General features: G+C 34.9%; 12 protein-coding genes and 1 long non-coding RNA gene across 16 annotated transcripts; 8 read left to right on the forward strand and 5 right to left on the reverse strand.

Moving 5' to 3' along the window:
• Positions 1–39104: 39104 nt before the first annotated feature.
• LOC145574824 (uncharacterized) lies at positions 39105–42314 on the reverse strand. Its single transcript, XM_081632683.1, has 2 exons — positions 40224–42314; positions 39105–39446 (listed from the first exon to the last, which is right to left on the reverse strand). Exon 1 carries the CDS (start codon positions 42152–42154, stop codon positions 40391–40393), a length of 1764 nt encoding a protein of 587 aa, XP_081488809.1. The 5' UTR covers positions 42155–42314; the 3' UTR covers positions 39105–39446; positions 40224–40390.
• A 9532-nt stretch (positions 42315–51846) lies between these two features.
• LOC145574827 (uncharacterized) lies at positions 51847–59469 on the reverse strand. 3 transcript variants are annotated; one of them, XR_014098192.1, is made up of 9 exons: positions 59348–59469; positions 58381–58601; positions 58209–58258; positions 57543–57657; positions 57364–57452; positions 57057–57104; positions 56677–56793; positions 55535–55699; positions 51847–52340 (listed from the first exon to the last, which is right to left on the reverse strand). It is a non-coding gene; the product is annotated as an uncharacterized LOC145574827 (long non-coding RNA). The 3 variants fall into 3 exon arrangements; XR_014098193.1 differs by lacking the exon at positions 56677–56793 and having other exon boundaries at positions 55535–55672; XR_014098191.1 differs by lacking the exon at positions 56677–56793.
• A 3832-nt stretch (positions 59470–63301) lies between these two features.
• Positions 63302–63958, forward strand: LOC145574826 (histone H3.2). Its single transcript, XM_081632686.1, has one exon. It carries the CDS (start codon positions 63364–63366, stop codon positions 63772–63774), a length of 411 nt encoding a protein of 136 aa, XP_081488812.1. The 5' UTR covers positions 63302–63363; the 3' UTR covers positions 63775–63958.
• A 6232-nt stretch (positions 63959–70190) lies between these two features.
• LOC145574823 (uncharacterized) lies at positions 70191–73310 on the forward strand. The gene is made up of 2 exons (XM_081632682.1): positions 70191–71460; positions 72371–73310. The coding sequence occupies exons 1-2, from the start codon at positions 70191–70193 to the stop codon at positions 73051–73053; spliced, it is 1953 nt and encodes a 650-aa protein (XP_081488808.1). The 3' UTR covers positions 73054–73310.
• A 5199-nt stretch (positions 73311–78509) lies between these two features.
• Positions 78510–82062, reverse strand: LOC145576727 (2-oxoglutarate-dependent dioxygenase 21, chloroplastic-like). The gene is made up of 3 exons (XM_081634444.1): positions 81829–82062; positions 81090–81337; positions 78510–79415 (listed from the first exon to the last, which is right to left on the reverse strand). The coding sequence occupies exons 1-3, from the start codon at positions 82060–82062 to the stop codon at positions 78836–78838; spliced, it is 1062 nt and encodes a 353-aa protein (XP_081490570.1). The 3' UTR covers positions 78510–78835.
• A 6769-nt stretch (positions 82063–88831) lies between these two features.
• LOC145576728 (histone H3.2) lies at positions 88832–89511 on the reverse strand. The gene has a single exon (XM_081634445.1). The coding sequence runs from the start codon at positions 89414–89416 to the stop codon at positions 89006–89008; it is 411 nt and encodes a 136-aa protein (XP_081490571.1). The 5' UTR covers positions 89417–89511; the 3' UTR covers positions 88832–89005.
• An 11807-nt stretch (positions 89512–101318) lies between these two features.
• On the forward strand, positions 101319–101989 carry LOC145576729 (histone H3.2). The gene has a single exon (XM_081634446.1). The coding sequence runs from the start codon at positions 101414–101416 to the stop codon at positions 101822–101824; it is 411 nt and encodes a 136-aa protein (XP_081490572.1). The 5' UTR covers positions 101319–101413; the 3' UTR covers positions 101825–101989.
• A 3343-nt stretch (positions 101990–105332) lies between these two features.
• LOC145574829 (uncharacterized) lies at positions 105333–109326 on the forward strand. Of its 2 annotated transcripts, none has more exons than XM_081632687.1 (2): positions 105333–105465; positions 106040–107537. In XM_081632687.1, exon 2 carries the CDS (start codon positions 106071–106073, stop codon positions 107385–107387), a length of 1317 nt encoding a protein of 438 aa, XP_081488813.1. In that variant the 5' UTR covers positions 105333–105465; positions 106040–106070; the 3' UTR covers positions 107388–107537. The 2 variants fall into 2 exon arrangements, 1 of the variants encoding a protein (XP_081488813.1); XR_014098195.1 differs by lacking the exon at positions 106040–107537 and adding an exon at positions 109005–109326 and having other exon boundaries at positions 105334–105465.
• A 6750-nt stretch (positions 109327–116076) lies between these two features.
• Positions 116077–119076, forward strand: LOC145574830 (uncharacterized). The gene has a single exon (XM_081632688.1). It carries the CDS (start codon positions 116375–116377, stop codon positions 118799–118801), a length of 2427 nt encoding a protein of 808 aa, XP_081488814.1. The 5' UTR covers positions 116077–116374; the 3' UTR covers positions 118802–119076.
• A 6550-nt stretch (positions 119077–125626) lies between these two features.
• LOC145575587 (uncharacterized) lies at positions 125627–126519 on the forward strand. Its single transcript, XM_081633432.1, has 2 exons — positions 125627–125642; positions 125906–126519. The coding sequence occupies exons 1-2, from the start codon at positions 125627–125629 to the stop codon at positions 126517–126519; spliced, it is 630 nt and encodes a 209-aa protein (XP_081489558.1).
• A 6884-nt stretch (positions 126520–133403) lies between these two features.
• LOC145575588 (uncharacterized) lies at positions 133404–134021 on the forward strand. Its single transcript, XM_081633433.1, has one exon. It carries the CDS (start codon positions 133404–133406, stop codon positions 134019–134021), a length of 618 nt encoding a protein of 205 aa, XP_081489559.1.
• Positions 134022–137827: 3806 nt separating this feature from the next.
• LOC145574832 (uncharacterized) lies at positions 137828–138869 on the forward strand. The gene is made up of 2 exons (XM_081632690.1): positions 137828–138039; positions 138125–138869. The coding sequence occupies exons 1-2, from the start codon at positions 137872–137874 to the stop codon at positions 138752–138754; spliced, it is 798 nt and encodes a 265-aa protein (XP_081488816.1). The 5' UTR covers positions 137828–137871; the 3' UTR covers positions 138755–138869.
• A 61-nt stretch (positions 138870–138930) lies between these two features.
• Positions 138931–143790, reverse strand: LOC145574831 (uncharacterized). Its single transcript, XM_081632689.1, has 4 exons — positions 143347–143790; positions 141969–142184; positions 139333–139358; positions 138931–139249 (listed from the first exon to the last, which is right to left on the reverse strand). Exons 1-4 carry the CDS (start codon positions 143680–143682, stop codon positions 139030–139032), a joined length of 798 nt encoding a protein of 265 aa, XP_081488815.1. The 5' UTR covers positions 143683–143790; the 3' UTR covers positions 138931–139029.
• Between the last annotated feature and the right edge of the window lie 389 nt (positions 143791–144179).

Genomic DNA, 144179 nt, shown 5'->3' on the forward strand with positions numbered 1-144179 from the left:
CTACTTGTCATAATTCTTTCCACATTCTCTTGTCATAATTCTTGCATGAGTTAGCCTATAAATACCCCTTCATACCTCTCATATTCTTCACACCAAAACTCAATTCTCTTCTTCTCTCTTATTCTTCTTTTCCCTAAACCTTTTCATACTTTTCTTCTCCTCTTTTCGTACTAATATTATCCCGTATACCTTTGAAGCTGGTTTTCGGGCACTTCTGGTCAGTTTTTGGGGTATTAATGTTTCACAGAAGATTGTTCCTCTCGAAAAATCCTTGAGGTTAGGCTCAAGAATCACCCAATTCGGAGTTATATTGAAGGATTTATGACCTCTGCAAGTTCTGCCTATTCTTTCCTAAGAAAATTCAATTCTCTTTAATCCTATTCCTTTATATATCTTCTTCATGGTTAGTTTTCTAAAATACAAATACCTATTTTAAAGCTATAATTTTATATTAAAGTATTATTTTAAAAGAGTTTTATAGTCCATGCACATTAGATTTGAGTTTATGTTGTGATAACCTTATGGTTATGTTATTTGCAAGGTGTATTCGTGATTGAACTTTGAAAGTGTGAAGCGTTGATTGATATTCGGAATCAAGGTTCTTGAGGTTCTTTTGTGTGGTTTTTCTAGCAAGGATCAAGGTACGTTTAGGTGGCTAGATACCTTTGAAAGTGATTGGTTTGAATAACATGTTTTACATGATTTGATTGGTGATTGAATTAAATTGATTTGAATTATGATTTTGAAATAAATTATATTTGAAGGTATTGATTTTAATAAAAGTATTTTGAATTATTGATTTTTAAATCATGTTTTGAATGGTTTGGATTACTTATCGTGTTTTAAAAAAAAAAAAGGAATTGATTTTAAAAGGTTTTAAATAAAGGTTTTTCAAGGAAGAGTTGTTGATTTTGAAAAGCTATTAATTAATATGAGATTTTATTCTCAAGTATCTATTTAAAAGGTTTTGATTTTGAAAGTATGTGGAATTATTAAAAAGGAGTTTGAATTATATTGAAATTTATTGGATATTAAAAGGATTTATTGAACCATTGAATCATTATTATTAATGCTTTATAAGCATGTTGGTAATCCCACTATGCGGATTTGGTTTATTGATAAGGCCTTGGACTTTGTATGACCGGGTCTTTCCTCAAGAATAGCCTTGTAATATAAGGAGACTAACTTGGGGGGTGTGCACACTTGGGTGAGGAATTGGATTAAAAGAAATTGGTTCTTAATAAAGGAATTGGTTTTATTAACTATTATTTTGAATATTGAATCATTGGAATCGGTTTTGGAATAATGAGTTTGGAATTTATTGGATTAATTATTGAAAATGATTTTAAAACATGTTTGCAAATAAATTGAGTTTACATTATCTTGCACCTATCGTACTTAGCATAATTTACTAATCCGTATTTCTTATTTGTTTTGGTTCGCCCTGTTTACCTTAATGGTAAGCAGTGTTGACTATTTTCAGGTGGAGTCATGAATGAGCATATGGGAGTCCTGGGATTTGCTTTACCTAATTTAGGAATGTTGGTTACGTCTTTATTTGAGTACTCATAAAAATGTTACTATTTTTATAAGTATTAATAAAAGAAAGAGTATTGATGTTTCCGCTGCAAAGTATTGGTTTATTTAGTAAGTTTGGTAGCCTTGCGTAATCACGCGGCAGTAATACGCCCAAGTTTATCTCTACGGTATAATTATACGTATTATGCTGGTATTTCCATAGAGGGAGATTTGGGGGTGTTACAAAGGCATTTGACATGTGTCAAGACATGATTGATCCAAATTTTACAAAGAGAAAAATCAAAAATCCCTAGCCCCTCCCTTTCCTTCACCGGACCAACCTAGCCCCATCATAAAAGTTCCCTCCCCTTCCTCACCTCCTCAAAACCTCCCAATCACCCTTCCCCCACTTCGAAACCCCCCATTTCCTTTCCCCACCTCAGGAAACAACCCCCTCTCTTCCCCAACCCTCGAAACCACCCCTCATTTAACAGGTTAGGAAAACAAAGGGGATATTTTTCGAGGTGGGGGAAGGAAGGGGGTGGTTTCGAGGGTTGGGGTGGGGGGTCGGCCGATTTTGGGCTTAGGGTGGTCGGTTAGGGGAAAGGGTTGGTTGGGGTCAAGGATGGGAGTGGGGGCAGTTCTTTTTTTATGATATTTGTTTTTTTTTTTTTTTTTTTTTTTTTTTGTTAAATTTTTTACCAATTATTACGGTATCTGATATTTTTTCCGTAAAAAAAATAGGTTATTTTGTAAATTACCATCCAAATAGTAGACCTGTTTTGAAATTACCACCGTTAATTTTTTATTTTTATTTTATCACCCCTTAAATTAAAAAAATTACTCAGATTTCCACATTTTTTAAAATTCCGATTGATTTTCCGTTTGTGGGCCCCATCTAACGGCTACTAACCGCTATTTTGACCCTTATGAATAAATATTGATGACAAACAAGTGAATTTATAGAGAATTACAGTGAACCATAATGTATAGCTTTATTTAAGACCACTATAACAAATTAACAATAACACCAATTGCAAATACGAAGCAAAATACGAAATCATGTTAAGAATCTGAACTTTTTCCAAATTGGGTCAAAGACCATATTTGGAAGGTAACCAATTAAACACAATTGAAGAATCTTAAGGATCCTCAGAAGCTTCAACAGAGTTAGAGGCTCTCATCATGGGCAAGTCCAATAGCATTCTCACTGGCCCTTGGAGTGTAGTCCTTGCACATGTCACACCTATAGCCATCGATTAACAAAAATGATCAGTCGTATTAAAAAGTAAAAACTACACATAATTTTATGTTTTTAAGATGTTAATTACATTAGCCGGTTAAAATTTCAAGAACTGTACTACATAAGATATGTGATTGAATTTTATCTACATTATTGGCTTATTGCCCTCTTATTACACTTTTTTTGGATGATTGAAATACTATAAGTTTAGCACTTTTATTTGTTGCATTTAAAGTAAATACGAATTATATACCTGAAGATTGAAGCAACATAATTCCAATAAGGAGGAGCATAAAGTACATCATCGAAGCCCTTTCCATGTGTATTATTTGATGCAACCACGTACAATAATATGACAAGAAAAGAGCTTTTAGGTAGTGATATTGTGATTAGTGTTGAAATGATGGCTTCTAATGTAAACTTAGTCCAATATATATATTATATCAGCAAACTACATGCATTAGCCTAGGCTCCAAATAGATTATTGTTCTTGCACGTTCATGCCTCAGTTCGTTGTAAGCTCTTTCCATGTAATGATGGCTTCCATTGACTTGACTTGACTTATTTAACAATTATCATCGTGCAAACTGTTAATGTGTATTCGTAATTAAAAGGGTTGAGGTTTGAGCGATCTGATTTTTTTTTTTTTTTTTTAAGTGTCACACATTGACATCACACACATACCGATGGAAAACTTTGACTATAAATTATAACAATTGAATATTAATTACCTACACATTAAGACGATTCTAACAAATATCTAAAACACTATATTTTTTCTTATGTATAATTCACAAACATTGATCAATGTATATTTAGAAAATAGTGCCAAAACCCCCAATGGGATACTTAAAAAAAATGGAGAGAGTATAATTTTTTAAAGGATCTTGCTAACGAACATCCCCCGGGCGTTGGATAAGCATTTAAAATATTACTTAAAATGATATTAATATGGGAAAGCATGACAAAATCACGCGTCGATTGGTGTAATTAATGTTAATTTTAATTTAATCTTTCTACTTTTAGAAAGCTTATCCAACGCCCCCGGAGCGTTCATTAGCTTTTACCGGGAAAACGGAAATTCAACTTTCATACAATTGATATAGTCTGATACAAACATATCTAGTAATATCGAGAGTCCAGACCACTAAACTCCTAGGTGCCAATTGAACTTAAAGCCCTCCCAACAATTGTTGTTGCATTTTAACTCTCAATCGTCAACAAAAAAATAAATAAATAAATAAATAAAATAAAATAAAATAAAAATCTAGAACAACTCTTAGGGTAGTGTTAAAGTTGTAAAATACTTAAGGTACTTCTAATGGGAGATTCTCGAGTCCACTAGACTCTGACTAAATTAAATTGTCAGATCAAGTCCCAATAAGTAATAACCAAGAATGTAAGATCTATCCTCATTTGACGCACTTTTGGGCAGGAATTTTCTTACCCTTCCACCGTACTTTTAAGGGGATGTTGCTCCCCAATTTAGGCTATGTTGACTTGTGTGAGGTTCCGGTTCAAAAGTACATCTTCTTCTTAATTATTTACATATAAATTAGAAAAATAAATAAATAAAGCAAAAAAAAGTAAATAAAACCTAACATAAGTACTAAGTAGTATATTCGTTTTATCTTTTATTTGATAAAAAAATCTTAATCCTACGTAAGCTAAATTTGTCCTAATAAAACAAAGAAACAATGGGATGTCAAATACGTGTTCAGCAACAAATTAGCTGGCAGCACTAATCCAAAGTGGTGATTTAAATCAACAAAAGATTTTGCATGCCCCCGTTTTATAATATATTTATTGTAAATCGGGGGCCCCGCACGTGCCACCCATTTACTGTTTTTTTTTTTAAATAACAATACTCGCCGAATTTCATACCTCAAAATCAAAAAAACGCAGAACAACAATGGAGGAGAGAGAAAGTGAGAAAACGCAGAATTCGATCATCAATTGAGGAGAGAGAAAGTGACACAACGCACAAATTGCAGAATTCGATCATCAATTAAGGACAAAGATAGTGAGAAAACGCACAAATTGCAGAATTCGATCATCAATTGAGGAGAGAGAAAGTGAAAAAACGCACAAATTGGAGAATTCGATCATCAATGGAGAATTCGACTTTTGATACCACAAATTACAGCAATCTCATCCACGAATTGCTACAAAAACAGAGGCAAATTGAAACTGAATTTGAAATCGATTTAAATCGATCGACTATAGAAGAAGAAGAAGAAGAAGAAGAAGAAACTAAGAGTTTTGGAGATGAATTCGTACCAATATTTGACGATAACAACAATGCAGACAATGGAGACGATGCAGAAGAAGCAATTGACAATGCAGAAAAAGCAATTGACAATGCAGAAAATCAAGTGGTTCCTGGTAAATCAATTGATTCAAATTCAGAACAAACAACCAAATCAAATGCAACTGAAGGTAAATTCTATAAACTTTTGAGATTGTATGCAAAAAGTAACCCTTTGAATGCATAAATGTTACCCTTTTAATGCATAAACGTGACCCTATTTATGCACAAATGTTACCCTCAGATTGTATGCAAAAAGTAACCCTTTGTATGCCTTAATGTTACCCTTTTCATGCATAAAAGTGACCCTATTTTCGCACAAATGTTACCCTTTTGTTGCCTCCAATTTGAATGATATGCTGCCTCTAGTTATTATCTGATATGTCTGTATTAAATCATAGATACAAATCCAATTCATGCTTTTGGTTTAGATCTTAGAGGATCATTTCTTGGTGTGGTAAGAGAAATTTTTGAAGAAATTTTGGAATTGTATGAAAAACATGCTGCTATACTGGGGTTTTCAATAAGAAAGCATACAACTAGATACAGAACACACACAAAAATAGTAACTGAGAAAAATTATGTGTGTTCTGCTGAAGGAAAGAGAAATTTAGGTGACAAGAAAACAAAGTTAGTTGAAATGGTTGATGAAGAGGATGTGAATGTAAAAACAAGAAAGCCAAGACAAGTAGCCATTACAAGATCGAATTGCAAGGCATGCATAAGAGCAAAAGTGAATAAAGAAGGACAGTTTGAGGTAGTGGCTCATGTTATTTAGCATAACCATGAGCTAACAAGGTCACGGTGGCATTATTTGCATCGTTCTGAAAGAAAAATGACAGAAGAAAAAGGTGAAGCAATCAAAACAATGAAATCTTCAGGTCTAACTACAATGGACACTTACAATTACATGGCTACAGAGGCTGGAGGAGAACATAATGTAGGTCATAGTGTTGTAGATCACTTGAATTTCTGCTCAAGGTTAAGAATGGAACAAATTGAGGCTGGAGATGCTCAAACTTTAGTGAACATTTTAAATCAGGAACAATCAGATGATCCAAACTTCTTTTTTAGAGTGAAGTTTGACAATGAAAGAAGAATTTCCAATTTCTTTTGGAGAGATTCAATGATGCTAGAAGACTATAGAATATATGGAGATGTGCTTGTCTTTGATACAACATACAGAACCAACAGATATAATCTTATATGTGCTCCATTTGTTGGCATAAATAATCACTGGCGTAATTGTATGTTTGCATGTGCTTTTATTGGGGATGAAAAAACAGATTCATTTGTGTGGCTACTAGAAACCTTCTTGAAAGCTATGGAGAATAGAACACCAACTTCAATATTCACTGACCAGGACCAAGCAATGGCAAATGCAATTGAGCAGGTAAAAGATTTATATTGACATTTTACAGATTTTAAACTCTGACAATAATGTTTTCCTTTTTCCCATAAAGTTACCCTTTTAACTGCATAAAGTTACCCTTTTAACTGCATAAAGTGACCCTTTTAACAGCATAAAGTGACCCCTTTATTTTCAATGTAGGTGCTTCCTAATACAAGGCATAGAATTTGTATCTGGCATTTGAACAAAATGTCATAACCAGATTTGGGGCTCTTAAAAAAGACAAAGAATTCAAGTATGCATTCAACCAGTGCTTCAAGATGTGTGTGACAGAACAAGAATTTGAAGCAAAATGGCAGACAATGATGCAGAAATATGAGTTGACAGCACACTCTTGGTACCAAAGAGTGTACGAGTTGAAAGAGAAATGGTGTCCTGCCCTTAGTAGAGATTTCTTTTCAACAGGAATCTTATCGTCACAAAGGAGTGAAAGCACTAATCATGCTATAGGATTCAGAGCAAGTAAAGCAACTACCTTGACAGAATTTTGTACTATATTAAGAAGACAACCAATCGTTGGAGAAGCACAGAGAAATATGATGAGTTTACCTGTAGCAAGTCAATAGCCTTCACTTCATTGTCACTGTCTGGAATGCTAAAGCATGCTGCACATGTAAAAAGTGAACTGATAAGTACATAAATTACACATAAATTATAGTAGTTTAAATGTAGCTAAATGATTTTGGTGAACAGGTTTTCACTTTGTCACTCTTTAGAGATTTTGAAGAGGAGTTTGGATACTCTATGGCAACAACTGTTCAAATGATAGGAAGAAATGAAGAATGCCTACTTTATCAGGTAGCCCTAGAAGACAAGCGATGGTTTGCACATCAAGTAAACTATATACATGAGAGCCAGAGTGTATGGTGTACTTGCAAAAATTTTGAAGCATCTAGATGGTTATGTTATCATTGCATCAGAATTCTACACTTGCATTCAGTAACAAGAATACCAGACAAATATGTTTCAAAAAGATGGACTAAGTTTGCAAAAACAGAGGCATGGGATAGGTTGAAGAATCAAGATCCTACACAGCAATATATTCTATGGAGGCAAACAATGATGAGGAAATTCTACAATCTAATCTTAAAGAGTCAAGAAAATGAAGAGACAAGAGCATTTATAGAAGAAAGCTTCAGAAACAGTCTTAAAATGGTGGAAGACTTACTTGTTAGTGCTGCTCAGAGAGAAAGTGCAGAAGCTGCTTCTAATATTCTTGATGTGGCAGACATCACTCACAGCAATAATGATGTTTCTTCGGCATCGAGTACAAGCATAAGTGTACCAACAATACTCGATCCAAAAAGGGCCGTAACAAAAGGAAGAAACAAGAGAGAAAAATGAGGTCTTGAAAAAAGCAAGAGAAAAAGAAAGTCAGCACTGCCACCTCCACATTCAGAATTTGGATCAAAAACACCTAACTTGAGACTCTTTTAGGAACTTTTTTAGATCATTTTTTTTTCAAAATTAATATACTTTGTATTGTAAAACTATTTTTTCTTTTTTTACTCTATGACTAGTTTAATGAAAATGTGATTGACACTATTATTAGCACATGTTTAATTAGTGAACCTTTAAAATCAAGATCAGAGGATCCAAACTACAAAAGTGACCCTTTTAACAGAAAAAGTGACCCTTTTCCAAGCAAAAAGTGACCCTTTTAACAGAAAAAAGTGACCCTTTTCACATAAAAAAGTGACCATTTACACAGCTTTTCACATGAACTTATGTTACCCTTTTCATGCATAGAAGTGACCCTTTTCATGCATAAAAGTGACCCTTTTCATGGCTAAAGTTACCCTTTCTACCCACTAAATCTACCTTTTTCCTGCGTAAAATTTACCCTTTTTATAAATAAAAGTTACTCTTTCCATCAATAAAAGTTACCATCTTTATGCATAAAAATTACCCTATCTACCCACAATAGTATCCCTTATCATGTATAAAGTTATTCTTTCTACACACAAAAGTAACCCTTTTTATGCTACAAAGTTCACCATTTTATGCACAAAAGTGACCCCCATAAAAAACATACAAATTAACCTTTCAATTACTTGAAGTATGCACATACATCAGTATTCCAAAAAAACAACCAAAAACTTTACACTGAGTTTAATTACATCATTGAACTTAATGTATGTACATACATTAAGTTTTTTCACTGTTGAAAAAGTACTCCTAGACAGCTAATAACTAACAATCATTTCACTCTTTAGAAGGAGTGTACTTTTTTGTCTGCTTTTTTGCCCTTTTTCCTTTGGTCTTTTCTTCTTCTGCCTCTGCCTTTGCTGCTGCTTCTGCTGCCATTTTTCTTTCTTCTGCTTCTTTTTTCTTCTTCTCAGCAATTGCAGCCTTTAATCTTTCTTCAATTCCCTTGACATAAGCAGGATCTTTCTTCTTCTCATTGAACTTGGGTAATTCTGACAACACACCATTCCTAGATTCATTCAAATCACACAGCACCAGTGTGGCACAGATCACTCCTCGCAGAAATTTCCTTCCAACAATCTCACAACAGGAAAAAAAAATTATCAATATATAATTAATAAAAACATTAGAAAGGAAAAAACTACAGACAAAATATATGAATAATTACTGTTTTGAGTGCATTTAATTTGAACGATTCGCCAACAAAATGGAGCATGTGATACATGACAAAGACCCCACGGTCCAAATTGTCAACTTTATTTTTTCTCCATTCCAACACAACAATTTGAAACCCATAAAAAGGTAGCTGAGAACTCTTTGGATGATTTCTTTTGCCAAGAAAAGCACCCATTTGAACACACTGACATAAAATATAAAAGTTTAGAATACATTAAAATCAAAAAAAAAAAAAAAAAGTTTAAATGGAAACAATGAATCAACAGAAATATAACAATAAATCAACACAAACATACCAAGTGTGAAGACAATTCTTTTGTATATTTAAGACCAGAATCACGCCAGATAATGTTGTCAAGATAATATACCAACTCTTTTGTATGATCAATAACAAACAAAATGTAGTGATTCTCAATAAGAATAGGAAAATAGATCTGAAACAGCAAAATTAAAAGTGATTTAGACAGAGCATATCATAAACAGAACTCTTTTAAAGTTATGATATTAAGTTTAGCATGAATATACCAGTTCAGCATCCATTGTATCACATTCTGGATTCTCATAGCTCACCCCACCTTCCCATAGATCGTGCAAATCCTTAACAGCACTAGAAATGTCACCTTTGCCAATGTTTTCACAAACATGCAAGAATGCAAACTATTAAAGTATAAGATCTCGTTAATATATATATATATATATATATATATATATATATATATATATATATATAAAGTAAATGTGTTAAAATATAAAAAAAGAAAACAAATTACTTACACTTTGCCTCACACCAAAGAAGAATTTTCGAGGACCAGAAGCCTCAAAACATGCTTTCTCATTCAAATACAGACAATAGCAATCAATAATGCACCATCGAATCCTAAGTGGAGCAACAAGGGACACCATGTCTTCTCTTGGAATTAAAAAATTCATTCCAAAAGTAACAAGGTTCTCACTACAACAATAAAAAAAATAAGATCAACATTAAAAGAAATAGAGGAAAAAAACAGATAAAAAAATAATTATCATAAAAAATGACACTTAACTTCCTATTCATTGAATCATCCTTCAGCAAACAATAATCGAGAACTTTCAAATGTAACTGAGGCAAATTCCTGTAAATCAGAGCATTACCCTTCAAAAAACAGAGTCACAAAAGGCACATGCACACCTATTGGCCCACAGTCCAGTGAGCATAAAGATTTATTCGCTCTGATGATACGTCCAGCAGGAACATTTTCTTCAATACGCCCAGCAGGAACATTTTCAGTAGGATCAGGAATAATACCAGAAGGTCCAGCACCATTAAGACCTTCATTAACACTTTTTCCATGACCATTGTCATCATCCTTAGGAATATCTTCATTGAAACCTTGTGCAGGTTCATTTTCAGGAACAACTTCTTTATCAGCTTCTATAGGTTCATAAAAACCACGAAACATCTCATGTACAGACTTCATTTTATTACACTCATCAATTAAACCATCTAAAATCTTCAGAGGATCAGAGAGTAGCCGTTCAGTTTGAGAAACTGCAATAGCATCATCAGAAGATAATGAAACAGTTTTGCGAGAGGAAACCATCTCACTCAAGGTTTGAAAACCAGTTGACTGAACCAATAATAAAACATCCATATTTCTTTTAACCAAAAGAAATGTTTCGTGAACAACCTACAAACATATGAACAAAGAAGAAACTAAACAAATGTTACAAATAAAAATAATAAAAAAAGTAAAAATTCATAATATATGCATAAAGTGACCCTTTTAAATGCAAAAAGTGACCCTTTTATATGCATAAAGTAACCCTTTTAACTGAATATTTAGGGTAACTTTAATGCATATAAAGGGTAACTTTAGTGCACATAAAGGGTAACTTTTGTACACATAAAGGGTAACTTTTGTGCACATAAAGGGATAATAACTAAACATATAAAAAAAAACAGAACACTTACATCAGTTGAAATTTCTTTAATTTCTTCATCAGTCATAATACCTTCCAGAAGCTCAAATGGAAGAATGCGGCCAATTGTACCACTTGTAGAAGAACCCTGATCATATCCCAAAGTACGAGGTTGCTTAACAACCGTTTTCCTAATATTAGGCTGTGACACTGGATATGTAAAAGTATCCAACGGTCCCTGCCATAACCACCAGCTTTGATCTCTAAATTAATCCACTTCTTAATCTTAGCATTTGTCCAATGTTGAATCAAAGGAAGAGTACTACTTTCCTTTTCACCTTGAAAATTTAAACGATGAAAATACATAATTTGCAAAGCCAGCAAACAACCACTAACATTATGAGCAGTTTCATCATTCTTGTACTTCTTAACAGCCTTCTTTAAGTTTTTCAAAACATATGAACACCAATCTAAAGCTTTGATTTCATCAACTTCTTCAATAGCTTTCAGCAACTTCAATGAAACAGTCCTATTAGTAGTAGGAGCTAAAAAGCTAGACATAGCATGAAGAAAAAAACACCTCTTAAATTCTTCCCCTCCATCAACCAAATCAACCATCCGAGACTCCAATTTTGACAAATGAAGAGGTTGCTTATCAGAAAGAGCATAATCAGATCTCCATGCCTAAATGATACGTTTATCTACACTTTCATCTTCAGAATTTTTCTTAAGTTCAAGAACACAAATATCACTCATAGGCAAGCAAAACACATTGCATATATCATTTCTAGTAACAACAAATTCTTTACCAGTAGCAATGGTAAACATGCAGCTACCACCATTAAAGTTTTCAACAAGCCAAGGTAGCATTTGACGATTAAGAGTTTTCAATTTCAAATGTAATAAACCACCAAAACTAATTTCTTCAACAGCCTGTTTTTGCGTAGAACTAAAGTTCTGCAACAAAAATTCCAATGTATGTGGTCTACACCTTGCAATCAAGCGTCTTCGCTCCCTAAATAATAATAATAATAATAATAATAATAATAATAATAATAATAATAATAATAATAATAATAATAATAATAATAATAATAATAATAATAATAAATTGAAACAATATAAACTAAAAACAAAATATAATTAAAAATGCAAATCAAAAAAACATGTATGCTTACACAAAAGTCTCAGAATCAGAATCAGAAAGCATTTCGAAATCAGAATCATGCACTGTTTTGGCCTTCTTAGGTACAATTTTGGCCTTCTTAAGAACTATTTTGGCCTTCTCAGACTCTGGTTTGGCACTCATAGAAACTATTATGGCCTTCTCAGGAACTGTTTTAGTCTTTTTAGGTACTGCTTTGCCCTTAGCAGGCTCTTTAGGCTTTTCTTTTCCCTTTGAAGGCAATTTATAACGATATCCACCTATTGAACCACCTGCATCTAATTAATAGAGAGAAATAACCAAAAATTACAAATTCAGAAATTACTCGTGGAAAAATTCAGAATAATGTGCATAATGACCCTTTTAAATGCATAAAGTGACCCTTTTAACTGCATAAAGTGACCTTTTTAACTGCAACAAGTAACCCTTTTAACTGAAAAAGTGACCATTTTAACTGCATAAAGTGACTCTTTTAACAGCACAAAGTGACCCTTTTAACAGCACAAAGTGACCCTTTTAACAACATAAAGTAACCTTTTGTCATGCATATAAATGACACATATAGAACTAAAAGTGGGCACAGGCCGTGCAGGCACGCGGGCGGCACGGCCCCGGCACGGCGGCCCACCAGTGGGCCGTGGGCCGTGCCGTGAACACAAATTTCGGATTTGGCACGGGGCACGGCGGGCGGCACGTGGGCCGGCCCGCCGGCACGGCCCGTGCCAACTAGCCGTTGGAAGTAGCCGTTTTCCAACAGCTCTAAAACGGCTATAAAACGGTCATTTTTCCCACCCAAAATCCCTATAAATACCTCATTTCTTCCTCTAAAATTTTCACAACTCATCAACTCATCTCTTCTCTCTTATTCTCTAATTTTCTTATTCTCTAATTCCTACAATCTTACTCTCTTTCTCTTTTGTGCAAAGAAAAAAATATTCCTACTCTCTATTATTAGTCTACTACAAAAAAAAAAAAAAAAAAATTATATTTACACTCGAGAAATTATAAATTCGGGAAATTATAAGTTCGGAAAATTATAAATTTGGGAAAACAATTGAAGCATCTTTGTAAGATCTAACTCAACTTTATTTTAATTTGTTATTGTTATTGTTATTGTTATTATTACTATTACTATTACTATTACTATTATTATTGTTGTTGTTATTATTGTTTTCTTGGAAGTTGGAACAACTTAATTATATAAAAACTACTTTCTATTTTTATTGTGGATAATTTAGATTGTTAGTGAAATCTGTCTAAGGCGGGACTTGGACTCGGGACAACGTCGTTCCTAACCTCTCCTACCTAGGATCTCATTGACCTAAGTAATCTATTATTATTATTATAATTATTTTTGAAAACTTAATTTATATAAAAACTACTTACTAATTCTTATTGCTATTGTTATTATTATTGTTTGTTAATTGTTATTATTATTGTTATTGTTAATTTGTCATTTGTATTATTATTGTTGTTGTTATTATTATTAAATATCATGGCATCAAACCCGAACACTTCCTCCTCCTCTAGAAAAGCCAAGTCAAAACGTAGGGAATCACCAAACCCAAACACTTCAACGCCCCCCTAACACCTTTTCCTCCCCTAACATGCCCTTTCACTCCCCTAACATGCCCTTTTCAAACACTTCCACCCCTTTCTTTCATCCCCAAACCACGGAAGGGCACGAACAAATGGATGATATGGCTCCTTGGACTATGCCTAGTTTGGGATTTCAACAAACCCAATTCTCACCTCATTTATACGGATCACAACATGAATTTTGTATTCCTAGTAACCAAGATAGCCAAGCACAAGCCTCTGGGTCAAGTGAACAATCCACCCAAATGCCTAACACCCAAAATCCTAACATATTAGAGTGGTGTACCGAAGAGGAATTTGCTCAAACCAACCGAAAGAGTGAAGTTTGGGCACATTATCAATTGAGTAATAATGGAACCAAAGCCCGGTGTCGGACTTATAGTAAAAATATTCTCGGCCGATAGCAAGGGAGGGACGGGACACCTTAGTAGACATTCAAAAAGATGTGGTGGACCATCTAATGATCCAACCCAACCCAAAATTTCTCAATTCCATCCACAAGGCTTCATTTACAGTTATGAGAGAGATAGGGATGAATTTGGGAGAATGATTGTACATGCCGAATAACCTTTTCTTTTCGCCGAAAATGATGCCTTTAACAACTACATTAACCGAGAACTACAACCCAAACACAAAAAAACCTCCCGAAAAACCGTTCGATCTGCTGCCATGAAGAATTATCAAGAGTATAAATTGAAATTAGTAAATGAATTGGCTAATCTTCCTAGTAGAGTTTCTTTAACCGCCGATGCATGGGATAGTGGATACGGACTTCACTATTTATGTGTTACTTGTCATTGGTTGGATAATGATTGGTTGTTACAAAAACGCATCATTCATTTTAAAATGCTTGAATACCCTCATACCGGTCTTAACATTTCTCATCATTTAATGGAAGCCATTGATGCATATAGTCTTAGGAATAAAATCATGTCTATGACTTTCGATAATGCAACTTCTATGACATATAGTGCGAATTTGGTTAAACCCCAATTGACCGATTTAGTATTAGATGGAGAAGCACTTTATATTAGATGCATTTGTCATGTTCTTAACTTGTGTGTGAAGGATGGAACACAAGCAATTGGTCCATTTTATCACAAAATAAGGAATGCCATTATGTCTATTAATAGCTCTAACTTGAGATATCAAGAATGGAAAGGTTTTTGCAGGCAACAAAGGATAAAGACTATAAAAATAGCATCGGATTGTCCAACTAGGTGGAACTCCACCTATGAAATGTTGAGTCGGGCAATCGAGTACAAGGTTCATTTAACACTTTTTTATAATATGAAATTTCCACAATGTGCTTTACTAGAAGATGATTTGGCTAATTGTGAAAAATATATGCAGTTTTTACAATTACTATATAGTATGACACATTGTTTTTCTTCTGTATATAATCCTTGTTCCCATTCTTTTCTTAGCAATGCATGTTTACTTGCACAACTTTTTGCCGAACACCGATCACAACATGATTATCATGGATATCTTCCAGCTATGGAGGAAAAATGGCGTAAATATTACACTGATATTCCTATGATTTATATTTTTGCTTCTATTTTAGATCCTAGGCAAAAATATGATGGCACTTTTTTATTAATTGATATTTATTATAGTAACATGAATTTTGAAGATGATGTTGAAACTTTTAAAAATAAGGTGACTAATGAGTTTTTCTCTTTATATAGAGTTTATGAAAGTAAATATGGAACCGTGTCTCGATTTACCCCTTCTCAAACATCCAAAAACGTAAGTAAACGGGCCAAAGGCTTATTTGCACAAGCTGCTAACATGATGTCCAAGTTTTCAGGTACAGAATCATCATCAACTAAGAGAACACAAAGCGATGTTTCGGAGTTGCAAATGTACCTAAGTTACGACTTCATGAAAGGCATGGACGATGAAGAGAAGTTTGGCCTCGACATCCTTGATTGGTGGAAATCACAAACCATGAAACATCCAATTTTGTCGGCAATGGCTCGTGATATTTTTGCTATCCAAGTCTCCTCCGTTGCCTCCGAAAGAGCTTTTAGTGCGTCGGGACGGGTTTTAGACGATACAAGAACAAGACTAAAACCCGAAACACTTGAAATGTGTGTTTGTTTCAAGGATTGGTTAGATGCCGAAACTCGTTCTCAAGATCATACTTATGCACAAAACGACGACGATGAAGGATCGTCGACTTCTTTTAGTTCTCATACTTCTCAATCAACTCAATTGGTGAACGAACTTGAACCACAAGAAGACGAAGACGAAGACGAAAACGAAGACGGAGAAAAACAATAATAATTACATTATTACATATTTACATTATACACTATTGTACAATTTTTGTATTATCGAACTTCGTATTCCGTATAATAAATGAAGTTATTCACCAAATACTGTACTATTTTTAATCATCATTAATTATTTGTATTATCGATTTATCGTACCGGCTACCGGTATATAATAAAATAAGTTATTCTTCAATTTTTTGTGTTTTCGGATTATCGCACTCATAATTTTTTTTTTATTATATGCATTGTTGTTTTTTGCTAAATTAATAAGATTGTTTTTATTTGTTTATATAAACTTAAACATAATTAGATAAATAATTTATATAACCTTAATTAATATAAAGTTGTTCAAAACAAAATATATTAACATTAACATAAACATAAATTAATCACATTATTTATATAAAATTAAGTTGTACTAAAAATATATATATATCGTTTTTTATTTACATTTATTATTAAAAAAATAAAAATAAAATAAAAATAAAAATTAAGTGGCACGGTTTGGCCCGCGGCCCGCCAGGCACATGGACCGTGCCGTGCCGTGGGCTGGGGTGTGCTAAAATTAGGCACGGCACGGCCCGTTGCCCATGTTTATATAGAACACAATCCACAAATGCACAAACAAAATGCACATATGCCTGTTACTCAAAACACATCGCAAAAAATGACCCTTTTAAATGCATAAAGTGACCCTTTTAACCGCATAAAGTGACCCTTTTAACCACAACAAGTAACCTTTTTAACTGAAAATGTGACCTTTGTAACTGCATACAGTGACCCTTTTAACAGCATAAAGTGACCCTTTTAACATCATAAAGTGACCATTGTCAAGCATATAAATGACACATATGTCTATTACTCAAACACAATGCACATATGCATGTTACTCAAACACAGATGCACAAACACAATGCACATATGCCTATTATACTCATACTCTAACTAAAACATAAAACCTAAACCTAAAATCAGTTTAATTAGCATTCTCTGCTAAAAACCTAACATGCAAAATTTGAAGAATAATAAGCAATGATAAAAAATTCTGCAAACAAACATGCAAAATTGGTTTAACATATAACAACACCACAATACATGTATAACAAATTTTTAACAAAGTATATACAATGGACAATAAAATAAAGCAAAATTAAACATATCAATTTCAAAATTAAAATTCAATTATCATAATCTGCATGAAAAATCAAGTGAAAACTATAAAAATAACATGCACTACTAATTCAACATATATAAGCGAAAATTCAATTGAAAATTTTGAAAAAATGATGAAAAATTTAAGTAAACACACCTTCTTCAGCATCTGGAGACTTCTTTGTACTCTTCTTCTTCACCATTGCAGAATAAAACACTACGAAAATCGAAAACAAAAACAAAATCAAAAAACCTAAAAATCGAAGAATCAAAACAACTTAAACCAACAAAAGTCTCAAAAAAAAAATAAGTAAACGAACCTGAATTTAGCAAATAACAACTTCACAAGTGAAAGAGAAGAGAGAAAGCTCGAAAATCGCCGATTGAGGAGAGAGAAAAAGCTCGAAATCGCCAGTTATGGAGAGAGAAATCGCAGTTGAGAAATAACAAAGAGAGAGAAAGCAAGTGGTGAATGAATGAGGAAGAGAGAGAAAGTGTTTTCTTTATTTTGGCAATAATAAATGCGTACGTGTGAGAGATAAATTTGGGCAGTTATTGCTCTCCAAAACTGTCGTCATTCATTAGTTTAGTGTGAATCCGCCTTTATTAAACATTTATGTTAAATCAATATCTAAATTCTCAAGTAAAGTTCATACTTCATAGCACGAATGGAGGGAAAAAAAATAATCTCAAGTTGAAGTCACCTTTATTTGACATCTTAATAAATCCATACCTATTGATAACAGCTCCGCAATTCCAATGACAGAATATCAGAAAACAAGCTTTAGCAATATCGTAGAGCCTAATATTGGCACACAAATACTATATATTCCCTGCTTCTTCCACAACTCCTCACACTTAAAATCCAAAGATACAATACACACGCACTATGCTTGACAGGGGAGTCCTAAATGCTTCAGTCCTTCAAATGACTAGATGAGAGATGACTAACAATTAAAGGCATGCTTGGATTGAGGGTAGCGCACAAGTGAGGGGATAAAAAATTAAACTAAAGAAAATGAAAGTGAATATAAAGAATGATGAAATATTGGAGTAACTGTAAAAGGATTATGTAGTGATGGTGTGGATGTAAAGTAAAGGGTACTATTACGGTATTAGCTTTATTATAAGGGTAATAATTCCTCCATGTCTCTTTTTTCCTCAGAGTGTCAAGTCACAACTACCATATTTCATTTGTAAACACTTTATCTCCTATATCATCACCTATAATTACTTATGTTTTTCCTAGTTTGGCTTTTATTACTCCCTTAATTCATTACCCCCAATTGTAGCATAGCCTAAGCTTCAATTTTTTCAGAATATCAGCTGCTGAACTGCATGGTACCAACACATTTCTCTGCCTGTAAATGCAGGATTCAGTGGCATATTACTATGGGGTAATCATAAAGCTAAGAATTTTCAATATGAGCCTGTAGTCAAGAATTCAAGATGAACCGCTTGGCAATTAAAAAGTTGTTCTGTCAAAAAAAAAAATGGGTGTATGAACAGAAGTATTCCATAACCTCAACAAGAAAAATTATTTAATCTTATCTCATAAATGACCTACAAAATTTCTTTAAGGACTTCAGAAACAGTACCAGGCTTCCAGCTTCTTCAAATAGAATTTTGGCAAGAATTACTGAAATAGCAACCGCGGAATCACACAAAGCATTATAAAATTAGACACCTGATCAAGCATTCTAAAAAGGAGTGAAGGTTACTAATCCTACCAAGTTCTCAAATTAATTATAGCAACTTTTACATATGTAAATATGTGATACGTAATGGTAGTTCTCCAATTGCAGAATAAATGGCTGCAAGTTCTACCTTTGAATCATCAATATATAGCCAGTTGTAGCTGAGCTCTAGAGTGGTTAGCTACATCAACTTTTCTCGTGTATACTTTTATTCATTCTTGTTTAAGCTCAAGTAATATCATATCCCTAGTTGTTTCAGGCTTGCCCATTTCATCCCATATTATCTATATAAAATAATAGGCAAAAAGAACAGAGTTAATGACTGATGAAAACAAGATAAAAATAACATCCTAATCTCTCTTAGTATGAATTGCAATTAGCTTGTATCATACGTGAAAGTTCATACAAAAGAGACCCACAAGTAGTTTTCACTTCTGAAAGAGGATCATTCTGAAAGTCATACTAAGAGAGATTTTAACCAACAGATGTATCAACCTGCACAAAAGTAAAGGAACTCCAATTCAATAATCGGACCAAAACTAAAGTCAAACATAATGCACCTAGGTGCATAATGCGCAAGCACCAAAATACAATGATTCATACACTAAATGGTGCAACCAAACCCAACATTCACGAATTCCTATAAGAGAAACTGCTTTAAAGAGCTCTAAATTTGCTTTAACAAGCTTATATTACTAAGGAGTTACTGCTAAGTTGAGTCCTGATTGACCCAATAATGCACTAAGCCAGCACCATGACACCACAACCCATAAAGTAAAGCAAATGTAAGCATATATAGCACAATAATATAATAATCCACAAAAGGAATGGAATATCGTCGATGTATACAAGAAGCTGCTCAAACAATGGCATCTTTGACAAAATCTATGAACAACTATGTACAATTAATTAACTAAAGAATTTTCTCAACTATAATCTATCGATCATTTATTTATAATCCACAGTACCTTTCATCATTAGAAATCCCCAAAACCTGTCAAATGAAGAATACAACAATCAAATGAAGAATACAACAATCAAACGAAGAAAGCAACAATTTTATATACTTGTATTAACCAAAAAAAAAAAACACACACACACACACCTAACTTCAGGTGATGAAAATTACAGATCTCGCAATATTTCTAATCACACTTAATGTAAAAGAAAGATATATCATTGTTCTAAGATTGAAAATGAAAAGGATGTTAGTTATTGATGCACATAAACTGACAATTGAATATACAGATTAGTTTAGAGTCTTATTGAAAGAATTAAAATGGTATGTGACCCTTAGAAAGTTAGAAATCCTTTTAGATCTCCCACTTTCTCTCAGAAAAGCTAGAATTCCTTTTAGAATCCATATTTTCCCCTATAACCAACCTTCTTAACACCATAATTAGAAACCAAACTACTCTACATCAAACCACCACCTCCTTTCCCTTCTCTCCTGTCCTGCTCAGACACTTCTGCAACAACCTAGCAGCAACAACCTAACCTCAATCTCTTCTTTCCTCTTCTCAGGCATCTTGGTAGCCTCATTAATCTTATTCGGCCTCCTCGCATTCAAATTACCCGTCAAAAAATACTTCAAATCTAAAGGCTCCTTACTATTTGTCCCTTTTCCTTGTCTCATTTATCCTTCTTATCCCCCCCCCCCCTCCTACCAACCTTCTTGTTCCCTCTTCCTCTCTCCATCTAACTCTATTTTACGGTTTGAATAATTTTCCCAAAACCCCAATGGACCTTCTTTAATAACTCTTTCAAAGTGTTTTGTATTCCGTATCCCAAGTACACTCTTGATATGGTCTCTTAAAAGTGATCTGTTTCTCTCTCCTTTTATAAGCTTGCAAAGTTTATAACATAACCAATACTTTCAGTTTCATTGATTGAAATGCAATGTTTACACAACTGCCTTTGGCACTAAAGACAGGACCACCACAATTTCCTAAGTTTATGGCAACATCCAGCTACAACAGTAGTATTGCAAAAGAAATCAGCAAAATGAGATCGAGGCCAAAGTTAAACATGAACACAAGAATTCTGTGAATAACCTGCAAGCCACGTATATAATTACATTGATTTTAGTGGTCTGAGAGGTACTTCAAATATTCATCTAACCTTTTCTTTTATGTTCATATATTGACAAGGATAGGAACTACCTGTTTTGTGATGTATATCTTGAGCTTGTAAATCTTAGAGCATCAGAAACACCAGCATACAGTCTGCAGATAACATACAAATTCAGAAAAATTAAGGATTGCTTATCCCAGTCAATAAATGATTAATTGTATCAATCATACGCATAACGTCCCCGGAGTGTCTAGATTTTCCACGAGAGTGTTCAGTAGCAACAAAGGATTATGATGTGAGGAAATTTTTACAAAATCACTAAACCTTGTCAAAGCTTCCTGGCTTATCCCTCAATAATTAAATAGATTTTAAAAACCTCTCCAGTTAATTCTCTTTAAGTGATATAGTGTTGAATGACTTGAATCTGTTCATAGGATATATGCATTGTGCTTCAGAAATCATTTTACTCAAATCCAGATACCCTATTGAATGGGGTAAAAAAAAAAAAAATCTACCAAACATGCTTAATAATATACATATATGAATTTCGAGAAATGAGAAAATATTTTATGAATTTTGCTTTTGAGAAGAAAAAGATAGTGGTTAATATTCCCTCAGTAATTCGGTAATATCATTTCTTCATCTAAAGTTGAACAAACAGCATATTAAATAAGTATATTCCATTGTCGTAGCTCACGGAAAAATTCACTCTTATAACAAAAATTTAATAAAAACAAATACAAAATTTAGCAATACCATACATAGACAGGTTGCTCAATCTTCCACCTTCAATTCACCCTCATCTTCTCTATCAATAACTCTCAACGCTGCTGTTCAAAATGACTAATGAGCTTCAGCTCAGCACTGTCTCATTTCTTCCTTCACATCGCACCTTTCTCTCCTCTCTCGCGCACCCCTTTATTATACACTCAACAAAACAAGAGAGATTAATTATAAAATCATCTTATGGCCTATTTCTACTCTTGTCATTTTCATCCTCACCTAACTTCGACATAAGGCTTTTTTTGCTCCTGGCATGCTTTTCCACTTTCACCTATGATCTTTGATGCCTATCAATCACATACTATGCCACATTAAACTCGACATTGGCCATATAAACATGACCACTACATTACCAAACTACTATAGTACTATCTCCTTCCGACTTTAGTTGACACATTACAAGTTCATATGACAAACAATTAACCTATAAAAATTGTACAAGACCGATAGACAATCATATCTCTTATCATTAAGGCTGTATTTGGCTCATCTTATTTTGTCTCCTAAACACGGGTAGTAAAAACTTTGTAGAGGAAAAAAAAAAAGGAAAAAAAAAAAAGAAGAAGAAAAAAAAGAATGTCTGAAATTGTCTTATTTGTATGTAACTTAACTATTGGGAAACCAAAGAGCTAATACACAGGTGCCAAAAATGGTCCATCGTTTGACCTCCTATTTAATTTTGAGAGACTGCGATGTTATGTTTTGTAATCCTGTAGACATTATGCTGAACTTGAGTTCATATAGATTCTTTAAAGCACGCAGCTGTTCTGGTGTAGTTTTCTGACTAAAATAGGTGACCAAAAGTGTAATCCTCTGGAGTTGCTTTTGTTTTCTTGTTGATGTAAATTGTTCTTTCAAGTAATTGTACTTCAGCCAAACATTTTGATGCTGAAGGTTATTCCCATTAGCATTTTCTAATCCTTGGTATATTTCACATTAGCAGAAATCTTATAGCTAAAAATTAGTAAATGCTATAAGAACGGTAATTTGGGAGGTCAAACCGACTAAATCAAGTGATATGAAGGAAGATCAATCATGTATCCAAAAGAGCATACCAAGTTAGTTCACCTAGAGGTCTAACTAGCGTTAACTACGCTAAACACTACCTAGGGAACGTCACAAAGCACCTCAATCGTGAAATTGCAAGTTACTAATCAATGGTCCGTATCATAGCAAGCTCACAATGCAATCTAGTGCAATAATCAAAGATGGCCAAACTTCAATCAATCACACACATGCACATGAATTGTCAACCAAATTTAATCATATCATCAACTCCATCAATTATCCCCAAATTACTCTAATCCATCACTCAAACATGCTTCACCATTTCCCTAGCTAGAAAACTACTCACTAGCCATGGAAATCAAGATCAAAACTACACTAATCATCAATTTCATCATCAACATAATTGAAATCAAAGATCAAATCAACAATCAATCAAAAAATCAATAAAACTTCAATCAATCATCAAACAAACTTCAATCAATCAACAATAACATGGAAAACAAATGAAATCAACTAGAATCAAACTTGTATTGAAATCAAGAAGAAGATCCTTACAAAACTTTGATCTAAAGATCAATTACAATGAATAATTCTTGAACAATCACCAAAAACCATGAGTTTCTCTCTCTTCAATCCTTGAGTTTCTCTCTCTAAAATTCTAATAAAAAACTAACTATATGAAATCCAATCTCCCAAAAAAAAACTTTTCAAAAATAAAAAGAAATAACTATATATACAAAGAGGAGGTCGGTATTGACGCCCAAAAATAGACCCACGTCGGTGCGGGCGCTTGGAGGAGAGAGAGTGGCGCGCACGGGAACACACCCAGATTGGTGCGCCCGCACGCACCAGGTGTGCGGCTGCACCCGACCAATGTGCGGCCGCACACTCCCTGGGTGCGCCACGAGAAAGGCATATACAAGGCCTTGAAGCATGCCCCTTGGATCCACCTTAGACTTGAAACTTCTTGCACAAGCTTTAGGCATGAAAACAATGAAAGATCATAGAGAGGAAGCTCGGGAATTCTTGGACAATCAATCACCACCTACAAACAAATGATAAAAAGCAAGTAAAAGAGAAAAATAACAAGTAAACTAGAAAATGCATAAAATAGAGAAACTAACTACAAAAAGCATAAAAATGAAGAAAACAAGAATAAAAGTAAGGAAAACTAAAGAAAAGAGTGATAAAATAAAATAGAATTCATCCAAAAAGGGACCAAATGAGTTCCATAAATGTCACTCATCAATTCCCCCAAGCTAAACTTTTGCTCGTCCTCGAGCAAAACAAAGCAAGAAAGATAAAGGATGAAAATTTTATTTGAAAAAGAAAGAGAAAAAGACTCAAGATAAGAATATACACTAAGACTCACTGTCGTAGGAATCACGGTTGCTTTTAGCTACAACAAGCCCTTTAAACCCCAAAGTCGCCTATGAGGACGAGTGAGGTCTCGTAAGGGTATCCTAAGAGTTTGACCCATAACTCTCCACCAAACATCAATGAGGCAAACCATAAGAAGGAAGGAAAATAAAATGAAAACAAACCTTTGCGAAATGAACTAACATAAAGACTATAATGCAAATGAATGACAATCTTTCTCAAGTAGTTAAGGTATGCACTTTTCAAGATATCTAAGGTTGATTGAAACATAGGGTATGCTAGGCATAGGAACTAGTCATCACAATCCACGTTCATCCCAAACAATCTTACCGCGTTCTCCCCACTAGTCTCAAATCTCCCCTTAGTGAGTGTCCCAATGATTCCTCGAAGGAACCGGAAAAAGAATTATTTTTAGGCTACTCGACAATCTTGACTATGCATCCCCTTTCCTTAGGCAATGACCCATGATGCCCTCCCCCGAATAGTGACTCAACTATCTAGGTCGAAAGGTCTTTCCCAAAGGTTGTAACGTAAGGCATAAAGGGTGAAGGTAGGCTAAAATTTAAAATTTGGTGATTTTCCTAAAAAGTGAAGCAAAAGGGTGATCAATCCTTAACACCACAATCAAGAAATAACCAAACAAACACAACACCCCCAAGCTTACTTGAAGCTATACTCACAAAAATATATACAAAAAGCGTACACGCTTTTCCCCCAAGCTAAAATGAAGCATTGTCCTCAATGCGTAGAAGGAGAAAAGAATACATCAAAATAGTTTTGAATTTTTCACTTTTTCAATTTTTTTTTTTTTTGTTTTGTTTTTTTTTTTTTTTTTTTTTTTTTTTGTTTTTGTTTTTGTTTTTTTTTTTTTTATTTTTTTTGTTATTTTTTATGAATTTGCAATGTCCTTGCCTTTTACTTAATTCGGACAGCTTTTTCTATATGCAACTTATTGGTCCATGCCTTTTATGAAGTAGGACGGCTTTTTCACAAATATTTGCCATTGTTCACAAAGAAAATGATATCACAAACTTGCATTCATAGAAACTAAAATTCCAACTTATCCACCACAAACACCATCTCAAATGATCATATTGCTTCACAAAAACCAAGAAAAGTAGAAAATGAAACAAAAGGTCAAATGACTAAAGATGTGGCTTGGAAAGAAGGGATAAGGCTCAAATGGTTGCAAGAAGGCAAATGTAAACCCAAAAATAAAGAAAATAACAAAATATAACAAAAATGAAAAACACCACCCCGAAAAATGTGCCTTTGTCCTTCCTAGATAGTTCGGTCTCGGGTTTGAGAATCATACATCAAGCTTTATTAGATTAGGTTTGCATAGTCAAGGATCCACGCCGCTCATACAAGAAATGTTGAAGGCTTGAAAAACAAGTAACCTCACAAGGATGTGGCAAAAACTCACTAATGGTGTCAAATTGACTATAGGGAGCAACTACCAACGTGCCACAAACAAGTAGAATCCGGCTTCATGATCCTCCTAGTTCAAACCAACTACCCTAGCATACACCTATCCTAGAGTCAACCGAACATAGTCTCAAACCGTGCATACCTTTACAACCTAGGAAGAAAATCATGCAAAAGACAAGTCCAATGTACAAAGTTCATTTCATAAGAAAAGTGAAAAATAAAGCCTCAAAATCATATCAAAAATGAAAAGAAAAATAAAGGAAAGTAAAAGAAAAAGTAAAATAAAAGAAAATAAAAGAAAAGAAATGGAGACATAGAAAAGGAAATATAGGAGAAATAGCATGCAATGGACTAGAAAGCAAGTTAAACACATAAAAATCCCAATCGACAAACAAGTGATCGATCGACATCAACGTCATCGATCCCAAACACATTACGCGTTAACAAGCATTCATCCTCGAACCATTCAACTTCTCCTAAACTAATCCTATTCTATGCAACCAAGGAAAATAAAAAGAAAAATAAGAAAGGTCTCACCGGGCTTCCAAGCTTAGCAAAAATAAACGAAGCAAGTAGAAACCACCTCGTTGCATTCCATATCCAAAAGCTCTTCAAGGAACCAAGTGAGAAAAAGAAATAAAAGAAACTATGAACAAAGAAAATGGTTAGTAACTTCAAAACAAAGAAAAGAAAACAACAAATTAAAGGAAACTAATCTAAACAAAAAGTATATACAACCAAAGGAAATAAAAGCTAAACTAATCAAAGAATAGAAAGAATAAAAGAAATGAAACTAAGAAAGCAAGAAAGTCTAAACTAACTAAAGAACTACACTAAACTACAAGATTTGGATTCAAGGGATTTGGATCAAAGGGTTTTGGATTGAAGGGATTTGGATATTAGGGATCAACAACAACAACATCTCAAGCAAAGCATCATCACAAACAACAAGCATTCAAACAAATAGGGCAAGCAAGCTAGCTACAAGGAAGGTAGCCTAGAGATCAAGAAAATGAGGAAATCAAACAAAAGGAATAAAAATAAGCATGCAAACAACTAAGGTATGTACACAACAACAAAATTGGTCACCGAGCAAATTATTAGTTCCCCCAAGCTAGATAAAAATACATCTCAACATCCCAAGCAAAACAAAACATGCATCAAAAATATAAGGGATGGAGGCAAAAAGCACGAAAAGCAAAAGGGAACTAATAACTACTACCATCACCACCACCTCTACCACTCGGCCCGGCCCCATTGGGGTCCTTGTTGCGCTCGGGGTCATCGAAGGGATGAGGGTAAGGCTCCCATCCTCCGATGTACCCCTCGGGCCACCCATAATGCCCCTTGAAAAGATCTTGTTGCCAAGAAGCAAGAGGGGTGAAGTTATCGGGCAAAGTGAGTTCGAAGGGGTGGTTGAGATGGACATGGGGGTAGTTAGGATCACCCCTATAGTCACTACCACCCGGAGCCTTGTAATCATAGTTACCGTGCTCATCCGAATAGTAGCGACGCTCGGTATTGGGGTCGGAAGGCCTCGACCAATATGGATGCCCATACGAAGGTAGAGGACCGTGTTAGGGCGGGAAATACGGATAGTTAACCGGGGGAGTAATGTTCCCACGGTTAACTTCCGCATCATAAATTTGTTGTTGTTGAGCAAACATACCTTGTTGCATTTTTTGAATACCTCTTACTTGTTCATAGATAGCCCCAAAGTCTTGATCATACATGTCATCCACGTGGATTTTCAATCCACTCATTTGCTCACTAAGAGCCCTCAAATCGGCATTGGCATAAGCATGTTGCCCTTGTTCTTGTTCTTGAGGAGCTTGTTGTTGTGGAAATTGTTGTTGTTGTTCTTCTTCTTCTTCATCATCTTCCTCATCCTCATCGGAGTCGAAGTTAGGACGCCGAAAGGACTTGGGGACATGCCACACATTGTTGGCGATCCGGGCCAAAGAAGTCAAGCCGGGGTTAGGCAAATAGCACCAATGCTCATTGCCCCTTAGCCATTCATATCTCCCTTCACTATAGCCCTTGGAGATGAATTGGATTTGACCCAATTGTTGCATGTCAAGGTAGAGGGAGGTGCTATCCCCAATCTCCTTACAAAATGGGAGATATGCATCAAGGCGAAGGTGAGTCAAGAGCCTAGTCACCATGCCCCCGCATGGGATCTCTCCCGAACTCCGGCCACGAAGGTCCATACAATATTGGGCAAAGATATACCCCAAGCTCAACCGGCCCACATACTCCGGGCGGGTAGACAACCACAAGACCTTGAGCTCCAACTTGCTCAATTTCCCCAACTCTTGTTTAGGGAACACCACATAGCCCAAAAGACGGTGTACAACCCTAAGGCAAGGTTGGTACACCGATGAAATCTTAGCCTTGTTGGTGATAAACTCGTTACCACCCGAGATGTCTTCCCACCATGAGTTGTGATCGTACTCCGGGAAGATATAGGGTTCAACGTTCAAAATATCCCCATGGGGATCAAAGTCCAATGCCGCGTTGAACTCTTCCAAGGAATGATCGAAGATATGGTTGAACAATTGGAATCGCACCCGATATACCCCTCCTACGGGTACAAGCTCCAAGGTAGCCAAGAATTCCAATGTAGGCTCCTTGTAGGTGCGATAGGCATCGGTGATGAAAGAACCCAACCGAAGGTTTAAGAGCAACGACCGCACATCATCATCAATCCCCAATTTTACCATGTCGGGTTGGAAATAATGGCGGGTTTGTTTGAGGGTTCTCTCTTCCTTCAACTGTTGGTAGAAGGTCTTTTGTTTGTCGGTGAAATTTTTCTTTTTGGGTAGAGAGGTTGGAGGTCGTGTTTGAGAGGAAGAGGGGTTGGAAGTACTTGGCCTAGAAGATGTACTCGGCCTTGAGGATGTACTTGGGCGAGGCTCATCGATGCTAACATCGGTTTTTCTTTTCTTGGTGAGTTTCTTGAAGTATTTAGACATGTTTGAGAGTTTGAGAAAGATCACCAACAATGAACAATGAGCAAAACCAATGAACCAAGAATACCACACCAAAATTCACCACTTACTACTAAAATCACCAAACTCCAATTTCACACTTCCTTTCAATCAAAACCAATTCCAAACCAATCAACAACACCAATAATCCAAGAAAAACTCCTTTCAATAATTCAAGAACAACCACAAGACCAATACCAACAATCACAGCATACTACCCATATTCCAAAAATCCAACTCACAAGATATCAACCAAAAATGATGAGAATCACTACAAAATCAACAAACAATACAATGTTATGCAAAATCAATCAATAAACATCACCAAATCACAACCAATATCAAGATCAAGCATCAAAAATCACAAAACCAATAGCTGGACGGTATCAAGATCAAGTGTCTCTACCTCAAAGAACACGCGAGCCAAATTTAAAAAACATACTTTATATTATTAAAACTCAAAAAACATGTATGTTTAATCAACATATGTTAAATAACATAAGTTTTAATATAAAGAACATTGTGATTTTTGATGCTTGATCTTGATATTGGTTGTGATTTGGTGATGTTTATTGATTGATTTTGCATAACATTGTATTGTTTGTTGATTTTGTAGTGATTCTCATCATTTTTGGTTGATATCTTGTGAGTTGGATTTTTGGAATATGGGTAGTATGCTGTGATTGTTGGTATTGGTCTTGTGGTTGTTCTTGAATTATTGAAAGGAGTTTTTCTTGGATTATTGGTGTTGTTGATTGGTTTGGAATTGGTTTTGATTGAAAGGAAGTGTGAAATTGGAGTTTGGTGATTTTAGTAGTAAGTGGTGAATTTTGGTGTGGTATTCTTGGTTCATTGGTTTTGCTCATTGTTCATTGTTGGTGATCTTTCTCAAACTCTCAAACATGTCTAAATACTTCAAGAAACTCACCAAGAAAAGAAAAACCGATGTTAGCATCGATGAGCCTCGCCCAAGTACATCCTCAAGGCCGAGTACATCTTCTAGGCCAAGTACTTCCAACCCCTCTTCCTCTCAAACACGACCTCCAACCTCTCTACCCAAAAAGAAAAATTTCACCGACAAACAAAAGACCTTCTACCAACAGTTGAAGGAAGAGAGAACCCTCAAACAAACCCGCCATTATTTCCAACTCGACATGGTAAAATTGGGGATTGATGATGATGTGCGGTCGTTGCTCTTAAACCTTCGGTTGGGTTCTTTCTCACCGATGCCTATCGCACCTACAAGGAGCCTACATTGGAATTCTTGGCTACCTTGGAGCTTGTACCCGTAGGAGGGGTATATCGGGTGCGATTCCAATTGTTCAACCATATCTTCGATCATTCCTTGGAAGAGTTCAACGCGGCATTGGACTTTGATCCCCATGGGGATATTTTGAACGTTGAACCCTATATCTTCCCGGAGTACGATCACAACTCATGGTGGGAAGACATCTCGGGTGGTAACGAGTTTATCACCAACAAGGCTAAGATTTCATCGGTGTACCAACCTTGCCTTAGGGTTGTACACCGTCTTTTGGGCTATGTGGTGTTCCCTAAACAAGAGTTGGGGAAATTGAGCAAGTTGGAGCTCAAGGTCTTGTGGTTGTCTACCCGCCCGGAGTATGTGGGCCGGTTGAGCTTGGGGTATATCTTTGCCCAATATTGTATGGACCTTCGTGGCCGGAGTTCGGGAGAGATCCCATGCGGGGGCATGGTGACTAGGCTCTTGACTCACCTTCGCCTTGATGCATATCTCCCATTTTGTAAGGAGATTGGGGATAGCACCTCCCTCTACCTTGACATGCAACAATTGGGTCAAATCCAATTCATCTCCAAGGGCTATAGTGAAGGGAGATATGAATGGCTAAGGGGCAATGAGCATTGGTGCTATTTGCCTAACCCCGGCTTGACTTCTTTGGCCCGGATCGCCAACAATGTGTGGCATGTCCCCAAGTCCTTTCGGCGTCCTAACTTCGACTCCGATGAGGATGAGGAAGATGATGAAGAAGAAGAAGAACAACAACAACAATTTCCACAACAACAAGCTCCTCAAGAACAAGAACAAGGGCAACATGCTTATGCCAATGCCGATTTGAGGGCTCTTAGTGAGCAAATGAGTGGATTGAAAATCCACGTGGATGACATGTATGATCAAGACTTTGGGGCTATCTATGAACAAGTAAGAGGTATTCAAAAAATGCAACAAGGTATGTTTGCTCAACAACAACAAATTTATGATGCGGAAGTTAACCGTGGGAACATTACTCCCCCGGTTAACTATCCGTATTTCCCGCCCTAACACGGTCCTCTACCTTCGTATGGGCATCCATATTGGTCGAGGCCTTCCGACCCCAATACCGAGCGTCGCTACTATTCGGATGAGCACGGTAACTATGACTACAAGGCTCCGGGTGGTAGTGACTATAGGGGTGATCCTAACTACCCCCATGTCCATCTCAACCACCCCTTCGAACTCACTTTGCCCGATAACTTCACCCCTCTTGCTTCTTGGCAACAAGATCTTTTCAAGGGGCATTATGGGTGGCCCGAGGGGTACATCGGAGGATGGGAGCCTTACCCTCATCCCTTCGATGACCCCGAGCGCAACAAGGACCCCAATGGGGCCGGGCCGAGTGGTAGAGGTGGTGGTGATGGTAGTAGTTATTAGTTCCCTTTTGCTTTTCGTGCTTTTTGCCTCCATCCCTTATATTTTTGATGCATGTTTTGTTTTGCTTGGGATGTTGAGATGTATTTTTATCTAGCTTGGGGGAACTAATAATTTGCTCGGTGACCAATTTTGTTGTTGTGTACATACCTTAGTTGTTTGCATGCTTATTTTTATTCCTTTTGTTTGATTTCCTCATTTTCTTGATCTCTAGGCTACCTTCCTTGTAGCTAGCTTGCTTGCCCTATTTGTTTGAATGCTTGTTGTTTGTGATGATGCTTTGCTTGAGATGTTGTTGTTGATCCCTAATATCCAAATCCCTTCAATCCAAAACCCTTTGATCCAAATCCCTTGAATCCAAATCTTGTAGTTTAGTGTAGTTCTTTAGTTAGTTTAGACTTTCTTGCTTTCTTAGTTTCATTTCTTTTATTCTTTCTATTCTTTGATTAGTTTAGCTTTTATTTCCTTTGGTTGTATATACTTTTTGTTTAGATTAGTTTCCTTTAATTTGTTGTTTTCTTTTCTTTGTTTTGAAGTTACTAACCATTTTCTTTGTTCATAGTTTCTTTTATTTCTTTTTCTCACTTGGTTCCTTGAAGAGCTTTTGGATATGGAATGCAACGAGGTGGTTTCTACTTGCTTCGTTTATTTTTGCTAAGCTTGGAAGCCCGGTGAGACCTTTCTTATTTTTCTTTTTATTTTCCTTGGTTGCATAGAATAGGATTAGTTTAGGAGAAGTTGAATGGTTCGAGGATGAATGCTTGTTAACGCGTAATGTGTTTGGGATCGATGACGTTGATGTCGATCGATCACTTGTTTGTCGATTGGGATTTTTATGTGTTTAACTTGCTTTCTAGTCCATTGCATGCTATTTCTCCTATATTTCCTTTTCTATGTCTCCATTTCTTTTCTTTTATTTTCTTTTATTTTACTTTTTCTTTTACTTTCCTTTATTTTTCTTTTCATTTTTGATATGATTTTGAGGCTTTATTTTTCACTTTTCTTATGAAATGAACTTTGTACATTGGACTTGTCTTTTGCATGATTTTCTTCCTAGGTTGTAAAGGTATGCACGGTTTGAGACTATGTTCGGTTGACTCTAGGATAGGTGTATGCTAGGGTAGTTGGTTTGAACTAGGAGGATCATGAAGCCGGATTCTACTTGTTTGTGGCACGTTGGTAGTTGCTCCCTATAGTCAATTTGACACCATTAGTGAGTTTTTGCCACATCCTTGTGAGGTTACTTGTTTTTCAAGCCTTCAACATTTCTTGTATGAGCGGCGTGGATCCTTGACTATGCAAACCTAATCTAATAAAGCTTGATGTATGATTCTCAAACCCGAGACCGAACTATCTAGGAAGGACAAAGGCACATTTTTCGGGGTGGTGTTTTTCATTTTTGTTATATTTTGTTATTTTCTTTATTTTTGGGTTTACATTTGCCTTCTTGCAACCATTTGAGCCTTATCCCTTCTTTCCAAGCCACATCTTTAGTCATTTGACCTTTTGTTTCATTTTCTACTTTTCTTGGTTTTTGTGAAGCAATATGATCATTTGAGATGGTGTTTGTGGTGGATAAGTTGGAATTTTAGTTTCTATGAATGCAAGTTTGTGATATCATTTTCTTTGTGAACAATGGCAAATATTTGTGAAAAAGCCGTCCTACTTCATAAAAGGCATGGACCAATAAGTTGCATATAGAAAAAGCTGTCCGAATTAAGTAAAAGGCAAGGACATTGCAAATTCATAAAAAATAACAAAAAAAATAAAAAAAAAAAAAACAAAAACAAAAACAAAAAAAAAAAAAAAAAAAAAAAAAACAAAACAAAAAAAAAAAAAAATTGAAAAAGTGAAAAATTCAAAACTATTTTGATGTATTCTTTTCTCCTTCTACGCATTGAGGACAATGCTTCATTTTAGCTTGGGGGAAAAGCGTGTACGCTTTTTGTATATATTTTTGTGAGTATAGCTTCAAGTAAGCTTGGGGGTGTTGTGTTTGTTTGGTTATTTCTTGATTGTGGTGTTAAGGATTGATCACCCTTTTGCTTCACTTTTTAGGAAAATCACCAAATTTTAAATTTTAGCCTACCTTCACCCTTTATGCCTTACGTTACAACCTTTGGGAAAGACCTTTCGACCTAGATAGTTGAGTCACTATTCGGGGGAGGGCATCATGGGTCATTGCCTAAGGAAAGGGGATGCATAGTCAAGATTGTCGAGTAGCCTAAAAATAATTCTTTTTCCGGTTCCTTCGAGGAATCATTGGGACACTCACTAAGGGGAGATTTGAGACTAGTGGGGAGAACGCGGTAAGATTGTTTGGGATGAACGTGGATTGTGATGACTAGTTCCTATGCCTAGCATACCCTATGTTTCAATCAACCTTAGATATCTTGAAAAGTGCATACCTTAACTACTTGAGAAAGATTGTCATTCATTTGCATTATAGTCTTTATGTTAGTTCATTTCGCAAAGGTTTGTTTTCATTTTATTTTCCTTCCTTCTTATGGTTTGCCTCATTGATGTTTGGTGGAGAGTTATGGGTCAAACTCTTAGGATACCCTTACGAGACCTCACTCGTCCTCATAGGCGACTTTGGGGTTTAAAGGGCTTGTTGTAGCTAAAAGCAACCGTGATTCCTACGACAGTGAGTCTTAGTGTATATTCTTATCTTGAGTCTTTTTCTCTTTCTTTTTCAAATAAAATTTTCATCCTTTATCTTTCTTGCTTTGTTTTGCTCGAGGACGAGCAAAAGTTTAGCTTGGGGGAATTGATGAGTGACATTTATGGAACTCATTTGGTCCCTTTTTGGATGAATTCTATTTTATTTTATCACTCTTTTCTTTAGTTTTCCTTACTTTTATTCTTGTTTTCTTCATTTTTATGCTTTTTGTAGTTAGTTTCTCTATTTTATGCATTTTCTAGTTTACTTGTTATTTTTCTCTTTTACTTGCTTTTTATCATTTGTTTGTAGGTGGTGATTGATTGTCCAAGAATTCCCGAGCTTCCTCTCTATGATCTTTCATTGTTTTCATGCCTAAAGCTTGTGCAAGAAGTTTCAAGTCTAAGGTGGATCCAAGGGGCATGCTTCAAGGCCTTGTATATGCCTTTCTCGTGGCGCACCCAGGGAGTGTGCGGCCGCACATTGGTCGGGTGCAGCCGCACACCTGGTGCGTGCGGGCGCACCAATCTGGGTGTGTTCCCGTGCGCGCCACTCTCTCTCCTCCAAGCGCCCGCACCGACGTGGGTCTATTTTTGGGCGTCAATACCGACCTCCTCTTTGTATATATAGTTATTTCTTTTTATTTTTGAAAAGTTTTTTTTTGGGAGATTGGATTTCATATAGTTAGTTTTTTATTAGAATTTTAGAGAGAGAAACTCAAGGATTGAAGAGAGAGAAACTCATGGTTTTTGGTGATTGTTCAAGAATTATTCATTGTAATTGATCTTTAGATCAAAGTTTTGTAAGGATCTTCTTCTTGATTTCAATACAAGTTTGATTCTAGTTGATTTCATTTGTTTTCCATGTTATTGTTGATTGATTGAAGTTTGTTTGATGATTGATTGAAGTTTTATTGATTTTTTGATTGATTGTTGATTTGATCTTTGATTTCAATTATGTTGATGATGAAATTGATGATTAGTGTAGTTTTGATCTTGATTTCCATGGCTAGTGAGTAGTTTTCTAGCTAGGGAAATGGTGAAGCATGTTTGAGTGATGGATTAGAGTAATTTGGGGATAATTGATGGAGTTGATGATATGATTAAATTTGGTTGACAATTCATGTGCATGTGTGTGATTGATTGAAGTTTGGCCATCTTTGATTATTGCACTAGATTGCATTGTGAGCTTGCTATGATACGGGCCATTGATTAGTAACTTGCAATTTCACGATTGAGGTGCTTTGTGACGTTCCCTAGGTAGTGTTTAGCGTAGTTGACGCTAGTTAGACCTCTAGGTGAACTAACTTGGTATGCTCTTTTGGATACATGATTGATCTTCCTTCATATCACTTGACTTAGTCGGTTTGACCTCCCAAATTACCATTTTCCATAACAATTACATGTGGATCCATTGCCCTAGTGTCTTTTAGATTGATTTCATACAAGTTCTTGCATCATTTAGCTCTAGCTCTAGTTTCCTTCATAAACCCCTTTATTTGACTTCGGAATAGCTTGACTTAGGCATTGTGCATTCGACCTCCATTCCCTTGGGTTCGACCTTGACTTACCACTACACTTAATAGGGGTTTGTTGAGTTACAAATTTTGTTTGATTGGGTGGGGTGGTAGCCCAACGACCTACCGTTCTTCATCTCATCAAAATGAATGAATCAGAATTAATTGATTTCAAATTTCTCACTAAATAAACAAAAAATTTACAATAAGTAGCAATTACCTATGTAAATTATTGTCTAAGATTTCCAAAATTGTGTGTGCTAAAAAAATGTTGGGTAATTTTCCAATTTTTAACTTCTGTTATATTTTTCTTGAATTTATATTTAGTTAAATTCTAGGGTTTCCGAGAACACTCAGTAATCCAAAATCAAATTGATCAAATATATCACCAGAAATCATCAATATGAACAAACAATCAAGAAGAAGAGAACCTTGACGGCGGCGGCGTCATCCGCGGTAGAAATGTCAATGGTGATGAAAAAACAAGAGCCCCATACCTCGAATCTCCCTCTCTCGCAGCACCATAACGAATGGAGTTTTTGATCTTCTTCAGGAGTCCAGGGTCCTTTCTTAACACCTTCTTCGTCACAACATGGAGGTCTTCCAATATCTTAGTCAACATCCAAGATAATATTAATATTGCAGCATCAGATAAAGGACGCAAGGGCAGAATCTTCTTTTTAACCAGTAAATTAAGGCAAAATGGTCACTCACTGTTCAAAACGAACAATAGAAGAAGTTAGGCATACACATGGACTTAAGAAAATGTTTGCTAATTCAATGGTAAGATATAAAATGCCTGCTTATATATAACAAGAGAGAACATAACTGTCTATAACCGCCATTAGAAAGTAAAGCAGGTAAAATGGGAAAAAAATTGTACATGTGGTGTGGTATGTTGTGTTGTGAAATAGTAGAAAGATAGACATACTAATTCAGATAATTTCAAAAGATGAATAGAATACCAGAATGTAAAGAACACATTGCAAAACAATAATGAAGATAACCAACTGCCTACTCATTAAAATACGAAAGAGAAAAAGATTACAGATATAGACATTACAAGCATATATAATATGATTTGTGGACAACAGAATATAAAGAACCAACATAAAATCCAAACACTTCAAATAGAAGGAATATTACAAAGTCAAAGGCAAGAGTGCAAGACCAACTACAGTTTTTTCTTGGTAAAATCTTGTATGAGAGCATTGAAATTTCACTTTTTTGAAGGTAGCTTTTTATTGTCTTGTAATAAATTAGCAAGAAGCGCTCTTCTAGTAATAGTCCGTACTTCTGTAACTCATATATTCTTGCACTCAAACACAGCAAAAAATCGTTACCCTCCTAGGTAAGAAAAGTCACATTTTAAACAAACCAGCCACAACAAGTTTGACACTTTGACTTCCCATTGATACCATTATTGCATTGTTTGCAATAAACCTAAGTCGGTCTTTATCAAGAAAGTCACTTCAATGTCAATATACCATGGGGAAAAAAAAAAAAAAAAAAAAAAAAAATTGAGGCCTCCAACAACTAACTTTAAGAACTGAAGCCAAGTAGAAAATTCTATACGTTTTACCAAGATTTCTTTAAAGTACAAGTAATCCAACTAAGACATAAAAATCATACAGTTCACACTAATCTTTTATCTTGTCAATGATATCAGGAAACTTATTTGATATCCTCAGATCTCCGACATCAAGGATATGGGAAACATAGTAGTTAGTCTTTGCCAAATCTGATTTAGATAGAAGAGTGTTCCTTCTACCCTTTGCAGTACATGCAACATTACATTTCCCAACAATAGCTTAATAAAAAAAAAAAAAAGGGGGAGAAAATTAAGATAATTTTCCTAAATTCTTGTAAAACATTTCGACCATGTAACCCTATCCATATTCACAGACTGTTCTTGCAGGGAGCATCCTAGTATTAGACAAAATTACACCTGGCTTGCCAAAAGGGAATATAAACATTGCTCTTAACAGTCTCGATAAACTTTGATTCACCAAGTCCATAGATTGGACAGCTAGACCTATACAAGGTTGATTAATATATACATCATTTTCTTACAGCAATTAATTGTTTCATCCAACCATAAAAGTTCTGAGTACAACATGGCTATAGTGCCTACTGATTCATCAGGGCCGGCCCTGAGGGTAGGCCAAGAGTGCCACCGCCTAGGGCCCACGGGGTAAAGGGGCCCAAAATTTTTATATTAAAAAAAATAATAAAGTATAAATGGCCTTCTAATTTGCCCTATTAGTGTAGTGTAAGTAAATTTTAAAAGTCAAATACTACTACGGGAAATGTGATTGTTTAATTAGCTTTAATTACTTATTTTCATTAATTGAATAGCTATTAGTTGATTTGGTTAGAATCACAATGCACCTCTTCATTTCCCTTTTTAATTTCATTAATTGAATAGCTATCAGTAGCTTTCCAATTTACCACTTTTTTTTCTTTAATGGATTCTAATTTACCCCTTTATCAATTGGTATAATATTCATTCGCATAATATCATTTAGATTTTATCTTCAACTACCCATATTCAAGAGTTCAGTTCAAGTTCTCTAGATTATGGCAATGGTTAAGACAATTAACAAGACAAAAATAATAATAAAAAATCTATCAGCAATTATTCAACTCCCATCTTATTTATGTTATTGGTTGTTTTAATTTCGATCAATTTCACATTGGCGGCTTGCTCTTTGTTCATCCTTGACGTCCGATCCTCCTTGGATGATTGCATAAAGGTAACACAATATAGCTCTTACTCTATTTATATTGTTCATTACTTGTAGATATATTCAATTGTAAATACTAGCCTAAGTATTGTGCCATGATTTAAGGGATTTGATTTACTCTAATTATATAGTACATTAGTACGGAGTCTCAGCGGAGTACTATAACTATTATATACGGAGTAATTAATCTAATTATCAATATGATTTTATCATACTAAACTCTAGTCAATTAGTCATAGCTAGTATAATCATTATTAGTATACTTTTATACGTTTGAATAAATGAATAATGTATATTTGGCAAGAGATGTTGAATTGTTTGGCAAAATTGTCAATTGAGAAGGATATAATAGAAAATCAACCTTTTTTTGACAATAAACCTTGAGTTAATTGTATAAACACTTGCCACAAAATGCTTGAACAAATCACCTTTTTTGATTTATTTATGAAGTGGAGATTATGCAGTATATAATTTTTTTTGAACGATATTATTAAGTATAATTTAAATAATATAATTTTTTTTCATTTTTTGTCGATTTTTTGTTTAACTATATTTAAAGAAAAATATTAGTTAGGTGAGGGGCCCTTTTCTAATATTATGCCTAGGGCTCAAAATATATCAGGAACGGGGCTGTGATTCATTTGGATATGTGCCCTTAATACAACATCTACAGAAACTCTTCCAAAGGAAAGACAATTTTCACTTACGAATAACAAAAACAAGGGAAATGTTAAATAGATGCACAAAGCAAATTGGAGTAGTTTGAACAAAACTACCTAATTTTGTTCAACGAATATATATTCATTGGACTCATAAAGTGCATAAATTTGATAAATAAAGCATTCACAGTGATTCCCAAAATACAATTTGTTAGCTTGCCAGACATGGGAAATTATTAGGAAAGTGAACAAGAAGGTAGGAGAAATTACCAGAGGAATAATGTTGGAAACTCCTTGGCCCTCACCAGAAGCCATAAATAGGTCATACTAAAATGGCTTGTACTCCTTAAGAAACTGCATACATCTATTGGGCAGAAAAACCATATAACTTTCTTTCTCTTGCTCCTGTTTTTTACTCCCATGTCTTTACAAGTTTAGCTATATCTGTATCTTTCGCACCTTGACCATATAGGTAAACACAGTCATGAAGACACTATTTGACACCTTGATAGGTAAAAGACTTGTAAGAGTTAATTTCTGAATCATCTGTTACTATCTTGATTCCCCATTTGAATGTTTCTTGGCTTTCCTCACAAGTTATGACATAGTTTGGTGCTTTGGTCACCTAGAAGAAACCATTGATCAACACAATACCTGATAAGGAAAGAATTACAGTTACATACTCCAAAAACAGAAAGTATTATCCACAATTGAAGAATAAAACTTGAGCAAATAACAGCATAAAAACAATACAGCAACTCCTTGCTGCCATTGAAGCTAACAAGGAGTAACAATTCCATTTTTGACACAAAAAAGTAACAATTCTTAAACGAAATAGAACATGCAAATTCGTACATAAGCTTCAATCAGAAATATACATTTATACTATCGACATACTGCACTACCGACACGTGATTTTACCTAAAAATTAATACGAGCAGCACCTATTTACTCGTGGTTTTATCGTAAATTTAGCCATGACGCTAGATGAGTAATTGAGTATGACACAACAACAATTCACGTACAAAATACTCCATAACCAATTATACGAATGTAAGCTTTAAAACAAAGTAAAAAGCTTTAAGCATACCGATTGTTCGTAGAGATCCCAGAAAATGACTATTATAAAATATTAAACATAAAATAAATTGTTCTTCGTCTAGGTTTGATATAGAGAAAACAGCAAAGCTCACAAAGACACAAGGACAGGACCGTTTTGACTGTGGTCGGAGTACTACACTATAAGATTCACTCTAGACTTTGAATAATTTTCTACTTCGTATTACATAAAAGAGATCTTTATATTTTTCACAAAAAAAAAAAAAATAAAAAAATAAAAAAAAAATAGAGAGAGAGAGATCTTTATAACTTCAAATAATTCTGTAAGACTAATAACTGTACTAATTTAGGTAGTACAATAATTTATATTACCTACACCAGTAAAGAAGGTAGTTGAGCTAGAAAGCTTGAATGAACACAGAGCAAAATTACTTATATCCCGTCATTCTTTTCCAGAAAAGGGCATCCGTATCCCTGTCCAATTTCGACATGCTGCATTGAAATGCCACGATACCAAAGTCACTCAGTTTAATGGGAGGTCAATTTAGGTCTTGCATGTGCTTGTAAACATTCTTTGATATAAGCTTTCTTTCCAACAAGTGATTCCAAAAGACCTCTAATAAGTTGCTCTCACTTGCTTTTGAAGCACTTAAACATTTATATATTCTTAATGTTACACTTAACCTCCTCTTGTACATCTCATCTAATAACTCTGAGGTCTCCCTTCTCTTCCCTTCTTTAAAGTAGGCAAATGCCAAGCTAGTGTATACAAGACTGTCTCCCTTGATTCCTTTCTCTTCCATACAATCAAAAATTATTTTAGCCCATTCAGTTCTGTCTTTTTTACACAGACTTCTAATAAGAGCTCGATACACAGAGAGATCAACAAATAGACCTCTCTTTGCAAGCTCGTTTGGCAGTCTTGCTACTGCCTTTTCATTATCCAGGTGACAGTAAACATCTACAATCCACGAATAAGTGCAAAAACTTGGAGAATAACCCGCATCAAGCATATCAAAAAGCAGCTCTTTTGCTTTATCTATCTCTTTGGCATTGCAGAAACCATGTATAAGTGCTTTAAAAGTATATTGATCAACCTTCAACCCACCCTCTAACATCTTGTTTCTGACTTTTAAGGCAGATTCCAGATCTCCTATCTTGCAATAAGCATTTATCAATGTATTGCAAGTAACATTATCAGGCTCTACCTTCTTCTCGCTCATCTCATTCAAAAGCTTGTTTGCATCCCGTATCCTCCCTTGTTCACAAAGTTTGCGTAGAATCGAATTATAAGTAACAACTGATGGATAGACACCTTTAGCCTCCATTACTTGGCACAACCTCAATGCTTCCTCTAGGTCATTTGCCCGACAATATCCATCAACCAAAGTAGTATATGTCACAAGGTTAGGTTTTGCACCCTTGATATCATTAAAAAGCCTCAAAGCCTCCCTCATCCTACCTTCCCGACAAAATCCAAATAATAGGCAATTATAAGTCACAATATCGGGTGCCATACCAGCATTTTCCATCCTGTATTGAACAGACAAGGCTTCATAGTGTTTACCATTCTTTACATACAAAGAAATCAGTGTATTATAAGTGAAAAGATCAGGCAATATGCACTTCAATTCCAACTCATTCAACAACTGTTCCGCCTTTTCCACATCCTTAGACTTGCAACAACCATGAAGCAACACATTATACACATGAATATTAGGATCAATCTCAAGTTTCAACATCATATTGTACATTTTCCACATGGTAGCAGTCAACCCCACCTTCACTAGAGAACTCAATAGTACAGTACAAGCATGTAAATGAGGTTTAATCCTATTAATTTTCATATACTCAAACACTTGAATAGCATCCTGAGTCATCTTAGAATCAGCATAATATATCACTAACCAACTCAAAATCTGCGAATTCGAACCCGGGTCATGTTGGGCACCCACAAGGGCATTCAGAACAGTGTGGGATGATAAATAATTCTTAGGAGCAATTTTCTGAAGCAAATTCTGTGCAATTCTAAAGTGGTTGTGTTTTGTCAACAAATGAATCATAGACCAAGTTAATTCAAGGGAATGCTTATACCCAGGAATCTTTTCAACCCATTCATAAAATACCCATGAACCATAATAATCTAATGAAAGATGTGATAATATTTTCTCAACTTTTACTGAAGTCAAATTAGAACCAATTTGGGGTTTTAAAAATTGGTTCCAATCACCCTTTAATACAACTGCACATAGAATTTTAATGGATTTAGTTTCCCTAGAAACAAAAGAAGCTAAATTGGGCATGATAGACTTACAATTGCTGTGTATCCAACTGAAAAAGAAGATCCTTTGCTTTTAATTGAATGCAAGGAGAAGAAATTGGTTCGATGAAAGAGAGGTTTTGAAAATTTTTGAAGTTTGCTCTGTTCTTTCTTCACTTAGGCTTTTTGTCGAATAGTTGGTGTGCAAGTGTTTTTTCTGTTTTGGATTTTGGCGTGAAGGCTGATAACTTGATAAGTGGTTCGACGTTGAATATTTGGTTGAGGCCTTGAGAGCACTCACGCTAGTGAGAAAAAAAAAAATTTTGTTCTTTCTCTCTCTATCCACTTTCTCTCTCTTTCCAACCAAATTTGCTCATGAGCATTTTTTGTGAACAAATTTTATTCCACTAGTGATCAAAAAAAAAATGTTCATCAATCTCTCTCTTACTTTTTCACATACCCCACCAACATTTCTCTCTCTTACATATCACCATATTATTATTAATTATGTTTTGGTTAAATGAAATTTTAGTACTACTAATTACAATTATACTATTATTTTTTTATTTTTTTTTTGAAGGGACAATTATACTATTATTTAACTTAATACAATTATTAAATATTAATTAATAATATTGAAACAATTATAAATTTAAGACAACATAATATTTTAGTGGCGTACGATTACATTTAATACATACTACAAACCGAACTTAGATTTTTAACATACGATTACATAAGACTATATTAAATTGTAATCATACGACAACTTAATTTTTTACTCATTAATAGAACCATATTGTTGCCAAATGTGTTCCACTAAATCTGCTTTTAATTGAACATGAGTGTCTCTATCACGTAGTGACATTCCTCCCTGGACATACGTGTCGAAATCAACGTTATGCGGTCGGCCAACATTGAATTTAAAATGTTAGTTGTTGTTAACTGTAGCACTTGTAGTGGGTCTTGTAATTTGCGGGCGATCTTGTTCATAGCACCTTCTTAAAACTTCGGCCCGAGTATAGTTGTGTCGTTCATCTTCGACAATCATGTTGTGCATAATGATACAAGCTTTCATTATGTCACACAATATGTCTTCGTTATATGCAAGGGAGGGTTGTCGTAGAATGGCAAACCTAACCTGTAAAACCCCAAAAGCTCGTTCAACGTCCTTCCGAGCCGCAGCTTGTTTATCAGCAAATAATTTATCCTTCTTAAGTTGAGGAAGTGTTATACCTTGAATAAAAGTAGCCCATTTTGGGTAAATGTCGTCTGCTAAGTAATAGCCCAACTTGTATTCATGGTCGTTCACGGTAAAATGAATTGGAAGTGCCCGGCCATGAATAACATCATCAAATACCGGAGAACGGTAAAGGACATTAAGATCATTACAAGATCTAGGGATTCCAAAGAATGCATGCCAAATCCATAAATCTTGGTCTGCAACGGCCTCCAGAATGAGGGTTGTATTTTTATTATGGCCTGCGTATTGCGCTTTCCAAGCCATAGGACAATTCTTCCACTCCCAATGCATGCAGTCAATGCTACCTATCATACCGGGAAAACCTCGCATTTCATTTTGATGCAAGATTCTCCTTAAATCTTCGTCGGTGGGACTTCTGAGATATTCAGCTTCAAAATGTGTAATAACCCCTTGACAAAAATGTTGCAATGCCAATCTGGAGGTTGTTTCCCCAATGTGCAGATACTCATCCACGGCATCTGGAGAGGTACCGTACGCTAGCATTCTAATCGCAGCGGTGAATTTCTGCAACGGTGATAACCCAAGCCTTCCAGGCCAGCTGCATTCCTACGCTGCTGGAAGAATTGATCCCCCTTGACCACCTTGTTCATAATCCTACAAAACAAAGGTCGTTGCATTCGAAATCTACGCAGAAATTGTTTGTCGCTATAAACTGGATTACTTGCAAAGTAATCATTAAATAATTGAACATGCCCCTTTTCCCTATCTCTTCTATCCGTATCCCCTCTACGCTCTGGAACACATTCAATTTCAGATACGGGTTAGGGTTGTGTTTGGTTAGACAACAAAGTTGGTAGATGGGTTGTGACAAATTCGTCAACTAAATGATCAAATTCTACGTATTGATCAGAATCAGATGAGCTGGAGGTTGAGCCAATGGAAAACATTGTGTTTGCTTGATACTTATGAGTGTTTGATATATTTGAGGAGTTAGATTATATTGTGTTTGTGTAGATGGTTTCACTAGTATTTATAAGCATGAACTCTCAATGAGAGGTCAAAAATATGAATGACAATTCCATGAGTGATTAAATATGAATGACAATTCCATGAGTGATTAAAGATACTTTTTGACATAAAAGAATCTTGACTATTCAAAATACAACAAGACAAGTGACATGAAAGACACATGACTACTCAAAATATAGCAAGACAAGGGACATGAATGAGACATGACCACAAGTGATTATGACCAGTCTTTGCTTACAATAATTCAACTTCATTACATAAATTAGAAAAATCTAATCTCGGAATACAACTAATTAAAAATAAACTTAACACATCACTAAAATAAAACCTAAATTGTAGTTCATACTTTAATTTTTAATTATATCACAACACTTAAAGACATACAATCATTTTCTACCGTACACTAGTTGAAGTAACTCTTCCTTGTGGGCCTCTTCAGCTGGAGTGAGTGGCGTTGTCCTTCCTAAAAGTGATTGTAGCATATCAAAATTCATCTTCTTCTCTGCTAAATCAACTTGTTTTTGCTTCCTCTTTTCCTTTTCTCTATCAAGTTCCAACCGTTGCTGCCGTAAATTTGCCTCCCTTTCTCTAACCTCAGTACACGCCTTTATCTGTTCACTGATGCTCAATATTGCACTTTCGGAAGCTACTGCTTTTCCCTTACGCTTAGCCTTCATTTTTTTGACACCGTCCGGTCGTGGTAGACCTCCGGACATATATCCATCAGTACGGATTTCATTCTCACTCTCCGCCCTAGACCTCTTCCCACTTCCACTGCTATCTTCCTCATCATCGGCACCACAACCCTTTCTTTCCTCCTTTGACAGACCCCATCTTAGTTTTGTCCTCCACTTTGGATCTTTATTAACCATTTCCACTCCATGTGGAAATGCAAAATTATGTTGTAGATTAGAGGAGATATAAAACAACTTGGAAGCATTTTTAATTCGATTAGCTTCGTTGTAACCACTTCCGCTTTTAAGGAAGTTTGCCCGCCTCCTCATAGCAACTAGTCCACTGTAGCAAATCAACTGCCATTCTTCTCCAATGTGTCTCCAAACTCTTCATAGGTCTTGGTGGGAAAATATGCGGTTTCTCAGCTTGTAGATTACAGTAAGCTGCATGAACTTTTCGCCAAAGTTCGGATGCCTTTTGGCTCGTACCACGAAGCGCATCATCACTTATTTCTAGGTATAACCCAATTAGAGCTTCATCCTCAACAACCGACCAAATGCGACTCGCTTTAGCGAGTGGTTGATTGGCCGGATTCCTTGGAGGTGGTGGAGGATATTGTGGTGTCTCCGGAACAGCTTCTTCTTGGCTGACATCATACTCAGAGTTGTTTCCTTCGGTAACGGGAGGAGTTTGTTGCTCATTATAAGTGTTTTCATTAGGAATTTGTGGAGGTGTTGGTTGATGAACCGAATTTTGAGAAGACGGGTTTCCTAATCTTTGTAGGAATAATTAAAAATTGGGACTAGTGATGAAATCATCACCTAAATCAGAAAAATGTTGAGCAAGTTGATAGTAATTAGGGTTGTTTGGATCCATTAAATTGTATAATAAATTAACAATGATAATAAATACTTAAGAGGCACCGAAATTAAAATAAAAATATCGTTAATAACGTTTTAGAAAATATTAGAGTACTAAAAAAATTATTTAACAATAATATAAAAAAAAAAAAAAAAAAAAACCTTTTTGAACTTTATATTAGAAAATAAAAAATTAATCTTACTAGAATTGGGAGTAAAAATAATAAAGAGTGTTTTTGTGATTTTTGAAAGTTTTTGTGATTTTTGAAAGTAAAACAAAATATTATAATTAAAATATCGTTAATAACGTTTTTAAAAATATTAGAGTGTACTTAAAAAATTAATTAACAATTATAAACCAAAAAAAAATAACCTTTTTGAACTTTATATTAGAAAATATATATAAAATAAATCTCACTAATATTGGGAGTAAGAATAATATAGAGTGGTTTTGTGATTTTTGAAATTATGTCAAAATGGATCTCTATTTGTAGAGAAAAAAAATTAACCGTTGGTGAATTTTTTTTTTTTTTTTAAATTAAAAATCGGCCAAAATAGCCGTTTTAAATTAATTACCGTTTAAAAACGGTAACAAAATCTAATTGGCTTAAAGAGTTGACAGGGACGCGTGTCAGCTCCCCATACGCTGGACTGACACGCCCCTGTCAGCCATAGCAATTAATTTTTTTTTTTTTGCTTCCCAGCACTCAAAACGCGTCGTTTTGGGTTGTGGGTCTTCGGTGACCTTCCCAAAACACGTCGTTTTGGGGGTGTGGGAAGCAAAAAAAAAAGGCGCCACTTTGGAGGAGTTTTGGGGACCACGAAATTACTGTTCATCTCCATTTTTGCTCATCCTATGAGCAAATTGTGAAATGCTCATGAGCATTTTTTATTCTCCTCATTGATGTAGTGCCATTTATACCATTTTTGCTCATGAGCAAAAAAATGATCACTGTTGTGAGTGCTCTGAGGTGCATTAGAGCGTTATTAAAGTCATTGTAATTTGGAAATTAGGGTGATTTTTTTCTTGAGGAATTAGGGTGATTTGTGAGGGAAAAATTTTAGGTCGCGTTTGGAGAAAAGCTGAATGTTGAAGTTGATTGTGTTAGTTGATTTTAATAAGCTGATTGTGATTTGACTAACTTATTTTATTAGCTTATTGTAGAAAAGTGTTTGGTAAATAGCTGATTGTTTAAATCTAATTGATTATGTGAAATGACCAATAAGTTAATTGTAGGATAGGTGATTCATATAGGTTTTTTTTAATTAAATGGGGGTATCGATGTCATTTCACCATAAGAATTGAATAAACTAATTGAAAAAGCTCCTAAAAGGAGCTTTTTGAAAAAGAACTTATTTAGTGGAATAATCTCTTTAAATAAGATTTCCACCAAACGCCTTGAATTAGCTTATTTAACAGTCAATAAGTTAATACTAGTCAAATAAGCTAATTTTGCTCAAATAAGCTAGTTACCAAACACAGCCTTAGTACAGAAATGTGGAATACCACCTCTCATTTTTTTTTTTTAATGTTCTTCAAAGTAGGTATTGCAAATAAATAAATCTTTTTTTTTTTCAGCAAATGTTCGGGTTTTTTTAGGTATTTGCATTAAAGAATTTTTTTTTTTTTTTGACAAGAATAAAGAAATACTCCCTCCGTTTTTAAATACTTGCTCCACTTTTCTTTTTCGGCCATTTTTAAATACTTGCTCCATTTCCTTATTTGAAAATCTTTTACAATATTTAATTTATTTTACTCACGTAGTAGACCCAACAAATATTATATTTTATTAATTTCATATTCTCTCTCCTTCAATTCTCCACTACTTTTACTTTTTATAATTTTTTATTCTTCCACCAACCCCATTACCTCCATATTTTATTACTTTCTCTAATTTCTCGTAAAACTCCGCACATGGAGAAATGGAGCAAGTATTTAAAAACGGAGGGAGTATTAATTAAATATAATTACAAGTATTAAACGTTTTGGCATTAATAGAATCATAGTACAAATTATTATTTAAAAAAATCACAATATTTAATTATAGATAATGATAGATTAGCATTACAAATTGAGGGTTTGTTCTTTTCCGACTATTTTTAGTTAAATTCAGTTCAGTTCTTAATTTTCTTCTCTTATAAAATATTCAGTTCAGTTCCAATAAGTTAAGTTTAGTTTAGTTCAGTTCAGCTCAGTTCAGTTAATCAGAACATACCCTGAGTTTATTGTCAAATTATTCTTTGGTTACAAAACTCTTTATTTCCTATTAATTTCAACATTCTCTTTAATGGTTATTAAAAAAAACAAGCTCTCCCTTTCAAGTGGTAAGTGGAAAAAAAAAAAAAAAATCTTCTACTTATTTCTAAAATACCAAATTACTTATTTCTCTCTTCTAGTATCTTGTCTAAAAAGTGTTCCAAGATCACAACCAACAAAGACAGGTTCTCAATCTTTTCACTTCGTCCATTGGAGTGCGCCTTTACCGACGGATGAGGTGTTAACCCTAGGTTCATAACTCATTGTCCAGCCGTACTATAGTGGGTTTTTTTTACTTAGGACAGTGACTCGTCACGTTACCTCGATCGTTCCAATGATGAGATGCTCTTAATTAGCTTTTTAAATTTAATTTTATTTATATATTAACCCCTTTTTTTGGCAAGTTTAACTCAAGCAAATTAGCTAGGTTCACCAAGCTAATTTAATTTGGTTCAAGTCAATAATTTGCGGGTTATGATCAAATTGGGTCATTTCCAAGTCGGGTCATGTATATGTGCTAGGAATAACCAAACATTGATCTTAATCATCTTATAGACCACATAAATTTAGCACAATAAGTTCTAATTTTTTGTATCTAAGTTTATATATATATATATATATCTTAATCTTTGTGTATCAATTTAACTATATATATTTATTTCCTCAAGAAAAAAAAAAGTTATTATATATGTCTAAGGGGAAAATGGGAAAAAATAAATAAATAAAAAAAAAATCCTTTGAAAGATTGAGAAAATATCTTCCTTCTTTATCATTAAGAAAATAACTGCATATTTACAATGTACATGCCTTTGTCAATCATTATAGGCTAAACTCTAACTAATTGTAAATAGGTAATTATCATTTTTATCGAGCTAATTATTTCCTCTGACTATATAACAATATATATATGGCAACATAGTAGGGAACTACAGCCTATAATTTAGGAAGATAATTATCTCCTTTGACCATACAACAAATATATACTGTATTTAACTCTTAAATTTGGGATGATGCTTCTTTCTTTTGTTGCCTGGACCAACTTGGTCTCCCTAGACAAAATGCTTTGATCAATAATAATAAGGTGGTCTAAATTGAATTTAAGGTGATTTGAATTCCGGCGAGAAACAATTTGGGTTGAATTTAGGTCGGGTCAATTACAAGTCCTGTTGATTTCGGATCGGGTTAGTAATAGATCGGGTTGAATTTTGGGTCGGGTTAGCAATAAGTCGGGTAAAATTCGAGTTTGGTCAATAACAAGTCGGGTTGAATTTGGGTCGGGTCAATAACAAGTCGGGTTGATTTCGAGTCGGGTTTGTAACAGGTCGGGTTGAATTTTGAGTCGGGTTAGTAATAGGTCAGGTTAAATTTGGGTCGGGTTAGGATCGGGTCGTGTTGAATTCAAGTCGGGTTAAATTCGGATTTTGGCGGGTTAAAACGGATTTGGGTCAATTTCGGTTCAGGTCGGGTTTGGTTCAGGTCAATAATTTACGGGTTACATTCGGGTCGGGTTATCTTTAGGTCGGTTCATGTTCGGGTTCGAGTCTCAAATACTCGGGTCTACGGTTGGTTTCAGGTCGGGTCATGTCGGGTTTGGATCACCATGTTTTCGGGTTCAGATGGGTCGGTTAATAGTCGGGTTTAGGTCGGTATTTCGGATCTGGTCAGCTTTTAACAGCTCTAAAACCCCAACTTATACACTCCATAATCTGCGTATTAAGTAGTAGAAGCATATTATAGAACAACCAAAATACCCGACTACTATAGACCTATAGTACGTTATCCAAGTATACGGGGGAACTGTATAGTGTGTAATTATATACTTCCAGTAAAGCTTACACAGACAAATATATAACTCCATCAAAGCACAAAACATTACAAAAATAAATCAGAATATTTTTGTAAGTTGTAACTCCAATAATAGTCAACTTTGACCTCCGCTCAAATATTAAAATTGAATTTCAAACGAACTTAAATCACCATCATTGATTTGTGATTAATGTCATATAAAAATGAAATCTCAATGCTTTAAAAATTGTATCGTTGCAACAACAGTCATCATTTGCTTAGTTGCAGTAAATTGCTTGAGCATCAGTTCGTTTGGCATCGCTGATTTTCTTTTTTTCTTTTTTTTTTTTTCAAAATCATGTGATATGTGTCATATAATGAATAAAAAATTAGTCAGATTTATTAAATTCATGATGATTTTGAAAACCGACAACAGAAAAGTGTAAACACCTTTTTCTAGTTTTTTGTGTTTTGGTTTTTTGTTTTATAAAAAACAGAAAACTGAAAACAATCTCAAACAAGCCCTTTAAGTATTAATTTTGTTTTAAAAACCAATTGTACGTTAGTAACTTTAAAAATAGATTAAGAGTTACAAATCTCGTAATAATGTTAATTTAAATATGGTGAGCAAATAATACAATAACTTCTTTTTTTTTTGTGGGAAAGTGGGCAGAGCTTAGAAACAGAACACACAAAAACGAAAGAAAAAACAACAAAAACAAACAGAAAGAAAAAACACAAAAAAGAAACAGCTAAAGTACTAAACTAAAGAGCAGCCCCCCAAATGAAGACATTACTCTCGAGTTGGCACCATCCTCGGTCTAGTTGCTCCCCCAAGCTCCTCCAATAAAACCGCAGTAAGATCCTTAGGGACCGGTAAGAAGATAGTAAGGGGTTGAGATGCTTCCACTCCAAAATTGGCTAGCCAATCCGCAACACGATTCGCCTCCCTGTAACAGTGTTCAATGGTGACGTCCCATCTCCCTTCTCTCGAGATAAGGGCACGACACTTTTAAACGATATGAATATATGGAGAGTTGGGGGAATGATTTTCCTCCAACATTCTAACAACAACTTCAGAATTCACAGAGACTTGAACCTTCTTGTGCCCACCATTCCAAGCTATGGCTAAGCATTGGAGCACCACAAGAACTTCAGCCTTGGTACAGATACAAATGCCACAATTAATTGCGAACACTTCATGAAGCTCCCCTCTGTGTCCCCGAATCAATCCACCAGCAGCAGCCAAGCCCGGGTTCCCACACGCAGCACCATCTGAGTTTAGCATAACCCAGCCAACTCTAGGCAGACTCCATCTCACAAATATCTCTTCTCTCTCTTTCTTTTGGGCGGACTGTGAATTCTGAAATGCCTCTCCCACGCCCTCCTCACCGTGGCTACCCCTAGCATATATAAATGCTACTTGATCTATAGGAATATTAGACGCATCCCCATCAAAGCTCCTAGTATTACGCCACTTCCAAAGCCACCACAAAGTCAAAGCAAATAATACAGTAACTTCAAAAATGAAAGATTTAATTTATATTTTAAATTAAAAAATAAATACGAGTACATTAAATTAAAACCAATTAATAATAATTATTTTTAGTTAAAACTAGTTGTGCCATCGCGCATCGCGCGCGCGATAGCCCGGTAAACTAATATTAAGTATCGGTAATATAGTAGTGCAAGTGAATGTGTAATAATACTTATTGTTGTATTTATCGTTAAGGAGTAGAAACGATTGTTATTGTTTTGTTAGATTATCATTTGATGTTTGATGGAAAATGTAAGAATAATAAAGTATTTTGTAATTAAGTATAGAGATATATTCACATAGTCTATAAGGATATTAATATGACCTCACCTTTATAAAAATTACTCACCCTAGTATTTACTTGTCCTTGTAGAATTTATTAAACCCTATAAATCATATAAAATTATCCACCTTTAAATAGTTTTCTCACCCCCTAAATGTCGTATACAATTAACTCACTTAAAAATAATTTGTCCACCTCAAAAAATCATATACAAATTACCTCGCTTCTAAATAAATTGCTCACCCGTACATTACCCTAAAATAATTTGTTCATCCCCAAAGAATTTTCTCAATCCTAAATATCATATTCAAATTACATTACCCTAAAATAGTTTGCTCACCTCCGTATAGTTAGCTCATGCCTAAATAATTTGCTCACCCTTAAAACATTGTATATATCATCAAAGGCTGCATCTTGTACAACATATTTTTTGTGGAAATAAAAGCTACCTTTGATTAATTATAAAAAGCACTATCCTCTGTTACACATCACAATTCATCTTGCTTAATTGGTTTTAATTTCATATTTGAGATCGAGTGACATTCGTATGGTCGATATCCTTCACTGGCTTCAAATCCTTAACTAACATGATCATCAACCTGCAGCATCAAATAAAATAAGCAAATAAACATCACCACTTTCCTGCCAAACATATTGAAAATCTTGAATTCAATGAAATTAAATTCATTACCATGTATGTATTCCGGAAGCTTGAGTATAAATTCAATGAAAATAAACTCTCACTTAATGACCTCCAACCATGACTTTGCATCAATCCAAAACATTATAAAGGCGCAATTAAAGTGAAATAGTGAATTAGAGATTTTCTTACAATTTTATAGAAATTAGATTTAGGTTATGATAAATAAAGTAAACATGATCTATCTAAGCTAAAAAAAATTATAGGAGTGGAGTGAAGCTCACTTTCGCTGGGTATTGATCAGAAAATAGGCATAAAATAACTCAAATTAGACATGCATAAATATGCATATTGAAGCTATACACCATCGACAATGGCTGAGTACAGAGAAATAGTAAAAAAAAAAAAGAAAAAAAAAACAAATATTGGACCAAAAAACAGTATTTAGAGATAATGGCTATGTAGCAATGCAGCATACTTCTCTAGCAAGCTAATTTATGGAAAATATATTGGCCCAAAAAAAGGTACAAAAATATAACAAATTGCAATCTTGAAACTAAGTACTGCCCTTTTTAATTGTCTGATCAAGCATGTGACGAGTCAAGCAATCCAAATAATTTTTCAGCATATTTTAAATAAACAACCTTATTATGCAACTCAACAAAAGTAATCTTGTTATATACACAAGACTATATATAACATGCAAAATTTTAGTTATAGCATTCCCCATAGCCATGGGAAATATTCTTATTTAAGAATCAAATATTGCTTACTAAAAAAAAACGATCAAAATATAATTACTAAAATCTTTTAAACATGCTCCTATGTTTTTACAATTTTATACAGCTAACTACGATTTTATATATAACTTAACCCCCCTATTCACTCCCTTATGTCTAAAGCTAATCTCCACTCCCTCTCTCTACTTCTCTACACGTCTATTTATGATATTGCGTCATAGAATTAAATCGTTTATAGATTCTCTCTATCTATCTATTCTTCAATTACACTATAAAAATAACTACTTTAAGAGCACTACCAGAGGAGCATATTGCAAATGGGAGGATCTACTAAGATAGAGTGCTGGTCAAATCTTTGTTATTTTAGATTAGAATCATCATATATTTTGTGTTTAACCCTTTGTTTTCCTTTCTTCTATTTTCAAACTTTCTTCTACAATTATGTGATTCAAGATAATACCCTTGTCGAAGTGTTGAGTGTCCAACATGGATAAAGAAGACAAAATGAAAAGTCAAAGTATAGCTTTAGTTTACTTCAGTTTTCACTATCTATATCACCAAAGTGGGCTAAAAATGCTTTATAATAGCAACTTAGTTCTTCCCCACTGAGTCACCTCTTCCCCCATTAAAATTAAAGGTTCTCTCCAACTATCCAACAACCTGAGTTTCAAATTATTAAAATCATTCAAGAGGAAAAACAAAGCTAAAAGCAATTTGCTTTAATGAAATGAAAGAAAATTAGTATAAAAAAGTATTCGTCTACTAATGCTTTATAATACCTATCTCCAAAAACCAAGACTAAATCATAACAATTAATTAATTAACTCCTAGACATTATGCAAGCGTTTAGGATAACCAAGGTAAACCAGTGCATGTGCAGTAAAAGGGCTAAAGAAACACAAAGTAATGCAGGTAGAAGCTCCTTGCGCAGGGATAAATAAACAAATAATATAGGCTAACAAACTAATGTAAAAGGTCAAGAGAGTACCTTTTGTACAAACTAATGTATGAGAAATAAACAAATAATGTAGGCTAACAAACTAATGTATGAGAAAAGGCTAACAATGTTTCTATTGACCAATTTAGTGAAACCTGCTCAACAGGGTACCTAAAGGGAGCTTCTAGTTGGTTTAAAGATAGCCTATCCAGAAAGCAATCAAGTTTAAAACATAGCCTGTTGGTATTCTCTACACCTTTTCAACAGGTTTAATTTCTACACCTACATTTATACCATGAGCAACAGCTAGATGGTTGTGCAACCTTAGCCCTCCTTCTGTGCGCTCTAGAATTGGGGCTGAGACCTCCCTTAAATCCCATGTCCATTCACATGAGAAAACCGCAAAAATATAGGTCAAACTTGTTTCTCACCTCTCTCTCTCTTGAATTGTTTCTCACCTATCTCTCTATCTCTCTCTTTCTCTCCTACTTTTTTTAATGCCTTTGAAAATTACAGGTCAAACTTGTTCCCATATCACTCATTCATTCCTTTATCAGCCCATGGCCCCATACTCTTTCTCTTATTTTTCTTTCTTTCTAATCCATTTTGTCCCTATTCTATCCTATTAAAGACATTGAAAAATTATAGGTTTCATTTGCTCCCTTTTCCCCCAAGCCCTCCCACCTCTCTTTCTTCCTGACCCCCTTTATTTTTCTAAGCTTCTCTTTATCTGCTTCTTTCTTCCAGCCTCTGTATCTCTTTCTTTACCGGGACTTCTCTATCTCTCCCCCAACCCATCTCTCTCTCTCTCCCCTAGCCCCACTTGCCTTTATTGCTCTATTTCTTTCTCTTTCGACTCTTATTGCTCTCTCATGGCCCTTTTCTCATTCTCTCTTTATTTCACTCGGTTTTTCTCCTAACTCCTCTTTCTTGCTATCTCTTTCTCTTCTTCCGGCTCCCACTCCCGGGCCCTATGTCTCACTTTCTATCTCTTTCCCTTCCCTTCCCTTCTTTCTTCCTCTTTTTCCTGACCCCTCTCTTCTCTCAGTGTGCCCCCTCCTCTCCTCAAAATGTCAATTAATAAAGCTTACTTTAATTGGGATAAATTAAACTAAGAAAATTAATAATTGTTTTTCAGCTAGAGACTAAGGGCATGTTCTAATAGACTGAAATCAGCTGAACTGAACTGAAATGAAATGAATATTTTATAAGAGAAGGAAAGTAGGAGCTGAGCTGAGGTGAGCTGAACTGAAAATAAACGTATGAGAACAGGCCCTAAGGGGGTAATGTTCTTATAGAGCTAAAATAATGAAAAATGATTAATTAAATATGTGCAGTCCTATCACTATATTATTCCCTTACCTAACATATAATTCAAACACCCCAAAAACAAAATCTAAAAGCCCAATAAACATATTTATACTGTAAATACAATAAAAAGGTATTACTCTAACAGAAAATTCTGAAATTATATACCAGTATATATTCCTAGATTTCAGGTCCTCCAAATTCGAAGCCTCGTCGGAATTGGCTTCTCTTCGAGGTAGTGTATTCAGCTTCCTCAATTGCCTTTTTGTAACACAAACTCATAAGGCGTGAGAATCATCCCCCGACCTGCATATGTTGATATAAGAGACATTCCTACAAAATCAACAACAAAAATTCAATTGAAAATACAACAAACTTCTATTCATTTTTATACAATTAATTAACTTACCAAAAAAGAAATCTCAAGCTGTGGTATCCCATAAAATCTCATTTCTCTTTCCCCCCACCCCCACCCACAGCAGCCCTATTCTCATAATATTCCTCACAGTTATTCTACTTTCACTACTCTCTCATGAAACTACCATATTGGAATACTATATTTACTTCATGTGAAACAAATAGTGTAATTCACTCTACATAACCAGATAAGATACTACATTCTCCTAAATTGCTATTATCACATAAACAAACCATTGTAGACACCTAAACTTCTTCCCATTCATCAACATGATTGCAAAAATGAAACTTGTATCATGTGAAAGATTAATCAATGTACATTTCACCAATACAGTCTTCACGCAAATATCACTCGATTTTGCATATGAATTTTTACTGCAAATATCCATGAGCTGAATTTCATTGATCTTAAGATCTGATATCACTCAATTTTGCTTATGTATTACTGTCTTCTACTTCCTAAATTCTCATTACCCTTGTTAGACTTAAAATCGATGTTAGGTTCTTGAAAATCAGCACTCCCTCCCATCCCATAGTTCTCAAACCTATTTGATCAACTACATTTTCAATAAAACATGAAAATTTTACAATAATAAAAAACATCTTGCAATAAATTTTTGGAATCATCAATTTGCAACAAACCCAGTTTCTATTACTCCCCTAAATCACATTAAATCATGATATATACCCTTTCACAAGTCACACCATGAAAATCACTCATTTGTACTGTAAAATTGCAAAAAAAAAAAAAAAAAAAAAAAAAAAAAAAAAAAAAAAAAAAAAAAAAAAAAAAAAATTGAAATAAAACCATCTAATGCAATCTCATTCAATAATACATCAACATAGAAAAATTTTACCAATTGCAGAAAAAAGTCAAAATAATTGCATAATACCTCTTGAGGAGCATATTTAGTCTAATATTCGACTTTAGTGCGAGGAATTCGAATAATGTTGTAATCAAACGGTGATCAAACCTTCGTCGTTTCAGAACGTAAGTACGAAATTGTCACCTAAGGTGCATTAAGCAAAAGGAAAAGAATTTACTTGGACTACGCCTCAATGGAAAAGAATTTATTCCATTTGCTTTCTCTCTAAATAGTAACATGAATAGATTTACTATACTTCATGTCCAGCATACATTAGACTAATAACAAATTTAATATTAATGCATTAATTATCAATAACATGCTTCTTATTGTCAATATAAACACTTATTGTTAATATATAATGAAATTTCACCATCCTCAATCATGCAGATGACAATAAGCCTAACCTGAAGTGATGATAAGTCATACCATGTAATTCTGCTCAGAATTGGCAACTGCAATCGAAAAGAGTTGATTTAGTGGCCAGGCCAATACATCTTCTGTCCAGATTCCAATAGAAAGTATATAATATTTTCCACAATGACACAATGTAGGAAGAAAAAAATTTAAAAAGAATTTATGCTTCATATGCCTAAGTTATATTAAACACAACAAAAACCATAATCCATAGCAATAATTATACTCAATATGCTTATGTTATGGGCAGTGCACAATAGGTTAGACTCAGAAGAGTGAAGGAGAAAAGGAGCTAACCATGAAGCCCCCAAGTCAACGGGACAGCCAAAAGAGTAATCAGTATGAATTCGGCCACCAAGTCTATAGCGTGATTCCAACATAATCACCTGAAAAAATATCAGGAAACTCCGTAAGCAAAAGAACTGAGGGAGGACACCAAAATAAACGCATGACAGAATAAGCACAGAATAAGTTACCTTGAATGACGCATTTGTGAGAAAGCGAGCAGCAGCAACTCCATAGATACCACCACTAATGACAATGCAGTAGGAGTTGCACAGGTCTGCTTCTCAATGCATCGAGCACTTACAGCTGCAAGTAATCACCAGTAAAGAGTCATTAAATGAGTGCAAAACATAAAGGTGCTACAGAAAATTAAGCAACAAGAGGGATAATAAATAAAGTTACACTTCTGTTGTAGCTCTGAATGACTCGATAAAAAGCAATGCAAGAAAAACTATTCTTTCTATGGCAAACAAATACTTAAATGCAACAACATGTATCTTTACTCAAGTGGGTGAGACTACGGAGAATTTGGTATTAAAGACATTAATTCCACTGACCACTCGGAACAATTTAGGAAGAATGAACGCCATGTGAGACTCATATTGCCCTAGTTACTTAGTTCTTAACAAGAAATAATAAAAAGAAATTTTGATATTATGATCTAGATAAATTTAAACTTGATACAAAAAAATTTGAGAGAGGGAGAGAGATCACTTTAAGAAAATCAAGGCCATTAGTTTAGGAGAGAGAGACAGAGAGAGACCCACCTAAGAAAGATCACTAAATAAAACCAGGTCAATTAGAATAAGAGAGAGAGACCACTTAAGAAAATTAGGACAACAATCAGTGGTATATACCTTGTCGAACTTCTTGATAATCTTCGTGAAATGCTGCCAAATTCAGCGTACTGTCAAATGGTAGACCACAATTAGCATTTGGATAGCATTTGCAATATGCACCAGCCATATAGAAATAAGGCAATGAAGCAAGAAATAAAAACAAACTTCATAAGTTCATATATATATATACCAGTAAGTTTTTATAAGGCCAAGACCCCTGTAAAGTTCCACAAAGCCCCTCTGATCATCTTTTCAGCACACTGAATTTTCATCCTGTTAATAATCTCCCTAGGGCAGTCCTTGCTAGCACTGTTGGCTAGATCCTCCCATAATGTAAACGTTACATCGGAGATTGGCCGAGCAGGGGTGGTGGCCGGAATGTCAATCCTCAGGGCCATCTTTGGCACTCAGCTGCCAATTAACACAACCACCATATACCACAAACAAGTACATTTCATCAGGTTTTAACATTTTATCCCACCAATTGGTCCAAACCAATCCTTAACAATCAAACTACACACTTATACACTTTATCCAACAATTCCACTTAAAAAAAGCAAATGTAAAAGCATTCCAAAACAACCAAAAAAAATAAAATAAAAATTGACCCATTTTCATCAATAGAATCACTTCAATTTCCAGATACCAAACATCATCAATTAAACAATTTATCAGTAATCACTAACAAAACAATCAATTTAATCGACCTTCCAATAAAATAAACAACAAAAATTACAAAGAGTCGATCTTTATTCCCAAGAAAATCAAACTAATTGATGATGCTCGTATTTCAACTGATTAAAGAAGCTGATTAACAAATTAACATCAAATACAAAAACAAAAACGAAAGGGAACCTAACCAATTCCGATTAAAACCCAACAAAGATTCATCGGTTTGTTAATGAATCTAACAGCTGGGGTGGGTTCTTTGTTGGGTTTTAATCATCAGCTCTTAATGAATGTAAGCTAAAAAGTAAAAACATATAAAATCAAATAAATTTCATCAGATCTTGATGAATGTAAAAAATAAAAAAAAATAAAAATAAAAAACCAAAAATTTATCAGTTTCGACAAAATTCATTAAAACAAAATTCTTCACAAATTCTGAAAGTAAGCTAAAAACTTTAAAATTCAAGAAAATGATTAAAGAACCATACCTTCATCAGAAGCCGTACAATGGAGAGTCGAAGAGTTTATCACAGTTGAAAAATGGAAATAGAATAGGATGCAATAGAGGAGAGAGACTACTAAAGACTGAAACCAAAGAGATGAATGATTGAGTGGCTGTGAGGGAATTGGGGAGAGTGTATTCAGAGTAAATGAAAGAGTCAAAGAGCTGACCAATATAATAGGGGCAATTTTGTGAAAAAAAAAACTTGAGGGCACAAACGGAACTACTCCGTATTTTTTTTAAGCAAAGGGACATAAAAGTATTTTAACAAAGACACAAGGGTAAAAGTGTCATTACACTATTAATTTCAAATAGTAACACATTTTGTGGCTTTTGAAGGGTTGTAGATGTTGATGTAGATATCCAACAAATTGTATAAGTTGTGTCACTGGCTCACTACGTGTGTTCTTTGTAATCTAATTTTTCTATCATTGTTGTGAGTAGGGCATAAAAAAAGCGAATTAAAACGAAAAGTGGTTAGAACAAAACATAACCGAGGGAGTACTTTTTATTCTTCGGCCAATTTGCAAACATGTGCACCAATTTTCATTTTTCATCATAATTCCACTTTTTGCTAAAAAAAATTGCATATTTTATTTTGAAGCAATAATAATGAAGAGCGGGATGAAATTAAAACATAATGATTTACTACGTATATAATGGATGGTTTAAGTTTTAAAAATTACAATAAAGGTTGTGTTTCTAAAAATTGACAGCCAAATCTTTGAAATTCATTGTCATGTAGAGCATTTTTTTTTCTTTTTTTTTTTAAGATTGTTTTAATTTTGGAGGATTTATGAAGTGTTTTTCCTCAATAATGCTCTAACGAACTACATTCATAAATACATTTACTCTTTGAACTACATTCATAAATACATTACTCTTTCACAATTTCCCAATCTACTCTCTATGTCATCATCTATGTACTAAACCACTTTTTTTTCCCTCCTGATTTAGCACAAAACTGCCATCTGAATTAGCGGTAGCCAATCAAGGAAATTGCCAACTCAAATGGCGTTTTTAAGGCCGAGAAAACCACTAGTTGATGGTTCGTTTGTGGTATTCTATTTTTGGTTTTTTACTATTCAAAATCATAGGATATATGTCACATAATAAACCAAAAGTTAGACAAATTTATTAGAATCATGGTATTTTTTAGATAAAGTGAAAAAACCTTATTTTTATTTTTTGTTTTTAAAAAAACAAAAAATGATGCCAAACATGTCCTAAGTTGGCAGTTTTCCATTATATTTTGAAAAAAAATTGATTGAGTTATCAATCTACGTAATCATACGAAGTACAAATCAAGGGGTGAATTGAGAAGGGCAAGCCAAGATTGATAATAATCCAAATTAATACAGATTAAAGTCGAAGAAGTACTAATGTAGGTTTGATATGTATTTGCAAATACATATCAAACTTTAAAATATTGAAAAATATTGTAAAGCACATGGGGGTGAGAGAAAGAAGGAGAGAGATGGGCACGTGGGACTAATTTTAAATGTACCACTGAAAGCTTATGTAATAGCATTGACTATGTAGTGATACTATTTCTACACGTAGTTGGTACCATTGAATGAATATACAGTACCATTGAATAAATATATAGTACCACTGAATGTTCAATGATACTATTTGATCATCTAATGATACTATAAATCACCCAATGGTACACTCTAAAACTAGCACATGGGGGTGAGAGAAAGGAGGAGAGAGATGGGTAAGTGGGGCTACTTTTAAATGTACCGTTGAAAGCTGGGCCCATCCTTTACCATTAAAGAAATTCTGATTCCCAAATTTAATTCATCCATTCCCAAATCATCAATAACTTAATACTAAATTAGACACCAGGAGTGACACGTGTCACATCCTGGTGTTGTATTTTCCCTCCAAAATTTCCCTTTTTTTTAACTTTTTTTTTTTTTTGTTAATATTTGATTCTATACGAACATTATTCTAAATCTTTAATATTATTTTTATGGAAAATATATTCCTTTTCATTTGGTGCTCATAATTTTTCAATACACATTTACCTAAATAACTATTCCAACTCCTTTTTAATCATCTTTTAAACGGAGCCATTATTAGATTTTGCCAAAAAAAATAATAATAAAATTGATTCATATAATTGATGTCAGAGAAATTATTTTAAAACATCATTTAATTTTTTTTTTCAAATACCTCTAGCTATTATTTTATTTCAATAATTTCAATATAACTATATATTCAAATTAATTACAATTTTATTTTTGAAAATTTACTACTACGCATATATTATCACAAATTAAGGATTTATAGGTCGAGTATAGTATAACTATAAAACAAAAGTTGTGTTTGACTATTATATCGATCAATCGTCTAATTCTATAGAAAGGTAAAATATCAATTAATGTTTTTGTAAATTACGTAATTAAAAATATTAATATGGCCGCAGAGCATTAATCCATAAATAGAAAATGATATAGAATAGTGTTGCCTAATTATCGATTGTTCTTGCCTTAATGATCAGAGTAGTATTTATTTCCATTGGAATGATTTTCTTATATATAAAAGGTGATATACTATTTGTAATTAATATATCTATATGTATATTGTGCACTTTTGCTAATAAGTGTTTTAATGAAGATTTTAGTGACTTTTGCTAATAGTTTAGTGGAGATCTCAATCCATTGTTGATTAATTTTTTTGGTGTTTAGAGCGCTATAAGGGCGAGTAATGAGAATCGATCACAAGATCACTTGGAATTGGGAGGAGAGCTCTAACCATTTGAGCTATCCCTCACTTTTTATTTGATTAATATTTATTAAAAGAAATTTACAAATACGAAGTAAGTATTTACTAATTTGGGCACTAGACCTGGTCGAATCAAGCCTCGCCTGAAAAAATTCTCGGGTATGGGCAACCCAAAAAATCCATTTTTTTTTGCTTTGCATATTGATATAAATTATGACAATATAATTTCTGTAGGTTTGTTGTGTATCTTTTATCAAATTATATTTCTTAAATATAATTAATTTTCTTAAAAATTATTAGATTTATCATGCATAGCACGGGCCTTAAGCTAGTTAAATAAGAAAATCCACCCACAATGGCTTTGAGGATGATGGGTAATAATGAAATTAGAAGAGGGAATGAGAGGAATTTGATGGAGATCTAAAGCTTGAGTGTGAATTAGCAATGGAGGAAGGGAACTTCGGTTTGAAAGACAATATAGAGAAAGAGCTAAGGAAAAGAAGAGAGAAAAATAAGAAAGTCATTTTTTTATTATAGTATTAAGTGGGAAATCGTTTCCTTCTAATAAGACCACTACTTCAAATAGCGATTATCTACCTAACTTGCTATTTGAAATAGTGATTTTGCCATAAATAATAAAAAAAAAATCCAATTGAACCAATGACATGGGTAGATTGGGAATTCATTAACCATAATTATGGAATTTCAGCTCTTTCCATCACTATTTAGGAAAATCACTCGAATTGATGTCATATTCTTATATATTGATTGAATTAGAAATGAATTAAATTTAAAGTAAACTTAATATGGAAATATTTTTCAAAAAATAAAAAAATTGAAAAAAAAAAGGTCGAAAAGAGTGAATTGAAATTTTTGAGTAGGAGCTAGGAGGGAATTTACAAAATACGTAGTACAAAATAAAACCGTTTAAATTCAAAAAGATAAAATTTCACCTCCCCTCCTAACAATTCCACTTCCCGCGAAGCCAAAACCTTTGCATTTCCTTTTAAAGCACTGTACCGCCAATAACTAACCCTCCAAATCCATAATCCGTGTGTCCAAACCCAAATCCAACCACAACCGTCGATTATACCCACAAATCAACGCTCCACATCCTTTCCCTCCCAACCTCGATTTTCAAAAACTCCTCCCTATAAATAACCGCTCTCTTTCTCCCTCCCAAATCACTCACAAGTCACAATCTCAATTCATTCTCTGCAACTCCAAACTCTCTCTCTAAAACCTTCATTTTCTCTCTCATCATCAACAATGGCACGAACCAAGCAAACCGCCAGAAAATCCACCGGAGGAAAGGCCCCAAGGAAGCAACTCGCCACCAAGGCAGCCCGGAAGTCAGCCCCGGCCACCGGCGGAGTGAAGAAGCCCCACCGTTTCAGACCCGGAACCGTTGCGCTTCGTGAGATCAGGAAGTACCAGAAGAGTACTGAGCTTCTCATCAGGAAGCTTCCATTCCAGAGACTTGTCAGAGAAATCGCTCAGGATTTCAAGACTGATCTCCGTTTCCAGAGCTCTGCTGTTGCTGCCCTTCAGGAGGCTGCTGAGGCGTACTTGGTGGGTTTGTTTGAGGATACTAACCTCTGCGCTATTCACGCTAAGAGGGTTACTATTATGCCTAAGGATATTCAGCTTGCTCGCAGGATTCGTGGTGAGAGGGCTTGATTTCTGGGTTTTGATTGAATTTGGAATTTCTAGGGTTAGGGTTTTGCGATTATGGTAGTATTAGTTTTTTGATGTTTCAGTTGTTTAATCTGGAATCTAATATGGGTAGTAGTGATAGTAGTTTTATTGTGTATCGGTATATGTACTATGAATTTTAATCAATGAAAATGGTGACATTTCTAAATTGGTTGTTGATATTATTTTAATTTTGATGTTGTTTACATGCTGGATTTGTGGTAATGTTATGAAATAATTGTGGCTAAAGAATAGTTTAATTTGTATATTGTGGAATAATGTTCTAATTGTTTGTTTTCTTCCTGTATTTGGGATTATTTGAAATTGGGCTTATTTGAGGTTTTGCTAAAACTTGGCATGATGTGATAACATTGGAAATTTTTTGCGAAATTAGTCTTCTTTTAGGCGAATGGGTCTTTCGACTTTTTAAATTATTAAGTTGTTAACAATCCAATGATATTGTAACTTGGTCAAATTAGAAATTGAATGGTGTGGTATGAATGTGAATTATGATTGACTGTAATGACTGAAAATTGTTAGTTACTCCATAGTATTGATAGTCTAGGAGATTTGTAGTTGTAGTTTTGAGATTTTAGTTCAATCCGAAACATGAGCAATGAAGGGAGATTAAAGTACAATGAATTTGAGGAAGATGATAATGTGCTAGACTACATTTGTTCAATTACCATATCAAATTCTACACTAAGCTCAGACTGCCTGTGGCAGCAACCATATGATTACAAGGGCTATTTCTTATCTAAATGACTAAATTTATAAAGTGGAGTCAGTGCTTTGTTCATTTTAGATTGTTGATCTAAATTTGCAATACTAATATTTATACACGGATTAGAAATTTTCAAAAAAAAAAAAAAAAAAAAAAAAAGAAAAAAAAAGCAACTGAATACAACTTAATTTCTCAAGCATGCAACAAAAGAGGTCAGAAATGAGCAGAGCATTGTAAGACCTTGTTCTTTAAAGCTGCTTTGCTCTGCTCTGCTTAAATCAAATCTGCTCTGCTCTGCTCTATTTTCAAATAATAATTAATAATAATAACAATAATAATTAATATTCAATAATAATAATTAATATTAAAAATAATTTTAATAATTATTAATATTAATAATAATTAATATTTATTAATCATAATAATAATAATTATCAATAATAATATTTAATAATTCAAACTATTAAGAATAAATATTTAATAATATTATTAATTAATAATTTCTAATAATTATAACAATTCTTTCAAAAAAATAAATAATGATAATAATAATAACAATTAATAACAATTTCTTTTATAAACATTTGATATTAGAATCACAATATGTAGAAACATTTTATGTGGGTATTGATTGTTAGTTCATTGAGTTGAATTATTTTTCAAATCTTTCCATACATTTTAATTTTTTTTTTAAAAAAGGTTGTTTTCAAGTAGTACTTTGTATATTATTATTATTATTTTTAGGGTAAAAAATATATGATTAAGACAAATTTATAAGTAAAATCATTATTACTCATTAAATCATTTTATTTTAAAATTTTTGTGAATTTATAAATATAAGTAAACCGTTGTCTTTTATCTTTCTACTAGTAACATATGTTAAATATGATATACATATATTTATGTTTTCACTCACCTAAATTGTATATGAACTTAATAATAATAATAGTAGTAGTAATAATAGTAGTAGTAGAATAATAATAATAATAATAATAATAATAATAATAATAATAATAATAACAGTAAATAATAATGTTGAAATCTGCTCTGCTCTGCTCGGCTCGGCTCTGCTCTGCTATCCTGAAATCTGCTCTGCTCTGCTGACCCTTGCTCTGCTCTGCCCAGAAACTCAAAAGAACAGGACATAAGTGTAGTTTGCAGTGTGCAATTGTGCAAAGATATGAGTTACGGAGTACTAACTTTATTACAATCACTATGACAATCTTATCAATCACCTAAAGAGGATCGCGTAAGTGTGCATAAAAAAACTTAGATAACTTATTGAATTGACATAATCTCGTTCTATTCAGTCAGCCTGGAAAAGAGGGGGAAAAAAGCATACAACATCACAACTATAAAATATCACAATTGTCAGATGGGAGAATAACAGCAACTATCTTCAAGAAGCATACAGGCCAAATCCGCGAGTCAGGGGTGATGAAACCTCAAGCATATGGAATTCCATGTTATAGCAAGGGGTGATGAAAGCCTACTTGGATGGGCTGATTTTGTTAAGGCATCTCCACTTTTGGAGAAACTCATTATGAAGGCAACACCCTTAATTCATATACTAGTATTTGAATAACTTCAAAGAAGTTAAACTTTATTTTAATGATTAACATTGAAATTAACATAGCAACAATTTTTTTTTTTTTTTACATTTGATTAAAAAAAAATAGAGGTAAAACCACTATTCTTAGTTACTATCGTTCATAGCATTAAGCCATTAATGAAGGTTAAAATATAAAACATAAAAAATAAAAAGTTGATTTGCTAATGTGGTTAATACTTAATAGTTACATTTTCTAAGGGAACGCGAGTTTTTAAGATTGACTATTTTCAACATAGGGAACCCAAGTTTGTGTTAACCTTAGAGGAGATAAGAGATGGGCAGGTGGGGAGGTCGACCCAATAAGTCTATTGTGCATCCTGATCCATCTAGGATAGCTGGATTATAGGCAATTGTTCAGATTTTATTACCAAATGTTCAAAAGTATGGACGTGGTGTAGTGTTCGGATTTTTGTACAAAATGTTCAAAATTTGTAATTGTTTAGATTTTTTTACGAAATGTTTAAAAGTATAGGCATACATTGAGATTGTTCAGATATTTTTACTAAATGTTCAAAATTTGCGAGTTCAGATTTTTTTTACTTAATGTTCAAATTTTGCAATTGTCCAGATTTTTTTACTAAATGTTCAAAAGTATAGGCATGGTCATTGTGATTGTTCAGATATTTTTACTAAATGTTCAAAATTTGCGATGTTCGGATTTTTTTACTAAATGTTCAAATTTTGCAATTGTTCAGATCTTTTTACTGAATGTTTAAAAGTATAAGCGTGGTACATTGCGAATGTTCAGATATTTTCACTATATGTTCAAAATTTTTGATGTTCAATTTTTTTTTTAAATGTTCAAAATTTGCAATTGTTCAGATTTTGTTTACTAAATGTTCAAAAGTATCAGGTAATCGATCATAATAGATACGAATTGATCGATCGAACTAACTTCAACAAATTCAATTGATATTAGAACAATGATTTCATCTACAAATTCATCTCAAAATAAAAAAAATACATAAAAATTAATGAGAACAGTAAAAACAATCAGATAATCGATTACGAATTGAAATCAATCAAATTGGCTTTCACAAATTCAATTGATATTAAAACAATTATTCCATCCACAAATTCATCTCAAATCAAAAAATAAATTAATATTGATCACAATGAGTTCATAATAACAAACCTAGATTGATATCTTTGGGAATTTAAAATTGTTCCATCACGTTAAATGCAGAAATTTAATGGAAAAAAAAAAATCAAAGAATAGAGGAGAGAGAAAATAAGAATTTGAAAAAAAAAAAGAATGACGTAAATTCAATAAAGAAATAAAAAGAGATTAGATTATAAAAAAAATGAAAGAGAAAGAGAAAGAGAAAGAGAGAGTGTGGGTGTGTTTCTGTAAAAAAGGAAACAAAATTTTGTAAAGATGGTGGGAAGAAGAAGAAGAGAATGAAGTTTTGTTTCATTTATATAAGGTTGTGTTTTAATAGGGGTCTAGCTATTTTAGATGGACTAGGGTCCATAGAAGAATTTGTAGAGGTCAACCGATTATGTCTATTGAGTGATTGAGTCCATTGAAGAATAGTTCATGCTTGCATAGTTGAGGTTATTATTAAGACTTTAGAAGATCAACATACTTCAAATTGTTATTGTATGAAGTTGCATTGGGTCAGAAAATTAATTTATTGTTAATCTTATTAAAATAAATTGAAAGCTTCATATATTATTTGTTTTCAATGTAACATTATCCTCAATGGAACATAACCTTTAATTATTGAGGAATGGATGTGGCTTACCGCTTACATAAAATAAGATTTTGTCCCCTATTTTTTAATATTCTAAAGTTTTAATTTGATGAGAGTGATGGATAGCTCAATTAGTTAGAGTTTCTCTCCTGGTTCAATCATGGGATCGATTCTCACCCTATCTTTGTGGCTCTTTAAACACAAAAAAAAAAAAAAAAAAAAATAAAAAAATAAAAAATAATAAAAAAAAAAATAAAAAAAAATTATTTGATTTATCAGGATGATGATTTGTTTGTTTATATGGCTCTTTTAATTCGGAATTAATATTGAATTTAAACAAATTCTAAAACATAAAGGAGGTTGCTTTACGATTTCACACTATGATCAGTTCACTCATTTAAACAAATACTCCCTCCGTCCCCTTTTGATAGTCCCTTATGGATAAATTTTAGTCCCAAAATGTTCACCCCATTTGCTTTTTCCAACAACTATTAATATTAATTTTTTACCAAAATTCCCTCTAATTTGCAACAATATTTGTGCAAATTTAACTTTCCCATGTAAATTTTGTTTTCCCATGTACTTTTATTACTTTCTCTCTATACTTTTTTGCATACCCAATGTCAATTTACTTTTTCAGTGTACTTTAACTATTCTTTTTTATGTTTATTAATTCCCGTGAAAAATGCCCATAAGGGACTATCAAAAGGGGACAGAGGGAGTATTTGCTTATCTCATAAATGATCAAGTCAAATCAGATTAAACCAAATTATATCATTTTTGCATTTACTTATGAAATTTAGAAAACAACACGTTTCTGGTGCGGCTAGGTGTCATATCAGTAACCCTTCTAATAACCCCACTTAAGTAACCCCACTAGTAACCCCTAACTGACTTAGTAATCCTTGAATGACCTGGTAACCCCTAGTAACCCCCGACCCAGTAACCCCGGACCGATCTAGTAACCCCAAGTAACCCCTAACCGACCTAGTAACTCCTAACCTAGTAACCCCTAACCGACCTAGTAACCCCTAACCTAGTAACCCCTAGTAGCTCCCGACCTAGTAACCATTAACCCACACCCAAACCGCAAGCACCACCAACACCAACCTTTCTAAACTGCCGTCCTCAAAACCTTAAACTCCACCACACCACCACCAACTCCCGTACCACTAACAACCATTAAAATTGTTAAAAAAAAATATTAAATCGAACAAATACCTCAAAATAAATATTAGCTTCGAATTTCACTTGAAATATGGTTAAAAAGGCCAAATTCAGCCATAAAAACTCTAGATCTAGAGTTTTCATGGCTGAATTTGGCCTTAAAACCTCTAGCTTCTTTTTCGGTGACGGAGTACGAGGAGCTTCCTTACCCCCTACCACCGCTGCTCCATTTAACTTGTTTAATTTGAGTGGGCTAACTAGAGAAGATGAAAATAGGAGAGATAGAAGAGAGTTCATGAAAGGAGTGCGTTTAGGTGGGAAGAAGAAAACAGGAAAGAGAATGGGAGATAGAGAAGAGAGAGAAAAAAGATTATATTACGGCTGGCCGTACGGTGCGGCCAGCTACATATGAAACTTTATGTTTAGAAAATCATAAATAATTTGTAGTTGGAAAATACACATGAAGACATCTCGTTTATTAATTATATTTATCTTATGGATTATGTACTAATTAATAAGCTCTAAGTTTAGTCGTAAGATCAAAATATATAAGTTAGACCTGATCAAATCATTCATTTTATGATGATATGTTAATATGATTGTACTTCTTGACTTCTTGTATACCCTCCATTTCCAAATGATGTACCCATATTCATTGTAGTCTTGGTTGATCACCAGAGAGCTCAATTTTGATGCGAGGTTTTGTTAAACTTGTGATTTCGATACTTAGTTTACAAAAATTACAATATATCTTGAACAACTTAAAACAAAGAAGTTGATGATTGAGACTTTCATTGTTTCATACAACTAAGATCAAAATCCTATATACTTGTTATTAATCTAAGTATTTGCTTATTTGCACTATTCTTGATTTCTTAATGCCAAATTCTTATGATTTCCTTAGAATATTCGTACAAAATCCAATACATCATACAAAATACTACTTACGTACATGGGAAGCATACATAAAATATACCAATTCATGCTGCCCACGAATTATTGCCTATAAGTAATGAGCTTCTCCTGCAGTCGTGCAACCAAATAACTGATGATTTGGATAACTTCGACAAAGATGCCAAATCCAACTACGTATTAAAGAATTAAGTTTAACCGGCAAAGTTACCATATATAAGGCAACCAAATGTTATGTTGTAGAGCATCACTAGGTACTACACTTTCTTAGGAAACCATCAATTGTAAAATGGGTCTCTTGCGCATTCTTTCCTTGGCCACTTTGCTTCTTTTGTCATCGTTTGTTGTAGCATATGCTAGCGAGGATACACCAACTTCTTCGGAGTATGAGACTCCATCATACTCTCCAACTCCTGTAAACGAGTCCCCATCATACACCCAAACCCCGGAATATAGTCCATCTCCAACGTATGAAACCCCATCATACACCCAAACCCCGGAATATAGTCCATCTCCAACATATGAAACCCCATCATACACCTCTACCCCAGTGAACAGCCCATCTCCTACATATGAGACTCCATCTTACAGCCCATCTCCCGTGTATGAAACTCCAACATACACTCCATCTCCATCTTACAGCCCCTCTCCCGCGTATGAAACTCCTTCATACACTCCATCTCCATCTTACAGCCCATCACCTGCATATGAGACTCCGTCATACACTCCATCTCCATCTTACAGCCCATCACCTGTGTATGAGACTCCATCATACACCCCAACCCCATCATACAGCCCGTCTCCTAAATATGAAACCCCAGCATACACTCCAACTCCTTCCTACAGCCCATCACCTGTGTATGAGACTCCATCATACACCACAATCCCGGTCTACAGTCCATCACCTAAGGATGAGACACCATCATACACTTCAACTCCAACCTACAGCCCAGCTCCTAAATATGAAACACCGGTATATAACCCAACTCCATCTTACAGCCCATCCCCTAAGTATGAGACCCCATCATACACCAACTCCCCAGTCTACAGCCCATCACCTAAGTATGAGACACCGTCATACACCAACTCCCCAGTCTACAGCCCATCTCCTAAATATGAAGACTCGTCATACAACCCAACCCCAGTTTACAACTCTTCACCTAAGTATGATACTCCAACATACAACAGCGAAACCCCGCCGGCTTATAGCCCATCTCCTAAGTGTGAAACACCATCATACACTCCAGCCCCAGCTTACACATATTCATCTGAGTACGACACTCCATCATACACCCAAACTCCGGAGTACAAGCCATATCCAGAATATGAAACCGTAAACACCCCAACCCCATCTTACATGCCTTCTCCAAAGAATGATGTCCCTTCATACTCTCAATCCCCAGATTACAACCCATCTTCTACCTACAAAACCCCATCAACCTCCTCTCCTACATATGACAACAAAAACTATTACACTCAAGAAAAGGACCTACCTACCCTTTATGGTGTGCAAGGTGTCATCTATTGTAGTTCATGTTATGAATTCACACCAATTGAAGGTATGATCTTTCTACAATTTAATGTGATGGATGATTGATTGGATATATATGTAATTAGATGTTCTTACACATTGTTGCATCTAATATTAGAGGGTTAAAATGGTTTTGGTTGCAATTAGTTTTTCTATCGTTAGAAATGATTGAAATTATAGTCGTCCAAATTAGAAATAATATTTTAATAAGATTGTCAATTATCGACATTAGTTATGATATTGTGAAGAATAAATCTAGGGTAAAACATGTCTTAATGAAATTAGAGTGATTCCATATTTTGCATGATTAATTTTATCTTGCATTTCCTTACTTATCGGCGTGTTACATCATTAACATTAAGTCATTAACCGAATAAATAACTTTATTTAAGTTGGCATCGTGTACTTGTGTCGAATATGTAAAAAAGCTAAGTGAGATATAAGATGAGATTATGTATGGTACAAATTCTTAAATGGACATGGTTCACACTAATTTATTGTGAACCACCAACATTAGAGATAACATGATTGTTTTATTAATTAAAAAAAAAAGTCACTATATTAAAATAAAGGTTATTATGTAAAATAAAAGTTAGTGTGACATTATAAAAGCTATAAGAGTTTAATTTTTTTAATGAAATTTTTAATATAATGATCAATATGAATAATAAAGATCACTATTCAACATAATGTCGTTCTTTAAGTTCATAATAACATTAAAGGTCACACATGTTTAAAAAAAAATGGTTATTATGTTAAAAATAAGGTTACTATATTAAAATTAGGGGTCATTATTGTTGAATATAATGTTAGTTACGTATATATAAACCTTAGATCCACAATAATATTATTGTGGACCAGGTCCACGCAAGATTTTCTGTTTAGGCTTTATCTTGATTGAGACTAATATTATTTTTATGAAATTTGATTGTGAGCAGGTGCTGTAGCCAAAATTTACTGTGAATCAAAGGCTAAGCATGGATACAAGGAAGCTAAATTCTCCATGTTAACCCCTAAAACAGACAAAAATGGTTACTTCTTAGCTACATTTACTCCTGAACAACTTGGTGACCATTTGAAGCCAACTGATTGCAAAGTTTCCCTTAAAAGCTCTTCATCAAAGACATGTAACGTTGCAACGAATGTGCACCTTGGACGAACCGGAGCTCCCCTCATCTATACCGAGCATCTTGCTGGTTACCAGAATGCATACAACTTGGATTTGTATTCTGTTCCCATTTTTGCTTACACTTCTAAGACAAAATGTGAAAACTATCCAGCATACCACAAAAAATCAGGTTACAAGGCTCCTACATACACCCCATCAACCTACACTCCCAAATCGAGTTACAAGGCTCCTACATACACCCCATCAACCTACACTCCTAAATCGAGTTACAAGGCTCCATCATACACCCCATCAACCTACACTCCTAAATCGAGCTATGAGGCTCCAGCTTACACCCCGTCAGCCTACTCTCCAAAATCAAGCTACGAGGCTCCTACATACAAGCCGTCAAGCTACAAGGCTACATCATACACTCCATCAACCTACACTCCTGAAGCAAGTGACAAGGACCACTCATCATGCCCCCCACCAGCCTATACTCCAAGCTATTAAACTCCATCACATACTACTCCATAGTCGAGTTAAGAAACTCCGGTGGTTATACTCCAAACCCACTGGGCGAAGCCCCTACCTACACCAATTATGGATATTAAGAAAGAAAATATTACGATTTCATTCTTTTTCCACTATATACTATATTTATATCCTTAATTTATACCTAACTTAATATCAAGTTATAGATGGCCGTTACTACTGTGCTATTTGTATTACAGAGAATTATAATAATACTAATTGTCTAAGTCTTTATATTAGCATTTAACTTTGTGTTCCATAAAATATGCTTCTAAACTTGTTACTCCTTATAAACTCTAAGAATCTAAGATATATACAGAATGTGTTGTTAGTGACTACTAAGAGCAATTTGAGGCCTCAAAGTTAAGTTTCAAAGTACACTGTTTAGCATCTCCAAAGGGAATAATGGTGTTATGGGTACGATTTAAGGAATTACTCGTAGTTTTTAGGACCAGTATGTCTCTCTGATCTGATCTGAAACTTGCACAGTGAAGATATGTCAACTACCCTTGGGGTGTGTTCAATAAAACCCGCTCCAATAATGGTAAATTAGTGATATCAGATAGATAATTTTTTTTATACATGCCTGCATTGAGTATAATAAGTCTGTTTAAAGATGTTGCATTACTAGTCAAATTTGGGGAGGAGATTCTCTACTGATTATTGTTAGTCAGTTGCTCTTTGAGACCTGTAAGAGTCAACCAAAAAAAAGCTCATGGCAGGTTGCAGGGAATATTAATTTCAAATTTTCGATAATAAATGTGATGTATGTACAATATTCCTCATTGACCGATTCTTCTTAGAATTCAGATGAGGTGATTGAGACTTTATAAACCTCAGGCAATCCCTGTAATGGACATCCGAAGAAAGTGGTCTTACACGAGGATTGGCGAATTTGAATGACTATTTTTAATGAGACTGGATGGGTTCTCTAGTACCCAGATTAACGGCTAACCTTGACGTGCTGTCCACAAGTAATTGTCATAAAGCAGTGGCCAGATCACCTGCATTTCTACAACAAAATGCTCAAATGAACTCGTATGTAACAAAATTCAACTGTAAGCTAAGCTTCAATCTATCAGGGATTTCATCTCAAAAGTGCTTCTTTCGCTTTCACTTTATTACCTTATAGAGCCTCCTTTAATAAATGCTGCTCACACAACATTCAGAATCACGGGTACAGGCCACCATCTGAGTACAATACAGCAGTCCACATCGTCAATGGAGTCCTCTGCATGAATATCAGTTTAAAGTCCACTGGGCCACTACCATCAGAATACAAACCCTTGTTGAAGTTTCTATCAACACCAATACAGTCTGGCATCCAGCTTAGCATAAGGCACCAGCTCCAGGCTCGGTAAAGTACATACGTCATGATATTATAAACTCATACCCTACCCTATTGCCTCAAAAACCAAACCAGAATCTTAAAATTTTAGCCGCTGCACAGGCAAGCAAGCCTCGCCAAAACAGGCAAACCAGCCTCACATAGCTTCCAATCTTCATCAACAACTTACAGTCTTGCACCAAAGTTGGATGCCCAACACCAAATTACAATTGCATGCCATAAACAGAATCCAAGACTCAAGAATCAGGAGTATAATGTAATCACCAACTTACAGCCCCGCCTCTGAATCCAAGGCTTACATTTACTTATATACAATCTTGGTATAAAATCTAAGAACTCTGGAAACGCAAATTAAGCTACACTGCATATGTATGACCCGTCTCCTAAAATCTTAAGTACAAGCACCAGTTTCACTCGCTATAGTGTTTAAAACACCAAGTATTCTGTGATCCTCAGTTGTTCCTGTAAACCTACTATCATCTCATGAAGACTGCAATGTCCAGAGTAAATAAAAATTTAAGCATGAAACCACTCAAGCATTTGATACAACCTCTATGATGAATAATTGCATACAAATCACATATCAGATTCAAATATTGTGTAATCTCTATAACAATTCTAAGAAAATTGTAGCGCTTGATCTTAATAATCTCATATGTTTGATACTCGTATTCAGTTATTATATCAATTCAGAAGATTATTTGGTACAGCGTATTAGTATTGCTGATTTCTCCTTCAATCACCTCATTAGTCTAATGACATGCCAAAAAAGAACTTCAAAGAGTATTAAACTAAATTCACTGGACTTAACAGAGATTAAAACCCAGCAGTATGATTCAACATAATTTACTTCAGATTAATTATGCATGAAATTACCAAAATCAATTAGATCACTTATTTACAGCCCCATCTCAGAGTCGGGCTCAAAAATGCACATCAATGCGTACATTAACTTGTATACAGCCTTGTTCCAAAGTCTAAGAACTTTGGAAATGCCAATAAACTAAACCACCTACGTACGACTCCTCCCTAAAGTTCTAACTATAAGCACCAATTTTTACTCAGTTGTGACAGTAAAACTGCAACAAAGTAGATCTCAGATTCGACAAAACAGCAGTCTCTATAATAGTCCTAATTCTCCAACAGTCGTATCCATTTCAAGATTGATTCAGAAGATTTGCTTCTGGCATTTCCTAATCATTTTGGTTCAGCATACTTCTACAAGAAAAAATACTTCAGATTGAACGAAATTAAATGCACAGAACTAAACAGGGAAATTAGAAACCCAACCACTGATTTAACATTAAATTAACTTCATATTTGTAATAAAATTACCAAAATCAGTTGCACCAGTTGATGATAGTGAATAAAGTCAAACTAACAACAAATTAATTCTTAGAATCTAGACGAGGGGATTCAGACATTAAAAATCTCAGCCTCTCAGGTGATTCTTGTGGATATCCAAAGGAAGTAGTCTAGCATTGGCTGTTCTAATTAGATTAAAATAGACGAATATGAACATGATAATTTTCTAATGAGACTTGATGGGTTCTCTTGTCCCCAGATAGACTGCTTGCCTTGATATGCTGCCCACAATTAATCAAGTTATCAAGCAGTGGCCATATCACCAGCATTTCTACAACAAAATTTAACTGTAAGCTTGCTTCAATCTACAGGGATCACATCTCGAGTGTTTTTTTTTTCCACTTTCACTTTTTATAATTTTTGTCATACCTCATTTACAGACTTATAGTTATATAGCCTACACTAATGATTAATGAATGTTGCTAAAAAAAATTAAAAAAAAACTCAGAATCTCAGATACAGTCTCATAATCTGGGTATAGACACATCGCCAATTAAAGTTCCCTGCATGAATGTCAATTTATAGCTCATTAGGCCACTGCCAACAGAATACAAACCCTTGTTGAAGATTCTAGCAACATTCAACACCAATACAGCCCTCCAGCTGAGTTTAAGGCACCGGCACCAGCACCAGCACACTAGGGTATATTCATCATGATGTTAATATGTTATAGGCTTATACGAGTTATGCACTTATGCCCAACTCTCAAGCCTCAAACTCCAAAGTACAAACCAGAATCTTAAAATTAAAGCTTATACACCAACAGGCAAAAGCAAGCATCGTCAAAACAGCCAAAACGGTGTCCTCAATTAGCTTCCACTGCCTACTTACAGTCATGCACTGAAGTTGGATGCACAGCACCAGATTACAATAACATCCAAAGACTCGGGAATCTAGAGTATAGAGTCTGAGTATCACCTATTTACAGCAATACTCATACTTACATAGTTACATCCAAGCTATACAGTTTGAGTCCAATGTCTAGGAGCTCTGAAAAAGCCAATAAACTACACTACCTATATATGAGTAATATGACTACTCTTAAAGCCCCAAGTAGTCAAGTACAAGCGCGATTCAACTCAAAATTAGTGTTTAATAACCAGGTATCCTACAATCATAAGTTCATAACCCAATTGTACCTATAAAACTGTTATTATCTTATCAAGTCTGTAATGACTAGAGTAGAGATTGCTTAACTTTTAATACAACACATACAAGGAACACCTAATTACAGATCTCAGATTCAACAAATCAGTAGTCCCTAAATATCTTAGGAAACTTTAATCCTTTTTCTCCAATCATCTCAAATGTTTGATACTCGTGTAAATTAACAAACCAAATCAGAAGATTAGGTGAGGACCGTCTGGTCTATGCCATGATTAATAACCTGCACATACATATCCATTTGTATGTAATAAGTAAAGGTCTTTGATGCTTTAACATCCATACTGGACAGGACCACCATAAATATAGTATCAGACCACAAAACAATTCATGAGATTCATTAGCAAAGTTGCAAGTTATATAATGATCTGTTGATCAATATGTACAACTATGAACACCCCTATTGTTTCTCTCTTTCACCACATATTATGATGTATTGTGAGCTGAATAAAGAGCTGTACCTGGCTTTGTTCAAAATAAATTCCAATGCTCAAATAATGACAGTTACACATGTAGAGTGACTGAGTAGTGAGGCAGGATAATAATATTAGCACAAGTATATAGATGCATATAAGAATTATCAATACCATACCATATAAAAGCCGTAAAATGTAACTCCAATTCTCAATAAAAGTCACCGCATGATGAATAATTGATCTGCAAGTAAATCATGAGAGTCATCCCTGTTTTTTTTTCTTAAAAAATTAAATGACGCCCCTCTCATTTTTTATTTTCTTGACAACTTTCAAAAAATGATATTGTATAAGACAAATCCTATCAAGATAGGTTTACTTACTTCGAAAATTCCAAAATGGACACATGCTTTGCGAATGCTTTGAACGACAGCAGACCGGTGAATGGGGCTGATTAGAAATCCAGCCAAATCAACCACAGGAACATGAGCTTGGGGTGAGTTCAAGGTGGGTTGTTGAGAGGGAGGAACCTCATAGCACTCTGGGACATGTGACAATCTCCTCTCTTGTGCACTTTGTCCAGTGCTATAACTTTGAGAGCACCTATCACTTTCCATTATACACCTTGGTTAAGTATATATGAATATGTATTTTAGATATGAAATGAATATAATCAAATAAGTAACAATTTGAGACACAGATTTATATGGGAATGAAAAATATAGTTTGAAGAATAGTTTGCTATATATAGAAAATTACACTAATGTAGTCATGCTTCTGTAAGGGTCTAAGGGGAGTTAAAATTATGAACCACAAGTTGACCATGCTTGATGATAAATTCATGCAGCTTAAGCTAAGCTACCCTCCAAAATTTATCTTGTTAATTAAGTGTATGATGTAAAATTCATAATATCATAGTATGCTATTATGCTTTCAATCAAACAAATATTGTCTCTTCCTATAAACAGAATATTTTTCACATAAAATTGTTTAACTTATGTGGTTCTGTATTCACGAGGCTTTAAAATATATTATAAATCAATCATACATAAGATTGAGTAATATTGCAACTATTGTATACATGAAACTGATTGCACCTGATCTGGTAGTATAGGAATGATGTAACATACTGAATCTGGCTGGAATTCTCACATTAGTATATGACAACTTGCACATATGCACCTTTCAGAAATCTATAAAATCATTGATGCTGGATTTCACCAGCGTTCATTTCTACATTATGTCCATGGGAAAACAGCAATAACATCTGAAGAATATGTTAAATGAGTAAAACTTCATGGAATGAACTGAAACGAAAAGTGGGTAGGATATTAGGATTAGAACCAGTACTAAGTATTTTATAGCATCATTATATTTCTCCGAAAAAAATAAAATAAAAAAAAATTGAAGGAGTGGCGGTAAATACTTGATTTTAAATTATATGGGTGAATATCTAAAATGGATAGGCTAACTATTTTATTTTAAGGGTGTCAAGGAAGCATATTTTCCCTTGCCCAATATCATTAGCACTTAGAAAATCCAAGAAATCCTTGAAGCTACTTCCCTTGTATGCCTTGGGATGATCTGCATCCACCAACTCAAGAGCAGGCTCCATCTTTACAAGCAGCCCCTTACTGTGAAAGCTTGCAATAGATATCCTAGTCTTCTGGGAATTAAGAACAGCCCTATGCACCACACTTTTGTACAATCCATTGCTTAATACCTCAAAATGATCTCCAATGTGAACTAGCAGGGCACCACTGATGTAGGGCACGAGTTTCCAAGAGCCACCGTCTTGCATGTCCATGACTTCGAGCCCTGGAGAGCTCTGAAGTAGGATGGTCAAGCAGCTGTAATCCGAATGTGGAGGCAACCCAAGCGTGAGACGAGGTTGAGGACAAGGTGGGTAACAGTTTGTGGTTATTACCTGCATGCCTTCTTCCATCTTCTCAGTCAGATACTTGGGACCCAAGCCAAGACTCTCTGTGGTAGCTCCTGCTAATTCCACTGCTAGTTTTTGCACTTTTGAAGAGTATGCTCCCATGTTTCCCCTATCAATCATGATAAGTTTTACAAAGGCCACATTTTTTTGTAGTCATGAAAAAGAAATTAAGTTACTTTCTTAATCTCAGAGTTTTCATATCTGCGGTGGTGTAGTTCTTACTGTTGCAATGGCTACCATAATAAAGTTCAATGTAAAAGTTTATGTTTAAAAAATCAGTAGTAAGAAAATAATCAGTAAAAAGATCATATATCATAATCAAGTATGATGACTACTACTACGTGCTTACTGCTTAGTAGTATAAGGCTACGAGTGACCATATATTCATATATCATAATCAACAAATCAAGTATGATGGCTACTACCAGTATTACGTGCTAAGTATTATAAACCATAAGGCAACGAGTGTACACCCCTCTCCTAGATAATCCCCTACTTACATATGGTTTGGGATCATAACAATGCGCACTTAGGACCCCCACTTTATACTCATTTCTTACACTTTTTTGTTATCCACTTTCATCATTTTTAGTCATATGTAACCACTTTTCTTAATCTTTGTGAGGAAGACCAAAAGCTAACACGGTAATTATTTTAGGGGCAGGAGTATTAATTGTATAAGGAAACAAGTTTTGCAGCAAATTCACACCAACAAAGAAATAAGTCAACAGCGAGTGTTGCAGCAAATTTGCACCCCCAAGATATAAGACAAATGAGTACAAAATCCAAATAGAAAACTCCAAATTCTAACAAATGAGGCAATACTGCAAGACTGCAGCCTGCAGGAATGTATACAAATAAATTAAGGCAAAGATAAATTCCTGAAATTAGGGGTTTTTTTCTCCCTCTGAGGTCACTTCTGGAATCGGGTTCAAGGCAATTAGGCAAGGCAAAATAAAGAGAGACACATGCACATGATTCTCTTTATTATTGATATCGATCCACAAAACATTCCCTCAAAAAATAAAATAATAAAAAATATTTTAAATAACATTAGAAAAATCAACCAGACGCCAAGCTGATGTAAATGCTCATCTTCTTCTTTTGAATAGATGCTGAAGTAGATGTATACGCATACACATTTGCTTATATATTTTAGTATTAGAGAAAGGGGGTTAATTTCTGCTTGTGGTTTTGAAACAAGCTTCTTTTTTTCCCATGCTGAATTCATTCATGAATTTCAGCACAGATGAAGGAGCATTTGTTTAATGTTATCTTGCATCTAAACCCTCTTTCATGGCATTTTCTGTACTCTAACGTAACCCTCAAACCAAGACATGAGGTCACAAATACCACTTATAGTAAATTTTTTTTTTTTAAAAAAAAAAAGGGAGTCACATGCATTGAGTATGCAATTAAATAGTGACGGAGCTAAAGAAACATGTATGGATAAACAGTTTCATTTTCCTCATTCTTTTTTCCATGCTGAATTTTATGTCTATCTTTTAAACTAATTTATTGATTGATTAATCAAGTAGCGTTTATATCAGAAACATGGAAGCTGAATTCATCACATAAATAAACATACAATTCATGTCTTAGGTAGAGTATGAGCAACATACTTCGTAAGCAATTACAACACTGCATTCATCTTTCACTTCATACATAAAAAGGTATATTAAGCACTATCTACACAAATCAGGTGATTGCATAATATATATCCAAACTAATAGGTAATACTTTATAATAATGCAATTCACAAAATAAATATTAAATAACATACCTGTAAGCAGGTGGATTCTCAGGCCAAGACTGAACCCAGTCATTCAAGGGATTTGCATAATGTTTAAGGAAAACTCTCCAAAATTGAATCTTATCAACACCATCCTTGAGACTTGTCCCATACCTCACTGGTTTGTGTACATCCTTCGACATAAACTTCAATTTTTCATCGGCAGGCAAGTGAAAAAACTCATCTGCAGCACCAAGTGCTTTGTCTAAGATTGATTGGTCAATGCCATGATTAACAACCTATAGCACGGTATCTTCTTAGTGTATCATATACAACAATGTAGTATAATAATTAATTTAGCTATTCACCCAAAAATGCAAAATATGGGCATGCTAATTAAAGTCTTAATACAGGATGATCCCCCTTGCTGGAAGTTTTGCACATCAAACTTTAGAAAATGCATATAGATGTTAACTATCTTAAGCCTTTAGAAGAACTTTTCCTGAAATACGTTGAAAAAAAAAAACTTCAAGCTGAGCTTTAAGTCTTTAACACTAAAAGTCTCATTTAAGTCACTATTCTTTGACTGTAAAAAAATAAAGACCTTGAGAAACAAATTTCTCACCTAAATCAGATCACTATCCTTTGACTTAGTAAAAAAAAATTAAATTAGGGATATAGCAGCTGGATATTTGGCTAATACACAAATGCATGAAATAAAATCGTATATATAGGAGAGTGGGCCAATATATCTAATTTTCACACAAAATATAAAGAAAATTAGGTTTACATGGTAACATCCGAAGCGCTTGCAAGCTTGTCCAATGCTTTCAATGACAGCTAAGCGGTGAGTAGGGCCCATTCGCAATCCAGCCAGGTCAACGACAGGAATCTGAGCTTCGGGTGAACTCAAGCTGGGACGTTCAGAGGAGGGAACCTCATAGCACTCTGGAACATGTGTCAGTCCCTTTTCTTGTGCACTTTGTCCAGTGTTAAAACATTGAAAGCACATGTCACTTTCCATGAGGGAATATAAGCAAACAAAAAAAGAAAAAAAAAATAGAGCAAAAAAAATGTTTTGAGTAACAATTAACAAAAGAATGAAATACATAGTTAGCAAAAAGATACTATTTATAGAAAGGTAATATGAAGAGTTGCATGATGATCATATAACTTGTAAACAACAAACTTCAAGCCGCCTTAACCATGCATGATTGATAGACATAGTTTAATTCCAGGCTTACTCCTTTGATCATATGCTTTAAGTTGTTTGTTGATTGGAAAATGTAAAACTTGACTGTACAACATAGTTGCTTGCACCTGGTCAAGGAGTGTGGCAATGTTGTAAGGTAATGAATCTAGAAACTGACATCAGTACATGTACTACATGACAAACTTCACCTTTTTCTTCCATGATTGACTCAGGATAAGAATAATACTGGGAATAATACCAGCCCACCGGGCATAGCCAAAACCAGTATTATGACATGATGCCCAATGTTTTCCCCAGCAAAGCTTCTTCCCTAGGCATGAGTTGAGCATTTCAACCAATGCCTAACTTCTCATCCAGCACATTTCTACACTCTTCTCACACTTTCAATCAAACCACTGTCATGCAGAATTCCGGCGCTGTAAAATCAAAAGAAATAAATAAGCTGACAAAGCGGAGTTAATTTAATACTTCATACTGAATTGATGAATCATGGCTTGCATAATTGCATATGTAGCCTTTTTCATCATAAGAAATTTGGAAATTTTAAAATCCATGACGAAAAACTCAAATATGGTACAAACTACATCCAAGGGCCATACAATATTGTTTGGAACTATGTACAACCACTAGTCAGTCACATAAAGGCCTATGATGGCCTTTAGTTAATTAAGGGAGGTGCATCTGAAATTAGCTAAATTGAGAATTTATAGACAAATTGGACGGTTTCAACCACCCAAATGGCCTCCCGGGTAGTCATGGGGTCTATGTGAAGCACCCCGAGTGCTTTCCATTCTGGTTCAGAAAAGTAAAAAAAAAAATCATCCAAAACTAAAGCTTATAATTCATGATTTCGGACAAATTTCGGGAAACTTTCACAAAATTGAGCTAAATGTATGGGGGGGGTCCCCTGGGTCATATAAGTTGATTTAGAGCCATAATAACCCTGCAAATAGCTCTATAAAGTTCCGGGAATGAGTTTGATTCAATAATGTGACTAATGCAGAACTATGTAGTCACCAATGGCATCTTAGCATCCTGGGTTCCTATTAAGGTGTCAGAGTTATTAAAACCCAAACTCCTTACCCATAACTAACCCGAACTTATTTTCCTACTCATCATAATTGGTTAGGACGAAAATAAAATGATTATATTGAATTATTGCTTCTATTCCTTTCATTATTTGTATTATTATTGTTGCTTTTATTACTATTTTTGTGGCTGCTGCAATAAATGTTTAACTTTAAAAGGAACAAACCACTATTATGTTTTATAAAAAAATTATGCTGGTTTTTAGGAAATAGTCTCGACTTAATTTGATTGATAAGAGGTAATCCTATTATACATCTTCCCAAACCTATCATAGTTGTGATGGATTGTTTTGTTTATTGCTCCCAATGTCCTATTTTCCAGTACTGAAAAGTGAAAACCAGAATTATGACACTTCAAAAGTTAGTATCTCCATCTCTTTCCCCTAACTATTACAATCATATTAATAGGAAATACAAGACCATCCACTCTAAAAATCCAGTTAAATAAATGAGATTGCATGCATTCAGATATGACCTATAGTTTTAGAATAGTACAGAGATATTCCTCTTCTTAGTTTGACTAACAAGTGGTACAGTACACAATCTGCAGAAAAGTTGGGAACTAACATACAACTCAAACTCAAAAATCTACGTCATTCCAAACCTGGGTATTATCATGATTCCCAAGTCTTACGATCATAGCTCAAAAACATTAAAATACAGACAGAAATAGTTGAGGGTATTTGCCTATTTTCTCACGTCACATGGGCAACTTTTGAAGGTATGTAAAAGAAGTTGGATAAGTGTAACTTACAAGAGACTCCGATGCTTGATCCCAGAATTCCACTTCCAGAGCTAACATGTGACTAAATGGATTGTCATACTTCAATGGAAGCATTTTAGAACCCAAGGTAAGTTACCTAACACAAAGACGCACAATAATAATTCAAAACTAACAACTCAACAGTGAATGTAAGCTGCAATCATAGCCAAAATATCATATATGATCCATTATTTAAGGCATTTACAGTACAACCAGCTAAAAATCACAACAGATCCCAAGTTCGATGTAAACTTTCTTTACATTGAACAGAAGGTAGCTAATTAAAGAAACTTCCATAATGCTTCATATGTAGGGAAGGTCAATGGAAAGGCCAAGGGGCTAGGAAGAATAAAGACAAAACAATCAAATACAGAATTCTGGTGAACGTTTATAGCATTTGCCTAAATCAAGTTCTAGTATTCAACTTCCACATATTATATCTGACAAAACAGAAGAAATTAATATAAGAATATGCAAACCACCAATGTGAGAAGCATCAACCATTTAGATACCAATTCTGGCAATGTATTCATTTGTTTTCCCTCATTTTCTGTAATTACTCTTCCACCAATCATTCAACATAAAAATTTAAAATAGCTTCTGTTGTGCAATTGATTAGCAGAATGCATCAGAATATTAACCACACTTAAATTTGATTTCCCATTCATCAACAATTGTAGTTTGTAAAGTGGTAATGAAATGATTCGTAAGCTCCAACAACGTGTACACCCCCACCCCCTCATAGCATCACGAAAAAAATTGTCCAACCAAAAATCATGCTCATACAAGATATTGCACAATATGCTTCCTGCCTTTTCTAGAGCTAAAACTAAAGATAAGTTGAGAAGATATGTCAAGATAAATACTTAATAACAACATCCAGCAAACACAGATTCAAAAACCTATCACGTCCTCAAAGCAAAACGTCACTTTTGACTTTCAAAATTGATGGTGACCACAACAGCGTTAGTATAACTATACTACCCCAATTGTTCACCAAGCTCCTGTTTTGAGCATGGTATGGAAGGGGAGATGGGTCGGATGTACACAATTTTACCCTCGTGATCACATATTGGTTAATATTTCCCAATTGACATTAATTCAATAAGCTTACTAACTTCCACCACAAATTAGTCAAACAATTTTGTCGGGGGAGGGTCGGATGTACACAATCTTACCCTTGCATTCACTGATTGGTTATTTCCAATTGACCTTACTTCAATAAGCTTAATAAGTTTGACCACAAATTTGTCCAACAATTTTATCAATTTAATGATACGAGTACTATAAGTGCCATAGTTTTCATTTATGAAACATTTCAGTAAGATTACAAACAGATTATTCATACTATAACAAAATTAATGTTCAAAGTTGACAAATTTTGTAATAACACAGATATGTTCATAAATCATAGCATAATACAAGGTTTTATACCAAGTATAATGGGAATTAGATTCAATGCAATAAAAAAATTTCAGAACAACAAGATGAAATCAAAAGAGCTGAAAAATTACAAATCATAGAACATAATTTGAAAAATTAGGGATTCCGGGCAACATTATACAAGTATAATTTGTGAGAAGAATTAGTTACCTACAAATCGCTTAAGTAACAAAACTTGATCGAATTCTTAAAAAGACGAATGCAAATACAGTCTTGAATCTGATTAATGCACTTTAAAGAGAACAATTTGGCGACACTAGGTTTTGTAGAACATGGCGGGAAAGTGGTTTGTCATCATCAATCATAATTTTTGAGGACTGATGAGACTGTCCCAGTTTTTTCTAGTCGACAGAACACTAGAAAACGGATAAAGAGGTAAAACTGTAATATTGTGGATGAAACACTTATTACCAATAGCGGTTTTGATGTTGGTGGTTTTACATATGAACAATGCAAAGTTATCTCATATAATTACCAGGGCTTAGCTCAAACTACATTGGGATTCGAGAAGATACAGTTAGGATACAGTGAGACTCGAACTCGAGATCTTGCGCCAACTCTTGTTGGTTAAAAAATCTTAAATGAATATGAGAATTAAAGATATAGATTTGGTTTACTTAGAAGAGATCTTACATTATTATACTACAAAGTATGATTATTGGTATGACGATAGTTGGCAAGTCGAAGTCGTATATCGAGAAGCAAATCGAGCCACAGATTGGCTTGCAAATCATGCGCACCAAAAAAAAATGATTATTGGTTACGGAGTAATGACATTTTATATACTATCTCTGTTTCACATTTTTTGCAACTTTAAAGGGTGCACAGATTCCTAGGCAAAATTTATTTGCGAGTGTAAGATAGAGAGAGAAAAATATGAATGCATGTGATGAGGAGATAGATAGAAAGAAATGACAACCTAAAAAGGAAATAAAACATTAGTTGTAAATAATGTGTAGCATCCATTTTTTGCAAAAGTTGCAAAAAATATAAAACGGAGGTAGTAATAAAATCTTATAGTAACAAGGATGCACTAATCTTGTTTTCAATGAGACTGTCTCACACTAATTTATTAAAAAAGGTTAAAATTTAAACTAAAGGACAAGAGCACCTTTAAAGTAAGAGCCACTCCAATCTCACAGTTGAGTATGAATTCGATAGATCACCACCTCTAGATTAGTAGATTTTTATATGAATTTGGTTCTCAACAATTAAGCTAAATTCAAAAGCACCATGGAAATGAAATCCAATTTTCAAAATAGGAAGCTTAAGTGAGCATAGTAGTATCAGGATACATATTATAGAGCTTTTTATGCTACAAGCTTGAAAATTTGTACAATAATAGTAGTAACAGTAGTGATCATCCATGGGCAATCCACCAGCCTAAACACAAGGAAAACAGCTTGTACAAAGATAACTAACCAGTCTGAACGTCGCTCCTGCATTTAAGCTGTTAACTTCAAGCAAGTATGAGATTGTAAATATTCACGTGGCTAGATGGTTAAGAATGAGATCATAATTAAGCAAGAAGTGGAGCAAAAAGATTAAAGATAATGAAGGATTACAAAATGAATGAACAACGCCATAAACTTTAAAATTTTGATACATCCTACATATAAGAAAAGAGTATTGTTGTATAACAAAACAGTAGGTCATAATTTACAGAGCTACAGAATTGGCAGGCATGGCAGTTAGGCATCACTTTCCTTTGATCTTCGAGACTGGTCTGGTATCTATTGAGTGTACAAACAGGAGGTGAAAGAAATACTTTATAACATGTCAAAAAAAACTCAGTACTTGATAACGTGGTGCCGCAGCCAGAGTTCATACATAACCATATGGAAAGCATCATACTTGATAGGAGGGGTGTTCCATTGAAAATGCATTTGTACCTGATACAAAAGGATTAAAAGAATTTCAAAAATTGCAAATCCTGGTGTATAAATAAACGTGTATCTTTGCCCTTTTCTTATCATCACTTATCATTGTGGGATATAACCTGGAACTGAACAGTGATGATAATCACAAAGACCTTCATAGTTTATGCTGATTTTCAAGTGAGTAAAGAAGATGCCATATCCCGCCCCGCCCCCCCCCCCCCCCCCCCCCCTCCTCCTCCTCCTTCTATCTTCTCAGCTTATTTGTGTAGCACTCAAGTTTATCTTCTGAGTTATGGAGTAACATTCTACAAATCTACAAAGCCAGGTTCTACCCTGCTTCATGAACATCATGACTAATAAAGGGAGACTAACTGCAAGTAGCATCAAGTGTGTATACCTAAAAACTATAAATCATAGCTGTGTCATATAAAACAAACGGCTTCAGGAAGATCCACTTTTAGAATTTCAGAGAATGTTTAACCAGAACAACATAAACAGAGAACAACACGCTCACAAGGGTTGCTTGAGATGGTAGACATCCCTCTCCCTCAGCACAACAGCAAATTTTCGCCAATCAAGAATGTCGTTAAAAGGCAGATCGTAGTAATCTGATATTATTACTGCAGAAAAGAGAGACAAACAGAAACTTTAACTTTAAAACTTCTTAAGCCGGGTCACTGCATAAGCTGCAGTAAAGCTTAACTAAAACAATTATCTGAGACCTAAGATGTGTTGAGAACTACATGAAGTCGTGCACATTAACTATCAAGGTCACACTATTTTTCTGAGTATATTAGGTGATGTGAATACATACAATATTAACCATTCCCACAACCCATACAATTGATACAGAAAAAACTTACCAGGAACACATCCATAATGGATTGAGTCTGTTATACGAGCACTGTTAACTTGAGAGCCACCAGGACATATGCAAAACTTATTCCTATAAAACCTCTTCTGATATACCAAAGGCCCAATAGCCCTATTTATTCTGTTGTTAGATATATCAAGTTCTGTGTCATTCTCCCAGACTCTAGCCAATATGACTCTAATTTTAGAGTTACGATGGCCTGCCCAAAATCCAAGGTTTGTCCTGAAAAGTGTAATTTCTGTTAGTTACAGATATTCTGCACAAAGATGACCCAGACAATAATAAATATATTTTGTAATCATATATATTACGAGTAGCATTGATCATCTCTCTTTGAATCACAAAATTACTTCATACAGAGTACTGCTATTAAATTAAAGGCACAGAACTATACAGAATAATTAAAATCAACCTCAGATTTACCATAAAATAACTTCAATTTACGAGTAGTGATTATAATTACCAAAATCAATTAGACAATTTAATATGAGTAACAGAGAACAAAATAAAACAGATTGTAACAAACAATTAATTAAAAGTTTGGAACAGTCTACCACTTTCATTGATTAAGATTCACAAGTACATATACCAACTACATAATAAAACTTCTACTAACCAGCGTAGATTCGAGATGAATCAACTGGAAATTCATATTACTACCACTAGTATCACAAAACCTAACCCTAGAAATTCCAAATCAATCAAACTAAGCCCTCTCACCACGAATCCTTCGGGCAAGCTGGATATCCTTAGGCATAATAGTAACCCTCTTAGCATGAATCGCACAAAGGTTAGTATCCTCAAACAGACCAACCAAGTACGCCTCAGCAGCCTCCTGAAGAGCAGCAACAGCAGAGCTCTGGAAACGGAGATCAGTCTTGAAATCCTGAGCGATTTCTCTGACAAGTCTCTGGAATGGAAGCTTCCTGATGAGAAGCTCAGTGCTCTTCTGGTACTTCCTGATCTCACGAAGAGCAACGGTTCCGGGTCTGAAACGGTGAGGCTTCTTCACTCCGCCGGTGGCTGGGGCTGACTTCCGGGCTGCCTTGGTGGCGAGTTGCTTCCTTGGGGCCTTTCCTCCGGTGGATTTTCTGGCGGTTTGCTTGGTTCGTGCCATTGCTGGTGATGAGAGAGAAAATGAAGGTTTCTAGAGAGAGAAAATTGAGTGAGATTTTTTGAGAGAGAAAGTATAGAAGAGAGTGAATAAGGCGGGATTGTTGAGATTTTGCAGAGAAATGAGAGATTGTTTTATAGTGAGGGGTGAAATAAGGGTGGGAGTGAGGAATGAGATCTGGACCGTTGTTGAGTGGGATGTTAAATCTACGGTTGAGGATTGTTTATGAGACTTTACACGGATTGTGGATCGATGACGTGGAGTACTACTTCCCGCTTTACTCTTTGGTGTAACATTTTGAATTTTTGAAAAAATTTAATTGTATTTCAACGGCGGTTCCGTAGTTATTTAAAAAAAATTTATGTGGAGGTGTTGGTAATTTGCCACACTTGTCCTCGAATGTGTTCAGGTCGAGTCATGTTCGTGTCATTCTTTATGTATTGATATTGTGGATTAAACTCAAATTTATAATTTTATTCGGTTTGTGTGTTTAGTTATGATCGAGGATGAAATGGTTTGAGTCATTTATGGTACCAACCGTCTTTTACGATTGTTTGTGAGGGTTTAACACAGATTGTGGATCATGGATCGATGACGTGGATTGCTACTTCCCGCTTTACAGAGTACTTTTTAATCTTTCGAATTTTACAAATTTTTTGAGTTTTACTGCGGCGATTTCGTTCGTTCTTTTACAGATTCGCTTTTGTGTTATGAGACTCTGATTGTGTAGCGGGATTTCCATTTCTATATTTTTATTTTTTTAAAAAGAATCATTTTAATAATTTTAAATTTTCTTTTTTTAAACAATAAAAATAACGGTTTTTTTAACATATATACCCCTAAACTTTTTTACATTCATCATATACATCCAAGTTTTTTCACAAAAATACACTATATACCATTGATAACTAATGATCGTCAGTCATTAGGGTTGATTATGACTCGAAAACACCCTAAATACATTCCCCTACCCCTGAAACCACCCACTTTCCTTTTTTCCACCCCAAATTTCCAAGGAGAGGCGTAGTTTCGGGGATAAGGAAAGATATAAGGTGATTTCGATGCATAATTAATCAAATTTCATTCATCTTGTTATCATTAAGGATATGTGGGGAATTTTTGTAACTGTAAACACAAATTTTAAATTTGCAGAACTTCGACTTTGGGTTCTTGATTGAGGGTCGACGAAGCTTGATCTCTATTGAATATATTTGATGTAGACTTGAATTGTTGATTTAGGGCAGACGAGGCTTAATCTCGATCAAAGACTATTTGATGTAGAGGATGACGCGTTTGATGTTCTGAAATTCTTCCGAGCACTTTGATGAAAGGTTTTCTCTGGAGATTAGAATATTTGATTGGCTTTCTATGTGTTTTGATTCTCCTTGTTTCCTCCTCTCTCTAAATGAAATAGAGAGAGCTCTATTTATAGAGTAAGTGACTCCTAGGTTTAGGGTTTGATGTACATTGGAGTTGGGCTTAACCCATTTTCATAGGTTTTTACTATTAAATGAACAATTTGGTTAAAATAATTAAAATGAGCTAATTTACTTAATTTCACCCTTCTTTTTTTTTTTTTTTTTTTTTTGAAACCACCCAAAATAATTAATTCTAATTAATAGTCAAATAATCAAACATGGGTCAATACTTTAACTTTTAACCCATATTTTATCCAATGTAGCACTTATATAAATTTTATGTGTCTACAAATTGCCCCCTTCGAGATCGGTCACGGACACGATTTTGGAGTCTTTGATCGTGATCGGACACAACATTTTTTAAAAAAAAACTCAAGTCAAACTTTATAATACCAACGAGAATGACAAGGTGTTTGGCTTCATCTTTATTTATTTTTTTTTTTTTAAAATTTTTATTTAATGTGAGATATTCTTGAATTTGTTGGGCCAACTAGCCATAGTAGTATAAAAGTTAGCACCCTTGCGACGTATTGGTGTAAAAATTATCGTCGGCGACAGATTGGTATAAAAGTTAGCAAGTTGTGACAAATTGGTATAAAAGTTAACCAACGATGACTTATTGGTGTAAAAGTTAACATATGAGGACATATTGATATAAAAGTTGGCTATTGATGACGTTTAACTCTTTTTCTTGTTAGAATAAAAGTGTACATTGTAGCTTAAATCCATTGTTACATTGAATGCCCTCCTCAATTACTCTAAAAGCCAAAAAAAAAAAAAAAAAAAAAAAAAAGGATGAAGAATAAAATGAAAGGGAAAAAAAGGAGAAAATTTCATAATATAGAGAAATATTCAAGATTATTATGTATAATAATTAATCAAGAAAAATTACAAGATCAAGCTTTGATTACATTTTTTTTTAAGATTATATCAATTTTTTTTTTTTTTTTTTTGCAATATTTTTTTTTTTTTTATAAATGAATTTGCTCTTGGCTTCCTAAGTTACAACTTATTACATGTCAATTTTAACTTTTGAGACATTAAATCATAAGAATTTCTCTTTCCATTCATTTTTTTTGAACTCACATTATTTGCCATTAAATGAGAATTAACAACAACAAATAAAATAAAAGTAAAAAAAAAAATAATTAGAAAACAACTCCATCAGTAAGAAAAAAAAATGGTCAAATGTCTTCACTTATATTAAATACCAATTTGTCACAATTTGTTAATTTTTATACCAATTTATCGTCGATACTAACTTTTATACCATTGTGTTATAAAGGTGCTAACTTTTATACCAAAGACCCAAAATGGCCAACTAGCTGAATTTGTTGGAGATAGACTTTGGAGACCATCCAATGTCCAACAAAACTCTCAACAACTTTGGAAGATAAGCTAGCTTAGCAACAATCTTAGTTTAATCTTGTTGAGGGTTATCATTATCACCCCATTGGACTCGTGGCTATAAATATATTGCCAAGAATACTCTCGAATTTGCTTCGTAAATGACAAAGAGGATGTGCAAACTCAAATCAAAACCGCACTAGAAGGAGCTGGCAGGCAACACTATGCCACCTACTTCGATTTCATGGAGGAGCACACCCCAGTACCCCACACTTTCGAGCCATGGAGGGGAAGTTGTTTGATGTCAAACAAGAGCTGCAATTTGAACGTCATTGAAGGGAATCTTTATGCCACGAAGGGAGCTACGTACTACTCGAGTACTCGAAGGCCTGACACCTAACGCCATGCAGCCACGAAGGAACACGACTCACTTGACACCAATAGCATGGAAAAGCCATCTTTCCTAGCATCATCGAGCAGTAGTAAACTACCGAAGGAGTCTTATCAAAAGCTCACTTCAGCACAGACACTTGTATCTTGAAGTTGTATACCTAGCCTCGTGATATATGCAGCACTCGAGCCCCATAAGTCGCAGCTGAAAATATCGTCATGGCGCCAACTCGCCAAGCCTCACAAGTCACACGATGACCCAAACCTTGTTATTTTAGAGTTGTCTTGAAGGCATTCATTCAATCATCGTAAATTTTATTTTATTTTATTTTATTTTTTTTCATTTTGCAGGCTTATGAGTTGTGAATTATGATGAGCTATCATCGCCCATCACGTATGAAGTCATGTATTCGAGCCTTGCAACTCGAACCTCGGCACCTTGAAGTTGGCATCACATTACGAGCTTTGGCATTGCAGAGTTATATTCACATGCCTGAGTCAACCTAGTAATTAATTGAATTGACCCGAGCTGTTTGTACCCGACTCGAAGTTGATCAATCGGATTTTAACCCAAATTACTTGACCCGAACTAAAATTACCTAATTTCCGACCCTAAAAAAAAAAAGCGTTATTTCATAAATGGCTTAAACTGTTTTGTCCCTAACTGTAACCAAACTCACAAACTAAATAAAATTATCGATTATCTTGATGATCAACAATATCAGCACATAATGAACGACCCGAACGTGACCTGACTCGATTTTGACCTGACCCAAAACTACCCAACTTGAAATTGACCCAACCAAAACTCGGCTCAATCCAGACCCGAAACCCAAAATGACCTGAACCTGACCCGAATTTTAGGTTACCCAAAATGACCCGATCCGAAATTGACCAGATCCGTACTCGGGCAGAATGACCTATTTATCGAGTTTACGTGAACATACTTGAAACCCAAATTCACCCAAAACCAGAACGGACCCGGCATGATATGATTATCGATTTTTCTTGAATATACTAGAAACTCAATCTGACCCGATTACCTATTGAACTGACGTGACCTGAGCCAAAATGATTATCTATTAATTTAACTTGAACATACTCAAAACACAAATTAACCCGAAGTGACCCGAATAACTTTTGACTAGAACATACTCAAAACCTGAACTAATCGGACCCAATATGATAATCTATTGCCGAACATACTCGAAAATCTGAATTGGCCCGGCCTACCCAGTTACTTATTAACCTGAGCATTTTCAAAACCCAAATTGACTCGACCCGACATGATTATCTATGACGTGAACATAGACCTCACAATCTTAAACCAACCTAAATGTCCTGACCCTCAACCTGAAAATTAATTGGCCAGAAAACAACGACCCAAAATCAACTGACCTAACCCCTACTCGGCCCGAAATTAGAGTTGATCCTAATTGACCCGACCCAATTGTACCCGACCAGAAGTTGACCCTACTCGAAATAACCCAAATTACTTGACCCGAATAGACCTGATACCCAAAATCTCTCGAACTAAAATTACCTAATATCCGAACTAGACCTGACAATCTAACCCGACGCGAATAACCCGACTTGAATGACTCGAACCCAAATGTGACCGAATGCCGAAATGACCTAATCCGAATGACTTGACTTGAAGTTGATTTGAAAACCAAAGTTGACACGACTGTCACTAGAATTGGTTCACCAAAACCAACATGACCTGAAGTCACCCGAATTGGTTCACCAAAACCAACATGACCCGAAGTCACCTGACCCGAAACCGACTGGCGATAGGTAATCACATTATATTTTAATTTTATTTAATGTTTTAAAAGAAATTTACTTTAGTTTTTTTATTTATTGCTCCCTCCGTTTTTTTTATTTGCATCACTTTGGATTGCACAAATTAAAGATTTAGGAGAGTAATATAATATTGTAAGTGGGTGAATAAATTATTATAGTAAAAGTAGATGGGGACCATGAAAGAGAAAGTATGTTAGAGAGGATAGATATTTTTATTATTTTAGTGAGGACTATTAAAAAGAGAGAAATAATAAAAAAAAAAAAAAAAAAAAAAAAAAAAGTTGAGTGGAGTTTAAAGTAAGAGAGAGAAATAATAAAAAAAAAAGTTGAGTGGGGTTTAAAGTAAGAGAGAGAAATGATAAAATATAGTATAAAGTTACCAAATATAGAAGTGATGCATTTAAAAAAACACCCCAAAAATAAAAATGATGTAAATAAAAAAACGGAGGGAGCATATAAAAGTTATTCTTATTATTGAAATAAGAGGGATTTTCCATAATTTATTTTTGGCGACTCAACCCAAAATCGACAAGACTCGAACTGACCCGACCCAAACAAACCCAACCCGAACTTGACCTAAAGATTAGTCTTGAAAATTGACTCGACCTAAACTAACCTGATCCAAACTGACTCGACCCTAACTTGACCTGACGTGAACTCAACCAAAAGTGCTGAATCGATACCCGAATTTACCCGACTCGACTCGAACCCGACCCGAATACCTGTTGACCCAAAAACGACCCGACCCGAAATAACCCGAACGACCCGTTTTCTAGATCAAATCAGAATTAAAAAAACATTTGGAATCATAAATGAATCAAACCATTTCATCCTCGATCATAACTAAACACACAAACCGAATAAAATTATCAATTTGAACTTGATCCACAATATCGTCACATAAAGAACAACCTGAACATGACCCGACCCGATCATACTTGACTATAAATTAAATTGGCCTGAATGTACCAGAAACAATATTGACCAGACCCGAATGATCTGACTCGAAGTTGACTCGAAAATCAAAGTTGATTCGAAAATCAAAGTTGACCCGATCCGAATTGACTGACTCGAACCGACACGACCTGAACTGACTTAACCCGAAATGACCCGACCAAAAATAACCCGATAGGTACTCTTATTTTATTTAATTTTTAATTATTTTTAAAGAGACTTACTTTAGTTTATAATTTATTATATGAAAGTTAATCTTAATATTGAAATAAAAGGGATTTTCCCATAGATTTTTTAAGTTACTTTATTTTTGGCGACTCGACTCGACCTGAACCTGACTAGACTCAAATTGACTCGACCCAATTATGACCTAAAAATTAATCCTAAAAAAATTCACTCGACCCGAACTTGACGCAAAAGATAGTCCTAAAAAAATTCACTCTACCCGAATTGACCAAATCCGAACTAATTCAACCCAAACTTGACTTGATGCGAATTCAACCAAAAGTGTTGATCCGAATTCGACCCAAACACGAATTGATTTGACTCGACCGGAACCTGACCCGAATACTTGTTGACTTGAAAGCGACCCGAATGGTTCGTTTGCCACATCTAATCCGAACTAAATAAACGCATAAATGACTCACACCATTTCATCCCCAATCATAACTAAACACACAAACCGAATAAAATTATCCATTTCAGCTTGATCTACAATATCGACACTTAATGAACGACTTGAACATGAGCCGACCCAAACATACTCGACCATAAATTAATCTAACCCGAATGTATAATCTGACACAAAATTGACCCGACCCGAAATGACCAGACTCGAAATTGATTCAAAAATCAAAGTTGACCCGACCCGAAGTGACCAGAATTGATTGACCTGAACTAACATGACCCGAAGTGACCAGATATGAAATGACCCGACACGAAATAACCCGATAGGGCGATAGGTATCACATCTGATTTTTTTTTTTAAAGAAATTAACTTTAGTTTTGAGTTAGTATAATATAAAAATTAGTCTTATTATTAAAATAAGAAGGATTTTCCCATAGATTTTTTAAAGTTAATTTACTTTTGGCGACTCGACCTGAACCTTACAAGACTCGAACTGACCCGACCCAAACAAAACCAACCCGAACTTGACCCAAAGTTTAATCCTGAAAATTGACTCGACCCTATCTAAACTGACCCAAACTAACTCAATCCTAACTTGACCTAACGCGAACTTAACGAAAAGTGCCGACCCGAATTGACCCGACTTGACTCGAACCCGACCTGAATACTTGTTCACCCGTAAGTGATCCGACCCGAAATAACCTGAACGACCCGTTTGCCAGATCAAATCTGAACTAAAAACATTTGGAATCATAAATGACTCAAACCATTTCATCCCCGATGATAACTAAACACACAAACCAAATAAAGTTATCCATTTAAGCTTGATCTACAATATCGACACATAAAGAACGACCTGAACATAGCCCAACCCGAACATACTTGACCATAAATAAAACTGACCCGAACGTACCACACACGATATTGACCCTACCCGAATGACCTGACTCGAAATTGATTTGAAAATCGAAGTTGACTCGACCCAAAGTGACCCGAATTGATTGACCCGAACCGACACGACCCGAAAGATATCCTTATTTTATTTAATTTTTAATTTCTTTTAAACAGATTTACTTTAGTTTATAATTATTATATAAAAATTAGTCTTATTATTGAAATAAAAGGGATTTTCCCATAGATTTTTTAAGTTAATTTATTTTAGGCAAATCGACCTGAACCTGACTCGACCCGAACTTGACCCAAAAATTAGTCCTAAAAAATTCACTCGACTCGACCTGACCCAAACCGTACTAACCCGACCTAAACTAACTCAACCTGAACTTGACCCGATGCGAACTCGCTCAAAAGTGCTGACCCGAATTTGAACCAAACACGAATTGACTTGACTCGACCTGAACCCAACCCGAATACTTGTTGACCCGAAAGCGACCTAAACGATTCGTTTGCCACATCTAATCCGAACGAAATAAACGCTTAGTACCATAAATGACTCAAACCATTTCATCCCCGATCGATCATAGCTTAACACACAAACCGAATAAAATTATCCATTTGAGCTTGATCCACAATATCGACACATAATGAACGACTTGAACATGACCAGACCTAAACATACTCGACTGGCATAAATTAACCTGACCTGAAAGTACCCGACACGAAATTAACTCGACTCGAAATGACAAGACTCGAAGTTGATTCGAAAATCAAAGTTGACCCGACCCGAAGTGACCCGAATTGACACGACCTGAAGTGACCCGACACGAAATGACCCGATAGGGCGATAGGTATTGCTTTAGTTTTGAGTTATTATTATATAAAATTAGTCTTATTATTAAAATAAGAAACGATTTTCCCATAGATTTTTCAAGTTAATATATTTTTGGCGACTCGACCTGAACCTTTCAAGACTCGAACTGACTCGATCGAAACAAACACAACTCGTACTTGACCCAAAGATTAGTCCTAAAAATTGACTCGACCCAAACTGACCCGACCCAAACTTACTTGACCCTAACTTGACCTGACGAGAACTCAACCAAAAGTGCTAACCCTAATTTGACCTGAAACCCGAAATGACCCAACTCGACTTGGACTTGACCCAAATACCTGTTGACTCGAAAACGACCCGACTCGAAATAATCGAATGACCCATTTGCCAGATCTAATCCGAACTAAAAAAACATTTGGAACCATAAATGACTCAAACTATTTCATCTACGATCATAACTAAACACACAAACTAAATAAAATTATCAATTTGAGCTTGATCCACAATATCGACTCATAAAGAACGACCTAAACATGACCTGACCCGAACATATTTGCCCATAAATTAAACTGACCTGAACGTACCACTCACGATATTGATCTAACCCGAATGACCTGACTCGAAATTGATTCAAAAATCGAAGTTGACCCAACCCGAAGTGACCCGAACCAACACGACCCGAATTGACCCGACCCAAAATGACCCGATAGGTATCCTTATTTTATTTAATTTTTAATATTTTAAAAGAGTTTTAGTTTAGTTTATAATTATTCTATAAAAATTAGCCTTATTATTGAAATAAAAGGGATTTTCTCATAGATTTTTAAAGTTAATTTAGTCTTGGCAACTTGACCCGAACCTGACTCGACCCGAAAATTAGTCCTAAAAAAATTCACTCGACCCAAATTGACCCAATCTGAACTGACTCGACCCAAACTAACTCGACCCGATGCGAACTCAACCAAAAGGGCTGACCTGAATTCGACCCAAACACTAATTGACTCGACTCGACCCGAATACTTGTTGACCCGAAAGCGACCCTAACGATTCTTTTGCCACATCTAATCCGAATTAAATAAATGCTTAGTCTCATAATTCATAAATGACTCAAACCATTCATCCCCGATCATAACTAAACACACAAACCAAATAAAATTATCCATTTGAGCTTGATCCACAATATCGATACATAATGAACAACTTGAACATGACCCAACGCAAACATACTCGACCATAACTTAACCTGACCCGAACGTACATATACGAAATTGACCCCACCTGAAATGACCAAACTCGAAGTTGACCCAACCCGTTGTGACCCAAATTGATTAACTCGAACTAACACAACCCGAAGTGACCCGACACGAAATGACCCAACCCAAAATGACTCGTTAAGGCGATAGGTAGTCACATTTGATTTTTTTAAATTTTTTTTAAAAGAAATTAACTTTAGTTTTGAATTATTATTATATAAAAATTAGTCTTATTATTAAAATAAGAAGGATTTTTCCCATAGATTTTTTAAGTTAATTTATTTTTGGCGACTCGACCTGAACCCGACAAGACTCGAATTGACCCTACCCAAACAAACCCAATCCAAACTTTACCCAAAGATTGGGGCCTATTCACATTTACTGAAATGACCTAAACTAAATCGAACTAATTGGAGCTGAACTGAATTGAACTAAACTGAACCGAGCTAAAATGAATATTTTATGAGAGAAGGAAATTAGGAGCTCAACTGAACTGAACTTAAGCTGAAGTGAATAGGCCCTTAGTACTGAAAATTGACTCTACCCAAACTGCCCAACCCAAACTGACCCGACCCAAACTGATTCGACCCGTACTCGACTTGCCGCGAACTCAAAAGTGCTGACCCGAATTTGAACTGAAACCTGAATTGACCCGGCTCGACTCGAATTCGACCCGAATACCTGTTGACCCGAAAGCAACCCGACCCGAAATATCCCGAATGACCCGTTTGCCAAATCTAATCCGAACAAAAAATGTTTTAAACCATAAATGACTCAATCCATTTCATCCCCGATTATAACTAAACACACAAACCGAATAAAATTATCAATGTGAGCTTGATCCACAATATCGACACATAAAGAATGATTTGACATGACCTGTCCCGAACATTATCGACCATAAATTAACCTGACTCGAACGTACCCGACACGAAATTAACCCGACCTAAATGACCTGACTCGAAGTTGATTCGAAATTCGAAGTTGACCCGACTCGAAGTGACCCGATTTGATTGACCCGACTCGAAATAACCCGATCCAAAATGATCCGATAAAGTGATATGTACTAACATTTTATTTTATTTTATTTTTTTTTAAAGAAATTTACTTTAGTTTATAATTATTAATTAAAAATTACTAAATTACTCTTATTATTGAACTAAGAGGGATTTTCCCATAGAATTTTTAAGTTAATTTATTTTGGCGACTCGACTCGAACCTGACCTAACTCAAATTGCTCGACCCGAATCAACCTGACCCAAAAATTAGTCTAGAAAATTGACTCGATCTAATTTAACCTAACCCGAACTGACCCGACCCAAATTGACTTGACTCTAACTTGACCCGATGCGAACCCAATCCAAAGTGCTGACCTGAATTCGATCGAAACCCTAATACCCGAATTGACTCGACCCGAATACTTGTTGATCGAAAGCGACCCGACCTGAAATAACCCGAACGACCCATTTGCTTGATCTAATCCAAATTAAAAAAAACGGTTGGTACCATAAATGACTCAAACCATTTCATCCTCGATCATAACTAAACACACAAACCGAATAAAATTATAAATTTGAGTTTATATAGTGTATTTTTGTGAAAAAACTTGGATGTATATGATGAATGTAAAAAAGTTTAGGGGTATATATGTTAAAAAAACCGTTATTTTTATTGTTTAAAAAAAGAAAATTTAAAATTATTAAAATGATTCTTTTTAAAAAAATAAAAATATAGAAATGGAAATCCCGCTACACAATCAGAGTCTCATAACACAAAAGCGAATCTGTAAAAGAACGAACGAAATCGCCGCAGTAAAACTCAAAAAATTTGTAAAATTCGAAAGATTAAAAAGTACTCTGTAAAGCGGGAAGTAGCAATCCACGTCATCGATCCATGATCCACAATCTGTGTTAAACCCTCACAAACAATCGTAAAAGACGGTTGGTACCATAAATGACTCAAACCATTTCATCCTCGATCATAACTAAACACACAAACCGAATAAAATTATAAATTTGAGTTTAATCCACAATATCAATACATAAAGAATGACACGAACATGACTCGACCTGAACACATTCGAGGACAAGTGTGGCAAATTACCAACACCTCCACATAAATTTTTTTTAAATAACTACGGAACCGCCGTTGAAATACAATTAAATTTTTTCAAAAATTCAAAATGTTACACCAAAGAGTAAAGCGGGAAGTAGTACTCCACGTCATCGATCCACAATCCGTGTAAAGTCTCATAAACAATCCTCAACCGTAGATTTAACATCCCACTCAACAACGGTCCAGATCTCATTCCTCACTCCCACCCTTATTTCACCCCTCACTATAAAACAATCTCTCATTTCTCTGCAAAATCTCAACAATCCCGCCTTATTCACTCTCTTCTATACTTTCTCTCTCAAAAAATCTCACTCAATTTTCTCTCTCTAGAAACCTTCATTTTCTCTCTCATCACCAGCAATGGCACGAACCAAGCAAACCGCCAGAAAATCCACCGGAGGAAAGGCCCCAAGGAAGCAACTCGCCACCAAGGCAGCCCGGAAGTCAGCCCCAGCCACCGGCGGAGTGAAGAAGCCTCACCGTTTCAGACCCGGAACCGTTGCTCTTCGTGAGATCAGGAAGTACCAGAAGAGCACTGAGCTTCTCATCAGGAAGCTTCCATTCCAGAGACTTGTCAGAGAAATCGCTCAGGATTTCAAGACTGATCTCCGTTTCCAGAGCTCTGCTGTTGCTGCTCTTCAGGAGGCTGCTGAGGCGTACTTGGTTGGTCTGTTTGAGGATACTAACCTTTGTGCGATTCATGCTAAGAGGGTTACTATTATGCCTAAGGATATCCAGCTTGCCCGAAGGATTCGTGGTGAGAGGGCTTGATTTCTGGGTTAGGGTTAGGGTTTTATTTTTGTAATATGTTGAAGATCTTTAAATGAAAGTAGTTTATGATCTATATTATGTAGTTATCGGTGTAATGTGATGGTTAGTCAATAAATTTATTGACTGTCTATTTTTCTATATGAATATATATGGTTGTTCTGTTTCTGTTGGTTTTTGATTGTGTTTGATTGATTATTACTGTTTGATTTCTGTTTATTTTAGCAGTTTGTAAATTTAATCTATATTTTGGAATGCTATGAATGGTTATTGAATACTTATAAGTTTTGATACTCTATTGTAAATTGGGTTATTTTGCAACTATTGATGTGAAATTTATGAAGATTTTACTTTTGTTAATGGTTGGATTCGTTTATCTTTGTCTCGATACCATTTGAATTGAAGTTTATTAACTCAAAGGCTGAATGCAGCATTAAAACTTGTAATGTTAAGCTTTGAATGCAATCCTTTAATAATTGAATCTTGCTGAATGTTTATGGTGGAGGATTAGTAACTTGAGATTATCTAGACTTCATTTGTTTACCCAAATAAACTTAGCATATAAAATACCCTATTGAATTGACATCTTTGGAAATTAAGGACTTGTTTTCTTCACCTGAAACAATTAGATTTGGTTATAGTGAGCTGTTCAATGTAGAAATTGGGTTGAACATTGTTTAACCTGTACCTTGATGATGTTGATAATGTCAAATTTCAAAATTGGGTGACATAACATTTCCGGAGTACTTAGCATTGGACCAAGGCTATAATTTGATTGATGCAAGTATTGTTGTGCGTTTTTGAGCTTTGGACTCAGAGGTGGAGCTGTAATATGGCGATGCTTTATAATCTGGAGTTATGGATTGTGGGATGGGATGTAAACAAGTAATCTAGTGGTAGAGCATCCAACTTTGGTACAGGACTGTAAGATAGAGGAAGTTTGGCCAGTAAAGTGCCGAACTTTCAGATTTAGGTGTTCTAATGTTTTTAACATTTTGTGGTGTTAGTGTGGCTTATGAACCTTTTACTTGATGGTGTATTCGCTCTTGTGAGTGGTGCCGGGGCCTTTATTTTTATAGACATTGATGAGATTTGTTAGTTGGGAGTCTTGAGGGTTTGTATTACAGATATGATTGTGATGGTGTTGTGGGCCATAAACTGGTGTTGTACTTTAGAGCTACGTCTGGAATTGGTATTGACCTGTAGAAGATGGAATTCTGATGCTATTCTATTTTGAAGCTTGCAGCTAGTTTAGTTACTAGTCCGCATCCTCAGTTGGATTAATTCAAGTAGACATCCTCATTAGCTACTGGTATTATTTATGCTTACACGAGTATATTTTGTTTCAAGAATGCAGGTGGTATGACCGTTGCTCTGCTGATTTACTTGTGGGCAGCATATCAGGCAGAAGCAAGCAATCAATCTGGGTATAAGAGAGCCCATCCAGTCACACATTAGCTTTTCAGTCTTTTTTCATATAGAGGTAAGGGAATCTCTTTTAAATTCACAGATGACCTTTGTGATGCTTGTTCAGATAGAGTGTGCACCCCCTCTTGGTCCTATACCGAGTACTTTCCTCTGTTACCGAATACTGTAAACTGATCAACCTTTGTAAACCCATGGCTTTTTTCTTTTCATGATTTCATCGGTGAGCCTTTTCTTGTTTCATATGTCCATTATGAAATTCTTTGGGGTGTAATCTTGTCAATTGCCTTACAAATCGTACTATCCTATGTTTGACAGTATGAGGCATGATTTGTTTTTGCCTGTTTGAAATTATCAGACATGCAGGCTTGTCCTGTTTGAAATATCTTTGTGTTATACTGACTTGCTGCATGGTTTGTAGTTTGACATTATTGTGCCATTTAATAATAGGAAGATGTAATTATTGTTGTTAATCTATGGTAATATTGGATATACTCAGATTTTCTAGTATTTTCCTGTTTGTTTATACATTTCGGGTAGATCAGCAGTATCCTGAATGATGAACACAATATACACCTATATGGGAATTAAAACTGTGCAAAAAAACAAAATCATTTTTCTCTCTATATTTTTTGTGTGCTGTCATACGATGTTCTTGAAGTTAGTTCAATTCCAAACACATGAATGAATTTCTTTGTTTGTTTTTTTTTTTTTTTAAAAGTTTCTGATAAGCTATTACAGATGTACTCGGAATTAGAACTAGATCAATAAATGTTGCATTTCTTAGAAGTATATTCTCTGCTTGACCTGCCTCTCGAAAGTATATCAAAACCTTTTACATAACTAACTACCGAACTGAACACCTTCCTATTTTCCTTTAAACTGAGCCTCTACAACATTTAGACCTTCTGCCTTAAAAATAACTTGCATATACTACGTAAGGATATCATTATCTCAGAAAAGCCAAATTAAATTTATGAGTTTCTTGTTTTTGTGCAAAGGATTATATGAGATCCTGGCTTCTAACTCTTTTAATACAGTACTTATGAACCCTCTACATTGATTGAGGGCCGAAATCAGTTTAGCTGCCTGACAATGATAGACAAAATGCTGCTACTGAGTATAGTATGGTACAATTGTACAAAGTAAGGCCCCATGGCCCCCATTCCTGATAAACAACCGATGTAATTTCATTATTTATTGCTGTATTTGTAATTTTGTACTGACATGATAGTCAATCGTGCTCGTGTTAAGGTTTAAAGTGTGCTGGTGGAGCTTCCTCTCTAAACTTTAGACATGCTGGACCTGCTGACCTTCTAAGCTAGAATCAAGAGGTGTTAGCATTTCCCATTGAATACCATTGAATTTTGCAAAAAACTTGAGTGTGCTTCGTGAACTTGGATGGGCTTCTATAACTGAGATAGTGGGTTTGGAGTATAATGCTGTTAGATACACATAACTCATGTCGACCTTTCTTAGTTTGACATTATTGTGCCATTTAATTTAAGGAAGATAAAATTGTTGTTGATCTATGGTAATAATGGATTGGATCTAATTTCAGATTTCCTTGACTCGCCAATGGTACTTCCCACTTTTCCAGTTTTTTTCTTATACGAAGTACTAAATCTATATTCGTGGTAGATCAGCAGTAATTTGTAAGAGGCAGTTCCTAAATGATGAACTCAATATACAATTTCTGATATTATGCAAAAAACAAAAACATTTTCTTGCTTTGTATTTTGTGTTATGTCATATGATGTTCTTGAAGTTGTTAGTTAAATTCCAAACATGTGAATGAATTTGTTTTTTTTTTAAAAAATGTCATTGGTTAGTATTTAGGAAAATTTGTCTTGAAGGGACTTATATCTTTACTCTTTTGTCTGGAAGGACCTTATATGTTCAAAGTGGTCTAAAAGGACCTTATAAGTTTGTTTTGTTGTCCAGAGGGACCTTGACGTCATATTCCGGCCTTTGACTTTTTGACTCCGGCGTTGACTAGTCACGTGACTATCACGTGACTTAAAAAATGACCCTCCTTTTTTTTTTCTTTTTTTCCCTCTAATTCTCACTCTCTCTCCTCTGTTCCCCTAAATTTCTCTCTCCTTTCGTATTCTCTGAAACTTAATCAATGAAGGACTGAAGAATTGAATTGGAGAACTTACTGCTCCCATCTACCTAATTGAATTCGAGTCAGAAAGGGGATGAATTAGCTGGCCCAGGTATGATTATCCTCTTCTCTCTCATTTGTCCTTTTCATTTCCTCTTTTGTACATCAAATTTGTTTCCTTTTTCTGGTCTCCAATGGCGAAAGGGAATAAAGAGAAGAAACGTGGCAAGGAATTTATGTTCTCTGTTCAAAAAATGTATAAAACTAGTAGGTAAATTCACTAAATTCAACTCAATTTTGAAATTGACGAACGAATTGGGGAAAGTGTTAGGGTTTTTTGGCAACTTTTGCGATGTTGACAAATTGGGGAAAGTGTTAGTTTGTTTTGGTAATTGGAATCATGAACGATATATTTGTTTATTCCTTTGTTTAATGTTGAATTATGGGATGGTATTTGTTTATTGTTGATTTATGAATTCGAAAAGCGTGCATGTTGATAACTTGTCTTTTTTTTGCTTAATTATTGGTCTGTGTTGTTTAGCTTGGTTGGAATTGTTGTAAAAATGTGGTTAGTTAGTATTGTAGTTGATGGTTGGCTTATTTAAGTTGTTGTTTTGAATGGATTAGATTGTTGACTTGTTGTGTTGTTGTGTGGTGTTTGATTAGTGTCACTGTTTGTAATTCAGGTTTAATTATAAATACCAAGTTTATAAAGTGATGGATCCTATTAACATTAGGCTGTATTATGGGGGTAAATTTGTGACAAGAAAGGGGGTGACCACCTACGAGAAGGGTGATAGTGACTTCTATGGTCTGGCATTACACCCTAATGTGGAAGAGGTTTGTTACTTTGAATTTGTACATTGGGTTAAGACAGAGTTAGGGTACCAAAAAATGGGAAAGCTTTGGTTTAGGAAGGACAGTCACACTTTGTTTACTGGTAGGCAAGAGTTAAAAGATGATGGAGACATTGTTGACTTTCTGTTTTCTAGAGAGGATGATGGATGGTACAATCTGTATTTAGTGCATGAGGATAAGAATGTTGATGAAGATAATAGGGCAGTAAGGGCACTAATGTATGGACCAGATAAAGTGGGATTCTACACAGATTCATCTGAGGGGGGGTCCAGTAGTTTGGGTAGTTTTTCAATACCAGATTCCCTAAGAAGTGACTCAGCAGAACATCATAGTAATGGAGTAAGTGGGGCCCAGTCAAAAGATGTTGTGTCAAACCCTAGATCTAGTACTTTATCCCTTTCTAAGTCCACAAAAAATCCTGGCAGCAGCTTATTCAAACCTTCAAAGCCATCCCATTTTGCTCCCTCTTCATCTACACATACCACACCACAAATTGAAACAGCTCTAACCCCTTCAACTCAAACTGCAGTTCAGAAACCAAAGAAGAGAAGATTGAGGAAAAAATATCCTGAAACCAACCCAGAACCTGAATTTGAGACTCAATCTTCCCAACCTTCACAAAATTCTCACCTGTTCAATGCCAATCAAACTGAGGCTCCTAAATCAGCTGCAGAAAAACCCAAAAGGAGACTCAGAAAACAATTTTTAGAACCCATTCCTGAGTTTGAGACTGAAAATGAAGAATTGGAGGTAGATTGTGAGGTTAGGGACTCTGATGTCTGCTTGAGTGAGGATGATTATGAGGATAAAAATGATGATGATCTGTTTGCAAATTCTGTAGATCTACAGATCACTGAGACAGTTAAGAAAAGTTTGGTTGGGCTTAAGAGGAGGAATAGTGAGTTAGAGTATAGAAATGAAGCTGAGGAAGGGGATATATTGCTGCAGAGTGATGAGGATCTTAATGACAGTGATGAGGACTTAAAAGAAATCCATGGATCTGATGATGATGAGATTGAGTATCCAGTATTCAATCCTAGTGTTGATTTCAAGCAGAAGATAAAATTAAGTTTGGGGCTTAAATTCCCATCTAGGTTTGTGTTTAGGAAGGCATTGCAGCATCATGCCATTGAAAATGGCTACAATTACTACTTCTTGCACAACAAGAGCCATTGAGAGTTTTAGTGCCCATGTAATCTACTTTTGCTAGCAAACTGTTATTTAGCTTCAAGGATCAACTTTTTTTGTTGTTGTTATCACAATCACTTTTTGAAACAATGTAGTGATCTTTGGTTTGGATAATTTAAAGACAATGTCTACTCTTCATTACTCTTATATGTTTGGAAATTATATTAGCATCCCTTTTATAATGTTAATATGACTTGTATAATTGTTAAAAATTTGCAAAACACACCAACGTAAAGGCAAACTGATTTTCATTGATTCATTTGAAAGCATTTACATCATCGTTTCATTCCCTACATAGTGCAATACAACTACACTTAATTAGACACATAACTTCACCACAATCACACTACAAAGAATAGACAAAATCACACAAATCAACATCATTCCCCAATTATCATTTCTGATCCTAATACTATGAACACCTTCCTTGCTTCTCATCATCTTGTTCTTCAAGTGCTCATGTTCATCAATCAACCTTCTCTTCTCATTTTCCATACAAGCCACCTTAGCCTTCAATACATTCAAATCTGTTGCCAATCTTTGTTTTTCAGATATTAAAGCATTAGCTACATCCTTCTGCCACTCCAAAATATCTTCATCAACCCATTCAAAGTAGTCACAACCCTTCTCCCCTGTCTCGAAATTATAAAATTTGCAAGCTTTAAACCTTCTGCCGGGATTTTCACGAGTCCATGAAGTCCTTTGCGCAAGAGGAAGACCACAATTACACTTTGACAACTTCCTTTTAGTCGAAAACATGCTTCAACATTCAGATAAACATGGATGATTCAGAACCAATTTAGTTACAAACCCTAATTTCCCAAACAACTAAAATTAGGCTCAAAATAATGGGATTGGGGAAAAAACCCTTAACAAATGTACTTACCTGATGCGAAAAGGCCTTAATCGAGAGCTACTTGCTTGAGTTTCTTCAAAAATTACGGAAATCTAATGGATTAAATTTAGTCACCTTCTTTCGTGAGGAGAGAGAAATAGTTTGGGGAGAAATTTAGGGGAACAGAGGAGAGAGAGTGAGAATTAGAGGGAAAAAAAGAAAAAAAATAAAAGGAGGGTCATTTTTTGGAGTCACGTGACAGGTCAACGCCGGAGTCAAAAAGTCAAACGCCGGAATCCGGCGTCAAGGTCCCTCTAGACAACAAAACAAACTTATAAGGTCCTTTTAGACCACTTTGAACATATAAGGTCCTTCCAGACAAAAGAGTCAAGATATAAGTCCCTTCCAGACAAATTTTCCTAGTATTTATGATCAGCTCTTTCAGATGTACTTGTAGTTAGAACTTGATCAGGAATAATGTTGCATTTCTTAAAAGTATATTCTTGATGGCTAGCTACTTGATATGCTTCTCAGCAGTATATTAAACCTTTTTCACAATTCGCTTCTGAACCAAAAACCTTCCTATTCTCCTTTGAACTAAACCTTTCGAGTTTTCAACATTAATTCCCTGTCTCAAAAATAACTTCCACATAGGCACATACGGAGAACTACATAAGGATATCACAGAAAAACCAAATTGAATATAAGAATGTGTCTTATTTGTGCTTAGGATTACATAAAAACATCATGACTTGACTTTTGTAATATAGCGCTCAACGTTTCAGAAGTTATGAACCCACCAGATTGATTAAAGGCCGAAGCCAGTCTAGCTGCCTGACAATGATAGGTGAAGAAGTGCTGCTTTTGAGTATGGAACAAAGCAAGCCTCCAATCTTGATAAACATCTGATGTATTTTCATAACTTTTATTGCTTGGACTTTTGTACTATGATGAGATAGTCAATTGTGCTAATGTAAGGTTGTAAGTTCTCTGTTGGAGCTTTGTTCCCTGAACTTTAGACAGTCCAGGGCTGCTGAACTTCTAAGCTAGATTCAAGAGGTATTGGCTTTCATGTTGGTATTTCTCATTGAATTCCTTGCTGTTTGACTCAATAGTGCACAGAATCGAAGAGATAAGCGTAAACCAGTGATCCGTTCGTTTCATAGTTGTATAAAAATCTTGCAAAAAGTTTGAGCAGCAATTCAGCAAAGCAGGCTACAATAGTGTTCTTCATGAATGTAAAAGTGTTCTATAACTGGAATGGGGGGATTGGAATATAATGCTGTTAGATAGTACAACATTACTCACAAGTTGTTGAGGTGGGATTAATGCTCGCTGTTATGTCTCTCTAATCATCTTAATGAGGACATGAGTTTATCTAGGTCCTACCCGAATCCACCTACGTTTAATGCATTGATGTATTGGATATCGCGGGTGATAATGAACCGGACAAAGCTCGAGCTTAGAAGGCACACCCCTGCTAAAACAGATGTTAACAACTCAAATTCGAGCTTGTTAAGCTCAATAATTTCAGGTCCGGCCATACTGAACATGTATACCAAGTTGAATTTGAGTATCTCGAGCTAAATTAATTTCTCTTAATAATTTGGGTCTGAAGTACTTAGAGTTTAGTCTTATCTAAAAATATATTAGTCTAGATACACTTAACTGGCTCACTTCAGTCACATACATGTACTAAATGGATAGTATCTTAAATCACTCATTTGTGGGCCGGTTTAAACGACCAAGAGGGCCCAATTTGCATGTAAGAAATACATGGGCCTCGCAACTCATAAGTCCTAACATCCAATTGGAGAATTTAAAAAAAAAAAAGAAGAAAAAAATTAAAGAAAGCAATCATTATAACATAACACCCACACACGCCTGAAATTAGGGGTTGGAACTTGGGAAGATAGCACTTATGAGTGAATCCCTACCTTATAAAAAGTAGAAACATTCTCTTAGGAATAGTGTACTACCAATCATACCCTCAAAACTATGTACAAAGTTATGTACAAAATGTGTATTTACTTTAATACCCTCATTAATAGTTTACTATCATTAATATATTTAATTTTTTTTATCATTAAACATATCATCAATTAATTTTGTTTTTGTTAACAAATAATTTGTAATGATTTTTTTTAAAATAAAAAAATTCTAATGCTTTACACTTATATGATATTATTATTATTATTTAAAAAGAAAAAATTTGTATGTACAATGAAACGGTTTATTACCAAGTGACTGTTTATTTTTACTTTTTCATAGTTGCTCTTCTTATTTCCGCAAAGTCTCTTGACTCTTGCGAACTTTGATTTGGAATAAAATCCTACTAACTTATCATCCCCCCCCCCCCCCCCAAAAAAAAAAAAAACTTGTCGTTTTTTAATTGCAACTATTGTTAAGGTTTATTAGCTTTGTTTTGGTGTTTAGAGAGCCACAAGGGCGAATGATGAGAATCGATCCAAAGATCTCTTGGACCGGGAGGGGAGCTCTAACCACTTGAGTTATCCCTCACTATGTGGTTTATTAGCTTTTTAAGTCTACATATAAACAACATCCATCATAGAATTTGAATGGGATTCATATATTAAATAGTTTGGTGATATTTGAGCAGGCGTATGTTATCAAGAGGTATAAAGAACTAAATATCCTAAAATCAAGGGAAATCGGTGGTAGAAAAAAATGGTGTTAATTATGAAGAGAATTTAAGATGAAAAATATAACTAATTGGCTATTGCTTTAGTATTGATATAGATATTAGGTGGTCGTCGTAGAACATTAAAGAACTTGTTTACATATTATTACTCCACATGACCAAAGCTCACAAAAAAATTCATTTGAAGAAAAACACGATAGAAATATTATACTAAGTACTATTGAAACATGCACAACAATTAAGAGTTCTAAACTAACAATGGCCGCTTAAAATATGAAGGGATGGAAAACAATCAAATATTATATAATAATAATAATTTTGATATAACACTATCAAACTTTAATTTTGAGGATTTAAAAAATAATTGTCTTAAAAGATTTTGGTGGCTTTCTTATAATTCTACAAAATTCACCACATATGCACATAAATCAAATAGTCAGTATTAAAATTACTAGGTCTACCACCCTAACCAAAGGTGTAAATACACGCCAATACAACTTCTCCGCAAGAGCTAGGCCCTCCGCGCGCATCGCGCGCGCAGGATACCCTAGTTTATTAAAAGGTGGCCCTAACTTAAGCTTTATTTATTTATTTATTTGTTTTTGAGGAGATAAGAAGCTAATTAATTAATATATTAGGTTAATAATTTAACATAAAAAGAGTAGCTTTACAATACTTGTGTTGTCATCTTCTTGCGTTAAATGGTTGGTCAAATAAAGTTTTGCCCTTTTTCTGTTTCTCAAGAGTCTTGACTCCTTGACCCACCCACTTTTATTGCTACTAACATCATTTTCTCTTTGGAGTTTGGGGAAGTTAGGGTTTCCCCACTTATCTTATTGATTACAATTATTAATATTTCTGTCCATGTGACCCCTCTAAATACTAAAATCCACCTACATATCCCTCTATATTAAAGTAATCTTTCATGTCATTGTCTCTATTTATCAGCGTAATTAGTACACCTTTGCAATCTCCCTACCCTATAGTACTCGTCCACCACAAGAAAGAGATTAAGTTTGGGTTCCAATATGCCAACATGTGACATGTCAAATTGCAAAATGTCAATTTGGGATTTTGACACTATAAAAACTTGTATCCCCATGTATAGACTTTATTTTAATTCAATTGATTTATCGTATTATTAATATTGTACAAAATACGACTCAACAAGAGATGATAAATGAATCAATCGAATCAAGTCACATTCAGTCTATTATGCTTGCTTGCTTGGTCGAATCCATTCAACTATTTGAGTGTTTAATTTAGTTTGAATTTATTGTATTGAGCTGATCAAGTGTTAATGAGTCAATGTTGAACCTTGATCCTTATCGAGTTAGGTCAATGTTTGGGTTTAAAGGTTAGTGAATTCAAATGCTTTTATCGTTTTTTTTTTTTTTTTTTTTTTTTTTTTGGAGAACTTGGACTTGGCCTTGGCCTTGAATTCAGATGCTACTAAGATGAATTTAATAATAATAATTTCTTACGAGTTGAAATTCAATTATATAGCACACTTTAATTTGAGTCAGATTGGTTCAATATATATAAACTGTATAACAAATATATACTTCCCCCATTCTATTAATATTGCAACAAGAATGAAATTACACATCTTAAAGCACATTTTATATGTTAAATATCTATAATTATGTAAGAGTAAAAATTATAAAATATTGATATTGTGAAAGTATTTTATGTGACGAATCCAATAAAATCCAACATGACTATATTTTGCTTAACGTATAAATTATATTATATGGTCAAATAAAAGTGATGAATAATGCAAAGAGTCTATTACTACTCCGTATAATATTTATAGAACAGAGGAACTAATAGTGGCTGACCCGACTCAAACTTAAGCAACCCATCATCCAAATACGACTTGATTGTGTAAGATAAATGTTGCAAGTGGGTTCAATAGAGCCCCTTATTGTAGCTTGACACAAACAAGAAGCAAGTAAGCAACTGTATTCCACCCTTTTGGGTGCGTGAAAAATCTTGGAACAAGGCCAGTCATGGTTAGCGTGATACCCAGCTCAAGTAGTAAACGTGGGCCTACAGTAAAATAATGAATGAAGAAGTCTACTGGTATTCAAGTGAGGCCTACTTCTACTATACTCTCGGGTTCCACTCACGTGCAATCTTCGGATTCTTTTCTGTCTCACCTCGTCCCCAGCATCCCATCGCCCCCCCTCTCTTTTTTTAACAAAAATAACAACCCATGTGATTACATTCCCAAAATACCCCTCTCCCTCTTTACTAAACCTTCCAAAATGTTTCTCATTTTTGGCTATGTAGTTTTCATAAGTACTCGTATTGGCTGGTATAATCAAGGACGTTGACAATCTTCACATAAGGTTACACTAATTGGTTATTTACGGTTTCTAATGCAAAACTTTGACCATAATTTTATGAATCGTAATTATGCCTTGTTAAATAACTATAAAAAGTTAAAACTAATTTTAACAATACGTACTTCCTCAGTTATTTTTTTATTGCACCATAAGGGATTTCACGATTGCCAATGTATTACTTTGGCTATTAATATTTTTAATTATATTTTTATAAATATTATAAAAAATTAATATTTGAAAAGTAGATTTTGAGACGAATTTAATTAGATCCCACATGACTATATTTTTTCTAATGGATAATTCACAAAAGATGGTCAAAGAAGATTAAGTAAATAGTGTAAAAGTCCTTATGATGCAATAAAAAAAAAACGAAGGAAGTATTAAGATAATTTCAGAAATAATATCGTGCCTTGTGAGAATTTATGGTCAAAATTTGAGAAATTGTGTAATTATTGAATATCAGAGGAAGTATGTCTTTTGAAAAGTGTTAGATGTATTGATATTATTGTTGTTTCGACAATTTGTCACACATCTTAGAAATTAGAATCTTAGGTGACCCATGGATAAGGAATTTTGTACTTGCTACATGTGTATTGCTGTCTAATTATTTAGTCAATTCTTATCTTTGCAATCTCTTATAATCTACACTACTTAATCGGAATTAATTCTAAACATCAAAGAATGATTAACGCGATTATAGTTAGTTTTATTATTGTTGGTTGAGTTAGTAATAATATGACATTGAAAAAATATATATCCAATAAATATATCATTGACCTGTAAAAAATTACATTGAGAAAATATATATCCAATAAAAGCATCACTATTGACCTGTAAAAAATTACACGTAAGTTAGGATAGTCTAAACTAGAAAAGTTGACAAGAAAAATGGGATAGGACTATAGAAGTAAGATATTTACTTTATGACATTATTTGTTAAGATTGTTTTGTTTTGATTTGATTGTGAATTGAAGTTATACTCATAGGAGACTAATGTGATACACCTTAATAGTAATGCAAAAGAGTAAAATGGAGTATACTATTCCAAACTTGAACCTTAATTCATTTTGGGTTAGTCATTATTAAAGCCTTTAATCTAATGTGATTGCTAATGAGAATTTTAGGTTGTAAAATATATAACTACAAAAGTAGAAGTTATTTACGAGTTTCATTTTTTCTATGTTCTTGGCTATATGTGAAGTTGAGTAGATGATCTGGCCATGTTAATGCATGCTTAGATAGGGCAGTAGCCTAGCTAAAGACTGGATTAGCTCCTCAGTCAATGGTAACATTATTAGTGTTAATCATTATTAATTAAATTAATCTAGTTTAAGGATTTTGATTTGTCCTAGTGCATGATCCGCTACTTTGCTCACCTCATGCATTCCTGATAACAAGGAACCATTATATATCAAATTGTGAGATATTGCTCAATGTTTAACTTTGTATCAACTACAAATCATAGATTTATTAATATGGATCTTGATTTAAAAAAATGAGTAGACTAGATAGAGAAACTTTACGATCTAATGGTTTTGTATTTATATTACTACCTACTCCATTATTTTTTTCAAGGAAAAGAGAATAACCTTAACAAATTTCTTGATCATGTTGTGTGTTTATGAGAAAGACATTTGGAAAACAAGTAAACAACGCATGCAATAAATAACCAGTTGGTTTAATAGGTAACCATATGGTAAACAAAGCACATTGATTTTTGTAAAATTGGCTCAATGCTCATGTTTGATTTATTCTATTATTTGCAATTAGAAAGATCAAATTGGATTGGATAGATTTAAAAAAAATAGATAACAATGTAATAATTCTCCTTAATTTGACTTATATCTCTATTCTAAATTGCAACTTCACAACTATCACCTTTAGGGAGCTTTGTGTTAGAGATAATAGATAACAATGTAATAATTCTCCTTAATTTGACTTATATCTCTATTCTAAATTGCAACTTCACTACTATCACCTTTAGGGAGTTTTGTGTTAGAGATAAAAGATTGATAATTGACCATATTTGTAAATAAGTATTTTGTACAAGAAAAAAAAAAAAACTCATTAGCAAAATTGTACATGAAAAAAGTGAAGAAATAGGAAGAAGAGGTTAAGAAATTTGGCTCATTTATACATGATTAAAAATAATCCGCATTACTTACAAAACATAGATGATTAAAAAAAAAAAAAAAAGGAAAATGATAAACATAGCCCTTAGGGCTATGTATAAGGAGCTAAAAAAGAAAATATTAATGTTAAATTTACATTATTCATACCGATTTGCGCGTGATTTTGTCATGAATTCCAATTTAATTTCATTTTAAAAAGTATATTTAATGCTTACATATAGCCCTTAGGGCTATATATATCATTACCCAAAAAAAAAAAAACTTAATTTGTATAAATTTCCCTTAAAAGTATATATAACGAATATTCATACAAGCAAGTCTAGGTGACATTAATATCGTTGTATTTGTTGAGTTTATAATAGTTCTTCCTATATAACGGCGTGTTCCACTAATATAAACTATTTTATCTTATCTGAATTCATTTAGTTTTTTTTTTGACTTGATTAGACTTAATTATGACTAATTTAATTGTTATTTTGAATTTGGATACCTTTCATTAACCTTTATTAGAACCCTTTTTAATTTTTGAATATCAAGTCAAGCTAGAAAAAAACCAAGAACAAGGGTAGGATGTCTAAATCATAGATAAGGAGCAATCACATGAAAACGGCAAAAACCATACTTTTACCCCCATTGTGCGTTACACTAGAATGCTTTCTTTCTATGCAAAAGACAAACTCCATTCTTTTCATCACCTCCCCTCTTTTCTCTCTCCTCACAACCCCCTTCATCCTTTTGTACTCTTTCACTCTGATAAACTTCTCCACTACTCCCCATTTTACACCTCCCACAACCCAACAACTCCCACCTCTCTCTTTCCCTTTCTCTCTGCCATTTCCCATCTTCTTCTTCTCCATTTTTCACCCTCTAATCTTTCCATGTAAAAATTAAATCTCCCAATTATTATCTCATTTTCACTTAATTAACAAACCCAAAAAACCCCTATAAAAAAAAAAAAAAACCATAAATATCTTTTCAATCAATCAATATTAGAAATGGACCTAGAAAGACCTCATAGAACAACTAGCACTCCAACTACAACAAGTGAGCTCTTCATTTGCTTCACTTCTCGCCTCTCTAAATCCTCTTCTATGCGCCTTTCTTCCAAATCTATCCTTAGCCCAGGCCGTGCTGCTACCTCCGTTGATAAATCTTCGAATTCACTTTCATTGTCATCCTCCCTCAGCCGCCGTCTCCGGCACAACGGTAGTTTGCGCGGTGGAGCTCAATCACCCGCCATGTTTCCTTCTTCATCAAAGAAGAACAAGGGTTCTTCGGGTTTCGCCGATAACCCGGAACCCTCTTCGCCTAAAGTCACCTGTATTGGGCAGGTTAGAGTGAAGACGAAGAAGCAGGGGAAGAAGATGAAGATGAGGGCTTGCCGTAGCAAGCGATTGAGCGGAGGAGGAACAAATGGGAGTAGTGGCGAAGCTAGCTTTCGACGAATCGAACATTCGCATTCGCATTCTATTGATGGTGTGCAGACACAACAGGGTCAGCAGGAATGCGGGTTGAATCATAGGAATCAGAGATGGGTTCATCTTCCGTTAACGATTTGTGAAGCTTTGAGAGCTTTCGGTTCAGAGTTTAGTTGCTTGTTTCCTTGCAAATCTTCTTGTTTTAGTAGTGGGGGTTTTTGTGGTGGGGGTGAGAAGGGTAAAACAGGGGAGGAGAGAGAAAATCCAAATCCAAATCCTAATTCTTGCGCTGTTTTCCGGTGGTTGGTTTCGTTGCAAGACGGTGAAGGCGGAGAAAAGCGGAGAGATATTGAATTAGTGGTGGGTGGGGAGGAGGAGGTGAGGGATAATAGTAGGGTGGTGATGATGGAAAGGGAATGTTCGAGAAGACGGTCCATTTTTGATGATATGGAATTTGATGATTTGTTCCCTAAGGATAATAATAATGTGAGGAATGATACTAATAAAAGTAATGAGATTATTGACAATGATAGTAGTAATGGAGATGATGAAGAAGGTGGGAGAGTTAGTGTTTGTGTTCCTCCGAAGAATGCTTTGTTGTTGATGAGGTGTAGATCTGATCCTTTGAAAATGGCATCGCTCTCGCGGAAGTTGTGGGAGGTTCCTCTTCCTCCTCAGGACGATGACGATGTTGAGCTTGAGGTGAAACAAAAAGGAGATGAAATTGAAGCAGAAAGAGACGTTGAATTACCGGAGAAAGCAGAGGAAATTAGAGTTGATAAAACAGAGGAAATTAGAGAAGATAAATCTGTGGAAATTGGAGAAGAAGCAGCAGAGATGATTGGAGTGGAGGTAGAGAATTTGGGTGATGGGAGTGAGGAAATTGATGGTGTACTTGAAGATTTGCCGGGTTTCACCGGTGAAGAATTGAAGGAAGAAGAGCGAGAAACAGAGAAACAACAGAGTGTGGAAAACAGAGGAATGGTAGATGAGGAGGAATTTGAGGATTCGGAAGATACCCAGTTGATTGAAGATGAAATTACTGCAAATGGGTGTTTAATTGAGACGAGTTTAGTTGAAGAGAAGCTTGAAGATGGTGAAAATGAGCAAGATTTGGTAATTAGTTCAGTGGAAAATGAGCAGGATTTGGTTGTTAATTCAGAGGAAAATGAGCGAAATTTACTTGTTAATACTCAGAGTAATGAGCAAGAATTAAATAATTCTGAGAATAATGAGCAAGAATCGAAGGTGGAGAAAGAAAAAATAGCAGAATTAGAATTAGATAGCGACGATTTCTCTACAATTCATGATGAAGAAGAGAGACAAAAATGTGAAAGCAGTGAAATTTCAACATCATTTTCTTGTTCTTTGAATTCATCAGAAGAGTCAACAGCAGAGTCAAAAGACAGAGAAGATGAACAAGAACAAGAGAAAGACCCAGTTGAAGTTGAAGAACAAGAACAAGAATTAGTAGCAAGGAAGTCAATAGAAGGAGAAAATAAGAAGACTTTGCCAGATTGTTTGCTGTTAATGATGTGTGAGCCTAAAGTATCAATGGAAGTCTCCAAAGAAACATGGGTATGTAGCACCGACTTCCTTCGGTGGCTACCACAGCGCCACCATAAGAAGGTGGTCAATAAAACCGATAACTTGTCCGATTCGTCGATTCCAAAGAAAAATAAACCCGCGGCGGTGGCAGCAATGCCTCCGCCTCATGTTCAACAACGCTACGAACAGCCGCCTATTCAGCCAGGAAGATCTTCTATATCTTTCCCAGCCGGGGGTGGCTCGGTGGCTAACTTGATCGAGCAGAAGCTTAACAAAGGCGGTAGTGGGTACGAGCCGTTCGTGTTAACGAGGTGTAAATCGGCTCCGTTGAGATCAGCGGCTAAGACGCTGCCACCGGAGATGGCTTGCAGTTTGTGGGGAAGAGAGAATGGGCGGAAGCTTGAGCCGCATCGTCCGGCTACATTTGGCGTTGGCGCGGCTGGGGTCGGCTTCTGATCAAATCAACGGCTGAGATTTGTGAGCCACTGCCACGTGGCAATTGGTCTTTGTCCGTTGTGGGCCCTTTGGCAGAAAATTGTTGGCATGGCAGGTTTTTGTTTGTAAATTCATTAAATAATTTTTGGGACTTTCTAGGCTAGAATTTTCTATTAGTGGTTTTAATTGGTAATTAGGTTTTACTAAGTAATAGTTGATTAATTATAGAATTGGAGTATTATTATAATGCAGTAAAAATATTTGGGAATGTTTAATTACCTTCATTTTATGTGCCATTTTGATATTTGGACCGTTGTATGTGGTAGAGAGTTGAAAAAGCTGAGTGTGTAGGGTATAATCACACGTGGTATTGGTTGGAATTTACTGACAATTTGGTAGATTTTTATGGGTTTTTTACATTAATTTAACTAGTACAGTTTATAATGCATGGTTGAACGTTACCTTCAATTTCCAAGTCTATCTTCACAAGTACATTAAACATTCACTTGGTATATATTGTCCTTGAAGTAATGTAGTTTTTGAGGAGTACAAATGTGTTTGTTTTAAGAGCTTAAGTTTGCTCAATCTAACGTTATGGCCTTGGGCGACCTCGCCCGTGATTAACTATTAGTATAATACTTATACCTTAAACTTACTCTTTCGATAAACTTTTAAAGCCAAAACCTTAAATTTTTAGTTTGTTGGATAGAGGCATACGAATTAGAGTGCATATGGGATTGATGTACGGTCCGGAGTATATGATTTGGTACAACGAACCAGGAAGAGATATATAGTCATAATTAATAAAAACATGTGAGAATTTTCTCCTCTGCAAACGAGAAAGTTGAAATATAAGGCTAAGTAATACAACAAATAAGTATAGTAGTATATCCTGTTAACTCATGTGCCAACACTCCTGTAAGAGTACTGCAACTAGTAATACATGTTTAGTGGAAATATATCATTAGTTTTTAATCCAAATTTTAATAGTTGTCTCATTGTCTTTACATGTGACAATGTTCAAAAATGTGCTTTGACTCCTTATTTCATGCATAATACCTGGATCATTTTCATTAAAGTAACACATATTCTTCTAAATGAAACAAGAGTTATCAATGACATTTTATATGAATGTCTTATGTTATGGGCTTTAGGCCCATACTTTGACAATTTTCACAAGACCTTGTTAACTTCACCTTATTTTTGTAGAACTGAAATTATTTTTACTGAAACAAAATTATATTTGCTGAATTTAAATTATTTTTACTGAACTTAAATTAATTTTACTGAATTGAAATTATTTTTGCTGAACTGAAATTATTTTTACTGATTTTCTATTATGATTCTTCTTTAAGAAAACTGAATTGAACTTATTTTTACTGAATTAAAATTAATTTTACTGAATTGAAATTAACTTTACTTAATATTATTTTTTTAAGGTGAAGTGAACAGGGTCTAAATCTAACTAAACTCCACTCGATAACCATTTATTTTCTACTTGAATGATGAAAGGTGGCTAGCAACTATTCGTTTACTCCATAATTGGATGCTACTACAATCGCTAATTTTACTGAATAAACTCAGGATATTATGCTTAATGTGCATCTACTCCATAATTGGATCCATAAACTCACGCATATTCGTTCAATGATTTAAAAAAATGCTTAATGTGCATGTACGGAATGGAAAATTTATTATAGCCTTTTTCTAACAACAAAATTACTCATTCTTCATGTGAACTAATAATAAAAATGAAGAGATAGTAAGATAACCTATTTTCGGTGTAAATAATACATCATTGAGCAGTCACAAAAATTGCACCAAAATGTTGATGTCTTAGCTTCCTGAAAAGCAGGGGGTTGTTTCATGGGAAAAGGGGTGTCCTTTGCTTCCGAAAATAAATGCAATTTCTTTTTTTTTTTTTGAGGAGAAAAATAAATGCAATTTCAAGTGGACAAAATATATATTTTTTTTTCCATATTTTCCTACAAATATTAGCGAAAATTATAAGCTTTTCCTTTAACATTGCAAGACAGCCTTTTCTTTTCCAAATCTTTTCCCAGTTGCTTTTGCTTACATTACAAAAGATATTATTGCTTTCTTGTTATGTGGAGATACTACTTTATTTTGTACGGATAGAATAACACACTCCACGGTTTTTGTTTGTCTCGGTTTTCTTTTATTTTTATCTTTTCTCTATGAGTTTGTACCATATAACCATATAATGGTAATATGGTATCAAGAATATCTAAGAAATATCACTAGATTTACAACTAAGTCATTTGGGAGAGCGCTATATGTTGGAAGTTCTTGATATAAAACAAGAGTGTTGGGAAAAATAAGAGAGAGAGAGAGAAAAATAAATGAAAGGGGAAAAGTCCCACATTGATTGGGGAGGAAGGTTTTTCCTTGTTTTTATAATGTAGTGCTTTAGCACTACTCAGTTGAGTGAGTTGGAGGTGTGTGTTACTCCACACACACACACACGCGCGCGCGCGCGCCGAGCCGGGTCGGGCTCGGGCCTCGGGTCTTGGGTCTTGGGGAATGCGATGCGCGGGCGTGGGTCTTTGTTATCTTTTTGGAGAAATTTTATTTCCTTTTTCTTGTTAACAGAATATTCCCAAGTATCCGTTTTTTGACTGTTGGGATTTTCTGACTGTTGTGGGAATTAATCAGCCATTAATCCCTTGATTTTAGCTGATTAATTCACTCCCTTGTTTCTTGCCTCGTTTGTTGACTGACTAGATTAATCTGGTCATTTTCTTGGCCAGATTCTTCCCACCTTTCATGCTTTCCGTTTTTCCTCTTCACCCTATAAATATTCGGTGGTTTTCTTAGCCAAAATACACAACACAATCAGTCTTCTCTCTTCTCTAAACTTATCTAAACACATGTTCTTTCTGTTCTGTTTTCTGGGCAAGTATTCTGAGTTCCAGTCGGGTTTGTGAGTGCACATAAACTCCGGCGCCGTGCTTATCCTGGAGGGCGACCGCAATTGTCTACTGCACCGGGAGGTAGCGCGAAATCGTCTTTTAGGTCAGTGGTTCTCCACGACGCGGCTATTGTCAGTTTGGTTCACGCATCAAGAGATAAGTTATTTCTGTTTTATTGCTTATTAGTGTAACACTATATACACCCAAGTGCACGGTGCACTCAAGGGTTTTTATTTGCTCATTGACTGATGAACAATAATCATCGAAATGAGTAAACAATACCCTTGAGTGCATCGTGCACTCGGGTGTATATAATAATTTCTAGGGTGGCTTAACTAAGCTATATTAGTTTCTGATTTAAAAAAAAAAAAGAACTATCACTAACAACTTGTAATCTTAAGAAAATTTTCTGTTATTAACTCCACTAGATCAAAAGATTACAAGTTAGACCTATATTAACAATTAAATAGAAAACAATGAAGAAAGTAATATAATGTTGATTAAAAAGGCCAATTAAAGAAAAAAAAGGTGTGTTGTTCGTGAGAGAATGATTTCGATAAAATCATAAAATCATGTATGTCAACTTTGTGATTCAAGGAGCGGAGGGATGGTGAGTCTCTCCATCTCCTTTTGGTGTAACTAGGGTTCGATCCTCACACCACCTCTCCTGTAAATCTGTAATAGTAGAGGTGGCCTGTATATTACTGATTAAAAAAACAAAAAAAAGAAGTATGTCAACTTCATGGTAATGTCCTTCACCCGTTCAGAAACTTTGGCACATGGATGATGGATATGGTCTTGTCTTATATTTTCCTTAGATAGGTCATAGGTGGAACTACCATTACCTACTTTCTTAAACGTTTTAATTTGAATGTGATGTTTAACTGATTATTAATCGTTCTTTTTCCTATTTACACTTTATTTGAATGCTTTATATTGATTTGTACGATAATCTTTGATATCTTGTTGTTATAGGTTGCGATCACAATAAAGTCAGTCCCTTTCTCAATGTCACTAGAGCCAAATCAACTATGATTTGGTTCGGCTAAATCTTGTAAGTTTTGGACTTTTGGGTATAGGTAGAGCCGTAGAGTATTCTAGTTTCATAGTCCAACAATTTTTGGGCTTTTAGATTTTTTAGGGTAGACTTTTGAGTGAAGTCCAACATGACGACCCATGATCACTTTCACATAACTAGTCTACTTGCATTTGCCTTATATTTGACATGCTCTCCTTCTCCTTGTATGTTTGGAATCAATAAGTATCAATTTTAAGGTGCGTGCATTGTTTGTTATTCAAATAAATTGTGGACTGCTAAACAACGCCCACATTTTTATCGAAATCGTCCACATTTTTATGTAAACTTCCAACATTACCCTTTTCTTTCTCTCTCTCCTAACACAACCACCATCGCCCGTCACCACCATTGCACCATCGCTACCACCGCCAACATGACGGACAGTGATAGCGGCAGGCCGTGTACTCCGCCGGATCCACTTCGCGAGGTAATTTATTTTCGCCGGAACTCAAATCGCCCAAAAAAAACGGTCCACTGTGGTCAAATCGGGCAAACCGGGCGGTTAGACCGTGGTCAAATCGTGCAAACCGGGCGGTCCAACCACGGTCAAACCGTGTAGTCCAGGCGGTTTGACCATTTTTTTTTATTAATATTGTTTTTATTATTATTATTATTTAATTATTATTATTATTATTATTATTATTATTATTATTATTATTATTATTATTATTATTATTTCATTGTTATTATTATTATTATTATTGTTGTTGTTGTTGTTGTTGTTATTATTATTATTACTACTATTACTATGATTATGATTGTTATTGTTGTTATAATTATGATTATTATTATTTTAAAAATATTTTGTTGGGATGTTTAATAGGCATCACTGCCGGATTATGGTGGCGATGGCATCGACTACAATTCATATTTTATAACGTCAATGATCTTCCCGACTTTTGAAGAAGCATTTGAATGGGCACAAAACATTTCCATACGTTACGACTTTTTCCTTACAAAGTCTTCGTATAAGAAACAACGAGATGGTCGACCGGTCAAGTAGCTTAAGTGCGATCATGGCCATAGAAACACAGCCGAAGATAGAGATATGGAGAATGCTGTACGGAAAAACACGAAAAGAAAGGGTGTTCAGTGTCCGATCCATTTCGTATCAAGGTCACATGTATGGTGGACGATCAAGGGTGGAAAATCATTCCTTCATCAGGTTTGCATGGCTTGCATAACCACCCAATGATGGTATATCGAGAGGGTCATCGACAAGTGAGTGGTCTAAGTCCGGCTGCGAAGCAATTGGTTAGTCAAATGAGTTCAGCATGTGCTAAACCTAGTCACATAATGGCGGCAGTGAAAGATGCGTTTCCCACTGAGAACCCTAACATGAGACACATCTACAATTTCAGAAGTCGTGTTAGGGTTGATGCTAGTGAAGGGAGAGATGTCGTCAACCAGTTCCTTCACTTGGCCAATGAGCGCAAATACGTTAGTTGGGTAGCTGCTGACCCCGACACACGTGTTGTCACCCACGCCTTTATGGCACATCCAGAGATGGCAAATATGTTACGAACATATCCACATGTCATAGGGATGGATTCCACTTACAAGACAAACAGATACAACGTGCCGTTTTTCGAGATTGTTGGGATCACACCGACAAATCAAAACTTTTTGATCGCGTATGCTTTAATGAAGACAGAGTCCTATGAGAGTTACAAGTGGGTCTTGGAGAAATTGAAGTTGTATATAGGTTTTGAAGTGACTCATAAGGTGATACTAACTGATCGAGAGTTGGGACTTATGAAGGCGATGAAAGAGATATTCCTAAACACATCTCACTTGCTATGTAGGTGGCACATCAACAAAGATGTGTTGGCCAAGGTATACCATTTGTGTAAGAAAGACATGGTGACTGCCGAGAAATTTAAGAATGGGAGGTGGTTAAAAATCATGAATGCGACAACTGAGGATGAATATGAATTTGAGTTGCAACAAATGAAGGATACTTGGGGAAGGTCAAAGCATACCATTGTGGATTATGTGGAAAAAACTTGGCTTGTGCACAAGAACAAGTTTATTCCGGCTTGGACAAATAAGGTGCTGCACTTTGGCAACGTGAACACGTGTAGGGTGGAGAGTGAACATTTGGTGCTTAAACAGTGGCTCGGAAGCTCCAAAGGGTCAATGGATTCTATCTTCAACCGTGTACACCGCGCCACTGAGGGTTTGCTTATTCAAATTCGTCATCATTTGGAGGACTCCAGACGACGAATTGGAGTGGAGTATAGGGGAATGCCCTTGCACAATCTCAGTGGCTATGTTTCCTTCCATGCTCTCAAAATTCTTAAGCAGGAGGTGAACAGGATGAGAGAGTTATTTGATGATGTGTACGAGCGTTGTGGTTGTGCGATGTTGATGACACACGGACTCCTATGCGCTTGTACTATACACACCTCGATTCAGGGTGGTACGGGGTTGTATTTGGATCAGGTCCATCCTTTTTAGAAAACCCTAGTCATTGGAGATGGTGTTGACATTCCTATCTTTGAGGATGAGTTGGAACAGGACACGACGCAGTTTAGATCCCTGGTTGATGAGGTACTACTTCGTGATGCCAGTTTTGTGCGAAGTGTGAACCGAGTGTTGTTTGCGGAGCTTTACCCTGAAGATGTAGATTATGAAGAGCCCGAGATAAATGAGACAACCAGGGGTCGACCACAAGGCCAACAGTGGTCCTCATCTACCAGGCGTGATCCAAGTGGCTTCGAGCATATTCCGGGCGGTCGTAGTCGTGGTCGTGGGCGAGGTCGCGGCCGAAGTAGGGGTCGTGCTACTTCTACATCTAGCTCCGGACGTGGTCGATCACAATAATCAGTAAACATGGAAACGCCTTCTGGTATATGCTTTATTATTATTATTATTGTTGTTGTTGTTGTTGTTGTTACTTGCTATTATTATTATTATATTATTATTATTATTATTATTATTATTATTATTATTATTATTATTATTATTATTATTATTGTTACTTGCTATTATTATTATTATTGTTGTTGTTGTTAATATGTTTTACATTTAATTAATTCTTTTGGGATTTAATTAGTGCGGACGTTGTCGGGTTTTTATAATGCAAAAATACTTTCCTGGTGATTATTACAGGTAGTCAGATGAACATCGATTGTTTTTTATACGTCGAACAGTTTCCGAAATTCATGTTGCCGTTTTTAGAAGGTTGGCTCGACCCGATAGGTGACGAAAATTGCGGATTTCGATGTGTTGTAGATTTCTTTTTGGGTGACCAGGAGCAGTGGATGTTGGCCAGGACTATGGTTGCAAACGAGGTTGCCGCACATCCTAAACTTTACTCTCAAATTTATGCTGATCAACTGGAGAACGAGGTTCGTCGTATCAGATGGACTGGTGGGAGATGCACAAGTGAACATTGGATGGTAGTGTTTCAGGACTTGTTTTCGATCGCTAACCTATTCAACACTGCCATTATGCTTTTCGGTGCTGGAGTAGATGGAATAGGTGTATATCCATGCATCACTGTGATACCATGGAGTGCCCCGTCCACTGCCACGGGCCCATATAGGGAGTTCGCACTCCTCACAGTGGCAAACTATCACTATGTTCGATTGGACATGTCACCTAATTTTCTAGTCCCTCCTGTAGCAGGTTTTTGGTACAACGTGCGCGATTTTAGTGTGCAAGACTGGGATCAACGATATGTAGGTCGGATAGCAACATGGCATACTTTAGCTACAAATTAGTGATAGAACTTTGCAATGTTTAGTTGTAGAACTTGCATAGTTGTAGAATTAAGCAATGTATTATGCAAATTTAAATTCAAATAATAAATTTAAATTTTTTTACAACATAACCTAAAACAATGAAGTTAGTTTCTAAATAAGAAAATGAAATCAACTACATCCTCATCATTGCGTCCTACGCCGCAATAAGCTCCTGGGCCTCAACTACTGTCTGGGTAATCTTACCGCCGCTATCAGCAATGAATCATCGTATAACATGTATGGAGCGACCCATCCACTGTAAAAAAATACAAAAAATAATCAGTATCAATATTAAGTTGCACAGTAATCTATGGAAAACAAGTAACAAATACTTATGTAATCAGTGTTCGTCCTCCCTGGAATTAGTGGGGGGCAAGTACCGCGGTATCACTGATAAGCCGAGGATGGGAGTACGTGTAAAACCAGGCCAAGTAGTCAGATGTGCATGTGGGCTGTCCATCCAATAGAGGTGGATGGAACGACAGGCCGAAACAGCAGCTCCCAAGACCAAACTTATCCCATAACCCCTGACCTCGAAAAGTAACGCTATACGATCGGACATTAGCAGGTCTGTACGCGCTGTCAGGCCTAAAACCGGGTCGCGGTATCCCCTGCACATGACCAAGTTGCCGTAAAACCCTGTCTGGGTTATACAGCTCGACGATGTCCCGAAACTGTATACATCCCATGTACGTGGTTCTCGAGACGTCCTGTGCGGGGGTAAGTGTATAGGGCCGCCAGTTAACCTGCAAACGCAATCATAAGAAGAATGTTACATTAGTTGTGAAGACGTTAAATAATAATATAATATACACAAGCTAAGTTCACATACTACCTTAGCATCAGTCATCTGATCAAGTCGGGTACGGAAAGATATAAGTCGCTGGTGATCCCTCGACTCTGAGCGTGGATCCCACATCGAGGCCCGTGCCTCACCTGGCTGTACCACTAAAGCTCCCTGACAAGGCCGAAAACATGGGAAGTACTCGTATATCCACGCCTGCAGAAGCGTGAGACAACCTCTGATAGCCTTACACTCAATACGGGAGGCGATACCCAACTGCCGATACAGGAAAGCAAGTGTAGTTGACCCCCAAGAATATCGGTGAAGATCGTCATAAGACTTCTTCACCTCTAAAATGCAGAAGGGAAGAAGGCGGTGACCACTCTTGTCAACGAACAAGGTGCTACCAAGTAGTGTGATAAAGAAACCCATGAAATCAACGTTTGGGACCCGATCAAACAACTTGCACCGTTCATAGATGCTAGTCATCGCTACAACACCGTTCTCCCATATAGCTTTCGGCTTCACCAAAAGCTTATCCCTACTCAGCCCCAACAACTGCTGAAAGTCAACCTGGAGAGATGCACTGTTGCTAACCATGTCAACCAAGTCACCCTCAACGGGGATCCCCAGAATATAAGCGACGTCGTGTAGCATGATCGTCATCTCACCAAAGGGGAGATGAAAAGTGTTCGTATCCGGCTGCCATCGTTCAACGAACGCAGAGATCAGAGGCCAATCAATGTGGAATAGCATGATAGACGGCAAGTGCTGTAGTCCAGTGACACTAAGGTGTGCACGTAAATCCGCACTCAGCTCTGTCTCCCATTCCCGAAACGACCTACACCACTGAATCCTACTCTGGCACCTCAACGGATCACGATCATCCCCGACCCAAACACGAGAAGCGACGTGAGCTGCATAGCTAGGGATAAGACTGCCATCAGCTGGACCACCTGGCATTGCCTCCTGAACAAGCCAAGACGTATCTGAGTCTCGAGAACCACGAGACCTACGAGTACAGCCGGTGCTCGAAGTCGTAGTCGTAGAACCCACAAACCTCCTTCCTCTACCTTTCCTCACGAAAATCCCAGACGACGACTCCCCGTGCTCGAATCCTCCTCGCCCACTCTCGGAAGTCGTGGCATCCTCCGTGTCATCATGATCAGAATCATAATCATCCATGACCTGATCTAGCTCGTGCTGAGCATCCGAAGGCCAACCCAGGACATCATCCGCTGTGCGAGAAGCTGCCCTCTCCCTCCTAACAGAAGCATCAACACCATGAGATCGAGTATGTCGAGGACCCGATCCTTCGACACGTGTGAACTCGATATTTAGCCTTCTAATGGTTTGTGGCTATTATTTAATAAAAAAATGTAATACAAATATTTAATACTCAATTCTATAAATCTAATTAATATTCACTAATAATTAAAAATTACATTATTTTATTTTCCTAAACATAAATCTAATTTATAATCACTTAAAATAAACAATTACATTATTTTATTTTCCTAAACATAAATCTAATTAATATTCACTAATAATAAACAATTACATTATTTGATTTCCTAAATATAAACATAATTAATATTCACTTAAAATAAACAATTACATTATTTGATATCCTAAACATAAATCTAATTAATATTCACTAATAATAAACAATTACATTATTTGATTTTCTAAACATATTTCTAATTAATATGCACTTAAAATAAACAAATATATAATTTTATTAATATGCAAAATAAATATATAATTAAATTAATTTTTTTTTTAATTACGTAAACCGCCCAAGTTAGACGGTTTCGCCCAGGCAATACGGTTTGACCGTGGACAAACCGCCCAGGAAATATGGTTTGACCGTGGTCAAACCGCCCAAACTATACGGTTGAACCATGGTCAAATCGTATATCCTGGGCGGTTTGACCGTGGTGAAACCGTCTAACTTGGGCGGTTGTACCACGTTTGAATCGCCCAGACAGGGCGGTTTGTGTACTTTTCCGGCGGAAAAAAATATACCTGCTCCGCCTGGGCTGCGTCCTCCTCCCTCGCGCGTGCTGCGTTCCTCGACCGTGGCATTCTCGGCAGTTATGGGCGGTGGTGGTGGTGATATTGAAGTGGTGGACCTTGTGGTGGTGGTTGCAATGTGCGGTGGTGGTGGTGATTTAAGGTGGTGAATGTTGTTTTGCAGCGGTAGCGGCGGCAATGGTGGTGTTGGTTGGTGGTGGTGGTGATTTTAAGTTTTCTTGAGAGGTTTTAAGTGAGGAGAGAGAAAGAGGTGATGCTAGAGAGTGAAAGAGAGAAAGAATTTAGGATTTTGAGTAGGGGTAAGAACGTAAATTCATTCCTAATTTGTGGGCGATTTTGATAAAAATGTGGGCATTATTTAACAACTCATAATAAATTTGGTACTATATATATATAATTCAAATACTACCTATTTATTTTATAATTGTCATATCATTAGTTTAGCACTCAATTTTAAGGTGCGTGTACGTGTTACTTTTCAAATAAATATGGTACTCTCTATATAAGTCAAACTACGTTATTAATTTTATGATAGTCAAATTGTTAATTTGTCACCTAATTTTAAGGTGCGTGCACTAATCACTTTTCAAATAAATTTGGTACCCTGTATGTAATTCAAATACTCCGTAATTGTTACTATTAGTTAGTATTCGTTCAATACTTCATGTTTATACTCGTGCAATGCTCTCGGTTTATTTGTTCTTTTTATTTATACTTAGTATAAGTATTATGATTGTTGATCATAACCTGATATTAATAATAAAATTACTAAACTAATAACATGAATTCATCTAAGAGCGAACTTGAGACTAAATTGATTCCAAGTTGAGTAAAAATTGAGGCTTGTTTAATATAAATTTAACCTAAACGCGAGGTTCGTCAAATTTTAATTTTACTGTATTTGCAATCGTTTTAAAGTTACTCCGTAAATCACAAGTAGTTTTCTTACTAAATAATACGGATTAATATAAAATATTCACCTAGTTACATGATCCAAATAGTATAAACGGTACATCCCCATTCCAAATCCAAACCCACATGACCCGAGCTAGTATTGAGTCAAGCACATTTACCCAAAACGAAAAAGATCAGGAACTCAGGTTCACCTAATATTGATTGACCTGAATGAACTATAAAAAACTTCATAATTGACAAGTTCATAACCGGAACTTGAACCATATGCCGGGCGCCGGCACACCGCACACGGCATACACACAAATATGTGTTGGTAAAATAACTGTTGAAATCAATTACAAATAAAAGATTAGAACTTTCCTGGATTGATGACCTCAAACTCACAGTCGCGCCGTGGAACATCCACTGCCTTAGAAGCGAAATACGCCACCACCGGTACAAGTTTCCCAGTGACGCACGCTCCCCAAGTTTAACACAACTCTCTTCGTAATCCGTGCACCGGAACCCGAAGAGTGAAATTGCTCAAGAACTGTTCAGATCTCAAAGGGCAGGTTTGTGTTTGTGTGTTTAGGGTATTTTCAATAATGAAATTAACATATGAATGAGCAATGGCCAAGGAGTTGTATTTATAGGAGTAATAAGGAAAAAGGAAATAATCACAAACCTTACGTAAGCCACTCGCAAGGCCCATTACGCAGCTGGGCTGGCGAGCTATCGCTCTCCAACGAGTGCGATATCGCCCAGCCTTGCTGTGGCCTTCATGAGCTGCGAGCTATAGCTCAATCGATGGAGAGCTATCGCTCGGAGCTGCTGCGATGCACTGCCAGCAGCGAGCTATAGCTCATTCGCAGGCGAGCTATCGCTCGGAGCTCTAGCAAGGCTCTGCCAGTAGCGAGCTATAGCTCGCACCTAGGCGAGCTCTCGCTCGCATCTGCTACAGGCCATTGCGAGCATCCGAGCTATAGCTCCACTGCTAGCTCGGTCTCACGCAGCTCACTAACTTGCTTGCTATACCACTCCCTCGTTAACTCCTCGCACACTCACTTGGTAAAGCTCCGATTTGCATTACTAGAATTGCAAATACTCCAACAATATGCATATGCTAGAGATGTTGATTAGCACAATTTTTGGGTTAGTCAATGGGCCTATGATGTCATAGGACGGAGTTGGGCTACCAACTGACCAAGTTGTTAAGTATACTTCGCAAACTCGATATTCATAAGTTCATTTAGAGTTTAAGGAATGAGTTTTTCCCCCTACTATAAAAAAGTTCATTTTTTTTTTAAAACAAAAAGTTGAAAGCTATTTTTTTATTTTACCTTTTATAAAAAATCGGAGTAAAAGATTTCTCATACCGAAAGGAAATGTTTAGCAAGGACCAAAAATAGCATGATCTAGAGAGACCTAGAACAACGAGTATACGGAATATTAGGTGGCTGAAAATTTTTATGGCTAGCTTATGGGCCGTTATCATCAATTAATATACACAAGACTTTATTAAGTTCCTAAAAACCGAAAGGTTGAGTATTTAAATTTGAACATATACCTACTTTACATGAATACAAAGAGAAATAATTTTTGCTTGTGGTACCTTTCTTAGGGTTGTTTAGAGTGCAGTCCAAACTACACCAAACCACAAACAAAACCATTTCTTATTGGTTTGAGGTCTGAAAATTATGGCTTGGTTTGGAGTTTTGACCCAAGCGCAGTTTACGTGCAAGCTCTACAAATATGAAATCAAATTTCACCGCAAACTCAAGTTACATTTAGCTAATTTTGTCCATCATATTCCAGCTAACATGATTACATGAAGTATTAAGAAGGTTTTCATGTAGCTTGCATGAAATATGAAACACCCTATTAACTCAAATAATCAAATATTAGACAGAATGTTATCTTGGTTTAACACTTATTCAGACTCAGTGTTGGTTTTGAGTGCTAATGATCTTGCATCACTAGGATTAGGGGTAGGAAATAAAAAAAAACCCATAGCGACAATTTGATAAAAAAGACCCATAACGACAATATGGTAGAAAAACTTTTTTTTTTTTTTTTTTTTTTATAATTAAATTGGCGCTAGAGATTAGAGCTTTTTTTTTTTTTACCAAATTGTCGCCAAAGAATTTTGTTTTTTTTTTTACAAAATATGTTCTTTTTTATTTACTAATCTGGTCAATTGGCCTTAAAATAAGTCATTCATTCATTAACAATGCTTAGTGTTACATCATTTTATATAACTACTCCACCAATTTAATTAGACAATTATTAATTTTTGTAGTAAAAGCAAAAGCAACCAAAGCCTTACATATAACAAATTCCCAGCACATCCCCTGCATTTTAAACTTGGAATATCACAATTTCCAATTTCGGACTACTATCTCTTTTAATTTTTTTTTAGGATCAAATTAAGCCTTCATTGGTACTTCTCTGCTGCTTATACTCAATTCAAATATATAAAAAGAGAGTTAAGAGGGGATTTTTAAGAAAGAACTCTAAATCGAGATTGAGAGAGCAAATGAAGTGGCAAAAGGAGAAACTAGATGTGATCCTGGTACCAGCAGGGCTATTCATGATGTTCGGTTACCATATCTTCTTGCTATATAAATACCTCAGGAATTCAAGGTGTACTGTACTCGGCTTTCATAACCACTGCCAAAAAGCATGGGTCAAGAAACTTATGCAGGTTACATAACAAAACTCTTCTTACATACTTTTCTTCAAGCATCTAATTTAGAATACAAAATCTTAAGCTTGTATAGGTAGTCTCAACTTTCGACATATAAGAAGGATAAGATTGCGTACACCTGATGTGACCTTGCCTTTGGCATGATGCTCCACTCGAGCACTAGAGTCAAGGGATGATTCTAAGCTACAAACTAAATTACTTAGCCATTTCATTTGATACATTTTTAATTACTTTGGTCCAATTCAACAAGCATTCAAGGCCACAACTCTTTTCACCCACCTCAACAATCATATATAATATTGTACCATAATTAACATCATATTATATTATTAGAACATTATTGTTTTATTTCTGTTTGTCAATTTTATTAAGTTTAACTTAACTATGCTATAATATGTATAATAATGAGGATGATGACATTAATCTTTTCAGATTGATGCAATGAGTAGAGGTCCGGCGTTTACAGTTATGAACAGCACAATAGTAGCAGCAAATTTCATGGCATCCACTTCTTTAACCTTAAGCTCTTTGATTGGCGCATGGATCGGAAGCTCCTCAAGAAATGAAGCAGTCGGAAGACTAATTTATGGAGATACAAGACAGTCAATCACTTCAATAAAATACATCAGCATCCTCTTATTTTTCTTACTTGCTTTCGCGTCTTTCATCCAATCTTCTAGGTGTTATGTGCACGCCAATCTCCTCTTGAGTATGCCAAAGGCCGTTGTCCCTGAAGACTTTGTTGTCGAGGACTTAATTCACGGTGCAAATTTCTGGCAGGTTGGCTTAAGGGCGATATACTTTGCTATAACAATGTTGATGTGGATATTCGGTCCAATTCCTATGTTTCTTTCATCAGCTGCAATGGTGGCAGTTTTGTATGTTCTTGATGTAAATACTAAACACTTACATGATTTTAACGAGTCGAGCGAGAAAGAAGAGGGAAAGGAATCTGTAATAAGGCGTTTCGAGAATCACGAAATGGCTAATGGTGGTTGTGAACTCCATGCTACTGCAATTAACACAGCAGTTCTGCCTTCTGTTGTTGCTTGTTTATAAATAAAATAAACTTTGTCCCATGTTACATTTCAATAATAGGCTGTTTTAGAATAAAATGGCACATTCCAATTACTACTCAACCAATTTAATTAGCTCATTTTTTTTATTTGTATTGAAATCCAAAAAAGTCAAAGCCTTGCATTACAAAAATAATATTCCACTACTTCCCCTGCATTTCTAATTCTGGAATATGATTCCATAAGTTTTTATATGTTTAATCAAGATTCTCGGTATAATTTTATAAGCTGTCATATAGTTCTTCTGCTTATTATACTCTACAAGAATCAATCGATCAATTACATTATATTAAACGCGAAATTTAGATAACACTTGGCAAAATATTATAAAAAGTTTTCCTTCAAAACCCTTACTAAAAAATACTTATTGTAATTAAATTATGACTTTTACTTTGTATAATAAAATCTAAAATAAATGTCCTTAAAATATCAAATTGCCCATTATAACTATTATATGTTTGGTTAATTTCTTTCACAATATTTCATACTTTTTACTACTAAGTCTATTTATAATGTTTATATCCATTATTTTTGGTAAAATTTATTGTCATTAGAATTATTAACAACCGTGCATTGCACGGGGTTGTAATAATAATAATAATAACTATATACTAAAAGACACACTAGCAATACACGTGTCATCTCTTGGTATGTCCTTAGTTTTTTTTTTTTTTTTTTTTTAAATTTTTTTTAGAAAAAAAATTAATTATAATATAAAATCTTATACAAAAATAATTTCTCATTATGTTAACAAAGATTTGATATATCTATCCACATAAACATTTATGACTATAGTAGAAAATATTAACATAATTTGTGACATATTCCACCACTTCCCCTGCATCTCTAATTTAAGAATATGATTCCATAAGTTATTTTTATATGTTTGATTAAGAATCTTCGTATAAGTTTATAAGATGTCATACACTTTTTTCTTCTTATGATACTCTACAAGAATATTCTAAAAGAAAGACACAGGATTTCCCTAGAGAAACAGATCGAGATCGAGGTCGTGGTCGAGGTCGAAAGGGCTAGAGACAAAGAAACAGAATGAAGTGGCATAAGGAAGAGCTAGATATAGACCTTGTTTAGTAATTGGCTGTTGGCTGTTGGTTGCTGGCTGTTTAACTTGCTTATTTGACTGGCTGTTAGTATTGGCTGTTTGTAGTGGCTGTTTGACCATTTGTAGTATATAAATGTGTTTGGTAAAATCAACTGTTATCTGTTGGCTGTAATTATGCAAAATGACCTTAAAGGACATTATTATGTGTTTTTATTAATTTATTATTAGTATTATTATTAATTACTTAATATGAGTACTAGTTACTACGAGTAAATTTTAATAATTATAATTACAAAACACTAACTATTAATTATTAATTATTAATTATTGATTATTAATTTTATATTACTAATTACTAATTGTTAATTACTAACTATTAATTATTAAGTACAAATACTAACTATTAATTATTAATTACTTATTTTTTAATTACTGCTCGTAACTACTAGTTATTAAGTACTAGACACTAAGTATTATTAATTATATATTACTAATTACTAATTGTTGATTACTAACTAGTCCTCAAAAAAAAAAAAAAAACTAGTAATAATTAAGTACTAATAATTAATAATTACTACTATAACTATTAATTATTAAGTACTAATAATAACTAATTATTAATTATTAATCATTAATCAAGGATAAAAAAGTAATTTGTTAAATAAAAAGCCAAAAGCCAAAACAAAAAAACTAGTAAGATTAACTTTTTATTTTTGGCGGAAAAGCCATTTACCAAACATATATTTTGGCCGTTTGACCAAAAGAAAAAGCCAAAAGCCAATGAAAAAGCCAATTAAAAGCCATTTACCAAACAAGGCCATAATCTTGATACCAGGAGGGGTGTTGGTGATGTTTGGATACCAGATATACAATATAGTTGTTATACGGGTATCTCAGAAGATCAGAGGATACTACTATTGGATTTGATAGCCATTGTCAAAAAATATGGGCCAAGAAACTTATGCAGGTTGGTCAATCCATTCTTTTTGTACATTCCATTAAGCTTTAACAAAATCAAAACTTTAGCTTCCATATGTAGAGTTGTCTCAACTAAAATCTATGTCAACGCGACAAATGAGCTATTAGGATAAGACTACGTAAATCTGATCCCTCCTGACCCTGGTGGGATTCTTGCCTTTATAGGCATAAATAGTGAATCCATCTTATACATTGCGGGGTTGATTGACCCTACTAATTTTTGGAAATTCTCAGTATAGATTTTGAAAATGTGGAATTGTTAGTAATTATGATTTTATCTCACTTAGCTTGAATCTTGTATTTGTTAGATTGATGCAATGAGTAGAGGCCCAGCATTCACAGCAATGAGCAACACAATAATATCAGTAAATTTCATGGCAACCACTTCTTTAACCTTAAGCTCATTGATTGGTGCATGGATCGGAAGCTCCTCAAGCAATGAATTAGTCGGAAGAATAATCTATGGAGATACAGGATTACCAATCAATTCCATCAAATACATCAGTATCTTCATGTTTTTCTTGCTTGCTTTCACGTCTTTCATTCAATCTTCTAGGTGTTAAGTGCAGGCTAACCTCCTCATAAGTATGCCAAAGGCTGAAATCCCTTTAGAATTCGTCGTTGAGGCCTTAGTTCACGGTGGAAATTTCTGGCAAGTGGGTTTAAGGGCGATTTACTTTGCCATAACAATGTTGATGTGGATGTTCGGTCCAATTCCTATGTTTCTATCCTCAGTGGCAACGGTGGCAATTTTGTATGTTCTTGATGTTAATAAGAAACATTTGCATGATTTTAATGAATCATGTAACAAAGAAGGGAAGAGAAAGATAGCTGTGAACAGGTCTTTTGAGCAACAGGAAATGGCAAATAGTAATTATGGACTTCAAGCAACTGCAATTACTACAGCAGTGTTGTCTGCTGCTGTTGCTTCTTGATCAAAGAAATGAAAAGAAAATACAGTATGATGTATTTTAGATCCATCCTAATATGTATATGCTGAATTTTATACTCCTTATTTAGTAAGTTAAATATATTTAGGACTATATTACATGGATTTAGGAACCCATAATATACACGAGTACTATATGAGTGTATGCGTATAGATTTTTGAAAAAGCCAATACCAATAAGCTTTATAATTGTAATACTCTCTCCGTCTCTTAAAGATTGTCTCATATCATAACATTCTTTTTTGTTTTCCTTTCTCCACTTTTATCCCATTTGGCTGTTTTATATTTCTAAGACTCAATAAATTTTTAAAGATTGGACTATTACAAAGTAACTTAATACAATACCCCTAAAAAAAGATTAATTTATTACAAGTAGTATTACGGATCAATGTATCTTGTATTAGCTTGCTAATTTTAGTCTATCTTCTGCTATCCTATTGGCTAGCTGCAACAGCAAATCACCTACTGTTTAAGTGCATACTGAGTGCTAAAATTGTTTTATCTATATGATTAGTACGTCTTACATTAATTAATCAACTTAACTACTCCACTTCAATTAGATCAATATTTTTTATGTATTAAAAGCTAAAGCATGCAATCATAACCTAACCTTTCATAATACTTTTCCCGCTATTTTTTCCTACCTATCTTGGAATGGACTTTATTCATTTTTGTAAAAGCAAATTTAAAAAAAAAAGACTTACTAAATTAAACCTTCATACAATCATACTGCTGGTAGTTAAGTACTGCTGCTGCTGCTGTTTGTACTAGAAATAAAGAGCATTAGTTAGAGGGAATTCACTGAAAAGATTGACATCGATCAAGACGATCAAGAGAGAAGAAATGAAGTGGCGAAAGGAGATGCTAGATGTGATATTGGTACCAGCAGGGCTGTTGATGATGTTTGGGTACCATATATTCCTTATATACAGATACCTCAGAAATTCGAAGTGTACTGTTGTTGGCTTTCATAATCACTGTCAAAAAATATGGGTTAAGAAACTCATGCAGGTTAGTCTATATATAAACTCTTAATTATTTTACTCAATTTTTTTTTTTGTAAAAATCTCAACAATGATTTTATGCCTAATCTCAGGTTGATGCAATGAGTAGAGGTCCAGCTTTTACAGTAATGAACAGCACGATAGTAGCATCGAATTTCATGGCATCCACCTCTTTAACCCTGAGTTCTTTGATTGGCGCATGGATCGGAAGCTCCTCAAGCAGTGAAATAATCAAGAGAATAATCTATGGAGATGCAGGAGTACCAATCACTTCCATCAAATATATCAGCATCCTCTTGTTTTTCTTGCTTGCTTTCGCGTCTTTTGTCCAATCTTCGAGGTGTTACGTGCAGGCTAATCTCTTCTTAAGTATGCCAAAGGCAGGGGTCCCTGAAGAATTCATCGTCGAGTCTTTGTATCATGGTGCGAATTTCTGGCAGGTGGGTTTAAGGGCTATTTATTTTGCTATAACAATGTTGATGTGGATATTTGGTCCAATTCCTATGTTTCTTTCCTCAGTTGCAATGGTGGCGGTTTTGTATGTTCTCGATGTTAATAAGAAGATACTGGATGAGTTTAACGAGTCAAGCGAAAAAGAAGAGGAGAGAAACAAAACTGTGCCCAAGTGTTTTGAGCAGGAGGGAATAATGGTTGATTGTAGTTCTGAACTTCAAGCTACTGCTCTTACCACAGCGTTGATGTCTACTACTGTTGCATTCTAAATGAAATAATTGTTTCTTCCTTAGCTATGCTACACCATTTGTGATAGTTTGTAACTCCTTTTTATAAAGTCAATAATTGTGAATTATATTATGTGAGATTTTGTTATATTCTAAATTTTTTGTAAGGTCAAAAATTGTAAACTGAACCAGTTTTTTATACATACAAAATCTGCACCTGATAAAGCTGCTATTCTGTATATATATATAGCGTGATCGACATAAAAGTATGTTATACTTTTGTAAACTAAAATTGTACTAATCTATGACAGGATGTATTAAGAAGTTTGATCAGAATCATTATTTTCCTGATTACTAGCACTTTCAGATGACAGATTGGGGGAACTGGAATCTTTTACATCAGTAATATTCTCATTGCTACCTGCAGTGTCTCCAAAAAGAGAATCGAGAGTGAGCTTCCCTGAGTAAAGGAATAAGCCGAGAGCGTTGAAGCCAAAAACAAATGTTGCTAGGTAGCACAATCCATTGATAATAGTCCTACAAATAGCAGGAGAAAAGATTCAAATTGATGCCTATTAAGAGTTCTGGAATAAATTTAATAAACAAGTCAGGAATTTTACCTTATTGTAACAGTAATTTGACGAACCTGAAAAGCAGGGGAAAGCAAAGAGATTATGACAAACAAAACATAAAAATTTTAGCTGAGCAAGCATGAGTAAGAACTAAGTTTTAACTTACAAGAGCTTCGGAGAACATACATGTCAATGGTTCCATCACTCAGATACGTCATTAGGAAAGCAAATAGGCAGATAACTATATGCCTTATACACTAATCATGAGCTGCATGAATACATATCGATTTCTGAGCTTATATGCATCAAGTTGCCACCAACATGTGCTAATGTAAAGACTGGAAAGTATGACACTAATAATTTTTTTTGACTTTGAAACTAATTTCCAGAAGAGCAAATACCAGTTTCATAAACAAGGATGTTGAATATTATGATTAAGAAACCTCACGGGACTGTCTTCAAAGGATATGCCTGTTTCACTAACTATATGTCTATTTAGCTCCTTAAACATGAATTTCAATTATAACTTAAAACAACAGCCACAAAATATATTAGGCAGATTTTAAGTTCATTTTCGAAACACAAAAGGGACATAGGTAATTAAGTATCAATAAAGATTGATATAAAGAGACATGGTCACATGCAACAAGGTTGTACACAAAGGGGTTATATGATATTATGGTGGTTGCAATTAATGTCCGTACCAACGCACATAGAATCATTGTTTTTAAGGCATTTTCATAGCTAAAGGCAGATTACTTTAACCATTAATTACACAACTAAAAAAAAAAAAAAAAAAAAAATGACTTCGACTTTGAGCTAGAAATTCTAGCTGTTTAAAATCAAGCTTCATATACACTCTCTAACACAAAGTCAGTATACAGTACATGCTTGAACTATCCTTATCTGTCATCAAATTCCGACATGGATAGGTTACTTGTAGCCTTTCAATGTAGGCTGAGAACATAATTTTTGAGGACATGATCACAAATCTGTCTCTGAGTAAATCAAAATCCAATAAGGCAATAATTATTGCAGCAGCCATGTAATACAGCCATCTATGTGTGGCACTTATATCACTATTAGAGCTACAACAACAACAACAACAACAAAGCCTTAGTCCCAAAATGATTTGGGGTTGGCTAACATGAATCAACTATTGAGCTATGAGAAGGAAAAAACATGGAACTTTTTTCAAGCTTATATCTACTTTGTGGCATGCAGAAGGCAAGGTTAAACTAAAATTATGTTGCTCTAAGAGGGAGAAGCTAGTCCAATAGTGAAACATGTACGGCTAAACAGAAAGGTATCACAAAGGATATTACTGGTAAAAAAGCCAATTACTGGTAGATGATTGACCAAGTAGAGACAACCACCATAATATTACAATCAGACCAACAACTCTTCTGGGAAGAAAATAGCAGTTCTTTTCAAACAGGAAGGGAAACCTGATGTATTGAAACATCAATAAGCTTTGTCAAGCAGTCAACTTCTGTTGAATCATGCAGTTTCAGGTAAAACATCATGTGGTGGACTTGGCTCAGGTGAGAGCGGAGAGCACAAGTCAAGTTTTATAATCTTTACTACCAGGGTTAAACACAAGCTCTTCCTCCGATGAAATCATTACAAATATACTATGTAGCCTAATATCTAAAAATAAGATGAAATGACAAATTGATGCATCTAAACAAAGTCTTTCTGTCTAAGATGTTGACAATGTCGCTAGTAGCTACTGCAAGTCACACTTGCAGTATGTTTTTACATACAGAGAACTGCTTATCAGCATTTAATGACGGCAGGTTTATGCAAAATACTAATCTTTCTTTGGATTAGTTTCAAGCCTTATGCTTAAGATATCATAAAATCTAGGGTCATCCATCCCTTCTCTCTCAACAAAAGAGAAGAAAACAAAACGGAAACTACAGTAAAAGACATGAACAGCCACATATCAAAATTATCATCATCACTCCACTGAAAGAGTGGTCAATATTATATTTCTCTTGAAATTGAATATGTTAGCTGTCAACTTTTAGAAAGATATGATTTTGGAATTTTGGGTAAAAGACGTTCAAGGACCATTTACCAATACAAGGGAAAGAAAAAACTCTATATACATATATAACTTTCATGCATTATTTGGGTCATGAATTCCATGGATGGAGGCTGAAACAAACAAGCACCATCTGTTTCAGAAGAAGGCTATGTTTAGTTCACATGATCTGATCTTTTCTAATCTGATCATAGCCGATGTAAGATGATATCATCTTAACTAAGTTGAACTGAACATAGCAGAAGTACAGGTAGTCAGCCATGGAGGAAAGAGTAATACAAGTACCAACAAAGATGTTTTTATTGAGAATGAATTCACAATGAGGCTCCATGGGCAAGAGGGAAAGAATATGAAAATTGCTACCAACATCAAGCAGCAGTGAGCATTACATGATTAGCCATTTCTCTATAAAATTGTATGCTTAACTACACGTAAACCTCACAGTCACATATCATATATTGATATTATGAAATTACTTTTTATTTAACACTCTCCTAGAGCAGCATTAAATCTCATCTAAGCCTCAAACCACAGAACAAAGTGAGAAAGCATGGAATTTAATAATAATAATAAAAAAAATCAGGACATGTACGTTCAGGAAAAAAAAAAAAAGGAAAGGAGTGAAAGGACAAACCGAGTAATTATCAGGAATTGTTTGCCGATTAAGAGATGCCTCGATAGTAGTTGTAAATTTATACAGAATGGCTGCAATAACAGCTGCAGTGATCGCTCCTAAGAAGGCCTGAACAGGGGATGGCGAAGATTTAGGTTCAATCGAGACCGATCCAATTGCTTTTAAGCTATCCAATGCTTCCTCTTTCAAACTCTTTGCACCAGAGGCTCTCATTCTCTAAGACCACAAAACATCTACAATACATTAACATCTCAAGAAGACAATAACTTTGCTCGAGTATTGAAAATCACATGCCTCAATTGGTAAAATTACATAACCAAGAACATTGAAAATCTAAAAGATGCAAGGGCCAAGAGATCATTTTGCTAGGAGCCTAAGTGACCAAATATGAAATGTAATAACCCGACCAAAAAACCGTCTTTATCAACAGTTAACAGGAAGGCAGAATCCCAAAAACCAACTCAAAAAACTACCATCTCAAAATCACAATTCTGAACATTTATGCTTGCTAGCAATTCAACAACTATACCAACCTAAAGCAAAGATCTCTTACAGGCCTGAAAATGAAAATGCAATATATCTAGTGGTCAAAACATATTTTACTCCCTTGGTCGCACGTTAATAAGCTACAATTCTATTTCTATATAACAGGTCACTCCATATTTACCTATTAAGCAAATTTGCCTCATTTCTCAACAAATCTACAAACTATAAAGGCGAATTCTGGTACTTCAAACCGAGTCCTTAAAATGACCTCATACCAATGGTGTCCTATTAAAGAGGTAAGGAGGAGAGAAAATACAAGTTTATCAAATTTGTATGGCAATTGGCAAATGAAGTTGCATTTTTGTAATTAAATCAACAAAAGTACTCATTATATGTATAATTAGCATAGTATTTTTGTGATAAAATCACCAAATATTCATGAAAATGGGATCATTATTCTCAATTATCATGACATATTCATGATAAACAAACCAAAAGATATTCATTCAATAGCCACGAAGATACACTAAACAATTATGAATGTACATTAAAAAAAACATTGAAGATATGACCAACAACAATATAAATACTATAAACCATCAGCATTTGGCAAAAATTAATACTTATGCTACTTGATTTATCAAATGAAAGCTTTACATTGTTTATATATACGTGAGAGTCCGGCACCATGCGGGTAAGCCATATCATTATCCACACAATAGTGAAATTCAATGAATTCCAAAATAAAATCTACTAAAACTAAACAAGTATAAAGCCAGAATATCAAAATTTTGAAAGAACCCCACAAAACCAAGAACTGCAATTTAATCAAACAACACATAATCAAACACAATTCTTCATAAAACCATGAAACGGGCAAGAAACAATATACCAATTCCTTAGCTCGTTTAGCTCTGCGACGAATAGAGCGAAAGAGAAAGACAGTAATAGCCCCAGTAAGAAGAACACTGGTGGAGACTTGCAGAGGGGTAGGGTCGTCATTTGTGGCAAAAATTGACGGAGTATCCGGCGAAAGTTCGATGGGTCCTTCTTCCACGGCGGCGAAGAGCGGCCATGGTTGAGAATTGGGGCGGAGATTGGAGGAGAGAGAGTGGATTGAAGTGGGTTTGTGGAGGAAAGTGAGTGGAGGAGAGAGAAAAGGTTTAAGGAGAAGATGATGAGAAGGAGTGAGAGAATTTGGAGGAAGAAGATGTATGGATTGCAACATTTGTGAAACTTCAATGGTGATTTTTGGTGCTTACTATCACTGAGTTTGGAGGAAAATCTGTGTGTTTTTGGGCATTTCTGTTTTTTTCCCGGTTAAATTCCTACATTGTGATCCGCTAAAATTGGTTTTGGATAGATATTCTTAAAGATGGCTGTGGCCGGGTGCGTCCTTGACTCTCGAACACGGAAAAAGTAATTATACGTATATGAGATGAATATGACACGACATGACATAACATAACATGTTACTAGTTAATTCATGAATTAAGTAAGTTTGACACAACATGATGCACGTAATGACGTAAATTCAAGTTGGGCCTAGGCTAATCATTTGATAAATGGTATGACATAATACGTTACTAGCCATGTGTTGAGTAAGTTTAACACAACTTGACACTTGTAAATTTAAGTCGTGCCTAGGCTAACCATTTGATTAACGACATGACAAAATACGTTACTAGTCATGTGTTGAGTAAGTTTGACACAACTTGACACCCA

The sequence above is a fragment of the Chenopodium album genome, chromosome 13 (genome assembly GCF_948465745.1).
Source record: "Chenopodium album chromosome 13, dcCheAlbu1.1, whole genome shotgun sequence".
In the NCBI taxonomy this organism is placed as follows: domain Eukaryota; kingdom Viridiplantae; phylum Streptophyta; class Magnoliopsida; order Caryophyllales; family Amaranthaceae; genus Chenopodium; species Chenopodium album.

What these genes read in the sequence shown, in the direction of transcription:
- LOC145574829 (XM_081632687.1), top strand. Translation starts at nt 106,071, where the DNA reads ATGGATCCTATTAACATTAGGCTGTATTATGGGGGTAAATTTGTGACA.
- LOC145576729 (XM_081634446.1), top strand. Translation starts at nt 101,414, where the DNA reads ATGGCACGAACCAAGCAAACCGCCAGAAAATCCACCGGAGGAAAGGCC.
- LOC145574824 (XM_081632683.1), bottom strand. Translation starts at nt 42,154, where the DNA reads ATGCCCAATTTAGCTTCTTTTGTTTCTAGGGAAACTAAATCCATTAAA.
- LOC145574831 (XM_081632689.1), bottom strand. Translation starts at nt 143,682, where the DNA reads ATGTTGCAATCCATACATCTTCTTCCTCCAAATTCTCTCACTCCTTCT. An exon ending in CTAAACGAGCTAAGGAATTG is followed by an intron (nt 142,185 to 143,346) that starts GTATATTGTTTC and finishes TTGTGGTCTTAG; the next exon opens with AGAATGAGAGCCTCTGGTGC. An exon ending in CAAATTACTGTTACAATAAG is followed by an intron (nt 139,250 to 139,332) that starts GTAAAATTCCTG and finishes TGCTATTTGTAG; the next exon opens with GACTATTATCAATGGATTGT.
- LOC145574830 (XM_081632688.1), top strand. Translation starts at nt 116,375, where the DNA reads ATGGACCTAGAAAGACCTCATAGAACAACTAGCACTCCAACTACAACA.
- LOC145575588 (XM_081633433.1), top strand. Translation starts at nt 133,404, where the DNA reads ATGAGTAGAGGTCCGGCGTTTACAGTTATGAACAGCACAATAGTAGCA.
- LOC145574832 (XM_081632690.1), top strand. Translation starts at nt 137,872, where the DNA reads ATGAAGTGGCGAAAGGAGATGCTAGATGTGATATTGGTACCAGCAGGG. An exon ending in GGGTTAAGAAACTCATGCAG is followed by an intron (nt 138,040 to 138,124) that starts GTTAGTCTATAT and finishes GCCTAATCTCAG; the next exon opens with GTTGATGCAATGAGTAGAGG.
- LOC145574826 (XM_081632686.1), top strand. Translation starts at nt 63,364, where the DNA reads ATGGCACGAACCAAGCAAACCGCCAGAAAATCCACCGGAGGAAAGGCC.
- LOC145576728 (XM_081634445.1), bottom strand. Translation starts at nt 89,416, where the DNA reads ATGGCACGAACCAAGCAAACCGCCAGAAAATCCACCGGAGGAAAGGCC.
- LOC145574823 (XM_081632682.1), top strand. Translation starts at nt 70,191, where the DNA reads ATGGGTCTCTTGCGCATTCTTTCCTTGGCCACTTTGCTTCTTTTGTCA. An exon ending in TGAATTCACACCAATTGAAG is followed by an intron (nt 71,461 to 72,370) that starts GTATGATCTTTC and finishes GATTGTGAGCAG; the next exon opens with GTGCTGTAGCCAAAATTTAC.
- LOC145576727 (XM_081634444.1), bottom strand. Translation starts at nt 82,062, where the DNA reads ATGGAAAGTGACATGTGCTTTCAATGTTTTAACACTGGACAAAGTGCA. An exon ending in AGCGCTTCGGATGTTACCAT is followed by an intron (nt 81,338 to 81,828) that starts GTAAACCTAATT and finishes ACCGTGCTATAG; the next exon opens with GTTGTTAATCATGGCATTGA. An exon ending in GAGAATCCACCTGCTTACAG is followed by an intron (nt 79,416 to 81,089) that starts GTATGTTATTTA and finishes CATGATTGATAG; the next exon opens with GGGAAACATGGGAGCATACT.